Genomic DNA, 144,179 nt, shown 5'->3' with positions numbered 1-144,179 from the left:
ATGCATTCACAATGGAGTGTGCTCATATGGATCCAAGCTCTCTAGGCAGGTTAACACTAAGGTTATTGTTCAGAGTGAAACAAATCTTCCCCATCTACCAGCATCCGCATTGCAAATCTAGGATGAATTTAAAACTTAAATACTGTATGTTAGAAAAAAAAGAGGAAGTCGACTTGGTTAACTATTTAACTCTATGATTGAAAGGTAATGAGAATGTATTGACTATTGACACTATACATAAATGAGAAACTCCATATTCGGCGGGGTGGGGGGGGGGGTGCGTTGTGAATGTAATGTCCAGGAGAGCAAGTAAAGAAAAGAGCAATATGGCATAGGAGGGTTTGAAATATCAGCAGACACCTTGTTTCCAACCCTTAGGCTGAGGAGCCAGCACTAAACTTTCCAGCTCTGATTATGCATTCCCTTTTTATGATTTTCACAAACATATTGAGTGGGAAAAGTATATGGCAGAATTAAACCAGTTTTGTTTGCTTTGCAAATTAGTATTATTGTAGAGCTTCAGAGAGTTAAAGGTTTGGGCATAAAGTGGCTGAAGTGATGGAACTGGTCACCTAGGCTCAAATGGAACACAACTAAAGACAAAGTATAAGACTGAGAGAAATGGCTGCTGATGAAAGACAAAAGTGTTTGGGTTCTCTGAGTCTGACAAATAGGTATAGTGGAGTAAGAGACAGCTGGAATAATTAAATTATTGATAAATTGCTTAGGATGTAAGTAATGGTTTGGTTTTGCTTTGTTTGGTGATGACATAGTATAGATTATGACTGTGGGTGGGTAAACTAAAGTACACTGAAGCTGAATCGAAGGGGTTGGAAAATGTTGATAAACCCTTCTGATTTTCAGATGAGTTGTCTATACTTGCTATTGTTGTTTATGATGAAGGTAGGATATTGATAGACATAAAGTCTACCAGTCAGGCATCAAAGACCAAAGTTTATACAAGAATGATAGGGAATTGGACTTCCAGTCAACATAGAGGTGTAGGTAAACATAGCTCACCCTCTTGCATAACCTCAAAAAAATTACAGCTAAACTAAAGAAAAACCATCATTCAGCATGGTCAGAAATCCAGTTGAATGGAAGTCAGACAACTATGGAATTAAAGAAAACATATCCATCCAGACTGGTACGAGGTGTGGAGACATGGTGACACGGAATGGGTTGGCCCCACACCCACATGTGGTGGATAAAAATTCAGGAGGGATATCTCAGGAGCAAGGAATCTTGGCCCCAAACAAGGGCCCCCATCCCAGGTTTCCAGTGCCAGCAAGGTGAGGCCCCATAACTTCTGGCTGTAAAAACAAGTGGGGATTGAGTTGGTAGAAGAACCTTCTGGAGTTCCAAGCAGTTTTTCTTAAAGAACTCACACATGGACTTACTCAAAATTACTCCCTCTGAGCTCCAGCACTGGGGTAGCAGCTTGAAAGGCGCCAGTGGCATATGGTGAGGAACTGAAGTGACTGAAAGTCTGACATCAAGGCAAGAGCTAGGGAACAGCTTTCTCCCAAACAGAAAGGCAGGTAGAGGCCACAGTTCCTTTTCTGAGCCCTTCCCTCAGAGTCACAGAGCTGACAGGCAGGGACCATATCTGAGGCTCCATCAATTTGGCTAACACTGTTTGCCCTGCCCTGGAGATCCCCTAAGGCTCCACCCACCCAAGCTGTTAACAGTGGCTTTTCCATATGAGTACATTGATTGTGGCTCATGCTTCACAACTTCTAAATTCTCTCAAACAAGCAACAATCAGCCTCAGTAAGCCCCCAACCCCCTGTACCTCTTTATAAGTGGCCCTAAGCCCAGCACTAGCACCAGCCAGCCTAGGTTCACAGCTTGGCTTTGTCTGGGAACCTCCACACCCAACACAAATAGCAGGCATCTGCAGATTGTTCTATAACTCATGCAGGGTGGCCTCAGGAAGAACACAGGTGGGAGCTAATCTTGGCTTGCACCACTCAGGAAACCCCTGAGCCTGGGCACCCATTAGATAGCTACAGACCACATTGGAGCACCACCACTCTGACCTTGAAAAGCTGATTCTCCACAGGGGACCAAGGTTGGATGTCAGCTTGGGTGAGAGGGGAGGAGTACACCCCAAAGATGGAGTGCACCCCATCCTTGCAGCTCACTGGCCTGAATAAATCCCTCCAATTGACCACCCAACAGCAGTCAAGGCTCAATGACAAGAGGAGGGTGTACTCAGCCCACATGAGTACCTTGAGTACCCAGCTTGGGTGAGAGGGGAGGCTGTGCCACCGGACCCTACAAGACACCTACTATATTAGGCCATGCTACCAAGATAGGGAGTCTTAGCAGCTCTACCTAGTACATAGAAACAAATACAGGGAAGCTGCCAAAATGAGGAGACAAAGGAGCATGGCCCAAATGAGAGAACAGATCAAAACTCCAGAAAAAGAATTAAACAAAATGGAAATAAGCAATCTATCAGATGCAGAGTTCAAAGCGCTGTTTATAAGGATGCTCAAGGAACTTAGTAAAGGCCTCAACAGCATAAAAAAGATCCAGCCAGAAATATAGGATACATTAATGCCAATAAAGAACAATTTTAAAAATCAAAAAACCCAAGGAGAGTGTAAAGAGTCCCCGGGAAAACTTCAAGCATTCCAATAGTAATATCATAGGAGTGCCAGAAGGAGAAAATAAAGAGCAAGAAATTGGAAATCTATTTTAAAATAATGAAGGAAAACTTCCCTAATTTGGTGAAGGAAATGTATGTTCAATTTCAGGAAGCACATACAGTCCCAAACAAGGTTGATGCAAAGACGCCCACTCCAAGACACATAATGATTAAAAAGCCAAAGGTTAAAGAGAGAGAATCTTAAAAGCAGCCAGAGAAAAGCAGATAGTTACCTACAGGGGAGTTCTCATAAGACTGTCAGCTGATTTATCTAAAGAAACTTGGCATAGGATCGAGGCTGGGAAGTGGTCATGGGTGGGGTGGAGAGAGTTTGGGGGAGAGAAAATGGAGAAAACTGTACTTGAACAACAATATAAATAAATAAATAAAGTAACCCCCCCCCCAAGAAAAAAGGAAATGAAAAACTTTGCAGACTGGAAGGGAATGGCAAAGAATATTCAAAGTTATGAAAAGCAGGGACCTATGGCCAAGATAGCTGTACCCAGAAAAGCTATTATTTAGAATCAAAGGGCAGATAAAGAGCTTCCTAGACAAGAAAAAACTAAAGGAGCTCATCATCACCAAACCATTATTATATGAAATGGTAAATAGATTCACTGCAGAAAAAGATGATCAAAACTAGGAACAATAAAATGCAAAAATACGTATCTATCAACAATTGAATCTAAAAACCAAACTGAGTAAGCAAGAAGAACAGAGACAGAATCATGGATATGGAGAGAGTTTTGATGGTTGCCAGATGGGATGGGGTTGTGGGAAACGGGTGAGGAGGTGAGGGGATTAAGAAGTACAAATAGGTGGTTACAGAATAGCCTTGGCAATGTACAGTACAGTATAGAAAATGGAGTAGCTAAAGAATATACACAGGACCCATGGACATTAACAATAGCAGGGGAATAGCCTCAGGGAGTGGGGTGTGCTGGGTTTATGGGGGAAAGGGGGGAAATTGGGACAATTGTAATAGCATAATGAATCAAATAGAATTTTTAAAAAGAATGATAGGGAGTGGATAATAAAAGAGGGAGGAAGAAAGGCTAAAAATTACAGTAGTCAAATATAACAGGATGAATGGTTTGCAAATAACTTTGTGGGCTGTGGAGAATAGGAACCCAGGCTCTGGCCCATGAGGTACACAGGGCTTCTGAGAATTGGATTTCTCCAGGATGACCTTTAAAGAAAGCAGTATAATCTGTTGAAGCTCGAGTTTAATAAGATAAGTAGATACAGGGAGCTCTGTGAAGGGGGTTAGGATTGAGTTTGGTTCTCTCTCTCTCTTCCTTTGTTATTGAAAAAAAAAAGACAGCCAAAGTCATAGGGGAAGCCTTACAGACAGATGATATGGAGCAACTTGAATCAGGGGAAAGAAAGTACTGACTAGAAATGAATTCAGAGTCCAGAAGATCATTGGTAGTGGGTCAGGCATCTTCATTTCCATGTCCTATGCAAGTCTTCTCAGATTAAATGAAAACTGGACTATCTATCATCCAACCTCAACAATCATTAACATATGACCAATACCCCTAACTTCTATAACCCCAAACTTCCCAACCCCATTTATCAAAAGCAAATCCAAAGCATTTCACCACTCAATTATTTCTCTCATCAATTATTTCCTTACCTAATCCCATCCCCTTCCCTACCCTTCTTTTTATTTTCAATTTCAGCACTGCAGCTTTGATGGCCAGTTCTGTCAGGACTCAGATCCTTTAAAGGGCAGCTCTAGACAATGACCAGCTCAGAGGGATAAGCCAGACGAACAGTATCTCACTCATTTTCCCTGGACAGATAACTTCATAATGGAGGCTGCTGAAACCAGGGCATCCATGAGACTCATTCTCCTGCTCCTCTGGCTTGGGGTACCTCTATCCCCTTCTGGCCTGTCCCAGGCTAGGCCCTCCAGCTCCCCAGAAGTGGTGGTCCCCTTGAAGCTGACCAGCAAAGGCAGAGGTGCAAAGGCTCCAGGCTGGCTCTCCTATAGCATTGAGTTTGGGGGCTGGAGAAACATTGTCCACATGAGAGTCAAGAAGCTCTTGGTTTCCAGACACCTACGGGTGTTTACCTACTCAGACCAGAGTGCCCTGCAGGAGGATCAGCCTTTTGCTCCTGATGACTGCTACTATCATGGTTATGTGCAGGGGGTCCCTGAGTCCCTGGTTGCCCTCAGTACCTGTTCTGGAGGCTTTCGAGGAATGCTACAGATAAATAACCTTGCTTATGAAATCGAGCCCATTAGGCACTCTACCACATTTGAACACCTGGTTTATAAGATCAATATTAATGAGACTCAGTCCCCACCTATTAGATGTGGCTTAACACAGAAGGAAATACACCAACAATTGAAATTTGAAGAGGCAGAGACAACAACTCTCAAACAAGTTTCTACTGATAACTGGTGGGCCCATTCATGGTTTCTGGAACTGGTTGTGGTGGTAGATCAAAATTTCTTTGTTTACTCCCAAAGTAACTTCTCAAAGGTGCAGGAGGATGTATTTCTTGTTATCAACATAGTGGACTCCATTTACCAGCAGTTGGGCACTTATGTGATTTTGATTGGGATAGAGATTTGGAATCATGAAAATGTTTTCCCAATGATAAGCATAGAACAGGTTCTGGAGGATTTTGCTCAGTGGAAGCAAATTAGTCTTTCACAGCTACAGTATGATGCTGCACATATTTTCATTAAAAATTCACTTATAAGTGCACTTGGTATAGCCTATGTTGCAGGAATATGTCGTCCTCCAATTGACTGTGGAGTAAATAATTTTCGAGGAGACCCCTGGCCTCTTTTTGCACTCACTGTGGCTCATGAGTTAGGCCATACTTTGGGGATGCTGCATGATGAAGAATTCTGTTTATGTGGGCAAAGTGGTTGCATTATGAATGCTATCAGAGTGCCAGCACAGAGATTCACCAATTGTAGTTATGGAGATTTTACAAAGACCACTTTAAACCAGGGATCATGTCTGCACAATCCTCCAAGTCCAGGGGAAGTCTTTATACTGAAGCGCTGTGGGAACAACGTGGTTGAAGGGGAAGAGGAGTGTGACTGTGGTTCTATAAAACAGTGTGAACAAGATCCCTGCTGTCTCTTGAACTGCACTCTGAGGACCGGTGCTGCTTGTGCTTTTGGGCTTTGTTGCAAAGACTGCAAATTCATGCCATCAGGGGAAGTCTGCAGACATCAGGTCAATGAATGTGACCTTCCAGAGTGGTGCAATGGGACATCCCATGAGTGCCCAGAAGATGGATATGTGCAGGATGGGGTTCCCTGTAATGACAATGCCTACTGCTATCAAAAGAGATGTAATAACCATGATGAACAGTGCAGGGAGATCTTTGGTGAAGGTGCAAAGAGTGCATCTCAGAATTGCTATGAAGAAGTCAACTCCCAGGGAAACCGTTTTGGCCACTGTGGTCTAAATGGGACGGCATACCTAAAATGCAATAGCTCAGATATCTTGTGTGGGAGAGTTCAGTGTGAGAATGTAAGAGACATTCCCCGTTTAAGAGATCGCTTTGCTTTGCAGCACACTCATGTAAATGGTGTCACCTGCTGGGGTACAAGTTATCATTTAGGGATGAGCACACCTGATATTGGTGAAGTGAAAGATGGCAGTGTGTGTGGTTCTAGAAAGATCTGTATACACAAAAAGTGTGTTAGTCTCTCTCTCCTGTCACAAGTCTGCCTGCCTGAGACTTGCAACATGAAGGGAATCTGCAATAACAAACATCACTGCCACTGTGGCTATGGGTGGTCCCCACCCTACTGCCTATATAGAGGCTATGGAGGTAGTGTTGACAGTGGCCCAGCAGCTGCCAGAAAAGGAGTTTCCTTTCCATTAGTTATAATTCTTAGTTTGTCTGCTTTGCTTCTACTGTTGGCTACTCTATTTACATACCTTCAAAACCATTGTGGCCCTAAGGAGACCAAGGCTCACACTTCAGATTAAGAAAATACCTCTAATTTAATATCCTATGCATCATAACATTTTAGTTTATTGGAGGTAGAAATGTTACATGCCTGAAACTGGGCACACTTCTGACAGTTGACAGAAAAATGAAGACCTTCCTTTTCATCAGTATTAGAAAATTGCCATCAAGAAAAGGTAATTCTTAAGATTTCCCTAGCTACTGTTTATTGTGTAAGCAGCCAATAAAGCTCCAGTTTCACTGAGGTAGTCCTTTGTGTCTCCTGAGTGCATATATGATTCACAGGGAAGACAAGAGACAGACATGTAAAAACCCACGGGTGAGTTTTGCCTCTCAATTTATTCCCAAAGTAATTTCTCAAAGGTGCAAAGGATACATTCCTTGTTGTCCTGTAGTGGATACCATTTATTAGCAGCTGGGTGCTTATGTGATTTTTGACTGGGATTGAAATTTGAAGTCATGGAAATATTTCCCCAATGATAAACATAGAACAAGTCAAGACTGCAAATTCATACCATCAATGAACTCTGGTCAATGAATGTCCAGAGTGGTGCAATGGGACATCCCATCAGTGCCCAGAAGATGGATATGTGCAGGATGGGGTTCCCTGTAGTGACAACACCTACTGCTATCAAAAGAGATGTAATAAAGTTGGGGAAATTACTTAAAATTTCTAACATTTTCCTCCAAAATCTGAAAAGGAAGATGATAATACTGCTTGTCCCACCCAAACTCTTGTGTTTATTTGGTAACAAAAAATGAGAAATTCTTGTTAAGGCATAAACAAATTATTGTTTATTAAAAATCCCTGCCCTGTTCCCTCTGTGTTTTCTAGTCAAGTTTATCTACTCTAATTCTTTGTTTTAATTTGGTGATTTGGGTATTTTCTTCGAGTATTTTCTTTGAATACCAGAATATACTGTCTGTGAGGGCTGGGTTATTTTTATCTTTTTTGCACACTGTTTTATCCCAACATGTAGAATAGGGTATAATAAACAAAAAAAAAAATCTGAAAGAAATAATTAATATAAACAGATTGTTAATTGTATGAAATTAATTAGGAAAAGTAAAAATAAACCTTCATCCTATTTTTAAAGCCACTGAAGCTCCTGCTCAAAATTGGACACTGAATATTTGAAATAGTGTGTATTTATAGCACTCCCTCTGGTTCTTATCCTTCGCCAGCCTCTTTGTCTCCAACCTGCCTCCTCCTCGGTCCATTCTCAGTGTTTTTGGAACTCCTGTTTCTTAGAAATATATATCTAATTAGATACCCTCTATATATGGTCCAGATAACTGGACCAAATATATATATGGTCCAGATATAAATGCCGATGATTGGCAGACTGATGCTAACTTCTGCAATGAGCATCTATTGTTCATTTGCAAATCCTGAATCAGATCAATCATGGACTCATTGCCATATTGAAGGAAAAACCAGGTACTTTTTAGAAAATACCCTCTGGTGTCACCACAAATATATGAAATATTCCCCTAATTTGTTTCCCAAACAGAACCTGGTTTCCCAAAGGGACTTTTTCCCCAAATGGCTACATATGTATCAGAGTAAGTACACAATGGGAGAAGGGGGGATTCTTAGGTCTTTTGAAGACTATCAGATGCAAGATCTGACCCGATAGAGATACCACAGAATCCAAAATGCTTCATGAAGGAGACCACGTTAATACAAAAAAAAAAAAAAAATCCAGCCCTGCCTGGTGTAGCTCAGTGGATTGAGCGTGAACCAAAGGGTTGCTGGTTTGATTCCCAGTCTAGGGCACATGCCTGGGTTGCGGGCCTGGTCCCTAGTGGGGAGCCTCTGAGAGGCAACCATACATTAATGTTTCTCTCCCTGTCTTTCTCCTTCCCACCCCCTCTCTCTAAAAATAAATAAATAAAATCTTAAAAAAATAAAATAAAATCCAGATTCAAGGCCATCTCCAAGGAGGTCCAATAAGTCCATGAACCCACTCTGGCAATTTCTCCAGCTCCTGAGTAAATAAGCTCAGAAGATGATGGGTTCCTCATAATCCTTCTTTGACCTGTGAAATAAGTGTTATGGTAGCAAAGACCAAGTGAGAAGCCCTAAAAATGTCCCCCATGCCCACTTATCTCCATAGTAAAAAAGAAATACTAATACATAGTGAGTGAAACAGCAGAGATTATTGCCACCACTTAATGGTTGCAGAGTGGTGATCCACATTATACTCCCATTTAATTCAATAGTATTTCTGCAGCAAAGATCAAATGGGTCTTTTTGAATGATGCTAAATTACCATAAACTTATACAAGTAGAAGCCCCAAGTCATGGATACTGTGTTGGATGTAGTAACTACACTAGAAGAGATCATCAAGAAAACATAACAGGCCTGGCTGGTGGAGCTCAGTGGATTGAGCGCCAGCCTGCAAAACAAAGGGTCACCAGTTCAACTCCAAGTCAGGGCACATGCCTGAGTTGTGGGCCAGGTCCCCAGTAGGGGGCGCATGAGAGGCAATCACGCATTGATGTTTCTCTCCCACTCTTTCTTCCTCCATTTCCCTCTCTAAAAATAAATAAATACATATTTTTTTAAAAAGAAAGACAATCCTAGCTGTACAGGCACATAGGAATATAGAAAACGGATCAAGAACAAATTTGAGAAAACAAATTATCAGTATCAGTAAGGAAGGAATAAGGAGACACAATTAGAGTTTGTATAAATATAAAAAAGAAAATGAAAAGACATTATGAACAACTTCATACCAATAAATTTGAGAATAAGAGAAATGCCTTGAAAAACATAATTCGCCAAAACTGACACAAGAAAAAAACTGAGTAGATTTTCCTCTACTAAAGAGATTAAGTATAAAATTATAGATTCATATATTTCTGAGAAAACAAAGTATTAGATTGTCAGGAAACAGAGGTCTTACCCTCATTAAACTATATAACTTCAAAGAAACAATCATGTGGAACAGGCAGTGTAGGCAAGGTCCAGAACCACCAACACCTACAATTCATATATAACAAGGGTATGAAGGCACTGCCATTATAGCCCAAAGTGACAAAAATCTGACAAGGTTTGCTCGGGCCTACAAGGTAATTCTGTTTCTCTGTCTACAAAACTGACTACATCGCTGAACACTTTCTTTTCCAGGTGTTCATCCCTAATAAGTATCGTGTACCCTAAACTCCAATTTGGCGTCTGCTTCTAAAAAACTCAAACTATCACAATGATGTAATTACTGAAAACACTTAGCAGCCCTAGGACCAAGGGCATAAAGAAAAGAAGTTGAACTTATTAGAGTATTGATAATTAAAGGACATCCTCTGCAGAGCAAGGACCAAACCCTCTAAGGAAGGCAAGTGACCAGTTACTGCTCATGCTTCAAGAACTCAGAGGAGCACCACCCTGTAATCCCAGAGCTGCAACTCAGATCTCTCAGGGTGTCAGTGGCCAACTGATTCTAGTACTTCTAAGGAAGAATGAGGGTCATTCTCACAAAGCCAACAGAACTGGAATCCCAAATCAAACATGGCTACCAGAGTGAGTGACCCCAGCTAAAATGATACTATGTGTAACTTTGAGCACACAGGAAAGTCAACACCCTTCTCCCGGCATCCTTTATTCCAGGCTACTTCTACTGCCCTCTTTCAGCATAGCTACCTGGTAGAGAGCTGGCAAACAGAAATGGGGTATGGCCCTGACTGGTGTAGCTCAGTGGATTGAACGCAGGCCTGCAAACCACGTGATCGCGGTTCAATTCCCAGTCAGGGTACATGCCTAGGCTGCAGGCCAGTTCCCGGTTCCTGGCAGGGGACGCACGAGAGGCAACCATACACTGATGTTTCTCTCTCTCTCCTTCTCTTCCCCTTTAAGATAAATAAACAAAAATTTTAAAAAAGAGAAATGGGGTATGTAGTTTCACATACCAGACACTACATCTTACAATATAAAGGTGGGAGACAGTTTAGATTTGGTAGACATTGGTTTAAAGTGTGTCTTTGCAGCTCCTTTGCTCAGGGTAAGTACAGAGCATTTGAGTTCTTGCTCCCCAGCATGTTGTCAATTTGGCTCAAATAAATTCTTATAAAAATTCTCTTTAAAAATAAAAAGAGATGACTTCCAGATAAAAATGAACTTTTAATATTGCTTGAAAGACCCAAGAGGAAGTAAGAACATGCTAAGACTTCTTTGGTGTAATATGATGCAGACAAGAGATCCTTAAAATTTTCTTTAAACATTAGACATGTTTCTCTAAGTAAAAACTAGAGACTTTTGAGGAGATCCAAGATGGTAAAGGGGAAAGTGGAAGCTACACTAACCACCTTCCAGGACCGAACTTGAATTACAACTAAGTTGTAGAGAAAATCATCCTTAATAACCAACTGAACACTAGCTGGAGAGAAGCCTTGCAACCATGGACAGACAGCAGAAACCACTTCACCACAACATGACTGGTAGGGAGTGTGGAGGAGACATGACAGGGCTGGCTGGGCTCCCGTGGGTGGCAGCTGAAGTGCTAGAGGGAAATTTCAGTGGTCGGTGGGTTCCCCCTGAGAAGTGCGGGGTCTAAACCCCCAACCTGGGCTCCCCAGCCTACAACACCAGAACTGGACAGGAACACAGATAACAGGAAGCTGTGAAAAGCAGCGAGGTTTCTGCCTGCCAGGGAGAGATGGCTAAAGATGGCTGGAGACACAGAGAGCCTCTTAAAGGACCAACGCACAAAATTCTGTTTGCAACCACTTACTCTGGGCTCTGGCAGGAGGGCAGAGTGGACTTAGAGACACTTGAGGAGAGTCTGGGGTTGCTGGCTCTGGGGAGAAAACTGAAGGCACAGCCACCAGGATCCCTGTGCTGAGTCATTCCCCATGCTACAGGAGCCATCTCTCTCAGGCAGAGCACTCCTCTCTGAATGGCATCAGCCTGAGAGAAAACAATATCCCTGCTGGCAGAAATTATTCAGCTTAAGGCTATAATGCTGATTAGTTTAATGGCTAATGCAGAAAATACAAGCAAGCAGACAAAAATGGGAAGAAGACAAAGAAACAGACCCCAAGTGAAAGAATAAGAGAATTCTCCAGAACTAGATAAACTGGAGATAAGCAATTTATCAAAATTTAGAGTAATGATCATAACAATATTACACATAGAAAACATAAATAAAAGACTAGTCAGAAATAAAAGAGTGCAATATCTGAAATAAATAATACTCTGGAAGGGATAAACAGTAGGTTAGATGAAGCAGAGGATTAAATCCATGATGTGGAAGGCAAGGTAGAAAAAAAACACAGGCAGAGCAGCAAAAAGAAAAAAGAATTTGAAAAAATATGAGGCTAGCTTAAGAAACATTATAGGCAACATGAAGCCTAACAACATCTGCATCATGGGAATACCATGATGGTAGTCTCCAGAAGGAGAAGAGAGTTAGCAAGGAATTGAGAATGTATGTGAAGAAATAATGACTGAAAACTTCCCTAACCTGGTGAAGCAAAAAGACACAAGTTCAGGAAGTTCAGAGAGTCCCAAACAAGTTGGACCCAAGCAATCCTACACTGAGATACATCATAATTAAAATGACAAGACTTAAAGACAAGGAGAGAACCATAAAAGCTGCAAACGAAAAGCAGGTAATTAACTACAGGGAAGCACAAATTAGTCTGGCATCTGATTACTCAACAGAAATATCTCAGGCCAGAAGGACATGGTATGAAATATTCAAGTGATGAAAAGCAAGGACCTAAAACCAAGGCATTACCCCAGCAAGGCTATCACTTACAATTGAAGGAGAAATGTTGGGAACCACCCTGCCTGGTTTCAAGGCTCCAGGGCAATCAGGCCTAAGAAAAGAATGCATAAAATTCTGTGAAACCTGCTTTGCTAAGAATACTCTCAATTTTAATGATAAGGGTCCAAGCATAAAATGAGTTTGTTTCCCAAAGTTTTCTAGCCCTTTGGCTACCTGACTCTGACTCAGATAAGCCCTCAGAGTTCTTTGAATGTTATCTACTGTTTGATCATTACTACCTGACAATGATTGAGCTTTACATATATATGCCTTGTATACTTACGCAAATTAACCCAATGAAAGCTCATTGAGGAACAGGCTCAAGGCCCTTCTCCTTTGAGAGAATGGCCACCTTTCCTTTCCAAGCATATCATGTATTGGTAGAATTATTCTCATCTATGAGGGGCAGGGGGCTCTGCTGGACAAAACTGCCCCATAGAGAAATAAGGAGTGTCCCAGACAAGAAAAAGCTAAAGGAATTTGTTAACACCAAACCAGTACTGCAACAAATGTTAAATAGCTTGCTAGAAGAAGAAGAAAGAGAAGGAGAAAAAGAAGGCAAATAGTCTTAACAATAAAATGGCACTAAATATGTATCTATCAATAATCACCTTAAATGCAAATGTATTAAATGCTCCAACCAAAAGACAGAGGGTAGCTGAATGGATAAGAAAACAAGACCCACATATATACTGCCTCCAAGAAACCCATTTCAGATTGAAAGATACATACAGACTAAAAGTAAAGGGATGGAAAAAGATAATTCATGCAAATGGAAAGGGAAAAAAGCTGGGGTAGCAGTATTTATATCCAACAAAATAGATTTTAAAATGAAGACTATAGTGCCCTGGCTGGTGTAGCTCAGTGGATTGAGCGCGGGCCTGCGAACCAGAGGATCGCGGTTCGATTCCCAGTCAGGGCACATGCCTGGGTTGTAGTCCAGTTCCCTGCAGGCCAACTCCCAGCAGGGGACGCACAAAAGGCAACCATACATTGATGTTTCTCTCCCTCTCTCCTTCCCCTCTAAAGATAAATAAATAAATAAAATCTTTAAAAAAAAATGAAGACTATAGTAAGAGACAAAGAAGGACAATACATAATGATAAAGGAAACAATTCAACAAGAAGACATAACCCTAGTAAACATTTACTTACCCAACATAAGAGCACCTAAATATGTGAAGCAAATCTTGATGGTTATAAAAGGAGAGATTGACAAAAATGCAGTCATAGTTGGGGACTTTAATGCCCGTTGACTTCAATGGACAGAACTTCCAGACAGAAAATCAACAAGGAGACAGTGGCCTTAAACCACACACTAGGTCAAATGGATTTAATTGATATCTTCAGAGCATTTCACCCCAAAGTAGTAGAATATACATACTTTAAAAGTGCACATGGAATGCTTTCTCGGATAGACCACATGCTAGGACACAAAACAAGCCTCAACAAATTTAAGAAGATTGAAATCATAACAAGCATCTTCTCTGACTACAATGCTATGTAACTAGAAATCAAAGAACACTGAAAAATAGAAAGACATGGAAGCTAAATAACATGTTATTAAGCAATGAAAGGGTCAACAACAAGATCAAGAAAAAATAAAAAGATACCTTGAAACAAAGGAAAATGAGGATACAACAACTGAAAATCTGTGAGGGCACTGGGAAAGCCATTCTATGAGGGAAATTACAGGCTTATCTAAAAAAAAAAGAAAGAAAGAAAGAGCTCAAATAAATAGTCTAACTTCAAACTTAAAGGAAGTTGTAAAAGAACAACAAAGCCCATAGTGAGTAGAAGGAAAGAAATAATAAAGATCAGAGCAGAAATAAATGAAATACAGTCTAAAAAAGTGATACAAAGATCAGTAAGTTCAAGAGTTTGTTCTTTGAAAAGATAAACAAGTTTAACAAACCTTAACCAGATTCATCAAGGAAATAAAGGGCCCAAATAAATAAAATCAGAAATGAAAAGAAGATAATTAACTGACACCAAAGAAATACAAGAAATTGTAAGAAAATATTATGAACAACTGCATGCAAACAACCTGGACAACCTGGACTACATGGACAAATACCTGGGAACATATAATCTTCCAAAACTTAATCAAGAAGAATCAGAGAATCTGAAAGACAGATTACACCTAGTGAAATTGAAGCACTCCATGTCTCCATTTCTTATACCATTCCCAACCTCTCCCCATCTATTTTATGCCTACCAATTATATTTATTCCCTGTACTTTCCCCCCTCCCATTCTTCCCTTCCTCCTCCCTACTGAAAAATCTCCATGTGATATCCATTTCCCTGATTCTGTTCCTACTCTCGTTGTTTGCTTAGTTTTTGTTTTCATTTTTTTTAGGTTCAGTTGTTGATAGTTGTGACTTTGATGTCATTTTACTGTTCATAGTTTTGATCTTCTTTTTCTTAGATAAGTCCCTTTAACATTTCATATAATAAGGGCTTGGTGATCACGAACTCCTTTAACTTAACGCTATCTGGAAAACACTTTACCTGTCTTTCCATTCTAAATGATAGCTTTGCTGGATAGAGTCATCTTGGGTGTAGGTCCTTGCCTTTCATGACTTTGAATAGTTCTTTCCAGCTCCTTCTTGCCTGTAAGTCTTCTTTTGAGAAATCAGCTGAAAGTCTTATGAGCACTCCTTTGTAGGTAACTCTCTTTTCTTCTTGCTGATTTTAAGATTCTCTTGTTATCTTTAATCTTGGGTAACTTAAAGATGATGTGCTTTGGTGTGTTCCTCTTTGGGTCCAATTTCTTTGGGACTCTCTGGGCTTCCTGTACTTCCTGGAAGTCTATTTCCTTTGCCAGATTAGGAAAGTTGTCCTTCATTATTTGTTCAAATAAGCTTTCAAGTTCTTACTCTTGTTCTTCTTCTGCCACCTCTATAATTCTGCCGTTAGAGCCTTTAAAGTTGTCCCTGAATTTTGTAAGCCTCTCCTTATTTTTTTGAATTCTTGTTTCTTCATTTTATTCCAGTTGGATGTTTATTTCTTCTTTTTGTTCCAAACTGTTTATTTGAGTCCTGGTTTCCTTCCCTTCACTGTTAGTTCCCTGAATATTTTGCTTTATTTCACTTTGGGTAGCCTTCATTTTGTGACTAAGCTCAATCAGTTCTGTGAGCAGCCTGATTCCCAGTGTTTTGAACTCTGCATCAGATAGGCTGACTATCTCCTCATCACTTAGCTGTTTTTCTGGAGCTTTGATCTGTTCTTTCATTTGGGCCATATTTCTTTGTCTTGGTACACATGCTATGTTGTAAGGGGTCAGGGCCTTCCACCTGGGGCAGGCAACCCTCTTTGCTGCATTGTGGCCATCTGTGGGGGAGAGGTCAGAAAGGGAACAATGTGGCTGGCCTGCTCCACTCTAGCCACACTTTCCAAGAACTCTCCTGTGTGAGACTGGGAGTCTCTCCCACCATGGGAACCCTTGCAGTAGTTTACAGCTAGCTTGAGTCTTTAGTTTCCCATTCAGCCAGTCCCACCTTACCTGGAAAGTCTGCCACCACCTTGCCACAAGTCCTCTCACTTTCACCTCTCTTATTCAATGTAGTACTGGAAGTTCTAGAGACAGCAATCAGACAAGAAGAAGAAATAAAATGCATCCAAGTTGGAAAGGAAGAAGTAAAACTGTCATTATTTGCAGATGACATGATATTGTACATAGAGAACCTCATAGATTCCACCAGAACCCTGCTAGAACTGATAAATGAATTCAGTGAAGTAGCAGGTTATAAAATTAATATCCAGGAATCAGTTGCATTTTTAAATGCCAATAATGAACTAACAGAAAGAGAAATTAAGAAAACAATGCCATCCCTGGCTGTTGTGGCTCAGTGGATTGAGTGCTGGCCTGTGAACCAAAGAGTTGCCACTTCGATTCCCAGTGAGGGCATTGCGGGCCAGGTCCCCAAATGGGGGCTCACAGGAGGCAACCACACATGGATGTTTCTCTCCTTCTCTTTCTCCCCCCTTCTCTAAAAATAAATAAATAAAATCTTAAAAAACACCAAAGAAAACAATTCCATTCACAAAGCTACAAAAAGAATAAAATACCTAGGAATAAACCTAATGAAGGATGTAAAAGATCTGTACTCAGAATATTATAAGACACTGAGAAAGAAATTGAAGACAATACAAATAAGTGGAAGCACATCCTGTGTTCATGGATAGGAAGACTAAACATCATTAAAATATCCATACTACCCAAAGCAATCTATAGATTCAATGCAATTCCTATCAAGACTCTAATGACATATTTCACCAAACTAGAACATTTCAAAAATTTATAGGGCACCATGAAAGGCCACACATACCAACAGCAATCCCAAGAAAGAAGAACAAACTTGGAGGAATCATGCTACCTAAAATGAAACTATACTAAAAGGCCATAGTAATCCAAACAGCATTGTATTGGCATAAAAAGAGACATACAGATCAATGGAACAGAATAGAGAACCCAGAAATAAACTCACACCTTTTCAGTCAATTAATATTAAACAGAGGAAGCAAGCACACACAATGGGCTAAAGATAGTTAGCCCAATACATGGTGTTGGAAAAATTGAACAGATGCCTGCAGAAAAATGAAACTAGACCACCTTCTTACACCACACACAAGAATAAATTTGAAATGGATCAAAGACTTAAATGTTATACCCCAAACCATAAAACTCATAGAAGAAAACATAGGCCACAAAATCTCGGACACTGCCCATTGCAATATTTTATCAAATATATCTCCCCAGGTAAGGGAAACAAGAAAAAATAAGCAAATGGAACTACATCAAACTAAAAAGTTTTTGCACGGCAAAGGAAATCATCAAAAAAATTAAAAGACAATCCACAGAACAATAGAACATATTTGCCAACACATCTGGTAAGGGATTAATAACCAAAATGTATAAAGAACTTATGAAACTCAACACCATAAGAACAAACAACCCAATTAAAAAATGGGCAAAGTACCTGAATAGACAATTCTCCAAAGAGGACATACAGATGGCCAATAGACATGAAAATATGCTCAATATCACTAATTATCAGAGAAATGCAAATTAAAACCACAATGAGGCATCATCTCACACCTGTTAGAATGGCTGTCATCAACAAATCAACAAACAAGTGCTTGTGAGGATGTGGAGAAAGGGGACCCCTTTTGCACTATAGGTGGGAATGCAGACTGGTGCAGCCACTGTGGAAAGCAGTATGTAGGCACCTCAAAAAAATGGACCTCCTTTTTGACCCAGTGATCCTACTTCTGGGAACATATCCAAAAGAACCCCAAATACTAATTTGAAAGAACATAAGCACCCCTATGATCATTGCAGCAGTACTTACAATAGCCAGGATATGGAAGCAGCCATATTTACATAATGGAATACTACTTGGCCATTAAAAAGAAAAACTTGCCTTTTGTGTCAGTATGGATGGACCTGGAGAACATTATGCTAAGTGAAATAAGCCAGTCAAAGACAGACAAATACCATAGTATTGCACTCATATGTGGAATCTAATGAACAAATTGAATTAACAAGAAAAAAGGGGACAGACTCATACATGGAGAGCAAAATGACAGCTAGTGCGGGTGGGAGGTTAGGTGGTGGAAGGATTAAGAAGGAAAAAATGATTCATAGACATGGACAACAGTGTGGTAACTGCTGGGAGGAGGAGAGTATAAGGGGACTAAGTGGTGATTTAAAATAATACAATAAAGATTAAATAAAAAAATAAAACTAAAGATTTTTTTTAATGAAACAGGAGCCTTAGTGTTCCTCTTCTTCCTGTGTTAGCTCTTCCTTCTTTAGCTCTTCTTCCTTTTTTCTTTTATGTTTCTTACAAAGCACAAGGAAGCAATATAAAAACAAAACAATCAAAGGAATAAGCCACAATAAGGACAGGTAACCCAACTTTGCCCATGGTCTTTGGTTCTTAGGAGGTGGGCCTCTATCATTACTACCTCCATTGCTTGGCGAAGGGAGGTGCTCGCCCACGGTGGCAGTGGCAATGCCGTTTACTACTGCAGACTCCCTTCGTTCGGCAGGTCTCAGGCTGACAGTCTTGTGGCAGATAAAACAAACTGACACACTCCCAGTGGATGTATCTCTCTTCTGGACCACACATAGTGCCATCTTTCACTTGACCAACATCAGGTATGGACATCCCTACATGATAATCAGTGCCCCAGCAAGTGGTATCATTGAACTGAAACTGAAGTACTGTAGTACGTTATATCAGATTAGGAATTACTGACACATTCGCACACTGAACTCCCCACAAAAGATATCTGAGCTATTGCATTTTAGGTATGCCATCCCATTTAGACCACAGTGGCCAAAATGGTTTCCCTGGGAGTTGACTTCTTCATAGCAATTCTGAGATGCACTCTTTGCACCTTCACCAAAGGTCTCCCTGCACTGTTCGTCATGGTTATTATACCTCTTCTGATAGTAGTAGGTGTTGTCATTAGAGGGAACCCCATCCTACACATATCCATCTTCTTGGCACTGATGGGATGTCCCATTGCACCATTCTGGAAGATCACATTCATTGACCTGATGTCTGCAGACTTCCCTTGAGGGCATGAACTTGCAGTCTTTGCAACAAATTCCAAAAACACAAGCAGCTCCAGACTCCAGAGTAAGTAAAAGTATTGAGGCAGGTCCACAGGCACTACCAGCTCAAGAAACTGCAAGTGAGTCTACCAGCCTACATAAGAACTGTACATCACAGTGGAATTACACAATTCTCGCATCCAGCTGGAGTGATATTTCTCTTCTGTTAAGCCACATCTCATAGGTGGGGACTGTAATATCACCTGTCTAATTTATACACCAGGTGTTCAAATGTGGCAGAACACCTATGTGGCTTGATTTCATAGTTGAGGTCATTTATCAGTAGCATTCCTCAAAAGCTTCTAGAACAAGTACTGAGGGCAGCCAGGGACTCGAGCACACCCTGCATATACCCATGATAGTAGCAGTCATCAGGAACAAAAGGCTGCTCTTAGTGAAGGGCACACTGGTCCATGGAGGTGAACACCAGGTGGTGTCTGAAAACTAAGAGCTTCTTGACCCTCATGTGTACAATATGTCTCTGGCCCCCAAACTACAGGCTATAGAAGAGCCAGTCTGGGACTAGCATCTCTACCCCTGCTGGTCACCTTCAACGGGTTCACGGCTTTTCAGGAGAAAAAGTGCTGGAATAGCCTGGCCTGAGAATGGCCATAAATGGACAGAGAAACGCCAAAGCACAGCAGAAGAGGGACCTTGATGTCCACCAGGCCTCACCCACTGCCATCATGAAGCTACCTGTGCAGGGCAGAAGAAGGCAGGGAATATGGCATTGCTGGTACAGTCCCTCCCTGTAAGCTGCTCAGGGCACAAGGCTGGCCTTTATAGAGCCGTGTCTTTGAAGAGTTGGACCATCAGGGCTGCAGTGCTGAAAGTGAAAATACAAAGAGCCAAAAATGGGGTGGGTGGGGTAGGGAGGGCAGGAGAGAGAGAGAAGAAAGTGAGGTAAAAATGATTCTTTGATTGGGAAGGCTTGAATCAATAAAATGCCTGAGATTGCCCTTACATATATGTAAGGGGAGGAATGGGGATAAGGGTAGTTTTCTAGGAAAAAAGATGGAGATTCATCATAGGTGGATTATGGCTGAACCTGGATGTTGGATACATAAGAATTCATGGGATATTATTCTCTAAATATATAAAATTTTCTATATTAAAAGACTGACATGTGCCCTGGCTGATGTGGCTTAGTAGTTGAGTGCCGGCCTGCGAATTAAAGGGTCACCAGTTTGATTCCCGGTAGGAGTGTGTGTGTGGGTTGCGGGCCAGTTCCCTGGTGCGGGAACATGCTAGAAACAATCAAACACTGATGTTTCTGTCCCTCTGTTTCTGTCTCCCTTTCCCTCTCTCTAAAAATAAATACATAAAATATTTTTTTAAAAATCCTAAACCAAATCTTAGCAAATTGACTTCAATAAAAAGACATCATCACAAAGTATGGTTTATTTCTGAAATATAAGATTGGTTAATGTTTGGGTGAAAAAGCCAGTGTAACTGATCACATTAGCAAAAGAAAAGAGAAAAATTGGGTTTTCTCAGTAGATTCAAAAAGTTTAAAACATGTTTGACAAAATTTAAAACTACTGGGCTTCCATTTTCTGCCATGGTGGTTATGAGCACCAAATATGCCCTTACTTCATAAGAACTAGAAGAGTAGAACAAATATATAAAACAACTATTTTAAAACTTTGATAAAATGGGCAGTACAGAACTATAATCCCTGAGATTCACATGAAATCTCAAGGGATCCCAAATAGCCACAACAGTCTTGATAGGAAAGAACAAAACTGGACACCTCATACTTCCTGATTTCAAAACTTATGACAAAGCTACAGTAATCAAGAGTGTGGTATTGGCATAATTATGGACATACAGATTAACGGAAGAGTGCCCCAAAATAAACTTGCACATATATAGTTAAATGATTTTTGACAAGAATGCCATGACCATTCAATACAGAAATGACTGACTGTCTTTTCAACAAATGGTGCTGGGAAAACTGTATACTCACATACATAAAAGAATGAAGTTGGACCCTTACCTAACATCATATTAAAAAATTAACTCAAAATGGATTAAAGACCTAAATAGTAGAGCCTAAACTGTAAAACACCTAGAAGAAAACATTGAAGAAACATTTAATAATGCTAGATTTAGCGATGATTGCTTGGCTAGGACACCAAAATCACCAGCAACAAAACAAATATCAAAATTAAAAATTTTGTACTTCTAAGTATTAACAGAATGAAAAGCAACCCAAAGAAAATATTCATAAGTCATACAGCTTATAAAAAATTAATACTCAGAATATATAAAATACCCCCACTCAACAACAAAAAATCCTAATTTAAAACTGTGCCAAGGACTTGGAATATTTCTCCAAAGACACACAAATTTTCCCTATCATTTTATCATTTTTAATAAGTAGTTTGTTTAAAAAGATATAAAGCTTTGACATGTGTGGCTCAGTTGGGCATTGTCTTGTCTTGCAAAGCAAATGGTCACCAGTTTGATTCCTGGTCAGGCCACACGCCTGGGTTGTCAGTTAGGTACCAGGCTGGGATGCGTATGAGAGGTAACTGATCAGTGTTTCTCACATTGATGTTTCTCTCCCTCTTTTTCCCTCTGTTCCCCTACTCTAAAAATTAATATAAATAAGAATCTTCAAAAAATAAAATAAGTAATTTTTAGTTTTCTGAGGAAATTCCATAGTTTTCCACACTGGCTGCACCAGTCTACGTTCCCAGCAACAGTGCACTAGGCTTCCCTTTTCTCCACAACCTCACCAACACTTGTTTGTCGATTTGTTTATGACGGCCATTCTCACTGGTGTAATGTGTTATTTCATTGTGGTTTTAATTTGCATCTCTCTAATATTTAGTGATGCTGAACATCCTTTCATATGTCTTTGGGCCCTCTGTGTGTCCTCCTTGGAGAAGTATCTGTTCAGGTCCTTTGTCCATTTTTTAATTGGATTATTTGTCTTCCTGGAGTGGAGTTGTGTGAGCTCTTCATATATTTTGGAGATCAAACCCTTGTCCGAGGTATCATTAGCAAATATATTTTCCCATATGGTTGGTTCCCTTTTCAGGCAATTCCACCACTGGGATTATATCCTAAGAATCCTGAAACATCAGTTCAAGAGAACCTATACACTCCAATGTTCATAACAGCACAATGTACAATAGCCAAGTGCTGGAAGCAACCTAAGTGCCTATTAGTAAATAAGTGGATCAAGAAATTTTGGTACATTTACACAATGGAATTCTATGCAGCAGAAAGAAAGGAACTCCTACCCTCTGCGACAGCATGGATGGAATAGGAGAGTGTTATGCTAAGTGAAATACGCCAGGCAGTTAAAGACAAATACCACGTGATCTCACTTAGAAGTGGAACCTAATCAACAAAACAAAGCAAGCAAAATATAACTAGAGATATTAGAACAAACTGACAGTAACCAGAGGGGAGGGAGGAGGAGGATAATGGGGGAAAGAAGAGGAAGGGTCATCAAAGAATATGCATAAAGAACCCATGGACAAAACCATAGAGGGGTAGGATTGAGGATGAAAGGTGGGGGTGGGTGGAGAAGAGGAGAGTGGTGGTGGGAGGGGGATGGAGACAACTGTACTTGAAGAAAATAATAAAATAATAAAATAAATAAACCACTAATCATGTTACAGGAGAAACCTGGTTCTTCTTGCCAATGCTGTGAAACATTACAGATCAACATATCTATCAGCACGTAAGCAGGACTTAGTAGTGATATGTTCTCATGGAAGAGAAAAGGCCCAGCTGAGGTTGGGGAGAAAGGCAAGAGCATGGGTGACAAAAGCAAGGGCGGCAAGAGCATAAGGCCCTTTGTTCTGAGAATTTATGTAGTTGGTGGAATGGGGGTGAAGAAGTTACATACTGATTGACGGGGTATGTGACTACCCAAACTTAGGTGTGTGTGAGAGTCTGTTAGCCCAAATCCTTATCTTGCTCCAGACTCTATCTGTGCATCTTGTTGTAAAACAGGTATGTGACAGGAAGCAGTTAATTAAAGTTGGGGCACTTAGCAGAAGTTATTTTTTTTAAGATTTTATTTTTCTTTATATTTAAAGAAAGAGGAGGGGAAGAAATATCAATGTATGGTTGCCTCTCATGAGTCCCCTGCTGGGAACTGGCCTGCAATCCAGACATGTACCCTGACTGGGAATCGAACCAGCAAGTTTGGTTCGCAGCCCTCGCTCAATCCACTGACCTACGCCAGCCAGGGCTTACCAGAAGTTATTTATAAGCTCTTTCTGTAAGCACTAGGGACTCCCTCCTAAAACAGATAGTGACCAGAGGCAGGCAATTAACCAAAGTTTTGTATGGGCTTCTTCTTTAGGTACTGCGAACTCCCTCCCCTTCCCCCTTATAGGCCTTGGAACAAATACTTGCAAGGCTTTCTTCACCAGATAGTGGAAGACAATACATAGAATTTCAAGGACTGCCCTCCTCCGAGGCTATCATGGTGTTTTCTTGGGATGGAGGAACACCCATTATCATCAGACCACGTTCAGGTCTCCTGAGTTAGTGGTTGAGACATGTCTCCTTCCTTCTCCCTGCCTTGGTTTACTACCTATCCCACCTAACAATTAGGTGTGATACTGTGACTTACAATATTGAGAGTAAATACATATTTGATCTTCTGCCCCTTCCTGGCAGAGCTTTAAAAAAAACCCTTGGAATATACTAAGGAGAGCCACAAAGTCATCTTTTGTGATGTTAATGATGTGACTAGGTCACTTACAGATGGGGGCTGGTCATGAAGGGAAACAACCACATGATTAGAGGCTTGGAACTTGCAGTGTCACCCCCAGGGAGGGGAAAGGGCTGAAGGTATAGCCATCGATAGTCATGATTTAATTAGTCCTGTCTACAAAATGAAGCCTCCATAAAAACCCCAAAAGAAAGGGTTCAGAGCTTCCAGGCTGAACATACGGAGAACACCTGAGAATGAATGGGGCATGGCGCACCCAGACAGGTCATGCGAGCTCTGTACCCCTTCCCACTTCCCTTGCCCTCTACACCTCTCCCACTTGGCTGTCCCAGTTACAACCTTTTCAGATAAACCAGAAGTCAACTAAGTAAAATGTTTCTTGGAGTTCTGCAAGGCACTCTAGCACATTGATCGAACTGGAAGGGAGTCATAGGGGAACCTCCTGATTTATGATAGTCAAAGCCCAGGATAACACACCTGGGTTTGCAATTTGCATCAGAGGTGGGGGCAGTCTTGTAGACTGAGCCCCTAACACTGTGGGATCTGATGCTATCTCCAGGTAGCTGGTGACAGAATTGAGTTGTAGGACACCCAGCAGGTGTCTCAGAGAATTGCTTGGTGGTGCAGAAAAAAATAGAAACGGCATCAGAATTGTATTAGGTAAGTGCAAATCAAAACCACAGTGAGATACCACTTTACACCCATTATGAGAGCTATTAAAAAGAAACAACTGTTCCTTAGTGGCCCTTCCCCTAGTACCCCTCTCCCCGCTCCCCTCTGGGGGCAGGGTGGGAGGAGTGGTAGGGTGAAAATGAAGACAACTGTACTTGAACAATTAAAAACAGAAAAGAGATAACTAAATCTCAAAATATTATTTCTGAAGATAATTTTACCAAGGACAAATAAGCTGTTGCTCTTTGAATCTGATTTAATTTGTTTTTTAATCTTCAAATAAACTATTTTAAACATTAAAAAAAACCAGAAAATTGCAAGTTTGATGAGCATGTGGACAAACTGGAACCCTTGTGCATTGCTGGTTGTAAAGTAAAATGATGCAGCTGCCACAGAAACCAATATGGTGGTCCCTCAAAAAGCTTAAAAATAGAATTACCATTTCTGGGTACACAGAGAGAGAACTGAAAGCAGGGATTTGAATCAGCATTTGTACATCAATGTTCACAGCAGCATTATTCACAACAGCCAAAAATGGAAGTAACTCACATGTCCATTGACTGTGAATGAATAAACAGATTGTATATGTGTATGTATTAGTCACCTAAAAGTAAAAGGCCAAACTGAAAGACAACAAGCATTAAAACAAAAACAATAGTTACACCAAGGTTGTGGGTTTGATTACTGGTCAGGGCGCATACAAAAATCAACCAATGAATGGAACAACAAATTAATGTTTTTCTCTTTCTCTATAAATTTAAAAATTTTAAATTTTAAAAATTTAAATTGTTGTACAGTTTACTCCCATCCCAGGCCTCCCTACCTCCCTCCTATTTCTACCCCTGCTCCTAGTTTTTGTCCATGTGTCCTTTATAACTTGTTCCTGTAAACCCTCCCCCTTTCCCCCTGAAATTCCCTCCCCTCTGGTCAAATTTTTTTTAAAAGAATAGCTATTTGGTGCCCGGCTAGTGTGGCTCAATATGATTGAGTGCTGGCCTGTGAACCAAAGGGTCACTGGTTTGATTCCCAGTCAGTGCACACGCCTGGGTTGCAGGCCAGGTCCCTAGCAGGGGGTGCACGAGGGGCAACCACACATTGATGTTTCTCTCCCTCTCTTTCTCCCTCCCTTACCCTCACTAAAAAATAATTCTTTTTAAAGCAACGTATTTGAGATGCACTGATTCAGCCAGAAACCCAAGTTATATTCTGATTAGGAGGCTAAGGTAAGCGGTATTTATGAAAAAGGGAAGGGAACAATTACAAGGGAAGAATTTCTATAGGTCCAGATAAGCTAATATAGTAACACTAATTCTAAACAATGTTTTTAATTTTCAGCACAGTATTCATCAATCCATTAGTCATATCTGCTTTCTTGTTTTCCTTGCAAACAGTTCTGTGGAACACAATGTTGCCTTAGGTCCAGTCCAAAGGTTATTTTGTTTTAACATTTCAAAGGTTTGAGACACAAGGTGTGCAAGACTGTTCCTCTGGGGTGTCAGCTGCGACTCCATTTTAAAGTGGCTCCACTGTACATTATTTATTTACAAAAACACTCTGAAAACTCAAACCTTGCTGAGAGAAATTAAATAAATAACATATTCATATTCATATTCATATTAAATGAATAAACATAGCATGTTTATATTTCTGAAGACTTGATAGTGCCAAAATGTCAGCTCTCTCCAAATTGATGTATAGGTCAATCCCAACCAAACTGGACTACACTCCTACATATGAAATGTAAAATAATGAAGCTTCTAGATAATGACATAGAACACCTTCATAACCTCGCTGTAAAGAAATACCTCAGACAAGACACAAAAAGCACTAACAATAAAGGAAGAGAGTAATAAAGTGAGCTATGTCAGAATTAAGCACTGTTCATTTTTAGGCCACCATTCATATAGTAAAAAAGCAAGACAGAGTGGAGAAGATGCATTTACACACAATACATGTTACTGACAAGGGAGTCCTATCCAAATCATAGGATGACTTCTCAGGACTCTGTAAGACAACGGCAGATGAAACGGATGCTTAACATTATCCATCACCAAGAAATACAAATTTCAGTTTCAACAAGGTATCACTGTACACCCATCACAATTAGTGAATTGTTCTTTAACTGACAACATCAAGAGTCAACAAGAGTGGAACACATGAACTCATACACTACTGGTGAAAGTATAGCCTGGTACAATTACTTGCACATGTATACTGTTACTCATTTCCCAAGGCTGCCATAACTAGTACCATAAACCAGTACTTAAAACAAGAGACATTTATTATCTCAAAGTTCTGAAGGCTGGAAGTCCAAAATCAAGATGTCAGCAGGGCCACATTGTCCCTGAAACCAATAGGAGAATCTTTCCTTGCTTCCTCGTAGCTTCTTCTGGTGATTTGCTGGTAGTCTTTGGCGTTACGAGGTTTGCAGATGCATCCTCCAGTCCTCCATCTTCACATGATATTCTCCATTTGTCTCTTCACTTGGACTTGTTTTTATAAGGATACGAGTCATAATGGATTAAAGGTTCAGCATACTCTAGCATAACCTCATCTTAACTAAACACATCTGCAATGACTCTACTTCCAAATAAGGTCACATTCTCAAGATGGGAGTTAGGACTTCAACATACCTTGTTAGGGTTGGGGGACCCCCACAACTCAGCCTATAATATATACCAGAAAGTATGTACAAGGATATTCATAAAAGCAAGTTTTCATAATAGCCTAAAGGTACAATCTAGATGTCCACCACCATTAGAATGGATTTTTTTAAAAAACTTGTATTTTTAATAAGAATTGACTATATTTCTTTTTTTAAAGATTTTTTTATTTATCTTTAGAGGGGAGGGAAGGAGAGAAGGAAATATCAATGTATGGTTCCCTTTCACGCATCCCCTGCTGGGAACTGGCCTGCAACCCAGGCATGTGCCCTGACTGGGAATCGAACCACACACAATCCTTTGGTTCACAGGCCCACACTCAATCCACTGAGCTACACCAGCCTGGGCACTTGTAATATATTTACATGATGAAATATGGCACAGCAATGAAAATAAATGAACTACAATAACAGTAAACAACTTTGATGAACCTTACAAACATAATATTGAACAAAAGAAGGCACATGGGAAATACACACTGAATTAACACGTTAAAAATAAAAAATAGATGAATAAAGAAAATGTGAGATGTGTTCACACACACACAATGGAACACTACACAGCAATAAAAAAACGAAATCTTGCCATGTGAGAACAGACAGTTCTCAAGAGTGTTAAGTCAGGCAGAGAAAAACAAATACTGCATAGTTTCATTTACATGTACAATCTGAAACCAAAACCAAACCAAAACAGATTCATAGAAACAGAGACCAAAGGGATGATATCCAGAAGCGAGGGAATAGGTGAAAGGAGGAAGGGGAATATAATCAATGACCACTGTGGTAAGTTTACACGGTGACAGATGATTACCAGAATCAGTGGGATGACTACACTGTAAGATATAAAAATGTTGAATCCTGAAACTAATACAGCCAATATAAGATTGTATAGCAACTAAACTTAAATTTAAAAATAAGTTAAAAGATTCAAAAGTATTTAAAAAAATAAAAATTTAATAACTCTATAATAAAAAGTTTGGTAGAATTGAAAGCTAATATTTGAAGTCTGATAGAAATTCTTAGGCCTCCTCAGCAACTCCCTGGGCCCCCTCACCAATAATCAGGAAAGTAAAAGCCTAGTTTCCTGTGCCTGAGCCTGAGCCTGAAACTAGAAAAAAAAAAATGGCAGAGGAGAGCTCTGTAGTTGCACAAAAAGGAAAATAGATTCCCTATTCTAAATCTAGCTACCCAACTGCAAGCATCCTTAAAAACTGTTTGTCAAGGACAAACAGAAGTCCTAAGTCTTTTTCACAAGTAGTAAAAGCTTTAGTCATCTGAAAAAGTTAATCTAATTGATCTCAACTGTTATTTATAAACGAGTGAGTTTAGCATTGTTCTACATGTCTCATGGCTTAAATGTTAAAACAAAACTATCTGGTCTTTGGTTGCATCTGTTTATATATGCATATGTGTTCTGGATAAATATTTGGTATTAAAGCCAATTTAAATTGTTGATTTAATTTATGTAAAAAGACTTGTCTTTAGAATTACAAACATTTTATGTGATACTTTGATTTTGCCCAAAGTCTCATGAAGTTTTCAAGGGTAATCTAAACACAATTGTTGAAAAAAAAAGTTAAAAAAAAAAGAAAAATAGGCAGTCAAAATATTCATTTATGGATGCACTGTACATGGTAAAAATGTAAGAAAACAAGCAGTTACCATAAAACTGAGGATAAGGGTGACCTCTGATCAGAAGGACAAGCACTGTAAATAGAAGGAAACAGCCCTGGCTGGTGGTGTAGCTCAGTGAATTGAGCACGGGCTGGGAACCAAAGGGTCACTGGTTCAATTCCCAGTCAGGGCACATGCCTGGGTTGCAGGCCAAGTTCCCCAGTAGGGGCCACATGAGAGGCAACCACACACTGATGTTTCTCTCCCTTTCTCCCTCCCTTCCTCTATCTCTCTAAAAATAAATAAAAAAATTTAAAAAAGAAGGAAACATAGTTTCTGGGGTACAATTTCAAAATGTTTTATTTTTATCTATTTTTAGACAGAGGGGAACACAAAGGGAAAGAGGGAGAGAAACATCAATGTGTGGTTGTCTCTCACGCACCACCAACTGGGGACCCGGCCTGCAACCCAAGCATGTGCCCTGACTGGGAATTGAACCGATGACCCTTTGCTTCCCAGCCCATGCTCAATCCACTGAGCTATACCAGCCAGGTGCAATGCTCAATTTCTTTACCTGCATGGTGAGTTACACAGGTACAATGAGTTGTACTCTAACCTTCTCCAGTAATGTAGTTCACAGAAAAGAAGCTTTGCTGGAAAATACTTGATGTAAGTATGACAAAGAAAGAGTTAATATTGGTATGTCAAAAGTTCATGCTTAAATAAGCGGAAAATAAGCAAAGTGCAAAAGTTTATAAAACATGTTGCCTTTTGGGTAAGAAGGGGAAATAAGAAAATATTCATTTGTGTGCAATACATACAGCAAAGATACATGAGAAACTAATTAGGTTGGTTACTTTGAGAGGGTTGGTAGGAATGAGGTGGAAAAGAGAGAAGACATGACTCAGGGCAGAGGATGAAGGGGTGTGATACTTAGAATCTTTTAGACAGTTCTGACATTTAGAACCAAGGTAACACCTCACATACCCCAAAACAATACAAGAACAGAAATAAGAAGTCAATAAAATGAAATTCAAAACAGAATCAAATGAACTGAATAATTTAATGAATGAGTACCATGACCACACTAAAGAGAAAAAAATGTTAACCCAAGTAATTTTTAAACAGTATCTAAACTATATATCCTCAAGCTAAACATAAAAACAAGCAAATTCTGAACTCCAATTAGGAGGTCTCTTTTTGGCAGACGTAGAGGTTGACAATTCTAGCAAATAAGGGAAAATACTGTGACTAACAGGAACCAGAAAGCTTGTCAATGTGGGAGAGAGTTACACGTATAAGAGAACAAAAGCGAATCCTGTGGTGATGGACTGGAATTGGTGGTATTAGTGTGAATTGATGGCCTTTAATAAATACAGATGAATGCGTGGGAGTGTGTGTGCATTCACTCACATGTAGGTATGTATCTAGTTCTTCACTCTGTCAGCTGAGAGGGCCTACAAGCAATGACACCCTGGTAGCAAACAAGCACTCCTAGCACGAAAACCTTGCATTCTCTCCACCAAATGTAGGAAACTGAGAGACACGGCTGATTCCAGGGATGAGAACTGGAATAGCCCACTCTGCCAAAATGCAAAGAAAGCACTCAATGAATGACAGGATCATGCCAAAGGGCACAGGAATCAGCTTGAAGGGGCTCCCAATGGCCCAATCTGGAACCATGGCATCAATAAAAACAAGAATAGTAAAGAAATATTAATTCATTGAATAAAATAAGAACCTAGAAGTCCAAAATGATATAAACAAATAGTGGGAGAGAAGAAAGCTCTCTTCTTTATAGCAAATGACAACTAGTAGACACAGAGGAATGCTGGAATTAGAAAATCAGCCTTTGACAACCATCTCATTCAGGCAAGAAGTACCAGTGGATGCCAACTAGTGGGTAAAAATATAAGTTCTGTAAGTAACAGGCTCCTTACAGAACCTCTACCTGCCCGAGAAGATACCTCTAAACGACAAAAGAAAAAAATAGTAACTTTAAGTAGGGAAACCTGACAGACATGACTTTAACCAAGAAAGCTAACACCAGAAATGAGGCAACTAGCATGTGCCTCCGCAAACATCTTTTCCATGTTATTCCTGACAAAAGTGCCTGAGGTGAATTTAATCATAAAAATATCAACGTATCAAACAAACTGAAATTGAAAGACCCTAAACAAAAGAACTGTCCTAAACTCTTTAAATATCAAGTCATGAAAAACAAAGAGGAAATATTCCAGATTAAAGCAAACTAAAGAGATGGTACAACTAAATCCGATATGTTACTCAGGACATTCTGGTGCTATAAATGACATTCTTGGTACCTTTCCAGCAAGATATGAATCAGATCTATGGATTAGGTAGTGGTATCACACCAGTTTAATTTTGATAACTACACTATCGCTATGTAAGAGAATGTTCTTTATTTTAGGAAATACAGACAAAAGTACTTAGTAGAAAATGGGCATCATGTCTGCAACTGATTCTCAATGCAAAAGTAAAAGGTGTATATGCACGTGTATTACGTGTATAGAAAGACACAGGGAGAAAAACAGCAAGAGTTTGAGGTGGAGGAGACAATAGAAAAAGATCAAAGAGTAAAACAAATATGGAAAAATGTTAACATATGGAGAATTTAGGCAAAAGATGTGTGTGTATGAATTCTTCATACTATTTTCACACTTTTCTGTAAGCCTGAAACTGTGTCAAAATAAAAAGCTAAAAGAAAAATCTTATACAATACAGAAAATCAGACATTTCATAAAAGCAAAAGTCAAAGATGAACAATTATCCAACCACTTAAAATTCTAAAACACCACTTTCCCTCTATTTAAATTAACAAAAAACAAGTGACAATAGTCAGTGCCAGTAAAATTTGAGGGGGGCGGTATTTTCATACTTCACTGTTTGAGTGACAACTGGTCCAAACCTTTTGAGAAAAATAACTTGGTAATATGGACTAGGAGGGAAAAAAACACAAATTCTAGTGATTCTATCCCTGGGACTCTATCCTACTAAACACTGGAAAACCACAGACAAGTATAATCATAACAGCCTTATTTAAAATAATGAAAATTGGGAACAACCAAATTAGCCACAGACCAAGTTTAAGAAAATGTATAATCACTCACAGGAATTATTCAGTCATTAAAATAAATAATCTATGAAAACTATATAGACATGGAGGAGTGCTTACAACAGACTAATAATACTATGATAACGTAAAATTACATGAGCAGAAAATTTACAAGCTTTGGTTTCTAAAATATCTATGCACAGAAAAAGAAGACAAAAAATTCACAAAACTGTTATAGTATTTGTAGGGTGATGGTATAGATGAGTGAGGTTTTTTCCCCCATTTCTTTGTCATTCAGATTGTTAGTAGCTTTAGTATTTTAATACTGAGGAATATGCGACTAAAAAAGAAAGTAAACTTAGTAACTATGTTAACATTAATCCTTTGTATTTACAAAGTGCATCTGGAAATATTTCAGAGAGAAATAAGGGGGAAATGCCATGATTAAGTAATTTACACAAATATCTTTATTTGATTTGAAACACAAAAAAGCAGTCAGTACACATGTGAGTGAGAGGGCTGACCAAGTCCTGTAGGGAAAAGGTTACAAAAGACACAAACACCCATCTCGAAAGCTTAAGGGTCCTTATATCCTTTCTTAAAGAACAAGCACATTCTATACAAATGAAAGGGTTGTGACACAGAACTTTTAACTTAAGTCAAGAGCCTTTCACAGTAATGAGGTATGATATCAGACAAGAAGTCTTGGCAGCTTCTTTCTTGTCCAACTCTCACTGAAGTCTCATTCGTTTTTCCGGGGGGCCTTTGGTGCTCACAGTCTGCTGGATGTTCTTGGTGGTCTCCTTCTCCTCAGATTTTACAGTTTCTGGTGTAGGTTCTGCCTCTTTCTTTGTCTGATCCACTGCCCAGGAAAAGCAGGTATTTTTTGGAGGGGGCAAAGAATGGACGGATGAGATCAATTTAGACAATAGTTAACGTGAACGGTTCAGACTCTTTCCAATTCATTTAGAATTCCTCATCTCAAGTTCTAAATTTAGCTGTTTCATGAGGCAGACGTGGAAGAATCTATTTACAAACTTAAAAACCTGATACCAAGGAAACATTAGACAAAAAACAGATGACCTTTAAATGAGACATTATACATAAACAAGATATATAATTATTTCATCTCAGTTCAATGGATGGTTCAATACCTCTTTTCAATGATGAACCAGAAGAACTTTTTCCACATTGAAATTTGAACTCAAAACCTCAAATCATCTTGGCTTTTCACACCTCCTCAATTCCTACTCTTCCCACTCTGACTCACCTTTTAAATACTAATACCACTACCACAAAAGCACCAACTTTTGGCAGTTCAGCAAGTCTCAAAGGTTCGGAGTAACAAACTACAATGAGAAAATCTAGGAGGACAAAGTGACAACAGCTCATGTCACATGCTACAGCTGTCACTGAGTGAAACAGGCTGTTGGATGTTGTTTCAATTTTAATAAGGATATCAGACAAACCATACCTGGGACGGGCTTTTCTCCAGACTTTTGCTGTAATTGAAAAGAGAGAAAACAAAGGAGAGGGAGTGGGGAGAAGCAGAAAAAAACAGAGCAGGTTAGCAAAGTTTTCTTCCTGATTTCATAATTCTTATTAAAATCACACCTTCATTCAAATTACATTGTAAATGATTTCATGAAGAGAAACCATAAAAAAGTAAATTTATCATTTTCTACTTCTTATTCACCTGTTTCAGAAAAGACAAATTTGAAACTAGAACAGAAGAGTCAAACACACACAACCCTTCAACACCTACAGAGCCCTCTGCCTCCACACCCAGGCTACACTGATTCACAAACACGTATGAGCTAAGTGGAATCCAACAGAAGGAAACAGAGCCTTTCAATTCTTCAGACTTATTTGCTTAGGGGATAAGAGCAAAATAAATAAATAAATAAATAAAAATAAAGTTTGGATGAACCCTCTGACTTTTAAAGCTGGCAGGTGTGGGAAATACAGAGGAGAAAGAACTTTTCTATGAACTTCTGATGAGTATACTATTAAAAAATCAAACTGCAGGGAAAAAATGATCGGGGTGCTAGGAGTCAGGAAAAGGTCAGATCTTTCACTCTCTACGGCAGTTCTTTTATGGCAGTTCTTTTACGTAGTTGAGTCCTGTCACCTCCCCTTCCTTATTACTCAAGTGAAACACTTTAAAACACTTTCCTCCTCTTCCTTCCTCTGCAAGGCTCACAACCTACCCCACACTCTCAGCCAATGACTACCTCTTACATTAAAAGAAAAAAGTCAATGCCCCAACTTCCCTCCCATTTATCTACCTTCGAACTTATTACACCTACACACACCCACACACACACACACACACACCCACCCACACCCACACACACCCTTTATATACTTCTGTTATCTCAAGTTATCTCTGTCATTTCAAAGTTAATGCCTCCCTTTGTTTCTGAATTTCTTTTTGATGCCCTCCTTAGGCTTTCTTATCTATTCCTATGATTAAAGACTACAAAATTTTCTGGTATCACATGTGCCAGATTCATGCTTGCCAAGTGCCTACCAGCCCACACCAACTACAAGTTCTGGGAACTGTTACACTTAATAAGACCAAAACTGAGCTCTGGATTATCACCCACTGTACAGAAAGGTTAACATAGAAGGCTGAGGCTGCTTTCCTTAGAAAGGCCAACCTGCAGGTTTGGCCCTTGGCTGGGAACTAGGAACTTGGATTTCTGGAGGGTTCCCACCATTCCCTAACTGATAATGGTGGCTATTGCACCTAGAATGGTTGTACAAATGATGCAGGGGATGTGGAATTTCAGTACCTGATCTCAGATACAGCACATACATGACACCCTCCCCCCACCAAAAAACCACACACATCAAGTCTCTGACGGGCTTCCTTAGACAGAACCATCACATACGTGTTGCTGCATTTTCACTGTTGAGAGAATTAGACTCTGTGTGGCCCCTTGTGGGAAGGAGAGAGTATGGGAAGCCTCCACTTACATTTTTTCCCCTATAACTGGCTGTACATCCTCACTATGTCACTGCAGTAAGGACTGTGAGACCTTTACACAAATCACCAAACACGGGGAGGTCACGGAAACCCCCAACACAACCACATTATCACATCTTATGAACATCTCAGGCTTAAACTTGTCAATCTTTTAAAATTTAGCATAGGAAAGCAAATATGCGGCATGCACTGAGGAATTGGGAAACTGAGAGGGAATATTCTTCACTGCTAGCGCCGGACCATCTGAACTACATCTGGATTTTGGAATAATGTCATTATCTGCACAATGTGCACTGTCCAACCCTCCTTAGTGAATACCGTCAAACCAGTAGGATGTGGCTTGAGATGACAAAGCAGAACAGGGGTGCCTTTCTGATAAAATGTAATCATGTAACCCTGGGAAAAACCTAGCTGAAGTAACAGTCTACTGTGTTCTAGTAGCTTCTGAAAACAGCATTGAAAAGACATTCATCATAAAAGGCTCTGAGGGCCTGAACACCCACCGTATCAGAGTTAGTGTGACGGCCAGTGGCAACAAGAATTAAAATATAGAAAAAGGGGCTTCAAAGCAGTCAGGACTCCTCCAATACTCTCCTGAGCATCCCCCTAATGGGCAACATTCCTAGGATCTAGAAGCTTAACTGTTAAATACAATGGATAAGAAGGAGCAAGATCTGAGCTACAAATGGTTCTGGGAAATACAAGAGGTAAACAGGAGAGTTCATAAGAGATTTCAAGTTAAGCAAGAATCTATTTTCTTTTCTATATACGAGGAGAAACATTTTAGGTAGGAGGCGCAAAGGAATTATTCTAAAGGAACCATTCTAAAGGAAGCCATCCTTTCTTCCTAGTTCTATTAGAGAGTTGAACATGCTCTCTCTTTGGGAGTTGGCTTTTGGCCCTTGGGTGGCTGAAAGACGTAGGGTTCTGGAAAATGACAACTTTATGTGTGCCTACAGCTAAACCTTTAAAAGATAAAAAAACTCATCGAGTCCTGGCTGGTGTAGCTCAGTGGATTGAGCGCGGGCCTGCAAACCAGACTATTGCGGTTCGATTCCCAGTCAGAGAATATTTTAGCATTTTAAATAAATATTTTGTGTATTTATACAAAAATTACTACTGCTTTGGTTTGCCTTTAGTGATGATAGTTACTATTTTAATACTCCGAAGAACTTTTAATTCAGAAACCTATGTTTATGGAAGTGCTAATGAGTCATGGGTTTAAAGTAGCAAGCACTGGACTAGGGTGTTAACCACAAACTCCTTTAGAGAGCCTATACAATCAGTGCTTCTTCACCCGACCTTAACCCATCTCTTATGTCTCTCTCATATTCAGAGTATTTGCTGACTTTTTTGTTTTTACAGGTGTACAGAAGTATAACTGATATACAAAAATTACACATATTTAATGTATCCAATTTAATGAGTTTAGACATACATATATATCTATGATATCACCAGCACAATTAAGGTAATAAACATATTCATCACCTCCAAAAGATTCCTTATGTTTCTTTGTCTGTGCTAAGAACTCCACTCCATAAGACATCTACACTCTTACCAAGTTTTTAAGGATGATACCACAGTGTTAACTATAGGCATCATTTTGTATAGCAGATCTCCAGAACTTACTCATATTGTCCAACTGTAACTTTATATCCAGTTAATAACTCCCTATTTATCCCCTTCCTCCATCCTCTAGCAACCACCATAAAATTTTATGCATGTGTAAGTTTCACTATCTTAGATACTTTCTGTAAGTGAAATCATACAGCATCTATCCATCCTTCTGTGACTGACTTGTTTCAATTACCATAATATAGTCCAGATCCATCCAGGATGCTGCGAAAGGTATTTCCTTCTTTTATAAAGGCTGAATTAATATCAACTGTATGTATACACCAGTTTCTTTCTACATTCATCTCTCTTTTTTTAAAATTCTTACTTGAGAATATGTTTATTGATAGAGAGGGAGAGAGAGAGAGAGAGAAACATCGATTGTTACCTCCCATACATGCCCCGAACAGGGATCAAACCCACAACTTAGGTATGTGCCCTGATTGGGAATCGAACCTGTAATGTTTTAGTGTATGAGGTGATGCTCCAACCAACTGAGCCACCCAGCCAGTGATCTCCATTCATCTCTTAATGGATATTTGGGTTGTTTTTTTTCACACCTTGGCTATAGTGATTAATGTTGTAATACACACAAACATGTAGATATCTCAGATTTCAAACTATATTACAAAGCGATAGTAATCAAAACAGCACAGTATTGGCATAAAAAGATATATACTAATGGAACAGAACCCAGAGCCCAGAAAAAACCCCACACATATAGAGTCAATTAATTTACCACAAAGGGCCCAGAGTATACAACGATGACGGGATAGTATCCTCAATAAATGCTGCTGTCAATACTGGACAGCCACATGCAAAACAGTGAAAGTGAACCACTATTTAACACAATACACAAAGATCAACTCAAAATGGATTAAATTCTTGACATAAGATCTGAATCTAAAACTTCTCTAGAAGAAAACACAGGTGGTAATAAGTTCCTTAACATCAGTCTTAGGGATGGTTTCTTGAATTTACCAAAAGTAAATGCTTTTAAAGGCAAAAATAAAGTAGTGGGACTACATCAAACTAAAAAGCTTCTACACAGCAAAGGAAACCATCAACAAATTAAAGGCAACCTACCAAATTGGAGAAAATATTTGAGATAATCACGTCACACCTGTTAGTATAGCTATCCTAAAAAAGACAAGATGTAAGTGTTGGTATATAAGTGTTGGTGAGGATGCGGAGAAAAGAGAACCCTCGTGCACTGCTGGTAAGAAAGTAAACTGGTACAACCACTATGGAAAATAGTGTGAATGTCCCTAAAATAATTTAAAATACAACTACCAGTGAGCCAGCAACCCGCCTTCTGGATATACACTGAAAGGCAATGAAAACATAATCTCAATGAGATACGTGCATTCCTATGCTTATTGCAGCATTATTCACAACAGCCAAGATAAAGAAACAATCTACTTGTCCATCAACAAATTAAGGATAAAGGAGATGAAATATTTTTCAGCCATTAAAAGAAAATCTTCCCTTTGGGAAAAAAAGGACTAACCTGGAAGGTATTAAGCTAAGTGAAATTAAGTCAGACAGCAAAAGACAAATACTATAAAATGTCACTTATATGTGTAATCTAAAGAGGCCAATCACACAAACAAAGAGTAAAGTGGTGGGCACCAGTGGTGGGGGTGGGGGCAAGGGACATGGGGAGATGTTGGTCAAAGAGTACAAATCTGCAGTTACAAAATGAATTAAGTTCGGGGATCTGATGTGTAACACAGTGATGATAATACTGTCTTACATACTTGAAAGTTGCTGAGAGTAAATCTTAAATGATTTCACCACACAAAAAGAAATGGTATTTATATGACATGATGGTGTCCGCTAACACTGCAGTAATAACCATTCTGCACACGTAAGTGCATCAAATTAGTACCCTGTGTGCTCTGAACTTACACAGCATTAGATGGCACAGCAATTGTTATCTCAATAAAGCTGGAAACAAAGAGTTCATCCCTAAGGTTTTTTTTTTAAATGTTATTATAAATAGGATTGTTTTCTTAGTATCTTTTTCAGACACTGAACTGTTAGTATATAAAAATGCAACCTACTTTGTATCCAGCAACTTTATTGGATTCATTGATTAGTTCTAACAGATTTTTAGTGGAGTGTTCAGGGTTTGCTGTGTTTAAGATCATGTCATCTGCAATAAGAGACAATTTTACTTCTTTCCCAATGGGATACCTTTTATTTCTTTTTTCTTGCCTAATTTCTTTGGCTAAGACTTCCAGTATGACATTGGAAAAAAGTATGAAGAGTAAGTATCCTTTTCTCATTCCTGATCTGAGAAAAAGTTTTGTTTTTCATCACTAAATATACTAGCTGTGGGTCTCTCACATATAGCCTTTTTTATGTACAGGTACATTCCTTTAACACCCATTTTGTTGAGCATTTTTAAAATATTTTATTTATTTATCTTTAGAGGGGAAGGGAAGGAGAGAAGGAGAGAAATATCAATGTATGGTTGCCTCTCATGAGTCCCCTGCTGGGAACTGGCCTGCAACCCAGGCATGTGCCCTGACTGGGAATCGAACCGTGTTGAGCATTTTTATAATAAAAGACTTTCAAATGCCTTTTCTGCATTTATTGAGATCATCGTTCAATTTTTATCCTTTATTCTGATAATATGGTGTATCATATTGATTTATTCTTTTAGTGTTAAACCATCCTTGCATCTCAGGGATAAATTCCACTTGATCACATGTATGATCCTTTTAGTGTGTTGTCGGATTTAGTTTGCTAGTATTTCAGTAAGGATACTTACATCTATGTTCATCAGGGACATTGGACTGTAGTTTTGCTGTCATATCTTTGTCTCTGGTATTAGAATAATGCTGGCCTCATAAAATGAATTTGGAAGTGTTCCTACCTCTTCAGTTTTTTTTACTGAAGAGTCTGGAAGAATTGGTATTCTCTTTAAACATTTGGTAGAATTCACTTGTAAAGCCATCTGGTGCTAGATTTTTGTTTGTTGAGGTTTGTGATTACTGATACTCATTTTTGGTCTGTTCTGAGTTTCTATTTTGTCATGACTCAGTCTTGGTGGGTTGCATGTCTCTAGGAATTCTAGGTTTTTCAATTTGTTGGCATATAATTACTTATAGTAGTCTAATTTTTTATGATCTTTTTGTTTCTATGACACTAGTGGTAATGTTTCCTCTTTCATTCCTAATTTTACTAATTTGAGTCTTCTCCTTTTTTTGTCTAGCTGAAAGTCTGTTAATTTTGTTTCCTTTTAAAAAATACCAACTCTTAAAAAGAATTAAAAAAATAAAAAACACCAATTCTCAGTTTTACTGATTTTTTCTATTGTTTTTCTAGTCTCTATTTCATTTATTTTTAATCTTTTTATGTCCTTCCTGCTACTAACTCACATGTGGAAATTAAACAACACTCTCTTGAACAACCAATGGGCCAAAAAAGAAATCATAAGGGAATAAGAAATTATCTGAAGAGAAATGAAAATGAAAATACAACACACCAAAATTTATGGAATGCAACAAAAGCAATACTAGGAGAGAAGTTTATAGTGATAAGTGCCAATACTAAAAAGGAAAAGTTCTCAAATAATCTAACCTTACACCTCAAGGAACTAGGGGAAAAAAAAAACTAAGGACTTTCTGGTTTCTGGGTATTTATTTGTTCATTAACACTCATATTTCTGGTTTTACATGCTCTACTCCCATTTTCTAGATCAATATTATCCAAAAAAATATGAACCACAATTACAAGTTATATATGTAATGTTAAATTTTCCAGTAGTCATATTTTCACAAACAGGTGAATTTTATATTTTAAACCAAATATATCTGAAGTATTATTTCAATATAGAATCAGTATTTTAAATTTTAATAGAGTGTTTTACCTTTTTTTCTGTATCAAGCCTTTGGTCCCAGTCTGTATTTTACACACATCACAATGCACATGTAAAATGATTTGTGGACTGGCTGCGTTTCAAGTGCTCATTAGTCACGTGTGTCTGACAGCTACCGTACTATGCAGGTCTGGGTGTTCTTCCCCCGGCCTCCCCGGTATACTGGGTAGGTCCACCATACCTAACCATTTACACTCTGTAGTGGTTACTCATTACCCTACACACAGCTATAATTCATTTACTCATCAGACACTGCTTCATCTTCAAGTGTCATCATGAGATTTCTGTAAACTGGCTTTCCTGTCCTGATCCAGCTGTGTCCTATTCCCCTCCCCACCACATAACCATTCCAACAGCTCATGTCTCTCCTTGGGTGTAGTCAGGAAAGGGAGCAGCTTTTCTACAGTCATCCCATGGTGTTGAGGACCACTCTGCGTGGTTTCAGAGACTGCAGCCCCATGAAGGCAGGCTCAGAGAGGGGCCGGTGAGTCTCCCTGGAAAACCTGGGAACGCAGGTGGCAGACATGACCTGATTCTAACACTGAGGGTTCCCGTGGGATTCAGGTATGAAATGTACATTTTATCCTTTGAAGTTTGCCCTGCCCAGCATAGCCCTGTCAATTCAAGCCATGTGTTTAAATTCAAGGCATAAGGAGTAAACCCCTCATCTCATGAAACACATCTTAAAGACCCTCTGGCGGCAGCATGACTAACAGACCCTGACCTGTGACAGATCTCTGTGTTCCTTCAATCGTTATCTACAGATAATACCTGTTTTTGTATGACTATAGCCTTTTGACATCTATTGATGAGCTATACATGTATGCTGTATACACCTACACATACCATTCCCAATAAAAACTATTTGGGAGAAGGACTCAGGGTGCTCTCCACTAGAGGGAATTGCCACCCTCTTTCTCACTGAAACAAGATTGTGTCCAGGACAATTTGTTCTCATCTGTGGCAGCTGGGGGAGCTCTGAGGGCTAGGGTATCTCCCACATACGGTGTAAAGAATCTCATTTAATCTAAAATTACCCTAAAAATCTGTTAATTAGGTCCCCCACAAGAAAAACAGTATATATGACCTCGTGTATACATAGCCCTATAAAGGCACCATAAAAACTGAGATTAACCATGAGAATGACATGTTCACATATTCCATCTCATACCTACCTCACTTCAACAGCTCATATAGTAGAATGGCAGGTGGATTTGCTACTGCTATTGAAATCCCATGAAAATAACATGGAATTCCTATAACTCAAACACCAAAGTGATGTAACTCTACAATTATTCCTGCCCCCTCCATTTATCATGCCAAACTTTATGCCTCAAATGTTCCATTTTGTTTTTGGTTTTGGTTTTTTGGTTACAAAAGTTTTAAGTGTTCTATCATTTAAGGACTTAAAACATCCACTACATCAGGCTGGAAGTGAGCACATAGAGTGAAAACAGCATGAGTTTCAGATTCTATTTCTGCTACCATTTATGACACTTTTGGCAATCTTTTGAATGAGAATATTGTCTATATGTAGTCGTAATAGGTTGTTAAGATTCAATGAGGAATTAAACTCAATAGCACAGAACAGTGAAATTAACGACAATCAGAATTTCCCGAGAGGAGGGCATATTAATTCTATTCCCTTTACCCACGTTCTTCCTTAAGTCCTTCAAAATCTTTCCTTTGATTCAAAGATCATTTTTTTAACTAATGAGGAAAATCAGTATTTTTAGGTCACATCTGAAACAGTTCTCAATTGAGAATAAATATGGCAGGCCCTGGCTGGGTGGTTCTGTTGGTTACAGTGTCGTCCCAATACACCAAGGTTGAGGACTCTCCTATGTTCTCTGGTTGGTCAGAGCACATATGAAAATCAACCAATAAATGCATAAATAAGTTAAACTACAAACTGATATTTCTTTCTCTCTAAAAAATCAATAAAAATTTAAAGTAAATAAAAATAAATATACCAAAAAACAATGTCAAATCAAAATAATCACATATGTCCTTATTACCTGCACAAATTTGGGTGGAAACTTTTGTCTCAGGTCTAGGAGTAAGGCATCCACTCGTTGCCTCTGGAAAATAGAGCTTGGTTCTTCTTTCCTTTTGGTTTTAGGTTTGACTTTATCTATTAAAATATGAAGTCCAAATCAAAACACTGCCTAGTTTGACGTTTTATATTTTACAAATTTTTGTCCAGCATAAATATACTCAAACCTCATTATTTTTAATGACTGCTAGTTCAAAAATAATTCCGCAATACGTTAAACAGAGAGTATACAAAGAAGTGTTCTAACTCCCTCTCTTACAGGAAGTTAACATTCTAACATTTAAAAAGCTAATGTCTTTTAAAGGTACTTTAGTTTTAACTCTGTAAAGTATATGACTGTCTAACCACTATGCTGTACATCTCAAACTAATACAAAATAATACTGAATGTAAACTATAACTGAAAATACATTTTTAAAAAAGGTAGCTTTAGTTTTAGTACATAAACATGGATAAACAAAAGAATTTTAAGATTACCAAAATCACAATCCAAATTATTTGTCTGAAATTATCTTGTGTGTATTTTAAGTGTATTAAATGGTCTTTACCCATGAAACCTTACAGGTGCAAATGGAAAATGCAACTTCCACAAATTCCCCAAGTTACCAACCTCAATTATGAAGATTATAATTCACTGAAAAAAAAAATAAAAAGGACAAACCAAACAACAGAAGATCCTCAAGACAAGAAAAAAAAAGAACTACAAGAGAACTTCTGAAATTAACAATATGTGGAATCCCCTGGGAGTAGGATGTGCTAGGAGACTATCTCTAAAGGAAGGGCTCCGGGTAAGTTTTACTCCAAACATTTCATTAGGCTAGGAGCGAAGAGCTCTTAGAAGTTTATTTAACTGATGCAAACTTGCCTACATAATGTTCAGCCTGCAACTACTAAGAATAAATATAACTGCATCTGAGAGACCAACCGTTTATATAAGTCTGAATTCTATTCAAAGGCTACTTTTCCCTTAGCAACTTATTCTGAAATGCTATTTCTCAGAGAAGGAAATACAGATTATAGGTATACTGCTATACATGCATTTCTAAAAATACTTACTGGTAAAATAAGGTATAGAATAAATAGCAAATTAGAAGCTATGGAAACTAGGGGTTCTGGCATCACAACAGATAATAAAATGGCAAGATCAGACAGACTGACCACTTGGGGATAATTCTATCCCCAAGATAGAATACAAACTGATAAACTGTATCAGTTTATCAGTGGGAGTATCTCTCCCACTTTCAAAATGGGAGGTGGGGGTGGGGAATTCAGCCCTGCCCAGGTGGCTCAGTTGGTTGGAGCAGCATGCACCAAAAAGTTGCCAATTTGACTCCCAGTAAGAGCACATGCCTAAGTTGAGGGTTCGATCCCCAGTTGGGGCACATACAGGAGGCAACCAATCGATGTTTCTCTAGATATCAACGGAGCCTCTGACTGGTGTGGCTCAATGGATTGAGTGCCAGCCTGCAAACCGAAAGGCCACTGGTTTGATTCCCAGTCAGCGCACATGCTGGGGTTGCAGGCTAGGTCCCCCATTGGGGGCGCGTGAGAGAGGCAACCAATCAATGTATCTCTCACATATCAATGTTTCTCTCCTCTCTTTCACCCCCCCTTTCCCTCTCTCTGAAAATAAATAAATAAAATCTTTTAAAAAGTAAAAATAAAAATCAGTGGAAATATGTCCTCGGGTGGGGATTAAAAAAAAGATTGGGGGGATTCGGGTTCCAAATTTCCGGATGACTCAACAGTTACATAAGCAAAAAATATCATCATTCCTCACTCCTCACCACTGATTTTCTCTGCATTTTCCAAATATTTAAAAATCTTGAACCTACTTATCAAAGAATACCATTTACCTAACATTAAAATTTACATCTGTTCCTATGAGAAAGCTATTATCGCCACATCTACTTATATAAATCATAGCTGCGACAATGTCATCATCCTATGAAGACTCTTCCTGAGAAGTAAAACAGACCTAGAAATCACCAACAGCCATTTCCCTAACAAAACCAGCTTCATTCTTTCAGAGTACCAAAAATGTTTCGGAGGGTCCAGGTGCCCCACCTACCTTGCTCTTCGTGATCTTTGAAGTGCCACCAATACCCTTTGGAAGGATGATACCGACAGTATGACATAGCTTCGTCAAAAGCTGACTGAATGCCGTGCACCGCAGTAAGCTTGCACAAAAACAGAAAAAAGTTTCTGCATTTCTCATTAGATTAACCAAAATTTCCAAAGTAAATACAAATTATTACATTTGTAAAGACAGCAATTTTCGTTTTCAGAACCCGAATCTCTCCATAGCTGGGTTATGGTATACACTTTTAATACAGAGTTGGCCCACAGTAACAACGCTCAAAACATTCTGAAACTCAACACTTAACACCAACTTACACAAGGGAGAGGGCCACCTCCTGGTTCTTAAAAGCAAGGTGGCTCGAGCAAAAGTTTCCTTCAGTGTTTAAATGTGAAGACACTTACCACTCTAGAGTTAATAACAGATCCTAAGTCTGGTGCCTGATAGATCACTCCGGCAATGATATAGTAATCGGCCAGTGGGATAACTAAAGCAGTGGGAGAAAAAAAAAGTTTATGAATAGAGCTTTATATACCAATTACTATATTTCCATAAAAAACGACTAAAATTTGACATTTCCCCATATTAAAACTTAAGGCAGGGCCTGGCAATTTGCATTTTTGTAAATAAAGTTATAGTCGAAAACAGCCACACCTACTCGTTATCACTGACGGCTGCTATGGCAGCAGCTGAGCAACTGTCAGAGACCGTGAGGCCCACAAAGTGTAAGATATCTACTCTGTGGACCTTCAGAGAAAGAGTCTGCCAACTCGTGTCCTAGAGTCACTTGCGTATCTTGTTAAAATTGGATTCTTACTTAATAGGCACAGCACATCTCTAACAAGTTTCCAGGTGATCCAATGCTGTCAGTCGGTCACACTTTGAACTTGCCTCTGTGCCCCAGTCCTGGGTCCTTAGGAGTAAAACAGCTGCTACTGAGGCTGGTACCACCTTGTATAGCTTCTACACCTTGAACCCTCTCATCATAGAAATCCCGTCTGTGGTCTTGTCTTTGTTCTATGGTTCTATTTTTCTCTGGGCACAAGCTCTAGATTTTTACAGTAAATTTCAATTCCTGACTCTGGAACCACAACTTCCTTAACAAGTCATTCTCTGGAATATCAGAGTTGTTACTAAATGTCTTGATGAGGGTATCTAATTAAGAGATGAAGATGGTTATCTCTGGAAATAGGTAACTTTTTGATTTAAAATCAAATTCGGCCCTGGCTAGTGGCTCAGTTGGTTGAAGTCTTGTCCTGTATACCAAAAGGTCATGGGTTCGATTCCTGGTCAGAGCAGTAACAGGAGGCAATCAACTGAAGTTTCTCTCTCTCTCTCAAACCAATAAACATATCTTTGGGTATAGATTTTTCAAAAAACCCTTACAAAAATCAAACCTGAATTCTATACTCTTCACTTTGATTTCTAAGGCCAGTTTGTTTTTGGAAGTATAACCTTGGTAGGACTTTTGGTTGAATTTGTCAATGAGAATTTTCAATGGACTTTCTATGAATTTGGTACAATTGCACCTACCACGTATTTTGTATCAGAATTAAGATTCCATGACTATGAAAAGAAAGGTTACTTGGGATACTCAACGGTCAGGTAGAATCCCAATAACTGCACTCACGGAAAAGGTGGCTTCCAGAGTTGCTCTGTTAGTGTTTGCAGAGTTGTCCTTGGGCATGCTGGAAGACCCATGGTGTCCAAACATGTAACCGGTGGAATTTTGCTTTTGAAACATTTCCTAAGTGATAAAGCTATGCCAGGTGTACCAGCCTTCCTAGACAATTTGTACAAACAATATGATTATAGTGGAAACCTGATTTCCTTCTAAGGGTCTGGAATTTTAGCAGGTAGAGGATGTCTACATGATTAGCCCTCAATAAAAACTCTGGACTTAAGAATCTGAAATGGACCTCCCTGAGCAGACATATACATGTGGAGCTGCAGTTCACTGCTGGCAGGTGTACGAGGTATATCCCTCTCACAGGAGGGAAAGTATAGGAAGCTTACGCATTGATTCCTACCCATCCCACTTGATAAAGCTTTTCCCTTATTGACCTGGCAGTGCATCCTTCCTGTGTTGCCGTAACGAATCGTGCGTGTGACTGACTATATGCTGAGTCTGCTGAGTCCGTAAAGCACTGACCGTGTATGTTCTCTTGGGGATCCCCAAAAGACAACCCAATTAAAAAAAACATGGCTCAGAAAGTAAATCAGTCATGGTATTTTAAGAAGAAAATAATGCCTGAAGTTTACCTTGGGTAGGGGACTGCCGCTGTTGCTTCCGAATAATAAAAAGAATGGGCTCTTGAGCATGTAAAAGGATGTATTCTACTCCAACCATCTGACTGAATGAAAACAGAACACAGACATCCAGAGGTCTATGAATGTTCTACAAACAATTCTGTAGAACATTCAAATCAGTATGTAAAAGTATAGCAACACTGTAAGTAGAATCAAAACCGCCTATGTTTGATATTAAAAACTAGCTGTTTAATAAACTATTTTCTGAGGTAGTAAAATACAAATAAGATTTGGTTCTTAAACAGAAAAATCTCTTTACAAAAATGCATAATGAACTTAAATTTTCATCATTAAAGTACAATGAAGAGTATGTTTCAAAAAAGGCAACCAAAACACCATGATGCTTTCTGATCATATCTATAAATATGGTCAAATATAAAAGTATACGTGAAGGCTGTTCATGTCTTGACTATATATGTCAATTATATATTTTACCCCACCAGCAAACATCAAAAACCTTATCCTTGCCCCACTGCATGTTTGATCTGACAGATTATGTTTAAAAGTAACAATAAGTTATTTTAATAGTTATAAACATGTCTCATAACAAAAGCTATTTAAAATACTATAGAAGTTTGCCCTGGCCAGGTGGCTCAGTTGGTTGGAGCAGCATCCCATACACCAACAGGCTGTGGGTTCATGCGCAGTCAGGAAACATACCTAGATTGTGGGTCTGATCCCTGGTTGCGGCAGGTATGGGGAGACAACTGATAAATGTTTCTCTGTCACATAGATGTTTCTCTCTCTCTCTCAAATCAATAAACATATCCTTGGGTAAGGATTTTTTTTTTAAATTTAAATACCATAGAAATTTAATTTTATGAATTCCCCCTGATGTTTAACTGACAGGTAAAAGAACTTTACTACACAGTGGTTTCAGAAAGTTTTGTAACAGTAATAAATTCTTAACATTTAAGTCTGAAGAAACTTGCTTTGCATTTGTTAGGCTAAAATTGTATTTTCTTTATATAATTCTTTTTTTTAAAGATTTTATTTATTAAAAAAAGATTTTATTTATTTTTAGAGGGAGGGGAAGGGAAGGAGAGAGGAAGAAACATCAATGTACTGTTGCCTCTCTCACACCCCGTACTGGTGACCTAGTCCGCAACCCAGGCATGTGCCCTGACTGGGAATCAAACCAGACACCCTTCAGTTCACAGGCCCACACTCAACCCACTGAGCCACACCAGCCAAGGCTAAAATGGTATTTGCTTTATTTGTCATACAAAGACAAATCTACTACAAACCCACTAAAAACATTAAATTAAATGTAGAGAAGACATTATTATAGATACTACATTGAAAACAGCTGCATTGCTAAAATCACTGATCATATCTACATCTAAACCTCACAGCTATATTTTAATTGGGTAGTAATATATAAAGCTACACACAGAAGACTTTCTAAGGAACAAGTAACTACTAATAATTCCTTTACACATCAAAAATTTTTATAAACCCAAACAGAGTCCAGTTCTTCGAAAACTTCTACTCTGTACTTCATGATCCACAGCTTGGAAGAAATGTTCACTGCAGAACCTCTAGTTGGCAAAGATGCTACCTTCTTATAATAACTTACTTTAAGTGTTCTAATGTTAGTCTCTGCATTTTGACCACTTCATTATTACATGTTCTGTCATAAAAGGGATTACTTCTTTCTGAAAAGTAATCCAGGACATTTCCACTGTTCAAAGCAGGGATCCATGAACTGTCAACCCAAGAAATTCCCAGCAGATTATCTATAGGAAAGAAACAAAATTATAAAATATGAGAAAGGACAAAAAATTGAATCCTACAAATATTACACATCTAATGTTGTAGGCACTATGAATGGAAGGAAAACACATCTCCTAACGTACATACTCTTACATTCTAACAGAATAGATAAGCAAGCAAGAAGAAGACAACTCGACATGGTAAGTGCTATAAAAAAAGTATGAATAAATGTGCTATGAGAACACTGGATAGGATGCAGAATACTTTACCTGAGGGAACTGGAATGACTTTTCATGGGGTGAGGGTTTTAGTCTATATGTTACAGATTAAACAGAGGTTCAGCCCAGAAAAAGAGAGGCAAAGTAATTCTAAGTAGACAGAATGCATATAAAAAGGTGGGAAAACATTAAAAAGTATATTATGTTTAGTGAATAATTTAATTAGGTGGAGAAGTAATAGGATTTGAAATCTAAAGAAGTCTTTCAAAAAATGGAAATTCTAAGTTTTTATATATTGGCAACTAATTCAAAAGTTTTCAAGACAACACACATGCCAAAGAAAACACATCCAGAGCCACCAGTCTGAAGCCTCCCAATTAAGGACAGAGAAATAAAGTAAAAAGCTATTATTATAGATGAAATAATAAAGATGCAAAAGTTAAAAGGCAAATGAGAAGCAGAATGCCTTCAATTACAGCCATACAATTTCACATTTTAGAATAGAATTAAATCTGAAATTTTCAAAATACACAAAGAAAAAAAAGACACAATAACTAAGTACCTTTAATTAATGAGCTTCTATTAGCCACTGGCTGCAATAATGTTTCATGCCACTGACTAGTAAATCCCACTAGGTGTGAGTCACGAATGCCTATATAGTACTGGTTGAAGAAAGAATTAAAACCTCAAACTCTTTTATATTGTAACTGCTTCTGGTATGTTTGAAGAAGTCAGACCTAACCCAAGGTGACAAGCAGTTGTGAACAAAATGAATCAAGCGAGAAAAATTGTATAAATTAAAAACCGAGGAAACAAATAAAATATGTTAATGTCCAAATAATCAGTACAGACCATTAACATGGTTCATCATAAATGGATCATACCATAACCAAATATGTAACAAGCCAGCAAATAAAAAGACAGATATTCTCATGAAAAGCAACTAAGGATAATCATTATTCTCAGCTTTAAGCACTATAGCCCAGTTATTAAAGTAGTTTTTCCTGAAGCAACTTTGTTATACATTTCTGTAGGAAGGATTACATAAAAGTATTTGTAGAGGACAATTTTAGGTTTCTTTCTCACTTACATAACTATGTCTGTATGATGTCATAACAAGTTACTGGCAATAAACTGTTATAATAATATTACAGATCACTTCCACAGAGAGTAATCTGCAGACACAAATAAATGTTTAGTAAAGATCCTACCTACTAACAATTATAGACAGTCAATAGATATGGGCACGAGGTGATGGGGACCTAGTGGAAGGCAACAGCAATGCACAGGAAGATCTGGAGCAAGTTACCAATTATCTCTCTGACCTCATTTCCTCCCAGCCTCGCTTCTCACTGTTTTGGCCATTGCTGCCCCCTTGCTGCTCCTCTAACACACCTATGCTCTCACCTCAGAGCCTTTGCAATGACTCTAAAAAATCTAAGAAGTAAAATATTATGAAAGTTAAATATTTGAAAATAGTCTGAACTAAGGGTTTCTTTTTTTTTTAAATGTAGTAGCAAAGGAGCATGCTAACATGGTCCCAAAACACTTCTCCAACAATCAGCAAGTGACAAAATTAGGCACTGGAAAACTAACTTATAATGAAAGACAAACATGTAAAAGCATTATCCAGAAATGCAGAAGATCACTGGACATTTTGAACAACTATAAAATGAGGCTATATTTGTAATGAATCTGCCAGACTCCACTCTGGTTAATATAGAAAAAGGAATCTCAAACACTTCCCTTTAAAAATCAAGGATATGTTACAGCCCTGGCCAGGGAGCTCAGCTGATGAGCGTTGTGCCGATGCACCAAGGTTGTAGTTCTATGCCCAGCCCGGGCACGTACAAGAATCAACCAATGAATGAAATGCATCAACAAGTGGAACAACAAATAGATGTCTCTGTCTCTTCCTCTCTCCCCCAAATCAATAAAAATCAAACATGTACAAACAAAACAATCCCACAAAGAACTGATTAGGAGCATATTAAAGTTTGAGGAAATTATACTCTTTTTGAGGAAAGCCCTTTTTCTTTAATCTGCTGGGGGTGAGGACTGAATCTCAGGTTGCACCTAGGTACAAAAATTCACACTTCTGGGAAATCCCATAACCCCTCCTCCCAACCGGGAGGAACCTGGTCTGTACTAGGTTCTCACGCTTCAGCTATTTTTTAATCTCCCTTCCGTTCACTCTTCGAAATCCCAGAGCACACTAGACGTTCCCCCACCAAACTCCCTGAAACAGATGTGTGTCCGTGAGCTGAGAAGAGAATGTATGACCTAAGGCTGAGATCAAGCAGCAATGAAGGTAACGCGTCTCCATATATTTATTCATTCACCGACTCACAAATATATGAGTACCTATACAGTCCAGCTGTGAAAAAGAAACGATCCCTACCTTCAGTTATTGTTGGGTGTTCGAATGAAAGTTTTGCAGAGTCAAAAGTAAAACAGAAGAAAATTTTAGGGATTCATGCTCAGGGGCGAAAAGGGCACGATGTCAGAAATAAAGCAGCCACGACAATTCCCAAAAGATGAACCAAATTCAGTCGGTTCATTGCCCCACTTTCCACTCGGCTCAAAGGCCATTCCTTCACTGGGAGAGAACAGCGTCAATATTTACTGTGGAAATTTATGTGTAAAACAACACTTCGGGTTTGCGGGCTCAAAGCCCAAAGCTTTTTTCAGTTCCTGCGTTTTGACACTTCTGAGACCCCGGAGAAACTGGGAAACACTATGCAACTTTTCACCAGATTAAAAAGCCTTGGGTGGTCCATAGAAAAAAGGCTTGGAGATATCACAAATGAACGTGAACCTTGCCACCGCGAATTATAAAGCCTCAAATCGACCCCAGACAATCAAGAAACAAAGGCTAGCATCCCAGATTACCTCGGATATCCACCGCCGCCATGACTCCAAAAGAGTTCGCAAGCTCTTCTTCCGGCGCAGAGGAAACGTAACAACTATGGCGACGGAAGCAGCGTGTTGCATATGTAAGAGGAGCTGGGTGGAGAGGCGGGGCTGAAAGGTGGAGAGGGGCGGGGCTCGAAGGTGGAGCAAGGCGAGGAAAGGGGCATGGCGTGGCGGGAGGGGCTGGGGAGTGGGGCGGGATTTAAGGTTCGAACGGGGCAAGGGGAGGAGGGGTGGGGCAGGGAAGAGAGGCGGGGCTGTGAGGTGAAGAGGGGCGGAGCTTAATGAGGGAATGAAAAATGATTACAAGATATTGATTTATCAAACTAAGTGCCATTAATCAGATTAGAAATAACAGGTAACAAGCGAGTAGGTAAAAATAAAAAGGTAATGACTTCGTTTTAAACATGTCCATGTTGTGCATGGTCTGTCTGCAGGACATTCTATGCACTAGGGTTCCTCAGTCTTTGCACTACTGACATTTTGGGCCAGATAGTTATTTGCTGGAGGTATGGGAAGCTGTCCTTTGCATTGTAGGATGTTTAGCATACCTGACTTCTACCCACTAGATGCAAGAAGAGAGTATATATTCAGGAGTAAAGGGAAGTGGCATTGGATGTAGACTGTGCTTTCAGGAAGCATGACTGAGAGCGGAGGCTAGAGCTACAGCACTACCCAAGAGTCACACAGAAATGATAATAGGGAAATGTGAATATCTTGATAGGCTAAGGTGAAACACCCAGCTGAGATGATCTTCAATGTATCTTTAATTATTTCTTTCCTTCCTTCAGTTGTTTCATACCTACCAAATGTTTTGCTTAGCTTAAGTTGAATGTAGAGGGAAAAGCAGTAAACAAACTGAGCCTCTGGCCTCAAGCAGGCAACAGTTCTGATGGAAAAGACAGACAGTAAGCCCTGGCTGGTGTAGCTCAGTGGATTGAGCATGGGCCTGTGAGCCACAGGATCGCGGTTCAATTCCCAGTCAGGGCACATGCCTGGGTTGTGGGCACATGCCTGGGTTGCGTGAGCTCCCAGCAGGGGGCTCACGAGAGGCAACCATACATTGATGTTTCTGTCCTTCTCTTCTTCCCTTCCCCTCTAAAAATAAGTAAATATAATCTTTAAAAAAAAAGAAAAGACGGGCAGTAAACAAGTAACAAAGAGGAGCAAAGCAGATTGTGATAATAAAAATGGGGGGGATGACAAGATAGGCAATAACTGGAGGAAGCTACTTTGGATGAGATGGTCAGGACTGACCTCTGAAGAGGAGATATTACTGAGATGAGACCTGGAGAATGAGAATGAACCAGCCACATGAAGAGCCACCTGAAGAAATCAAGTTTCTCAGGCAAAGGGAACTGCAGACCCTACAGTGGGAAAATGCTTGGTCTGAGGACCAGAAAAAGTCCAGTACAAAGAAACTGGATCACATAAGTGAAGGAAGAATGGCAAGAAGAGACTGGGAATGTAGGCTGGGGCCAGATGATAAGGGTCTTTGTAAATAATGTATTGTTTTATTCAAAGAAAATGAGAAGCTATTAAAGATTTTAAGGAGTAGAATGCTGTGAAGATATTAGTTCTAATCAGAAATTTGTTTCTGAATGTCAAAAATATTTGCTGTTTGTTGAACCACTTACTATAGCTCAAGAGGCACGGTGCTAAATAAGCACTTTGATGAATTAGCTAATTTTTCTGTCACAGTTTCATGGAGCAGAAGCTATTATTCCTATTTTGCAAACGAGACTGCGGCAGATGAGCTACCTGCTCTCAAAGTTACCTACTTGAGTGCACAGCTAATCTGCATTTTCCACTCCCCTTACGTCTAGATGGAGCTACATAGCTAGATCTCATCAAAGGAATGTGAGTGGAAATGATGAGTATCTTTTCCAGGCCAAGGTAGTTAAAAGCACTGGTGCCTTTTCCACTTTCTCTCTCTGCAGGCACCAGCCAAATGTCAGACCATAAGGCCATAGATTAAAAATGCATGTGAATGATGGTGGTGGAGTGTCTCTGATTGGCTGCAGGTGCTGAGCCACTCTGCCAACCTACACTGGCCCTTGGTAAAAACAGGAAATACGGTTTTATTGTGATCAACAACACACACACACACACACACAGGCACGCACACACATAGGTGTACACAAACAAAAATTTTCCTATATATTATCTCTTCTATAAAATCAGCAATGCAGGCCTGGCTGGTGTGGCTCAGTGGACTGAGCACCGGACTGCAAACCAAAGGGTCCCTGGTTCAATTCCCAGTCAGGGCACATGCCTGAGTTGCACGTCAGGTCTCCAGTGGGCGGGGCGTGAGAGGCAACCACGCACTCATATTTCTATACCTCTCTTTCCCTCTCCCTTTCCTTCTCTAAAAACAAATAAATAACATGTTTTTTAAAAATCAGTAATGCAGGCTAATCTCCCCCTCTATAGGATATGCTAAACTTTTGTATCTGACTCTCTTACAAAGTCTCCAAAGTGTATACTTTTGAGGCTTTGCAGTTTGGGCACTTATATCATTTGATATGCAAGCGTGGAGTGCAAGCGAAAGAGAAAAATGAGAAGCACTTCAGTAAGAGGGTGGAAATGACTTCTGATTGGTTAGAGAAAATGATGCTCCTGAATGATTGATAATGCACTATAGGTACCTTACTGCATGTGGTCATCACCCAGATAAACAGCTTTTCCTCATACAGGCTTTTTTTTTTTTTAAGCACCGAAACACTGTTCTTCATCACTGGGTTTCAGTTTCTCAACATTGTCTCTAATATTCTAAATTTATACATGTCATGTCATCCTACCTCTTTACCTATAGAAATATATGCTCTTCCTTATAGAAATACCTGTGTGATTTTAGGGCCTGAATTCAGACTCCTCTAAAAAGAAACTGGACTGTCAACTCCGTGAGGACTTGGTCATGCATGTATTTGCTTGATGGCATCCACCTCGTCCTTGGCCAAGTGTCTTCCATACCCTAGATGCTCAGCAAGTATTTGCTGAGTGAACTGATCGTGTATACATACACGGATGATGCAGTAGTCCTCAGCAAACCTTATCATAGACCTCTAGAATTCAATAATAAAGGAAATGTAATGACATTGTTAGATGGAAATGATTCATGGGAAGTTATAAGAAAACTCCTAAAATCTCTCTTGATCTCAGAATAATGCAGAACAAGCAACAACAACTGTACTTATGCTAATATCCTGGAAATCCACAGAATAAAAAGAAAAATACATGGTTGTGTTTTGTGTGGTACCCTACAAGAAAAATGTTCTAGCAAATATTAAATTTGTGTAGGTTCTTTTTCTTTTCTCTATTATTTAGTGAGGAAAAAAGCCAGCTTCTTGATAATACAGACAAGGACAGAAAATCACCTCAGAATTACCTAGGAAGTATTCTCTGAAGTTACACAGGAGGTACCTCTGAGGATGGCCCAGATGTTCCAGAGAGAGAGACACTACCAATATTTTGCATTTTAAGGGTTGTGAGAAAAGTTCCACCACCCCCACATAGTAAATGCCAAACCCAATTTGGGGTAGTACCTCTAAAGGCAATTGTTCACCTTAGGAAGTGACTGTAATCAAAAACCAAGGAAATCTCCTGGCTGGTGTAGCTCAGTGGATTGAGCACGGGCCTGCGAACCACAGGATCGCGGTTTGATTCCCGGTCAGGGCACATGCCTGGGTTGCAGGCCAGTTCCCTGCAGGGGACTCACAAGAGGCAACCATACATTGATATTTCTCTCCTTCTCTCCTTCTCTCCTTCCCTTCCCCTCAAAGGATAAATAAATAAAATCTTAAAAAAAAACCAAGGAAATCTGATCACCACGAGTGCAACCCTAGAATCCTAAACATAGAGCACAGGATAGCTTAGCCCCAAAGAAACAAAATCATCTGCCCTCCAAGAACCTCTCACTGAATTTTGTTCTTGCTGCAGGACATTGGTCAGGTGTCCATGAGCTTGTGCAGCATCATACCTCAAATAAGACTCCAAGAGGCATCAAAAAGCAACAGCAAAGGTGGACAAAATTGGTCAGACTCCAGCACGGCATTTAACGATGGCTAATACTTCGTGAACTCTGAGTTGATTATGTCCAAGATGCTTGGCTAACTCTGGAGTGAAGCTGGCAGAATATCCCAAGAAAGATTCTTGACTACTGATACAGCAATTTGGGTCCCAAAAGGGATGCTGACCATCAAACTGCTTTATTTCAAGTGACAACCCCAGCAAACCTTGGGAAGAGGGGTGACTGTGGCAATACCTGGAAATCTGCTGGTAAATCTTGCTTTACTCTGAGGAACTGCAAGTATAGAGTTAGGTCATTTCCTAAACAAGATCACAGGGGGAAAAAGTAGTAATTCCTAGACCTTATTAGTGATAAAATTATTCATAGTATTCACATATTATCTTTTAAAACTAGGCTAAATCTGCAAAATATCCCGATTTTTAGTCATATTTTTTCTTCTTTCTTTTTTCTATAATTAATGTAACCAAAGGTTTATCTCATTTCCTTGTATTTTTTAAAATAACTTTTAGGTTTACAAACTCTATGTTGTCTTCTTCAACTGTGCTTATTTCTATTTACACTTTTATTATTTCCTTCCTTCTACTTTTTAAAAACTTTGTTCTGTTATTCTTTTCCTAATTTATTGAGATAAACACTTAGTTCATTAATTCTCAGCTTCTATTCATTTCATAAGTATGCATTCAAACCTATAAACTTTCCTTGGAGAAACATTTTCATTGTACCTAGTGATTTGATGAAGTGTTTTGATAATAATTATTCTAAATATTCATCAAGTTTTAATTCCATTTCTTCTTTGACATTTGAGTTATTTATGAGTATGTTTTTTAACAACCAAGTATATGGAATTTTGAAATCTACCTCTCTGTTAATAACTTCTCACTTAATTGCATTGTTCTCAGAGAACATATTCTATATAATACCTATTCTTTTATGTTTTTTTAGATTTGCCTTAAGCCTTACATGATCTGCAGAAGGAAATGCATTCTTCAAGTGTTGAATAGAGACTCTGCAACTTCTCAAAACTGTCTTTTCCTGGTCTCCATGGCCACACTCTCCTCTAGTATTTCTGCTGCTGCTCAGACCATTCCTTTTCATTATCTTAGACTGGCTTCTCTTCCTTTTATCTGCAAATTCTCTATCCTTAGATCCATACCTCATCTCTTCTATCTTCTTGTATTTCACTCTCCTTTCTAGATGATGTAATTCACACTGTGGCTTCAGTTTCCACCTATTTATTGTAGTTTACTGTCCAGGATTCTCACCTGAGTTCCAGGAACATATTTAGCACTGTTTACTGGACGGCTCTAACTTGCTGTTTTGTGTCGCAGACAGAAAGATCTTCACTCCTGCGTGGATTCTTCATCTTAGCTAAAAAATCTTGCCTCCTCTCTACCTTACAGCCCACACTCAATGTAGCATCAAATCTGGTCCATCCTTCGCAGGCCCCTCTCTCGTACCAGCCTCCTCCTCTGCATCTCCACTGCTGCTCTTTGAATCCCCATACCTATTCTGTCTTCCCTGATCATTGTTGCTACAAAAAGTTTTCTTTAAAAAGTGCTTTCTTGTTCTAAAATCTCTATTGACTCCCCATTTTTTACCCACAGGATGAAATGTAGGAAGTCCCCGACTTGCTTTTCAGCTTTATTTCTCAATCCCAAACCATCACTCCACATACTGAAACACTACAACATTGAGCTTCTCATGAATTCCAGAACTGCACAGCGTGTTTATATCCTTGAACCCTATGGTAACTTCGAATGTCCTTCTCAACCTTCCTTCACTCACATCCTCTGCCCAACACACAGGAGAGCATATTTGTATGTGTGCGCAATCACACACACAAAACATACACATTTACACAAACACAAAAGTCTACTTACGTATAGACTAGATTAGGATGGGGAGAAAACCCTTTTTTTTTCTTAGTTTATTACTGTGTAGATGCTGCCAATTGGTAATTAATGTGATTTTAGTCGGAAGGAAGTTGATTAGTAGGGAGAAGGCAGGAAATGGTTAATAGTGCCTGAATGGGCCAATAGTCCCCCTTCCTCCTTTCTCTGATGACTTTTCAAGAAATTTTCTTAAGCCTCCATGAAATGATAACACGTTCATTTCCACTTCTTCTCAGACACCTATTTGTCCATGCATGATTGGATGATTGGGTGACTCTCCCCATCCACTTTCATGTCATTTTCTCTTGGGATTGGTTGCTTGGTAACTGACACCAGGTTTGCCTTCCTAGTAATTATGCTCTTTGTATTCTCCAATAATTATCTTCTGCGGAGTTTTCCTGAAGTTAACCTTTTATTTATTTCTGTACCTAAAATATATGAATATAAAGAAATAGTTTTATTTTCGTAGGGCCATGTATACAGTATATTTCTATAAGAACATTTACCAAATACTTGTCAGTAGGAAGAAAATGTCTTGGTTCATGTTCCATTCCCTACTAGACAAGGTGGCCCTTTTCTTCATAGATCTCTGGCCTTGTAAGTACAGCTTTCTGTGAACCTGGCCTAGAGTGTGAGCATATATTCTTTACTTTCTTGTGGGTATGGAAATGTAAGATTCAAGGTCATTACACAGACTCAGATCAAAAGAATATTTTTTTTCAAAACTTAAAAACAGCCAAGTAAATCTAAAAACAAGAAAAAAAGGTCTGAAATGAAAGGTTGTGCAGTAAGCATCTTTTCTCGTGTCACCAGTCTGTGCCATAAGTTATTCCCAAGCTACATGCAAATGAAGGCTATCACTGCATATATTATCTGAATATACAATGTACCCATGTGAAATGTAATGCCACATTGTATATGTGCTGGCATTCAGGACTCTGTTTGTTAATATGCTATATATAAACCTGAGAATATGTGTCTGCTTCATGGACATATTAATCCATGAAACAATTTGTCTTCTTATTCATTCATCTATTTCTTTTTATTTATTTATTCACCTGTCAGTTGTGGGGAGGTACAGAAGGGCCATGTGAATCAATGTTGTAATACAAAGTGAAAACCGATGTAATACAGGTTACAGTTTATAGAAGACAAGTCAACCGTAAAGCCCTGGAGGAACTATGGAATAATGCAGGAAGACTGCTCTTCTTAGCATGTTTAAATGTGTAACTTTATTTTTTATTTTTGTAAAGTATATTTTCTTGATTATGCTGTTACAGTTTTCCCAATTTTTCCCCTTTATCCCCCTTCTGCCATGCACCCCCCAACCCTCCGACCTTCCCTCCATCCTTAGTTCATATTCACGGGTTGTACACATAAGTTCTTTGACTTCTCTATTTACTGTATCATTCTTAACCTCTCCCCTTCTATTTTATGCCGAACAATTATGCTTCTTCTTTGTACCTCCCCCCCATTCTTCCCCTCCCCTTCCCTCCTGAAAACCCTCCATATGACCTCCATTTCTCTGATTCTGTTCCTGTTCTAGTTGTTTGCTTAGTACTTGCTTTCATTGCTTATTTTTAGGTTCAGTTGTTGATAGTTGTGTTTGTTGTCATTTAACTGTTTATAGTTTTTGATCTTCTTCAATTTCTTAGATAAGTCCCTTTAGCATTTCATATAGTAAGGGCTTGGTGATGACGAACTTCTTTAATTTGACCTTCTCTGGGAAGCACTTCATCTGCCCATCCATTCTAAATGATAGCTTTGCTGGATAGGATAATCTTGGAGGTAGGTCCTTGCATTTCATAGCTTCAGATACTTCTTTCCAGCCCCTTCTTGCCTATAAGGTTTCTTTCAAGAAATCAGCTGAAAGTCTTATGGGCACTCCTTTGTAGGTTACTCTCTCTTTTCTTCTTGCTACTTTTACGATTCTCTCTTTATCTCTAATCTTGGGTAACTAAATGATGATGTGCCTTGGTGTGTTCCTCTTAGGGTCCAACTTCTTTGGGACTCTCTGGGTTTCCTGGACTTCCTGGAAGTCTATTTCCTTTGCCAGACTGGGAAAGTTTTTCTTCATTATTTTTTCAAATAAGTTTTCTATTTCTTGCTTGTGTTCTTCTCCTTCTGACACTCCTATAATTCAGAGAGTGGAATGTTTAAAGTTGTCCTAAAGGTTCCTAAACCTCTCTTCATTTTTTTTTTGAATTCTTGTTTCTTCAGTCTGTTCCAGTTGGATGTTTATTTCTTCCTTTTGTTACAAATTGTTAATCTGAGTCCTGGTTTCCTTTCTATCACTGTTGGTTCCCTGAATATTTTGCTTTATTTCTCTATGGGTAGCCTTCATTTGTTCTTTCATTTTGCAACCAAGCTCAATCAGTTCTGTGAGCATCCTGATTACCAGGGTTTTGAACTCTCCATCAGATACATTGGCTATCTCCTCATTGCTTAGCTATTTTTCCAGAGTTTTGCTCTGTTCTTCCATTTGGGCCATATTTCTTTGTCTCAGTGCACCTGTTAAGTTGTAAGGGGCTGGGCCTTAGGTATTTACCAGGGCAGAGCAACCTTCTTTGCTGTGTTGTGGCACTATCTGTGGGGCAGAGGCCAGAAGGGGAACAATGCAGCTTGCTTGCTGGGCTCTAGCCCCACTTTCTAACAAACTCTCATGTGAGACTGGGAGTTTTTGCCACCATGGCAACCCCTGCTGTAGTCCACAGTCAGCTCTGAGTCTCAATTTCCCATTCAACCAGCCACACCTACTCAGTCCACTTTGTCTCAGTTTCTCTCCATCCACCTGTCTTCCCGTCCTGCTCCTACCAATCGGGTTGGTTTGGCTGACTGTTTCTTTAATTCCTGGTTGCTTAATTCCTGGTTAATTCCAGAGTTCCATGCAGTTTGATTTTCTGGCTCTTCTTGATGTTTATTGTTTTTAGATTGGTTGTTATCCTCTTTTTTGTCGTACAAGGAAGCAAAGAATTTCTACCTATGCCTCCATCTTGGCCAGAACTCTAAATATGTAATTTTAGATGAATAAGACATGTGCATACATACACTCAAGGATGAAACAAGTAATTCATCCTTGAATTTTGCATAATTCTTAATGCAAATTCTATTACCCCTCTTATCAGGAAGCTGTTTTTACATATAAAAGTGTCAGATCCCAAAAGCTAGATTATAAATCACTATAATTTCTGTGTCATTTTTATACAGAATGGAAAGAAATTGGACTTTGATGTTTAGTTAAAATGGAAATAAGTAAAATTTGAAATGAGAATAAGCACAATATTGTCATTAAAAATTACACTTGTGTGTATAAATTTAACAAAAACATCCTTCTCCAAATAGATATGCTGGATGTAGGTAGAAATATTTTACAAAAGTAGAATCTTTAAATTATTTTATGTTAATCTTGTTTATTATTAAAGCAAAGGCCTAAAAATACCTGACTGGACTCTAGAAATCTCCAAAATCCAATAGTTTGACCCTGGATTAATAGTTGTTGACAGAATCATTGCCGCGTGGCCACTCAACATAACTTATTTAACCGTACTCCATGAGATACAGCTGTGGTAAACATTCGGGAACAAATGAACCGAGTTGGTAATGACTGTTACCTTGGTCTTTCAACTCACCCAAACTAATACAATCCTAGGCAAACGCACTAAAACAGAACAAAGTTAAAATATAACAGAGTTGGAGAAAATGTCAGCAAAAATGGAAATGATAAACATTTACATATCGATTACTTCCAACGTGTCAGGCACCGTGTCAAGCACTTTAAAAAGATGGCTGTATTTAATTCTACTAACAACCTCAGTGTTTGAAAAATTTTCAATTACAGTATATTTTCACTATTATTTTTGTATAGGTTTCAGATGTACAGCATAGTGATTAAACATTCATATATTGAATGCCTTACAAAATGTTCCCTTCGTATCTTTAGTATCCACCTGGCTCCATACAAATTTATTGCTATATTACTGACTATGTTCCCCACGCTGTACTTTACATCCCCATGACTGTTCTGTAAGCTTTAGTCACTATTAAATTTCCAACTCACAGAACCAGAGACTAAAACAGTGGTTGTCAGGAGCTGAGGGAAGTGGAAAAGTGTTGGTCAATATACATAAACTTTCAGTTTTAAGATGCATAAGTTCTGGCGATCTAACGTGCAGCACAGTGATCATGGTTAATAATACTGCCTTATATTCTTGAAATTTACTAAGAGAGTAGATCTAAAGTGTCCTCACCACACACACACACACACACACACACACACACACACACAATGGTAACTATGTGAAGTGATGGATGTTAATTAACTTGGTTGTGGTAATCATTTTACAATGTATGCATATCAATATATTAAATTATCACATTTTACAACGTAAATAGGTTTTAAAATAGACAATTTTTATTTGTCAATTATACCTCAATAAAGCTGGAGGGAAAATGTCACCAACTTACACATGGGGAAACACAAGCTTAGGAAATTTAAACAGGTACTCAAGCTGACAGTGACCAATGGTAGAGCCAAGTCCCCAGTACCCTCACCCTTGCTGATTTTGCTGTTCTTTCTTTAAGATACTGAACACAATAACTGAAATATGAAAGTGTCAAAAGAGGAGTATGATTTTTCCCAGGAGAGGACAGAAGATGGGCAATTTGCTCTGATGATGGAAATAGCTGGTGAAAAGTCACAGGCGTGGAAGGAATTTTGTTCAAAGAAGAGCAAGTGTATCGTGCTACGAGCATACAATGTGACGATGCTGGAGGGTGAGACTAGAAGGGACACTTGAGCTCTGTTTATTTCAGATCTTATGTGCTCTAGGAGTTTGACTTGGTTCTAAAGGCATCGGCTAGTCAATGGAGGAACCACATTTGATCATGGGAACTCAGATGTTAGGTAGGGGTGTCCAGCCTTTTGACATCTCTGGACCGCATTAGAAGAAGAAGAGTTCTCTTGCGCCTCATGTTAAATACACAAACACTACCCAAAACTGATGAGCAAAAACAAGGCTTTAAGTAAATTCACAATTTTGTGTTGGACTGCATGCAGCCTGCGGGCCGTGGGTTGGACACACCAATGGGTGAATTGGATGCATACTAAGCAATAGTTTCCAGTGATCCAGACAAGAGGTTATGATGTGGTAAACTAAGGTAGGAGCTATCAAATTAACAGCAATATAGACTTTGAAGGGATAAAAAAAAAGTGCTCTCGCCGTCTCAGGCCCACAGGTGCAAGCCCTTAACTGGCTGTTGGATATGTGCCAAAATGGTCATGTCAGCAAAGGAGTGCTGTCCTGAGGTTTTTCACACATCAGTAATGTTTCCTGCTGTGGGTTCTTCTTTACCAATTCAAATGGGGAATCATCACTGTGGACTTCAGAGGAAAGGGTAATTATAAAATTCATTAGGCTCCTGAATGAAGAAGTATAATGTCTTCCAAGAAAGTAATTAAACCACCATGGGCAAAGAGCCTCATTTGTATAATTGGAAGCTATGGAGTGGGTCATTGTTTAGTATTTCAAATCTAGTCTACATGTAGCTAATTCATAATCATGCTCCATCTGGCCAAAATTAGTCACATTATTCTGTAGGCCAGGCAAAACTATTTGTCTTGCTTAAATGTTTCAATATTCTATCCAATGTAGTCTACTGTAACTGAATTATCCATTCTCCTTTTCTTAAAGTAGTTGAATAGTGCTAGAGTGAAAAGAAAAAATAGGATCTATTGCATGTATAACAATAATAATAGAAGCTCTTGTTTCAAGAGCTCAAAGCCCTTAATAGAAGAGGCCTGGAACAGAATAGTCTTATACCTGTTTCAAAGACAGGGAAACCAAGCACATGTGTGCCAAGCTGCCAGGTGTTGAGGTGGTTAATTAGGATAACAAGACAAAGTGAAAGTAACATCAAACTACTTTATTCACTTACTTTGACAGTGCAGGTAAGAGGTGAGAGAGAAAGGCACCAGCTCTCCAGTATTCCATTTTCTCCCCATGGAAGAACACAAGGCAAGGATCAAATGGAAGCACAAATTGGGATGTCATCTCACTGCTGAGAAGCCCTGAACAAAAAGCTCCTGCTTTTTTATGGACCTGTGGGGCCACAGGAAGGAAGAGGGGGAGGAGCTAGGTGCCAAAAGGTAGCGAGTCAAAGTGGAGAAAACTGTCTCAGCCAAGGGCCTCTGATAATGAGGTCTTGGTGAAGGGGCTTGGAAAGTGTCTCGCTTGAAGCCCCCTGATAGAGAGAACTCCAAGTAGAAGTGCCTGGGAGTGCTCGTATTCCTCTGAGCATGGCTGGTTCCAGGGAACCTCGGTTCTTGAATCCAACTGCCTCCAGGTAGCTGCAGTGCACTGGCTTTGCACCAGTTCTGGCGCAGGGAGGACAGCTTCCCCCATGAGGCCTGCCGGTCAAGCCCTGTGCTTACTTGTGGTCAGACTTGACCGATCACACTGAGGATTTTGTTCTGGAGCCACATTCCTCATTGCAAATCCAGGAGAATCCAGCTCCGGTAATAAATTAAGGCGGTTTCAGGCATCCAGTGTGGAAGTCTGCCAAAAGCCATATTGTGAATACAGGACATAGAGGAAATTTTTTGATCTTTCATGTAATCGCTAAAGATAGTTGGCAACCTTGATTTTGTATATCTTTGAAACCAAGACTAAAGATTAGACCTACAGCCTGCAGAGGGAAAAGAGAAACTGGAATTTTTCTCCTTGTGGCCCAATTCTGCCGATTCCCTATCCATTTGTATGTCAGACATCGAGAAGAGAAGGGAAGGGGAAAGGAGAGGTGCTCTGAAAAGATTTGGCTTCCCTCAGCCCTGTGAGCACTGACTGTGTCCACCTGCACCATAGGGGAAGCGGGCATCAGCCTGTATTGTGGGACTTCAGAGTATTGGCAAGGGTCTTCCCGCCTGGCCAAGATGCAACTCCTATCTCAGAAGTCTCTTAAATTTGTTCTCTAATTTCCTTTCTCACTGCCTCTCACTTAGGTTATTATAATAGACTTCTGATCACCGTCCTTGCCTCTGGTTTATTTTTCCCACTGGAAATATTTGATAAGCAATAAGAGACACAGAACTGGAGCTTCTTTGAAAGCTAGTTGTATAGAGTTGGTAATTGAAGCCCATGGGAATGAACAAGCTCTCCTAGACAGTGAGGTAGTATCAGAAAAAATAACAACCACCCACAAACTCCTCCACTAATGAACTAGGGAAAGAATACACACCCGTTTTTTATTTATTCCAGGAAAATATGGGGAAAATGGCATTGAGTTTTAAGTAAAGGATTTATTAATGGATGGTCACTGGTGCTAATTTAATACCAACAGGAATCCCTATTTTGGAGTGTGGTGAAGAAGGAAACTTTATTAAGTGCAAAACAGCTCAATTGTGATACAGCAGGCCTGTGAAAACAGCACCGCTGTCCAGCAGCCCTGGAGCCAGGAGTCTCTGGCCCTGGTCCCTGATTGGTCCATCTTCATGCAGATGAGGACTCCAAATCCCCACAGTTTGATTGGTCCAAAAGGAACAGGCGTAATTGGTCAGAAAACAGACACTCTGATTGGCCAGAGCTACATAAGTCCAGTTGGATGGGAAATACAGGGCAGAAAGGAGGGTGTGAACCAAAGCCAAAAAGCAAGAGAGAATAAGAAAGTGAAAAATGTTCAGAATAATCGAATCCTAGAATACTCGTAATATAAGGAGATTGGAAGAGATAAGGCTCAAGGAGAAATCAGAGGTAAGGTCATCGTAAACTACATCAAGGATTTAAGATCAGAAGGATAATGAAGAAAGATTTTAAGGACACAAGTGACAAGGTCAGATTTGAAGTTTTTTTTAGAAGTTTATTACCATAAGCTAAGCCTGAAAAGATGATGACCTACACTAAAGGAGTGACAGTAAGAAATGAGCTAAAATGCTAGATATTTAAGAGGTGGAATTGATAGAAATTGGTGAAGAACCTGGGGAGAGGAGGAGAAGATTCAAACTATCTAGCTTGGTAGTTGGGTGAATGATGTAGTGAGATCGGAAGCAGATGGAAGAGTAGTTTAGAAGAGGGGATAAGAAAGTTGCGTTTTGTTTTAGTTGTATTTTAAGTGCCAATGGACTAAGGAAGTGAAGATGTCTACTAGGCAGGTAACACTGAGAAAAATCCATGAATCTCATATGTAAACTTAGGAGCCCTAGCAGCCAGTGAGTATACAGCAGAACACTGGGGCTGTGTCAAAAATATTAAAAGAAAGAGGCTTAATGGATATTTTTTATTGTCTTTGTTTTATCATGGGCCTGAGTCGATTAATATTCTATTCTGGCTTCCTGGACTTATTTGCTGAATAAGGACCTCTAAAAACCTGGTTAGTGTTATGAAGGATATCTTATCTATGAAGTTTTCCAGATCCTTTTCATTCCAGAAATCTCCCTGGGCTACATTTGAGAGAGGCGACTCAATGAGGGTGGTAGCAGAGGTCACATTGTTTATCCGGACAACACAAACCGTAACAACTAACCTTTTAAAAAACATTTTACTTACTTATTTTTAGAGAGAGGGGAAGGGAGGGAGAAAAAACATCAGTGAGAGAAAGGAACACTGACTGGTTGGCTGCCTCTCACACGCACCCCAACCAGGACCAAACCCGCAACCCAGGCCTGTGCCCTGCGCCCTGCGCCCTGACCAGGAACCCAACTGGTGGCTCTTCCACTTTGTGGAACAACGCCCAGTGGAGCCACACCGGTCAGGGCAACAACTGACATTTTTCAGTGTTGGGGACAGGGTGATGCTTAAAGACCTTTGACGGCTGCCACAGGCAAACAAGCAGTCTCACTAACTCTCTCTCCTCTAATTCTAATTCATTGCTGCAAAAACTCTGCCATTCTCTCAGGGAACGGGCCAGCCTCTACCGGAGTGTCAATAGCCCTCCCCTAAATGTAAGCTAAGTTGGCCTCTGTGGCTTAAAAAAGGTACTAGACCTTGGAATTCACACTTTAATGAGCTTCTTTCAACCATAAGCCCCTTTTCATCTCCCCCTTTTTTAAGAGTGCTAAAGTGTTTTCCTAGGTTGGCACTAAACCTCTCTCTATAGCTCAGGTTGACTAAGCGATAACCACTGCCATTGATTGATCAGCTATTGAGCTAAGTACAGACAACATTTTTTTCATGTCAACCTTACGATAATTTCATGGGAGGATACTGGGGCTTAGAGAGGTCAAAGTAGCGTTCCCAAGGTCGCAGCACCCACATTTGTTAGCAACAATGCTTCACTGGCTTTCATTTTCTATCTATTATCTTAATCTTCATGGTGACAATTACTACAAAAATACTTCACATGTGTTGAGTATTGATCGTGCCCCATAAACTCAGTGAAAACACTTGACACGGATATTGGCTTTTAATTCTCCCAACAGTTTTATGAGGTACGTATTATACTATCATCTCCATTTTTAAGATGGGGATTCTGAAGTCTAGAAAAGTTGTTACTCGCTGTAAGTGCCAAGGTCAGGATTGGAGCACAAGAGGCTACTTCAGAATTCTCACTCTAATCACCCCAATTTGTTTGGGGTGACCCCTGAGGTCCCTCTGCCACTATCCAACACCCTGCTGCCCCCTGTTCAAAGATTCGGTGACAGATTCCTGGACCATGGAGCTTTATCACATTTTATCTCACATAAGTTAACCTAATTAAAATTATGGTTGTGAATGGTTGTGTTGAGTTATTCAGTTTAACAATTTTTTTTTTTGTCCAGCTTTAGTATTGAAAGGCAGAGCAAGTCACAGATTGACCCAGGGCCAAGTTGAGGCAGAGAAATGTATTTTTCAACCCTGAAGATGCAGGAAAGGTCCTGAATTTCAAGATCAGATATTTTATACCCCCCACTATAAGATTATCTGGTGCATGTAAGAGAAATAAGTGTAAATGAAGCTACATGTTCAACTTAATTCTTTTTCTCTGCCCAACCCACTTTATGTCCAAATACCTCCCTCCCAGGCGCACAACTCAATCCTGCATTTACTGACAAAGATTCTGCAGCCTGCATGTGGGAGGGTTGGGGCAGAATGTGGGAAAGGAAATAGTGGATGATAAACTTGGCTGGTGACAGATTGTTGCAGCAGCAGCAGAATCTGCAGGTGTTTAGATGCAATTCTGCTGATCTGAAGAGATCTTAAGTACAGGAGAGGGAAAGAAAATCTGGCCATCTGTAGCAGCTCCATGATTATGAACCCACACTACACTTACCACAAGGTAGCCAGAGTGGTGCCACACATCTCAACATTTGTGTTGGTCAAGAGAGTGATTTGAGGTGCATGAAAACAGCCACCTGCTCAGAAAAGGCTCTCTCTCTCTCTCACTGGGTCTGAAATGTCCCATTCATTCATTAAAACTTGATAGTTTCCCAGTTCTAATATCATGACACCAGGGAACCATATTATACCAGTCAGGTACTCAGATTTGACTGATTGGAGTAGAAAAGGAATTGATTGAAAGGCTATGGGGGAGAAGTGATGTCAGCGAAATGATGGACTAAGAAGCTACAGGCCCTTCTTTCCCACAGAGATACCAAATGCACAAAATATGAACCAGAATACCTCTGTGAGAAACCTAGAGACCAGTCAAGAAGTACAGCCCTCAGTCACTGTGAAACAAAGAAGGGATTCCACCCTGGCTGGTGTGGCTCGGTGGATTGAGTGCCAGCCTGTGGACTGAAAGGTACCAGTTCAATTCCCAGTCAGGGCACGTGCCTGGGTTGCAGGCCAGGCTGTCAGTTGCCAGAGACTTGTGAGAGGCAACCAATAGATGTATCTTTCTCACACTGATGTTTCTCTCCCTGTCCTTCTCCTTCCCTTCTCTCTAAAAATAAGTAAATAAAACCTTTTTTTAAAAAGGTCCTGGAAGCTTAAAAATACTATTAGAAGGAGGAGGAGGACGAGGAGGATGAGGAGGGATTCCAACGAAACAGGTATGAAAGTTTGTACCGTTTGGCACGCCCACCCCTGTTCTTCCCTTATGCGGTTCAATGCTGAGCAACCAGGAGGAAATTCCTTACCCCAGGGCTCCCCCTCAGGAAGGACACAAAAAAAACAGTAGACCATGTGTCCAACATTCCAGCTTGTTTGGGGGCTGCCTGCGGGACTGGTTTCTACCTTGCCTGATTTGGACCTTTGAGAGGACTGACACCAGAGCTGGGCAGCAAGTAGCATGTTAGAGCTGTAGAACCACAGGTCGACACCAGGGGGAGCAATAGATCAGAAAAGGTTTGAGATGTCCTAAAATCCGCCTTTGAGTTGATTGGTGAAGGTCTTCCCCAGGACAAAGCCAATATATGAAGACTGGGACAGATGGTTGGTTTTTCAAGTGCCCAAATCCCCGGCAAAAGGCAAGGCAAACAAAGAAATGTAGAAACATGGACCAAAGGTTCAAAATAAAACTCCAGACGCTGACTCTAGAGAAACACAGATCTATGAGTTGTCTGACAAAGAATTTAAAGTAACTGTCATAAACATGCTCAATGAGATAAAAGAGAAGAAAAAGAAACAACTAAATGAAATCAGGGAAGCAATGCATGAACAAAATGAGAATGCCAACAAAGAGACATCAACTATTAAAATTAATCAAACGAACTCCAGAACTTAAAAATACAATAACAATACTGAAAACTTTATTACCGGAATCCAACATAAGTCTTCATAAGGCAGGAGGAAGAGTAGTGATCTTGAAGAAAAGTCACTTGAAGTCGTTGAGACATTGGAGTAAAAGGAAAAATGAAGAAAAGCAAAGCAAATATAATGTACTTATGGGATACTACCAAGGGGACCAACATACACATTAGGGAGTTACAGATGAAAGGAAAGAGAGAGGGATTTAGAGCTTGCTCGAAGAAATAATGGCCCAGACTTCTAAAATCTGAGGAAAGAACTGGACACCCAGGTTAAAAAATTGCAACTAGGATAAATATAAAGAAAATCTCACTGAGACACATTACAATTAAACTGTCTAAAGTCAAAGATAAAGAACCTTGAAAGTAGCAACAGAAAAGCAATTTCTAGCCCTGGCTGGTGTAGCTCAGTGGATTGAGCATGGGCCTGTGAACCAGAGGATCATGGTTCGATTCCCAGTCAGGGCACATGCCTGGGTTGCAGGCCAGTTCCCAGCAGGGGACTCATGTGAGGCAACCATGCACTGATATTTCTCTCCTTCTCTCCTTCCCTTCCCCTCTAAAGATAAATAAATAATATCTTTAAAAAAAAGAAAAGCAATTTCTAATATGCAAGGAAGCTTCCATAATATTATCAGTGGATTTCTTGGCAGATACTTTGCAGAACAGTTCAGACATGGCACGAGACACTCGAAGTGCTGAAAGGAAAAAACAGAATGAATCAACCAAGAATACTGTATTTAGCAAAACTACCCTTCAAATATTAAGGAGGAACTAAGACTTTCCCAAAGAAGCCAAACTGACAAAATTTATTACCACTACACCTGCTTTACNAGTAAAAGGAAAAATGAAGAAAAGCAAAGCAAATATAATGTACTTATGGGATACTACCAAGGGGACCAACATACACATTAGGGAGTTACAGATGAAAGGAAAGAGAGAGGGATTTAGAGCTTGCTCGAAGAAATAATGGCCCAGACTTCTAAAATCTGAGGAAAGAACTGGACACCCAGGTTAAAAAATTGCAACTAGGATAAATATAAAGAAAATCACACTGAGACACATTACAATTAAACTGTCTAAAGTCAAAGATAAAGAATCTTGAAAGTAGCAACAGAAAAGCAATTTCTAGCCCTGGCTGGTGTAGCTCAGTGGATTGAGCGTGGGCCTGCGAACCACACGATCACGGTTCGATTCCCAGTCAGGGCACATGCCTGGGTTGCAGGCCAGTTCCCAGCAGGGGACTCACGAGAGGCAACCATACACTGATATTTCTCTCCTTCCCTTCCCCTCAAAAGATAAATAAATAATATCTTTTTTAAAAAAGAAAAGCAATTTCTAATATGCAAAGAAACTTCCATAATATTATCAGTGGATTTCTTGGCAGATACTTTGCAGAACAGTTCAGACATGGCATGAGACACTCAAAATGCTGAAAGGAAAAAACAGAATGAATCAACCAAGAATACTGTATTCAGCAAAACTACCCTTCAGATATTAAGGAGGAACTAAGACTTTCCCAAAGAAACCAAACTGACAACATTTATTACCACTACACCTGCTTTACAAGAATTTTTTAAATGAGTCCTTCAAGTCACCATTGCAAGAGAGTGAAAGCATTCTATTTAAACTGATAACAACTTAACTCCGATATGTTCATGTATTCACCTTTACTGGAGAATTTTATATTTTCACATATTTTCATGCTATAAATGGACATGAACAAAGATAGTAACCTGTACTATTGTAATTTTAGTACCTAGAATTTAAATAACAAAAACATTAAAATTAACTACAAATCTATGTTAACAGGTATACACATATAAAAACATAATTTCTGACATTGATGGCATATAGTGGGAAGGGTGGAGCCGTAAAGGAGTTTTTATACACAATTGAAGTTAAATCGTTATCAGTTTTAAATACAATGTTACCACTTTAAGGTGTTTTATGCATTGCAATGGTAACCACAAAGAAACTATTAGGTGAATCATCTAGTCCAATTTCTGAAAAGCAAATGTGGAATAGTAGGTAGCAGGGGCTGGGAGCACAGGGGCTGGTAGCAGGGGCTGGGAGCACAGTTTTAAATACAATGTTACCACTTTAAGGTGTTTTATGCATTGCAATGGTAACCACAAAGAAACTATTAGGTGAATCATCTAGTCCAATTTCTGAAAAGCAAATGTGGAATAGTAGGTAGCAGGGGCTGGGAGCACAGGGGCTGGGAGCACAGGGTGGTAGCCTGTTTGATGGGTACTGAGTTTCAGATTTGCAAGATGAGCAAGTTCTGGAGATGTTTCAACAACAATGTGAATATACTTAACATAGCTAAACAATACACTTAAACAACAATTTAAGAAAAGGCTATGGGGGCGAGGTGAGATCCCATATTTAATGTGTACAGAGTGAGTTTTGCAAGATGAAAGAGAATTTGGAAGATGGATGGTGCTGATGGTTGCATGATAATGTACACTTACTTCACACCACCAGAATGTACACCTAAAAATGGCTAAGATGGTAAATTTTATTTTATGTATATTTCACTATAATTAAAAAGAAACATTGAGCCCAAAATAAGTGTGACCATGTCAATGAATTCGCTTAAATCTAAATACTGTATCACTTTCCCTGGCATAGTGCCTTCAGAATCCACTGCATAAATATTCCCAGAGATTTGCCAACATAAAAACACACAATACTACCCCCAAAATGTCATGGGATAGTTCACAGAATCACCAGGGCTAGACTCAGGGCTACACAGGCAAGAACAGTGCCCTGAATCACGCCATTAAATAAATTTGCACTGTGGGCAGCATACTGCCACTCCCAGGCACTGGACACTGCAGCCCGCACCACCATCACCAGGTTCTGTCACTGGCAACACTTGTCAAAGCAGCTGACTATGTCCCACAGAAGACTAAGAACCGATGGACCAGGAGGTAGCAACCGCTAGAAAAATCTCACGGAAACTTCCTACCAATGGAGTCACTCCAAAGCAATGTTTCAGGAGCCAATAATATTTTAACATGTTAAAAATGCATTGGCGATACTTTTAAATTTTTAAATTGGGAGGTTAAATTTATAGAAAAACAAAACAAAACAAAAAAATCTAAGGAACTTTGAATTCTAAATTCTATTTATTTATTTATTTATCTATCTATCTTTAGAGAGAGGGAAAGGAAAGTAGAAAGAGAGGGAGAGAAATGTCAATGTGTGGTTGCCTCTTGCATGCCCACTACTGGGGACCTGGCCCGCAACCCAGGCACGTGCCTTGACTGGGAATCGAACCAGCAACCCTTTGGTTCACAGGGCAGCACTCAACCCATTGAGCCACACCAGCCAGGGCCCAAATCCCTTTCAATGTCCTAAATTTCATCTGACCTTTGTAATAAAAACACAGGGTTTTATACATATTGCCATCCACGGTCATCTTTATTTCATTTTATTTTTCTTTTGATGTTACACGAATGTCCTCTGATGCTCTAGCAGGTTACTAAGTACAATAAAAACACAATGCCTATTTCTCTCTTGAGGTAGCCAGTCCAAAAGGTCTCCCTAGTAATCCCCACCTCCTGGTATTTATACCCTGTGTTGTGGCCTAACACCTTGGACCAGGGTTAGTCTGTGTGACCAATAAATACGGCAGGAGTGATGGTATGCCACTTTCAAGTTCAGGTTTTAAACAACGATGAACCTCTTAGCTCTCCCACTCTGGCAGAAGTCAGGTACCGTGTTATGAGGACACTCAAGAAGCCTTTGGTGAGGAATGAAGATATCCAGCCGGCAGCTGGTGAGGAATGAAGGCCCAGCACCACTGACGTGAGCACGCTTGGCTCCGGCATCTCCTCCAGCAAAAATTTCGGATAACTCAGGCCAGCCAATGGCTGGCCTGTGACTTCCTGAGAGACCTTGAGCCAGACCACCCAAAGAAGGCACTCTCACAGAAACGGTGACATAGCTTAAAGCCAACAAATGATACTTTGAGCTACTAAATTTGGGGATAATTTGTTATGCAGCTGTAGACAACTAATATATCTCTTCAGAAATTCTACAGGGGCAAAAAGGATGGGGAGAGAGGGGCAGAGAGAGAGAGAGAGGGAGGGAGGGAGGGAGAAGGCTGTAAATATATTAAATGCCTAGTGATGCATACATAAAATTATGAGGGAAAAAATCCACATACAATCTCACATATCAATAGCAGAGTGAACCTCAGCACTTGGCCAAACAGGCTACTGCCGAACAGGCAGAATTTGAGAGTTAAAAAGGTCCAGGTTAGCTCTAAACAGCTCACCCACTAACTGAAAATTTTCCATTAGTGATAAATTTCATTGAGTCTCTTAGCATGTTTTTCAACATCTCCTAGAAGAAATAACATGTTAAAATATTATTTATAATAGGGTGGTGACAGGAAGAAACTCTAACTGTAATGGTTCATCTGAAGAGACTCTGAATACAGAGACTACGTGCAAAAGCATGGGCATGATTATACGAACCAAAGATTATAGGAACTGAAGCATCCAGAGATGAGCAAGGGAGGGAAGGTATTTGGGCAAAAGGCAGAGACTGTGTTGCCAGGTAGACCCAGAGAGGAGTGGGCACCCAACCATAACTATCATAAAGACAGGACACAGTTTCCCTGCAAATCATGGTGCCAAAGCGGGGAGGGAGTGGGAAAAATATACACTACGCCCCACGCCCCCTGTCCCCCATCCTCCAGTCTTCTGTTGATACTTTCCTTGGAGCAAAGCTGACCAGCAGCAAGAGGGCAGAAGAGCCCAGTTGGTTCAGGGATCAGTCTCCCAGGGCACAAAGCCAGACAAAAAAAGGCAGAGAATAGATGGTAGGGGGTGGCACGGTGTCAGAACCCTTCCACCACATTTTTCAAGAATCTTAATGATCATCTAAGACAGTCCACCAGGTCATCTGTGTAAATCTTCTCTATTTCATCCTTAGCAGAAGTACCAAACACTCTAACAGTGGCAGAAAGCATAGCCTTTGGAGTCAAGCAGGCCTGCTCCCTGTTTCCACATCATGCGACCTTGGGAACCAAGGGAACCAAATGGGAAACCACTTTACCTAACCTCTGAGAACCTCAGGTTTCCTCTTTGTAATGTGAGCATCATAATAACCTCATGGGCTTGTGGGGAAATTAAATATCCATGCAGAGGTGGGGGAGACTGACCTCCTCACCACGGGGAGGTGCAGACTTCGTTCAGCATGCGACAGATTCACGGTGCAGTCTGGCTTCTCAGCTTAGTTGAGTGGCTCATGCAGCATCTTCATTACTACTTAAATATCTGCTAACTGAAGTCTGGTGAAATGCATTCTGTTACATCCATGCACATACCGTGTAGCTATATTTTAAAAGGTGGCAGTTCTTTATATACAGAAATGTAATGATTTTCAAGATAGTATGTATAGTTGCAGAAGACAGGTGACAGACAACCTTCGGAGCGAGACACAAGAAACAAGAAACAGCGGCTGCCATTAGGAAGGATTTGGAAGGATTGAGAGCAGGGTTAGAAGGGAAATTTATTTTTTTATTGTATACTCTTTTATGGAGAGCACTGTTTGAATCTTTCCTGTGTACAGCCACTGTCTTTTTAAAAACTTCCTTGACACCAAAAGTCTTTCAAGTTTGTGTCTCATCTTCTTCTATCTATTCCACAATTATTACGAAAATGCTTATGACGATAGTAGGTACTGGGGCTACAAAAAAGAATAAAACACAACCCTCGCTTTCAAGTGGCTGTAGTTTAGTTTTAGAGACAGGAAAACAGCAGATAACCACCGTACAGCACCGTAAGTATGGCCTCCTTGATTTTCCTTATTTAGAATTCAAAGACACACACACAGATTTGCCCAACCCCCCTTAGAGTCTCCTTTTTCATTACACTTACCACATTCTAGCAATAAATATGCTATTTACTGTTAGTCCCCCTCCACTCCATGAAGGTGACGATTTTTGCTTGTTTTGTTCATTGATAGATCTCTAATGCCTGAAATGGTGGAATTTGTCAATATACATTTGATGAATGAATAAGTGCCATGTAATATGAAAGTAGGTGAAAGAAGGTACCAGAACAGAGCAGCAGGAACACCATCCTCGTGAATTGAGGTCAGTACAGGGTCACAGCGGAGGTGACAGTTGCTCTAAACCTTGAAGCAAAGCTGGGCAACTCTGCTGAGAGAGCTAGTATTCTGAGGCCAGGCAAATGGGAAAGACAGAATGACGAAACACACAGGGAACCATGAGTCCGAAGGCACAGAGATCTAGGAGAGAACACAGCACATACGGGAAACCGAACACGCGGTGATAATATTGTTGCTGTTCACTGTTCCTGCTGGCTGATGAGCTCTTAAAGATTTGTTATACTACCCTTTCTTTTGTGTCTGTTTCAATTTTTCCCTAACACAAAGTGAAGGATAAATTAATAAGTAAACTATTTTTAACAAGTATAAAAGAGATTTAAAAATGAATGTTTTCTAGGCAGGGGGACACGACTCTAGTTATCAGCCACAGCGACATCAGCCAAACTGGCATGGCAGACGGTGGAGGACAAAGACGTAAATACCTGGGAACAATACACGTCAGTGGTTTTTCAATTATACATGACAACTCAAACTTCCTCGTATATAAAAACAAATTCATGAATTCACATGCTAAGAAGTCTGAAGATGCCGCTGGCATTAAAAACTGCTGGATCTGCCCTGGTTGGTGTGGCTCAGTGGATTGAGTGATGGCCTGTGAACCAAGGAGTCTCTGGTTCACTTCCCAGTCAGGGCACATGCCTGGGTTGCAGGCCAGGCCCCCAGTAGGGGGAGTGCAAGAGGCAATCACACAGTGGTATTTCTCCTCTTTCTCCCTCCTTCCCCCTCTCTAAAATAAATAAATAAAATGTTTTAAAAAACAGCAACTGATGGATCTAAGAACTTGTTACTACTAGAGCTCTGTCTCTCCCTCATATCTTTTTTTGTCTTTGTTCAATTTCATTTTTTGGATAGGCTCTCTCCAGGTGGTAAGCAACACAGCCATCATTAGTGCTCACCTCCAATCCTCCCAACTTAAAGAAATTTCCTCTCCCAATGTCCATATATAAATCCCATGGAAATTTCTCATTGTCTCTACTGAACAAATGTGTTCAGTAGAGAGTGTCCCCCTCTGAACAAATCACTATGGGGTAGGGAACATGGAATAATATGATTGGCCCAGACTGGGATAATGCTAGCAAATGGGGGCTGGGGGCTCAGACACTATGATTGACAGCTTCACCAGGACCACATGGATAGGGAAAGGAAGAATCCTTAGGGGAAGAATGCCAGCAGATTCAAATAACTGACATCACAGCCCCCATGGAGGGCTACAATTTATATTGGATACGGGGAGGTTGGGGGCACAGAGTAGATTGAGCAGTAGGAGAGGAGGAATAGGCAGAGAGGCCTTATTTTTCTAAATAAGGCCAGATGGAGCTGGACTCCGGAATTATAGAGAAATTTGTTGCTGAGGTAGGGGTGAGGGGTCAGAGGGTAGGATGAATGGAAATATGAAGCTCACAGTAGACTTACGTGGTTAATGCTACATCTGGGCATGAAATAGTTAAAAATCTTCCACTTCTCCAAGGAAGAATAATTGAAAATTGGAGAGGGATAAAACTGGTGATGAAAATTCTATAATTTTCTCAGGTAGATTGTAAGGATGAATGCAATTAGAAGAACATCCTCAAAATAGTTTTGTTTTGGTTGGTATGTGACCAAACTCTGAACAGCTTAGATTAATATTAAAGAGATTCAAATATATGTCTTTTGTATGTGCTTACGAAACTGAACTGAAGGAACAGAAAAAGCAGCACATGCCATCTGTTTAGGAGGCATGCAAGCTCCAGAGTGATTTTGGAAAGGAAGGGGGCTTCAGCCTTTCAACACCAGTAGGCAGTGAGAGAGGCAGAGACTCAGAGAGGCAGAAACAAGGTCAACACCCAGGGCAGACACAGAACCCAAGATCCATACAGCCAGCAGGAGCACTGTGCCTTCTGCTGTGTACCACATGAAGTTCATTCCATCAAAATAACTCCACATACATCTCCTCCAAGAAATCTCCCAGCATATCTTGGCAGTAATGAGCTATTCCATTAATGGTATGATCACCCCGAGGATGGATTAATTGAGCTGTATCCTGTGCTTGCTCTTGATGAATGAAGGGCGAGGTTTTGGTAACACTGGGCCAAAGGACCATAAGTCCTAGATCATCTTTCTCCCCAGTGAGGTTCATAAGCAAACAATACAGTCAAAGGCCATCAGCAGATAAGAAATCTAAATACTACTTTATTTTCCCCTGAAAAGATGTCCAGTGTTTTAGTACAGACTTCCCTTGTAAAAACAAGGTTGGAGGAAGCAGTCCCACCTTGGCTCCCCACACAAGGCTCCACACAAGGCTCCCATCTCCCCCACGTACTGAAATCTTCACACCCTCCATCCTGTCACATTTGAACCAGAAATAGAAGCAATAAAAAATATGCTTGGTGATGCATTTGAGGAAGAAAAAACAAGATGGCCAGCTCCCAAGAAGAGCCCTTGGCTTAGCATACCTATTCCCACTGCCTGAAATAGCCTGAAGGCTGCCTGCAGGTTTATACCCCTGCCCTTTAAATGTGGATGGATTAATGTCCTGGAATCTGACCAATCTAAAGAACAAGTCCTCTGGGGGAAGACAATGGCCAGGAGAGAAGGGGGCAGATGGAATTTCTCTTTCATCTAAATACTTGCTCTTCAAAATGTGGACCGTGGACCAGCAGTACCAGCATCACCTGGTAGTGTGTGAGAAGTGCACAGTCTTGGGCCCTACTCTACATTAATGGAATCAGGCAGTTGCATGGTGATAAGATTGGGATTCCTACGCCTGTTAAAGTTTGAGGAGCACCGAGTTTCTGAATCCTAAATCCATGCCCAAACTGTCTGTCTGTTGGATCTTTGCTCACTTCCCAAAATAGTACTCTGCATATGGTCAATAGTTAAACACAGGATATTTGAGAAATTCTCTTTGGCACCTACTTAATCACATTTGAAGGGAGGAAACAATCTCTGAGAAACCAGCACACATTTATCAACAAGTGGCTTAGGCAGAGACAGAAACATACTCAAAACAAGCAAACGAAACAGTGCTAGACATACACACACAGCTGTGCTGAGCGGGACAGATGGGCATAGTAAGTCTCCTCTCACGCCATCCCTCCGCCTATAATACTCCCTCCCCTGCTCCCGCGTGCTCTCCTTCATCCAAGCTAGTATTAAGCTCTCATGTTGAGCTCTGCTTCACATACAGGAAAGTACCATGCGGATTACATGTCTCTTGCAGCCCCGATCCCAAAACCAAAGTCTAAGTATGAGATACTGTCCCATCAAGCCAGCACAGAGCAGGAAAAGGAAAAGCAACTTGGCACGTTGGTATTTCTCATGTTTAAACAGGTATGATCATCATGACCCAATTTGTGTGTTACTGCTGACAGTAGCCAAATCCCACATCTGGATCTTCATCCAATATTTATCTTCAGTAGCTCTTCCCGCCTGAGTAGGAAGTTAATGGTGAAAACTCACAGCACCCAATCCCCAGTGTCTTCTCTTTCCTCTACCTGACACAATACCTTAAAGCAAAATAAATAAATACATAAATAAATAAATAAATAAATAAATAGAAAGAAAAAAGGCTGGGGGTTGGCAAATATGAACTAATAGAGTCTGCCATAACATTTTTATAGGAGCCAATAATGTCAGGATTTAATGAGTAATGATTAAAGTTACCATCTGTTCAGCACTTACCGTGTACTTCACAACACCTCTATGAGTAAGTAGCAGCCACGTTTAATGAGGGAGGAAATATGAACTTTTCAGAAGTTGAATAACTTGCCTAGGAAGCAGCAAAGACAGAATTCCAGCTCACACCTGTCTCAGCCCAGAGCCTCTTAACTGTTGGAGTAGCCTCACGGCTCACTGGCCAGAAACCACTGTGTGAACAGAGAAGCATTTTCCTCCTCTGGGGCTAAAGTGAAGGTGAAATGAGAGTAAAGATGTTCAAGCACCGAGGAAAAGAAGGTGCTGTGATATATAAGGTATCATTTAGCACATTAAGATTGTGTCCAAATAAAGGCCCTCAGTGCTACATAAATGCCAACTTTACATGTTAAAAATGTTCTTTCCTATAATTAAAGAGATACTAGTTCATTCCACATAGAGTTCTCATTTATTGAGTTAGAAAATAGTTTTTAAAGTTCAACCCTCAATGTTGGCAAGGATGTTGTGAAACTAGTACATTGCTGGTGGGAGCACACGTTGGTACAACCTTTCTGAAAAGCAAAGCAATGACAAGTTTCAAGACATTTTTAAAAGTGACATCAGGATTTCTTGTAAGCAAAAATAATTAGGACAAAAATGAAGTACAAATATAGTTAAGATGGAAAACAATATGAAATTTTCTCAGAAAACAAAAAATAGATCTGCCTTTTGACCTAGAAGTTCCACTGCTAGGATTATATACTAAGAACCCTGACACACCAATCCAAAAGAACCCATGCACCCCAATGTTCATAGCAGCACAATTTACAACAGCCAACAGTTGGAAGCAACCATCAGTACATGAGTGGATTCAAAAACGATGGTACATTTACATAATGGAATTCTATGCAGCAGAAAGAAAGAAGGAACTCCTACCCTTTGTGACAGCATGGATGGAACTGGAAAACATTATGCTAAGCAAAATAAGCCAGATGGTGAAAGACAAATACCATATGATCTCACCTTTAACAGGAACTTAATCAACAAAATAAATAAACAAACAAGCAAGCAAATTATAAACAAAGACACTGAAATAGAGAACAGGCTGACAGTGACCAGAGGGGAGAGGGGAGGGAATTTCAGGTAAAAGGGAAAGAGTCTGCAGGAACAAATATAAAGGACACATGGACAAAAACAAGGGGGGGTGGAAACAGGAGGGAGGTGGGGAGGGCTGGAGTGGTGGGCTGGAATGGGGGTAAAAGGCAGAAAACTGTACTTGAACAACAATTTATATATGTAAATTTATATATATATTTTATATAGATTCTGAAAGCAGTTTGCTTGCATTTAAATCCCAGCTCCACTACTTATTAGCAATGTGAACTTGGACAAATCTCTGTGAGCTGCTTTCAAAAATGGGGATAATAATAATGCTATTTCACTGGGTTGTTATGAGAGTTAAAAGAATTATTATATGCAAAGTGCTTAACCCACTGCCAGGCACAAAGTAAGCACTAGATAGAAATGGCATCTATTATTTTTTATTATCTCAGTATTTTTTATAATAGCAAATAATTGGAATTAATTTGACCATAGGAAAATGGTTCAGTACTCTATGAAACAGACATAAAATGAATAGTATAAAGTCATTAAAAGTGAGGCTTTAAGAGACTAATTACATACAATGTAAAACAAAAAAGACTGGGCAATTGTATATATTGTCTGATACCACTCATACTTGTTACAAGAGGTCTTGGTACAAACATAGATGTGTAGAAAACAACCCATAGGAATCACATCAAAACATTACCAAAGACTAGATCTGGGTGACAGAGTGGGGTTGGGCATTTTGTCCACTGCCGCACTCTGTAAATCCTTTGGAGCAGTGCTTCTCATACTCAAATGGGCATAGGAACCACCTGGTGATCTTTTTAAACTGTAGATTGTCAGTCAGTAGGTCTGGGACTTTACAGATTCTGCCTCTCTAACAGGCTTCTGAACGGTGCTGATGCTTGGTCCAAGGCCTACACTTTATGAGTAGCCAGGTTTTGGAGCAGGGTCTTTCAAACTGCGTGCATCTGAACCAGCCAGAGGATTTGTCACAGTACAGGTGCTGGACCCCACCCCCAGAGTTTCTGATTTTAATAGAGCTGGAGCAGGGCCCTCAGATACACATTTCAGACAGTTTTCCAGGTGATGCTGATGCTGCAGGTGTGGAAACCACCCTTTGAAGACCACTGCTTCAGAATGTGTGTGTGTGTGTGTGTGTGTGTGTGTGTGTGTGTGTTTAACATCATAAAAGAGTGGAGGAAGCACTAAGAAAAGGTCAGGCTTCTCCATTGCTTACAAAATAAAACATGCCCTTCATCCAAATGCCTCTATGATCTAACCCACTCATTTCCCACTGCCTCTGTTTAGGCCACAAACTCAAACCACTCTGCCCCAAACACACTGGAGATTTCAGACATCAGAACTTCTGCTCTGTTTCTTCTCTCTGGCTGATGTGTCAGTTCCTTCTATTTCCTTAGGCCCAAATTCTACCATGCATCCTTCCAAGCCATTTTCTCCACAAAGTCTTCTGATCCACCCCTGAAAGAGCCACCTCTCTTTCCCCTCATCACAGCTCCACAGTACTTCTTGTTCCTCCCTGGTAATACCAAACTTTACCTAGGTGGGTGATGTCTCTCCCCACCGGTAAGTACACTGAGAGTTATTTAACTGAGAGCAGGGCAGTCACTCGCCTATCTTTGCCCTTTGGTCTCAACAGAATCCTGGCAGGCACCTGGCACTCAAGGCTGACCTAAGAATGAATGAAGCATCCTGGTTGGTGTGGCTCAGTGGATTGAGTGACATCCCACAGCCGGTAGGATTCCCAGTCAGGGCACTTGCCTGGGTTGCCGGCCAGATCTCCAGTTGGGGGCGTGCGAGAGGCAACTGATGTACAGAATCTCTCGCACAACGGTTTCTCTCCCTCCTTTTCTCACTCCCTTCCCCTCTCTCTAAAAATAAAATTCTCTAAAAAAAAATGAATGAAAGAAGGAATGGCATCCTGGAGAAGGGCACAGGGCCCTCCTGTAAATGGAAACGAGAACACTTGCATGCCGAACTCGATGACCGACAGTAACAGGTGTGTCACCCTCTCTGCTGTCTGTGACTCATCCTGCACAGCTGCCTGCACACCGTGGTGTCAGCACCCGGCGGCTCCTGGAGTACGGCGCCCCGCAGGCCGAAATGCACTGCGTTTTGGCGCTCAGGCGGCCACACACCTCAGCAACCACCTGGATCCACAAAAAAGAGGCCCTGCCACCTTAAAAATATCAAAGCCTTATTGAAAAGAACAAGCAGCTAAGGCTTGTGCCTACGCCCCTTGGTCCCCGCGGCACCTTTTTAGTTTCTAAGAAATCTGTTGAGGGTGAGTCTGCCTGCGTTTTGTTGCTGGCGCCCCCCTCCCTAAACACACACACACACACACACACACACCACCACCACCACCACCACCACCACCACCACCACCACCACCACCACCACCCCTTCCCCTTTGGTCTCTATCGGACTAAGCGCTCTCCCTCCCAGGGCTAGGTTGACTGGGAAAGAGCCGGGCCGTCTTTGTCGTTAATCCTCCCCTCTTTCGGGAGGGCCAAGCTTCTTCCGGGTCAGGGACCATCCCCACCACCCCAATCTGGCCCGCAGTCCCCCACTTCACTAGCCCCGGAGCGCCCGAGAGCCACATCCCCACCCCCGCAGGTTGCGGGAGGGAAGGAGGGCGAAGAGGAGGGCGGGCGGGGCGCGGGGAGTGGGGGAGGGAGGGAGGGAGAGAAGGAGGGGAAGGCAATCCGAGGAGGAGGAGAGAGCAAGCAGCCTCCCGCAGCTGGCGAGGAGAATGGGAGTGCGGGGCGACAGACCGCCGCGGGGTGTCACGGCCGCGGCCGAGCTCGCCAGACGCCGGGCAGGCGCCCGCCGCTTTTAAACCCGGGAGGGCGCGGCGGCGGGCGGATCGCGGCGCGCGCGTGGGGCGCCGGGCGGCAGCCGAATGGAGAGGAAGGGCACGGCGGCCGGGACCAAGGGGAACCCGAGCCTGCCGGTGGCTGGCGAGGGGCAGCGGCCACCGCCGCCGTTGTGCGTCCCGGGAGGTGGCAGAGGGGCTCCAGCGCGGAGCCAGGCTGGGGCGGCGGCCGAGCCCGCCGAGTTCATCCGGCGCGCGCACGAGTTCAAGAGCCAAGGGTCGCAGTGCTACAAGGACAAGAAATTCCGAGAAGCCATCGGTAAATACCACCGGGCGTTGCTGGAGCTGAAGGGGTTGCTGCCGGCCTCCGGGGAACGGGAGCGGGACTCGCGTGCAGCCTCTTCTGCCGGGGCCCCCAACCCCGGCCGCCTGTCGGAGGAGCAGAGCAAGACCGTGGAAGCCATCGAGATCGACTGCTACAACAGCCTGGCAGGTGAGCTGCGCCGTGCGGCGCGCCCGGCCCCTCCTCCCTGGCCCTCCCTGCTTCCCACCCTGCGCGGGTCCCAGTTCCTCGGCCCGGCCTCCGGTCACAGCCGACCCCCACGGCGCCCTCCATGCACACTGCCCCGCTGGGACCGCGTTGCTCTGGGGAAATGGACCTGGGGGTGGGGGTGGGGCGCTTTGAGAAAAGTGTGACTTTTAGCATTGCACCTTTCAAAACTCATTGTCATCCCGCGTCCATTCCCTCGCATCCCTCATAAATCTCCCCTATAAATAACTGGACAGAGACAAATGTTACCTACTATCGCTCCCCAGGGAACCTCAGTCCAATGCGGGAAGCAGCGCCAGGGTGGGCCACCGCGCCCACTGAATGCCCAGTGACTGCTCTCTGTGGGTACCATTGGTACCAGAGCTGGCCCTTACCTTCCCCTAACTGACCGCATCCCTATGGGTGAGGTCCTTCCCCAAGTTCACTTGGCCCTAGTAGCAAAGCGCAGTTTGCCAAAATGCCTTCAGCATCTTGGGCAAAATGGATTCCAAAATGCCACTTTCTTCTTTCCGAGCTCTGCTGGGGCCCGGTTGCCAGGTGAAGAGAGCGATCTCAAAGGGAACCTAGTTCATAGTTTGTCGTTCTCCTCGCAGCCTCATTCTCACTCCGTGTGGTGTTGGCCCTCACACCAGCTGGCTGCTAGGTGTGAGGAGAAAGGGAGCCCTCTCGCTGGGATGAGAAGGCGAGGTGTACATTCCAGAGTTCACTTGGGGGACTGAAGTCGACCATTTCTCAACATTTAACTTTGGCAGAGGAAAATTTTTTTTAAATCTGAAGGAGGAGGAGTCTGGGTCTTCCCAGGGCCATCCTGTGAGAAGGGGAGAGAGGTTGACAGACACAATGGACTTACATGTTAGAAGTCCTCTCTCCTCTTCCTCTACCCCATTTGGTGGGATTTGGGCATGCTCCAGCTCCTGTGACCAAACAAAAGGCCATTCATCACTCCTAGTCCCTCATTCTTGAAATCGCCTAAATTAGCTGCGGACAGCTGGAGCTGAGTAGGGTTGGGAGCCTGACTGGGTGTGGCTGGGAATGTGCCTGGGGCCTAGGCAGTTGAGGGATGAAAAAAACATATCGATAATTCTGTTCCTAAGTGCAGATCCGTTCCCTTTGAGGCTTCCAGTGCCAGCCTACCTCTGGTTTCCCATAATGCGATGTCCAGTATCGTCTTTCATCAGGCAAAACCCAGGCACTTTAAAAACTGTAGTTTACAAACTTAAAAGTAATGGTGGTAGCAGCAGCAGTAATAACAGCACAGATAAAGTAGCAGTGTAGCAAAGATGGAACATTTCAACCCCTCATAAGGTAGAGCACAATTTCCTTTACTTCCCGTAAGTCTCTGGCATACTCATTACTGCCTGATGAATAGTTAAAGGGCAGAGTGGCTCTGGGTGGAGGAAGAGGCAGTTTGGATGGGTCCCTAATGTGGTGATTTCAGAGTGGTAATGGAATCTTATATTTAGTATTATCCATGGACATTCTAGGGTTGCCCCTCACCCCATGCTTTTGGCTGCTGGCTTGTGGCTAGCACTGCCTATCTTCCACCCCAGAAGTGGTGGTTATATTTCCATGGTGAAACCGAAGATGTGTCCTTGGTGAGGCCAGCTTAGTCAGGGTGGCGTTAAGATCTGGACAGCTCCTCCACCTCCGCCCCTACCCCCCACACACTTTGGAAAGCTTGAGTGGGGAGAGATTTCCCCTCAACTGCCTTCTCCAGTGCTCACCACTAATATTAATAATTTACTGTGTGCACTATGCTAGGCCTACATACATTGTCTTTTTTAATTTCTAAAACAACTTGATAAAAGATATATGATTATCAGTTTGGCAGAGAAAAAAAAAGTCCCTGCGGTTCTAGAGCCACTCAAATGCAAAATAATGCTCTTATCATCACACCTTTGCTGCACAAAGCCAGCATCCTCTAGACTTCTGTCACCTTGGAGTCAGTCCAGTCTCAGGTAGTCTCCAGCGGCCTCACACTTGGAAAATTCTGTTGGGAGCTCTCAGCCCTGGTTACCAGGGAAAAGAATTGTAGTACCTTGATTCAGATTCTGATAGGGCTATTTCCAAATATTATCAAGTATCACATAAAAAAAGAGAAGAACAGTAATTACAAGCTGAACAGCCTTGTCAGAGCTAAAATAAGTATCCTGTATAGAAAATTCAACTGAGAGAAGGATCCACGTGGAAGTCACCTGGAGAAGTAGAAGCCTGGTGTTGGTTTTCTTTTGGACAATGCATGAAACCAGTTACTACTATTGCAGAAAACCCAGGAAATAGAAAAGCATCTTTCCTTGCTTGATTATAAAAGTAATACACACCTATAAAAATATACTGTCTTTTAGAAAATACCAAAAAGTTTAAGGAAGAAAACAGAAAATTGCCTTTAACCCCACCACCTAAGGGGATCCATTGTGATGTATTTTCTTTCTGTGCTTTTTCTATACATAAATATAAACCGTTTATAAAGCAAAGGACCTCTCTGGTATTCTGCTTTTATTTCCATTTACCATTATGTCAGAAGTCTTTTACATCTCATTAAAATCGCTTTGTGAAGACTATTGTAAATGGCGACCTAAGTGTTTTAAATGCATATTGACAATGATTATTTAATGGGAAGGGAAGGGAAGATGATCACTGTTGTTGTGAGAGTCAGAGCAGTGCAGTGTGGCCCATAAGATATCCTTTCCCTCTCTTGTCTGCCAAAAGGAAACAGACAGCTACTGCAAATTCATTCTGGCAAAAAGGCAACCGACCTTTCCATTGGGGCTGCAGTGCCAGCTGAGCAGCCCAGCAGGCTCCAGGCAGGAGCAGGCTGAAGATGTTCTCTCAAGGACCTGTCCTCTACACAGCTGTGCGTAGAAGGAGAGGTTTGGGGTTAGAAGGAATTTGGACGAACCCAGAAGTACCTGGGTATAGGCTGTGTTGCTAAGGGCATCTTAGCTCTAACAAGGCTGTTATAAGGCCTGGGGCAGAAACCTAGGTGCAGTGGACCCTCGTACTCTGCATGGAAGGCTCCAAGACAATAGCCAGGATGCAGCTAGAATGTGCTAAGAGATGTCAGTCTAAAAAATCCACTTGGATGACTTCAAGGGAAGACAGGAAGGGTGGGCAGGCAATTTGCAAAGTGCGCATGGTTGTTGTAGTCTTTTCTGGGTTGGGGTTCTTTTTTTTTTAAAGATTTTATTTATTTATCTTAGAGGGGAAGGGAAGGAGAGAGAGGAAGAGAAATATCAATGTATGGTTGCCTCTCGTGCATCCTCTGCCGGGAACCGGACACTGGCCTGCAACCCAGGCATGTGCTCTGACTGGGAACCGAACCGCGATCATGTGGTTCGCAGGCCCGTGCTCAATCCACTGAGCTACACCAGCCAGGGCTGGGGTTCTTCTGATTAGTAAGGATCTGGCCAGTGATACAAGATTCCTAGACTTGATTTTGCATATTTTGTTCCCTAAGAAAATCAAGAATAGAGATGTGAAGCACCTTGTTGCTTAAGAATTTCTAATGACTTTGCTTCAGTGATTAGAAAGGACATTTCTGACTTGCCTGGGGAGACATAGGAATCCAATCCTTACCAAAGCTGCAAAGGAAGCATATATTGGCCTGTTGATCAACTCCCCTTGACCTTGAACCAACCAGGACTCCCCTGGGGCCTCGGAATGTTCTGTGCAGAACCTCTTGAAGGGCAGAGCCTTATGCTCTACATCTGTTCCTATGGGGCTTTGGTGGCCCCAGCTGGGGTGTGATCAAAAGGTTACAACACATAATGACTTTGTTGGCATTTTCAAATGATGTTTGAGACTCAAATGCCAGTGGAGGTGGGTGCAGACAGGCCATGGCATTGGCTCTAAAGGCAGGATGAGAGTCAGCTTATGCCTCTCCCCATGGCATGCCCTGTGACTTTGGATAAGCCTTTTACCACGTCATTTTACCTCCATTTTCCCATCCACTTAGAGCTGTGTTTGGGAGACTTTTCGTTTGTTTGTTCGCTTTGCCAAAGGAACAGCTAATATTCATGGGTCCTAATGGAAGCCCAGGGCAGGACCCAGAGAAGTCACACTGGGAAAAGGCCTGGGGTGAGAACTGTTTTGTCAGTGCTTGTAGACATGACTTAAAGCCATGGGACCAGCACCAGTGACATCATTTGTGAGGCCCAGAGCAGAATGCAGCTGTGGGGCTCCTTGTACAAAAAGCGGGGGAGAATGGTCATTACAGATCTTGGAAGGCAAAGCTTTCTTCTTTCTCTCATGTTCTCCCTCTCGACTTGATGTGGTGTTTTTATTTGCTATTTAATGTCAGTATAAGAGCATTAGCCCTGGCTGGTGTGGCTCAGTGGACTGAGTGCCGGCCTGCGAGCCGGAAGCTCGCCAGTTTGAATCCCAGTCAGAGTACACGCCTGGGTTGTGGGGCCAGATGCCTGGTTGGGGGCCTGCGAGAGGCAGCTGATCTATGTGTCTGTCACGCATCGATGTTTCTCTCCCTCTCCTTCTCTTTCCCTTCCCCTCTCTCTAAAAATAAATAAGCAAAATCTTTAAAAAAGAAAGATAAATTGTGCCCAGATGAATGCCTGGGCTTTAGCTGCTAAACAAACAAACAAACCCCAAACATTAAAATTTTAAATTATTGGCATGAATTTTAATGTTCAATACATTAAATACATTATGTTTATACAGCGCAATACCATTTTTAAATAGAAATATTAGCGCACTTAACTTGTATATGGAGTCATATAAATTATACAATTCACATTTTGTAGTTTATATATGCATATGTAGTTTTTTCTTGTTAGAACAGTGGAAGTGCTGACAAAACAAACTCAGCTGTTTTTATTTCACTTCTTTATATGCATACTTTATGTACACACTTTCTATCAAGCTTGGCTTTCTGATGAGTAAGAAGAGGAGAGGGAACTGTAAGTTACCCTACTCTTCCTTTCTATGCCATTATTTTCAGTCAAAGTGGCCAGCTAGTGAGGGAAGTAACATTAGTAGGAAAGGATACGATGGGGTTCCTAGGTCATTTACATTTCTTAGAACACTAATGCTTTCGTTCATTATTTGAAGCGGTTTCTGGATTGAATGGAAAGCATAGCCTCTTGGGGCTGCCAGCATGTCTGCTTGTTTATAGAGCTAACACTCTTGCCTTGTACTTGAGTTGCATCTTGCTGAACTTTCATGCCCTATGGACCCACTGGGATTCTGTGCTCATGGGCCATCATGATTGCTCTATGAGAGTGGGGCTGCAAAGAATGGTGTGCCTGTCTCCTCTGCTCACACTCATACTCCACTGTCCCATCAGACTTCATTTATAAAACACAATTTCATCTCTGGCTGGTGTGGCTCAGTGGATTGAGCACCATCCTAAGAACCAAAGGGTCACGGGTTCGATTCCAAGTCAGGGCACACATCTTGAGTTGTGGGCTAGGTCCCCCGTGCAGGGTGTGCAAAACACAACCACACACTGATGTTTCTCTCCCTCTCTTTCTCCCTCCCTTCCCTTCTCTAAAAATAAATTTAAAACGTATTTTTAAATACCCACAATTTAAACAATAAAGTTGTTAAGAATTTTAAGAAGACAAGAGCACAGAATTAAGCCAAATACAGGGTCCTTCTGTACATGGATCCTATGTGACTGTGTAAGTCACCCATCCTTGAAGCCAGCCCTCAAGGGGATGCTAGAAGGTGACTGCATGAGTATAACTAAGGTGGGTAAAATTACATATAGACTCTGAGGCAGATTCTAAGGCAAAGCGTACTCAACAGAAATTGGTGTGGAACCAAAGAACCAAGCATAGAGATGAATTACAAAAGCAAGAACTCATTGGTGAAAAGGAGGTCAAGAGCTAGAGACAAATGATAACCTGATAGCCAGAAGATGGGTTGTTAGGGTGAGAATCGGTCACAGTAAGAGGAAAGAAGAGACACTTCACGCGGAGATGCTCAGGCAATATCTGCCATCTGGATGGGAGAACTCGACTGGTCAAACCACTGTTGATCTGAGGACATTCCTTGGGCAGCACCTTGACCAATAAATCTGAAGCCTGTAAATATGGCTTATAAGACCATCTTCAAAAGAAAAAGATGTGAGAATGGAAACTTGTAAAACGCTTTGAAGGAAAGAACATTCTGAATGTAGATTTTGAGCAGAGTTTCTAGAGTACTTAGTTCTTAGCTAGGAACTCTTCAGGACATTGGAGTTTCTGTAGCTAGATGCAACCAAGTGCCCAGCCAAGGCAGGGGGGTTCAGTTACAGCGCAGACAGGAAAGCCGAGATGTTTTCTCCTTCCCTCTCTTCTCTTTCACCGCCAGTCTGTGCCTACTCCAAGCAGCTGGGATGAAAACCAAATATTTCAACAAACCAACCAGCAATTTCTTAATTAACACAGAGAAAGCGTGACTTAGTGAACAGGGACTTGAACTATAAGTTCTGTCTCCAATGTGCTGGGTGCCTTGGGTCAAGGAATTTGACCTCTTGGGCCATGGCTTTCTGATTTATAAAAACCAAAAGTTGGATTTCCAAAATCCCAATGGATCTTTCTGGCCCTTAAAAGAAAAATTCTCTCTAGATGTGAAGGCAATCTGGCAGCGACATCTGTGATTCCATTGATCACCGGGATTGATTAGGCTGATCTGGCTGGCCAGGCAGTGTCTGTCCCCTTCATCCCTCACTGCTCGCTGTGCGTCCCTCATGAAGCTGCACACTGGAGGAAGACCTCCCCAGCTAAAGGAGGACCATTCTTCAGTCAAGTGTGCACACGTAGCCACGCTCCTCTGGTAGAGCCTCCAAACAAGCTCCCAAGGTCCATCTGTAGGGACACCCAGGCTGGCCAAGCTTCCAAGACTCCAGATACATCCAAATGAGGTGCCGCATGTGTCAGTCTGCCCTTCTTTATAAAAAAGGAAAGGAAAGAAAAGGAAAAGAAAAATTCTCCATGCCGTTGTTTATGAATGCTGTGGTCCTAATGTAGAATGGGGTAGTTCTGTATGTGCTACTGTGGGTCAGTCTCCAAACTCTGTTATTACATGAAAAGGCAGACATGCAGAACGATATTTAATAGGATTCCCTTTGTAAACAAAATAAGACTATAAACTAGCATAAGTATGTGTGATAGTACAGTGTTTGCATTTGAGGCTATCTGAGCAGTGCCACTGGTGGCAGTCCCCTGGATCTGTTCCTCACTTCAACGGTGTTTGCATGGAAGGGAGCCAGGGACACCCCTTCTTCCAGCTCCAACCACTTTCCAGCCTCCTTTCCAGTCACCATATTCCAAACCTCCTCAGCCACCCTCAGCCTCCAAGAGCAGCCAGCACCATTTTTTGAGCTTACCTCCTTATTCCTGAGCAAACCACGAGCTCCCAAATTCCTCAAAAGTATTCCACTGAGGCAGAGGCCACCAGGTTGACCTGCCTCTGCCAGCCTCCTGCACTGACCTTTCTCTGGGCTTTTATTTTGACTGCAACAGTGTGGCTCTGGAGGGCATGGGCCACTTCCATGAGGACCCCAGGCATCTCTTAAAGATGCAAAGCCAGCGTGGTGGGCACGTTCTCTTGCAAATGAGTGGGGTGAAACTCAGGGCACTAGGGAAGCTGCTATGGTCCAGGACCAGGCCCTTTTGCATCTCCATGCCTGGGTCCTACCTGCACACACCCTCATCTCTGTGACTTCCTGGAAACCACTTCCTGGAAACCACGTCCTGGACTAGCAGGTGAAACTCATCAAGAGGATGGGCGACCACCTGACTAAGCTCCACAGGCTGGTCACCCCCAGGCTGGGCTGTGCTAGTATCTCTTTGAAAGGCTCACCCCAAGCATGACTAGGAGCCTTTGGAGCCCAGAGGCCTTTGAGGGGCCCTCTGCATCCCCCTGGCGTCTGGCTTCTCCCTGAGCCTCTCCCTGCAGCTTTTTTAAAAATGTGATTTTAGCCAACCTGGTGCTTTCTCCCATGCATTGAACCAGATGGAAACAATAAAGCTTTCAGCAGCAAAAATAAATAAATAAATAAATAAATAAATATCTGAAACCATACAAGCAAAGTTGTTAACGTCACTTGAAAAAGGGAAGAAGAATTGGAGAGACCAACTTTTTAATTATTAAGTTCTATTGTTTTAGAGCATTTTAAGATAACAAAATTGAGGGAAAGGTACAAATATTTCTTATTTTCTTCCTTTCCCCACACATGCATAGCCCCCTGCATTATTAACATTCCCCACCAGAGTGGTACCTGTTGTTACAATTGATGAACCTATACTGACACGCTGGAATCATTCGAAGTGCATGGTTAACATTACGGTGTACCTTTGTGTTGTATAGTCTATGGGTTTAGACAAAACATCTGATGTACATCCATCGCTGGGGTGTCATAGAGCATCTTCACTGCCCTAAAAATCCTGTGCCCTTTCTGTTCATCTCCCACTCCCCACCCCTATCCGCTGGCAAACACTGGCTTTTCTTTTCACTGTCTCCATAGTTTTGCCTTTTCCAGAATGTCATGTAGTTGAAATCACACGGTATGTAGTCTTTTAAGATTGGCTTCTTTCATCTGGTAATGTGCGTTTAAGGTTTCTCCATGTCCTTTTTAACTTTTCATTTTAAATCTTTCACTAGAGTTTGACTTTTCTGACCATATGCAATATTGCTTTTATGTTTTAAGAAAAGTGATGACCGAATTATCTGTGTAGAGAGATTATGGCTACTTTTGTTTTACTTTTATTTTCCTAAAAAAAGACCACCTTATAAACATCATTTTTTAAAGATTTTATTTATTTATTTTTAGAGAGAGTGGAAGGGAGAGAGAAAGAGAGAAAGAGACATCAGTTTGTGGTTGCCTCTCACGTGCCCCGCACTGGGGACCTGGCCTGCAACCCAGGCATGTGTCCTGACTGGGAATTGAACCGGCAACCCTTTGCTTTTCAGTCTGGTTCTCAATCCACTGAGCTACACCAGCCAGGGCATAAACATAATTTTTAATGCCATTCTGGATATTACCTGTGCCTCGTCCATCCTTGTCTGATATTGACACCGAAGATATGGAGCAAAATTATCCTCACCTTTCTCTTTTTTTTAAGAATTTTACTTATTTGTCTTTAGAGAGGAAGGGAAGGAGAGAAATATCAATGTATATGGTTGCTTCTTGTGAGTCCCCTGCTGGGAACTAGCCTGCAACCCAGGCATGTGGCCTGACTGGGAATTGAACCGCGATTGTATGGTTCCCAGGCCCACACTCAATCCACTGAGCTACACCAGCCAGGCCTATCCTCACCTTTCTCTTAACACCCCATAATAGGACACACCCCCCTTTCTGATGTGGCCACCACCCCAATCCACACACAGGGCTAGACCCTGGCAGCGTGGTAACCCAAAGTAGGGGGACACCCTTCTGGGCTCAGTAGCCTGTTAGTGACAGTTTAAATCTGCTAATGGGTCAGGGAAGAGCATTGGGTCAGAACTTGTGATGTAACCTGGCCCTGACCCCTGGTCACAATGCCCTGCTGTTAGTGAAGGGACTGGATGGGTGCTCAGCGTCCAGGATTCTTGTTGGCCCCTGAGCCTAGGGAATCCTGCCCGTCGGTGGCTCAGACACAGCAGCCAGAGAGCATCAGAAGGAAACTCACTCATTCGTAGAATCTTAACTGGACGCTCGCCATGGCTCTTCACAGGCCAAATCTAAATCTTTTCTGTTCTCCTCAAAACATGGCACGGGCTGTGGGACCAGGGTTCCAGTGCAGAGTCTGCTGCTAACCTGCTCTGTGACTCTGGGCAAGTCCCATCGCTCCAAGCTTGAGCTTTCGTTCCCTGTATTTAAACAGTTAATGTTGGGTCAGATGCCCTGCAAGCCTCCCTTAGAAGAGTTAAACTATCTAGGCTTCGAAGGTTGTCCAGGCTCCTCCCCTCTGGTAGCAGCCAGACTTGGGAAGGAAACAGGACCTAGCTCCCAGGGTCTAGCCCTGTGTGGTGGATTGGGGTTGTGGCCACTGCAGAAAGGGGTATGAGTCCTACTATGGGATATTAAGAGAAACTTCGGGATAATTTTGCTCGACATCTTTGGCATTACTATCAGACCAGGATAGACGAGGCACAGGTAACATCCAGAATGGCATGAAAAAGTATGTTTATTCCAGTTTACTGGTATGTGCCAATGACTAATCATTACAAGATCTCAACTAAAATTTTCAAGGCAACCCTTGCAAATTTGAAGGTAGACCAAAATAAGGTTTCAGCCTCCTAGGATGATAGAGTCAGACAGAGGGTCTCTGAGAGGTACCGGGGCAGGGCTTGGGAGCTGCCAAGATATTTACATTATCTGGGTCCCAGAATTTAAATTCATGGCATCAGATACCAAATACTACCTATTGCTGCTATATCTTCCCAAATTATTTCAAAACTCAGACTCTGAATGTAAGCAGGCAGTCATTTACCATCAGAAACCTGGTAATACTGTCTACATTAGACCAAGAGAACTGGTAGCAAGAAAAAAAGCTTTTAAGAAATGGACTGGCGGGACCAAGAGTTTAGGGAACAGTTGCTGCCTAAGTTACATAGCGTCTCGGAGAGTTGCCACCTTGGCCCAAGGCTGAGATTCTGAGGATGAGCATTTCAGGAACATGATTCTGGGCCTGTCGCTCAGGCCGAGTCAGAACTCAGCTCCTTTCTCAAATGGACCTGCACCCCCAGGTTATGGAGGCCACTCAGTCTTGGGAACTTGCGCAGACTCTCCCCTGATGTCTATAAAAGGAGAGGACTGTGTCCCCGTGTGTGCCAGTGAGGACAGGAGGGAAGAGAGAGGACACAGAGGACCGGACAGGCAGCAGACCTAGACCCAGGAACCCTGTGGGGCCATGTGGCCTGATGGAAAAGGACTTTGCTTAGCATAAGAGGATCTGGATTTGAGTCCTGCCATCCCATCAACTCCTTCGTTAATCTTGGACAGGTCCTAACCCCGACGAGCGTCTGTTTGCATTACGGCATGGAGGTAGTAACGTGTACCACACGGATTGTGATGGTGAGTGAAATTAGATCCTGCGTACACACATGCCTAGCAGAGTGCCTGACATATAGCAGATGCTTCATAAATGATGGTTACATGTAAATGGGATTGCTACTGCAGTAGGTACTGAGGCAGGAAAGTATGGGAAAGACGAAGAGAAAAGGGCTTAGCAGAGGAAGCTGGGGGAGCATATGGGAAGCAAGTGAGCAAACAGAGGAGGGCAAAACAGGGCTCCAGGAAGTTCCAGCTTCCTGAGTGGCTACAGGATAGAGGCGGTGAACAAGGTGTGAACCAACAGCTTTCCGTGTGGGTATTTCCTACCTGGTACATTCCTGGGCCTGAAAGGCTGAGTGAACAAGTGACTGACCCATCAGGCTTCCTCTGAAGGGCAGCTGAGCTCCAGCAGAACCAGAAGCTCTTGACCCAGGGGTCTGTACCTACTTCCAGCTTCTCAGGATACAGATTGGTCCAGGAAACACTTAGAAACTGCTGGGTTCTAGGCAGACACATATCTGGGCTGAGCTGGTGCAAGTGAATAAGCCTCAGGTAGACAGCATCGGGGCTCTGCCACTTTCCCTCCTCTGCCCCCAGGGCTGTCTGACCTTTCCTTTGAACTGAACAGAGCAGCCGTGAAGAACCTCAGGCTCTCTCACAAGTCAGGCCAGTACAGAGTCTGAGAGGGGGGAATAAGCCGTTGCCAGGAAGAGAAGATTCATGCTGTGATCAATTGAATTCCCTGGGGAGCTTAACGAGCAAGAGGCTCACTGGTGGGAAGGGGCAAAGGAGGAAGGCAAGCCTCTGTGAAAGGGGGACAGGGAGGGGGAGGCTGCCAGGCTGGCTCTGCCTGCCCTCCTGGGCCCATGCTGGTGCCAGTGTACAGAGCTCCTTCTTGGTGTCGGATGAGGAAAGCCCCTGACGGGACCAGAGGTCCTGCACATGGAAGCACCAGCAAGTCTGTCCCTAGGGTCCTTCTTTCAATGCCCCCTTCCAGGGGCTCCTCCTCCACACTTCTCAGCTTGAGCCTGGGCTTCCCCAGGGCAGTGTCCCAGTGCTCACGGGCTGTGATTTCTCAGGGAATCTTCAGAAGCTGTTTTCTCACCTCTCCTCCCTGCTCTCTTTGAAGACATAATGGGCAGGGGTGATGTTTTAAAATTGATTTTAGAGAGAGAAAGGAAGGGAGGGAGGAAAAGAGAGAGAGAGAGAAACATGGACTTGCTGTTCCACTTATTTATGCATTTACTCGTTGATTTCTTGTATGTGCTCTGATGGGGCATCCAACCCACAACCCAGGTGTATTTGGGATGATGCTCTAACCAACTGAGCTACCCAGCCAGGGTGGGCAGGGGTGATTTTTAAAAATACTTTTCGAATTACAGAAGTAAAGCATTGTAATTCACAGAAGGTCATTGAAAATAAATGAAATCCAAAGAAGAAAATAAAACTCAACTTGTCATCCCCCATCCCAAGAAGCCCACTCTTTCCTGTCTGGGGTCATTTCCTTCGTCTTCCTCCTATGTGTCTGTAAACCAAACCTCAGCCACCCACTTCGAGGTCTACCTTTCTCCAGTTTATTTATAAAAGAAGAGGGTTTGTCTCCCACGTGCTGGGAAGCTCAGGCTCCTTTTTGCCCCCTCTGCCCCTGCAGGATGCTGCTTACTCGACCTGGTTGCCAACCAAGGGCCAGTTTGGCTGCCCCCCCACCCCCCACCCCGTTCCTCTTCCCTTTCACATCCCCTGGCACCACATCCTCTGGCTGTAGAGTCGTACCAGATCAGACTGAAGGTTACAGGGTACAGAAGGTGTTCACATCCCAGAAGCCGAATATTCAAAGTTCTTCTTCCCCAAACTCCTTTGACCATCAAGCTAACAGGAATTTCTTACTGACTTCTCACCTTGTTTGGCAGGTTCCAGCGACCTACCCACCTTCTATGCCTCTCAGGCCCTCCCCCTCTCGCCCTGCTCCGCCTCTCAGGCGCTGCTCCTCTCAGATTCCTGACGTCTCACAGGCAGGGCACTTTGGCCATCTTTTCATCTACCTAAGTTTCCTCTGACTGATCTCAAAGCAGTTGATGGGGGCATTCTAAAAATAAGGTTACTTCCTCTTGTAAGAGGAATTCTGACGCCTGCTATTACCAATTCTTCACAGGCATGCACACACGCTCATATTTTCCACAAGATTCCGGTTATACTGCACAAACTTTTACAAGCTTCGTTTTTTCCACCAGTAATATTTCCACCACGGGAAATATTTTTCGATGTTATTATATATTTTTTCTACAGCATGACTTTAATGCCTGCATCATGTTCCGTTATACCAATGCCCTGTTATTTATTTAACCAATTTCCTACTGATGGATATCCAGGTTCTTTCCAACACTTTGCTGTCATGGACAGTGCTGCCCCAGAGAAGCCACAGAAGTCCTTTTTCTGCTGCCCACATGCCTGTTCACTAACTTGTCCCCAGTTATAGCTGGTGGCATGATGGTTGCTCTGGTGTCATAGAGAGATGGTAGGAGAGGCCATGGGAGCAGGAGAGATGTTGCTGGGGTCACAGAGAAGTGACAGTAGAGGCGATAAGAACAGGGGAGGCATTCCTTAAAGTTCAAATAGGGAACAGGATGGAATTTTGGCTTCTGAGGTTTTTCCCCCATCCTGGCTCAGAAGTCCTGCCAATGGGCAAGGCATGTGTCTTTGGCCAGAGCCAACAAGGAACAGATTATATCAGGCATTGGATTTCTTCTGAATATTTCTGGCCATATATTCATTATTACATTCCAGTGGCCCCGCTGGCCCCTTCAGAGTCCCACTTCCAACCCAGGACAGGGGTGTGAATGAAGACTCAAACAAAAGTAATTTTGTTTGAGTAATCCTCGCTGCACGTACCGCAGGAGATCAAGGGTGAGCAGGGCCGTGGATGGGATGACTTGTAAGGATGCTGCTGTAGCTCCAGGTCTGTGCCTTCCCCCACGAACGGTGCCATGTGACAGGCACCAAAACACTGACTTGACCTCAGATTTTGGCATTACGACTGCCTTGAGCAGATTCCAATGTTCCTTAAAGGAACATCAACACAAGCTTTCAGCTTTTTAAGATTTTTAGATTAGCTTTTACCTGACACCTAGACAGCTAAGTGCTAGCCAACAAAGGGGAAATAAGAAAAATATAAAGCCACTAGAGATATCACCATCTATTGAATGCTTCCCATTTTCCTCCCAAAGCTCCGGGCATAGGCCATGATGAATGAATTCTTATTGAATATGTCTGATAAGAGCCTCTGCGCAGGACTGTGCGGGGATGGTGAGAGGGTGCTGCAGGCCTTGTTCAAGCAGCCCTCGAACACGGTGGCATCCAAGGGAAGAATTCAAAGGGTGGGAAAACAAAGAGCAACCAGGAATGGTGAGGGAACAGTGAAAAGAAGAGGTCTCCAAGGACAGCGTTGCTAAAACAGAGAAAACAAAAGAAACACTTGTCAGTGTTTGCCTGAATCCAACGCAAGGTGTGCTGGATCGGAAGAAAGGGGTCAGAAGTGAAAGCGAATGGAATAGGAGGCGCGTCAGTCCACTAGATAAAGCCACGGCAGTAGGGGGAGAACTCTTCATCGGGGTGCCAAGCCGGGCAGGGATGGCATGAACAAAGACACTGCCATCCTTTTTTTTGTCAGAGCTTCTCAGGTCCTTAGGCTGGGAAGAGACCTTTAGAGATCAGCGAGTCCAGGTTTCCACTCTGTCACCAGCTCTGCAGGAGTGGAACCACCACTGGGACTAGGGCTTGGACAACCCTGGTTTTTCCCCTAAAGGTCAAATGACCTTGGCACATCACATAACTTCCCCAGGCCTCTGGAAACTTCTGGAAGCAGGGCTAATGATAACTATTTCCCAGAGTCCCTGTGAGGGTCAAGTGAGTCGTAAAACACCATGCAAATGTTAGGAATTGCTACTTTCTGAGCACACAGCATATGCAAAGCGCCATGATGTGGTTTTGCTGTGTGGAGATTTAAAGATGCCTGACAGATGCTTGCCTGGAAGGGCAAAGCAGACATGTTTCATTAACAACTGCAATGATGGGAGTCCCCTGATCCTAGTATGTGGCTGTGACAAATAATGTCATTCTTTGGAAAACCAAAGGGTCCACTGGTTGATTGTAGATAGATCTGACCTCGTTAGAAAGAGACTACCCAGCATGGTCTGTGAAAGCTTTACCACGGTGGGGATGTGCTAAAATCCACAAGTAACAGAAAAATAATAATTTCTCAGCAAGTTAGAAATAGGAGGGAAATAGCTGATCTTAATAAAGAGCATCTACCAGAAAAAAAACAAAAAACCTAAAGCTAACATTGTACTTAATGAGGAGAGACTGAACGCTTTCCTTCGTGATTCAGGAAGTGTCCTCTTGGGCATTTATCCTAGAGAAATTAAAGCTGTCCGTGAATATTCATAGAAGCTTTATTCATAATAACCCCAAACTGGAAGGAGACCTGACGTCTTTCATCAGATGAACGGTCGAACTGTGGACGGCCATACCATGGACTACTATTCAGCAGTTAAAAGGAATGAACTACTGGTCCACGCAACAACCTGGATGATCTCAGGGTGATTATGCTGAGTGAAAAAGAAAGCCAATTCCAAAAGAGTTCACGCTGTACGATTCCATTTATGTAACACTTTGAAATGTCAAAATTTTTGAAATGGAGCACAGACGAGAGGTTGTTGGGGGTTAAAGAGGAAGTGAGTTTTGAGATGGACACAGACGTCATTACAAAAGCACATCAAGAGGGTTCTTTGGTGATGGGACTTTCTGTCCCTGAAGTTCAGAGGTAGAGGAACCTACCTATGTGGTAAAATCGTGTGTAACTAAACACACACTAGAGTTCGAGTAAGGCTAGGTAAATCTGAATAAGATCTGGGAGCTGCATCAGTGCCGATGTATGTAATCCATATGTTGTACTGTGGTTTTATAAGATGATACCATTGGGTGAAAACTGGGTGAAGGATACAGGGGGTCTCTACTATTTCTCACAATTGTACATGCATCTGCAACTACCTCAATAGAGTTTTCAATTTAAAACAATATTGTGGGGGTTAGTTCACAAGTACAGGTAAGACAGGAGCCGTTTCAGGAAGAAACCAGAGATGTGTCGTGTCAGCTGTACTGGAGTAACAGTAGTCTCTCGATGCAATTGGAGATCTTGGTGGTTTTAGAACTTAAAAAACATGTTGCTGGAAACTCTGCACTCAGTTTCTCTTTGAAGGCAGAGAAACAAGCAGGATAGAGGGCCCTGGAGTGTTCTATCAGAACCTTCCAAATGAGAAGTGCACATGCAAAGAGAGCATAGTCTGGCACCATCAGATCTCACAGATAAGCCTCACAAAAATCAGAACTCAGGCCTCAAATCAACCGAAAGAAGGGACTGAGTTAAAATTCACTACAGGAAGTTGAGCACCCTAGGAGGGCAGTATGTGTAATGCTTAAGAGCACCACAGCCTTAGGTGCCAGAAGGCTTAGGTTCAAGTCCTAGCCCTGACTCTTACTAGCTTTGTGGCCTTGGGCAAGTGAAAGTGAAGTTCATGGGGCGTCAGTTTTTTTTCATCTGGAAAATGGTCCAAACACTAAACCCTCAGTGCGTGGCCCATTCATGCTCAGTAAAAGTGACCTGCTCTCACTCTTTTTACCCTTCTGGGAGGATGGATGAAAGCTGCCTACAGGCGTCAGGCTAAAAGCTCTGGAGCACGACAGCCTCTGCTTCCTCATTTCCCCTGGGCCTGGGCTCCTCTTCTCCAGTGAGAAGTCTCTAGTCACTAAGAAGAGGACAGACAGCCTGACATGTCACACCATCACTGACTGAGAACAATTGTTTGCCTACATGTATAGATTTCCCAGCTCTAGAACTTGGCCATCTGGGACCTATTTGCCTGGTGGGTAATCCTGGAGCTCCCCATGGCTATCCCGGGTTCTTATAGTTTAATTAACTGAATGATCCTGAAGAAGCATATGTCCAAAATGCTAGAATGTAGCAGCTCAGGAGTTAAGGATGCCCAACTATAAGTGCCCACTGGGGACTTATTGAAAATGTGGCTGACTGGGCTTCCTCTTAACTCTTGGGGATCTGTAAATCTGCATTGCTAGGCTTTGAGTATAGGGATCTCTATGTTAAATAAGCTTCCCCAGATGCTTTCATGAGAAACGATTTTCTTGGGGTGCTGGTCAGGTGTCAGGGTCTAGCACTTGGGAAGCGCTGACTTTTTCCGTGCTGCCAATCAGCCTTCCAGGAGAAGGTAGATGGTGATCATAATTACCTTCATTTTCACCTACTTCAACACTGAGCCCTGAGAGGAGAAGTGTTTTAACTCAGGGACACTCGAGTGAATGTCAGTGTTAGGGACATCCTGAGTCAACCAGCTCAGGGGCAACAAACCTGGCCAGCAACTTCTCCACTAAAACTTTCCCCCTGCCCCATAGACTCAGGAAACAGACCTATTGATCTTCCCGCCACACTGGCTTTTAGAGCTTCTCGCTCTCCAGAATATTAGAGGAGAGCCGGCCCGTTCAGGGAGATGTGTAGCTGTAGACCCTGCTGAATATTTGGACTCCAGAGGAGCCCAGCAACTTTAGGTCCATCCCCCCACCCCCATCCATAAAACTGCCAGCCAGACACTGACTGTGGGATCCACTCATCCATTTTTGGTGGGGGAAGTGACATGGCTGAGAGTAGGGAGCAGACAGCACGCATGTTTGGGGTGTGGAGGGGTGGCAGTAGAACCAGCTATTGACTCAGAGGCTGTCTAATGTGCGAGAAGAAAACAGGCCCAGAACCCCACCCCTTCTTTCCCTCCAGCCTTCTTTTCCGGCTGCAAAGCTGCTTTTGTAATGTTCTTTGCATGCACCCGCCCAACCCTAACAGGGAAAATGCACCTTTGAAAGGAAAACTAGTAAGTAAAGCCAGGCATCCAGCGTAGCTTTGGGAGACGTTTGTGGCAAGCGTGAGTTTATGTGCATCCTACACCATGAAACAACAATGAGAAATCAAAAGAAGAGAGTTGTCTGCAGAACTCCGGAGACAAAACCAGCCAGCGCCTCCCTGAGAGGGGAGACTGAGTGGTCGCGGTGGTCCCGGAGGCGGAGCCTCCTGAGTAAATGTTCCAGGCATTTCTCCGCTGCACGCTCTTTTCCCATTGCTCCGCCATGCAGAGGCCTCTCAAATCCCCCTCTGCAGTGTGTCCGACCTAGTCTTGACAGTTTTCTTTCAATTAAGCTGTAGCTTCATGTGTGTGTCATACCTTGTGTGGAGGACTCGAAAGGGAAATTTTCTCTGACGTGAAGATTCATGTTGCTGGAGAAGCCGCATTTGACCTGTGGCTTCCTGAAGAACTAGCGTTGGTGAGAATCAGTTTGAGTGCCCAGCATTGTGCGAGACATGTAACACGTTGATTTGCTTATCTTATCCTCACAAGGGCCTCCACAACGTAGGCATTATCTCTGCGTAGCACACGAAAAGAATGGGAGCCAGGGAGATTAAGTAACATGCCCAAGGACCTAGGCTGGTGGGTGGCAGAGCTCAGCTTCCAGCCCAGGACTGTGCCTCCAGACCCACCACTGACGTCCAGCCAGGACACCCCAGGACCTGCACAACACTACGTGCCTGTTCAGTTCGGTTACAGCCTGTACCAGCTGTCAAATACTCCAAGTTCCACCTCTGCCCAGTCCCAGCTCCTTCCACGTTACTACCGTGCTGTTGAAATAAATTTGAAAATGAATCAGATAATGTGGTTCACCTCTGGGGAAACTTTCCCCAGCAATGTAACGGCCACTTCTTGGTCCCACCTCCCATAGGAATGACCAGCGATGTGTATTAGTTTCCTAAGGCTCCTGTAACAAAGTACCGTGGTCTGGTGACTTCATACAGCAGCCGTGTGTCCCCTGACAGTTATGGAGGCCAGGATTCTAAGACCAAGGTGTTGACAGGGGTGGTCTTTTCCACCAACTGTGAGGGAGAATCCGTTCCTTGCTCCTCTCCTACCTTCTCGTAAACTCGGATGTTTCTTGGTGTGTAGATGGCTATCTTCTTCCTGTGTCTTCTGACATCGTCTCTCCTGTGTGTGTCTGTCTCTGTGTCCAAATGTCTCCCTTCTTCTAAGGACACCAGCCATTTTCAGTTGGGGTCCACCCTAACGACCTCATTTTGACTGATCACCTCTGTAAAGACCCTCTCACCAAATAGGCCCATATCCTGCAGACTCCAGCACGTCTTTGGGAGGACACAGTTCAACCCCTGACACTGAGGCAGCCTCAGGGAGTAGGTTCCTTCTCCTCCTGGCCCCGGGGGGGGGGGGGGGGGGTCTCTCCTTCCCTCCCTTGTAGCCCATGCTTCCCTTCTGTTCAGCAGGGAAGGGCAAACTGCAGTGAATCAGCTGAAAACCAATGGCTACAAAACTTCTTCCTCCTCCCGTCATCCAGTTTCCCTTCATCTTGTGCCAGCGAGTGGCACTTTGCCCTGGCAGTCACTGTGCCCTGTGTGCCCCAGGAGGAACAGAAAACAGGTGTCAGGGCCAGGAGAAGCTGACATGGCTCAGCCTGAGGTTTCGGTGTGGTTGCTTTGGGGAACATCAAACAGTTTCCTTTGCGTGGGTGCATGAGTGTGCAGTGGGGTTCTTTCAGTTGCTGGTTCTCTAACTTTTCCTACCACATACTCTTAAGAAAGCCTGCCTGCCCTCACCATAGAAACATACCCTCGCCACCCGAGATGGGCAGTGGAAGAGGAAGCTCCACATGGGAGGGGTGGCTGGAGATTGACAGCCCTTATTCTTTCTTGTCCTCCACCATTTTCCTTTCTCTTGTAAGTTGCCCGGGCCACCCCTGCCGCCACCCTGTCAGACTCAGGGAAGGCTGTTTCTCTTTAGCACTTCTTTCCAAGCATGAAGAGAAGCTGGCCTTAATTCTCCACATCCTGGCTGATTCTAAGCTGCAACATTGATGCAATCTTGTTGAAAGGCACGAAGACCAGAAGGTTGATAATGTTTCTTTCAAAAGAGCCTGTAGGTGTGGTTGTCTGGGAGCCCAGGTCCATCCTCATGTGTCCACTGCAGGTGTGTCTCCCCTCCCTGCACCCCTTCTGCGGCTGAAGGACCGCATCTTCAAATCCAAGTATATACTTAGAGTCAAGGCCATAGACGGGAACAGGCTCCCTCTCCATCCAGCCTGAGACCTGCCTTCCCAAGCCCACAGCCTCCTCTGCTGGGGCTGATTCACATGTGGTGCTTGCTCCCTTCAGAGAAGATGCTGTGGGAAGGTCCACATAAGGTCCACATCAGAACATAATCCAATCTCTACTCAAAAAAAAAGTAATAATAATAAAAAAATTTTAAATCTCTACGTAGCAGGAGAATTGTCTTATATCCAAAGCCCTTTGGATAACTGCTCTACTAGTTCTGACTCATTTCCAACAGAAGGTGCCTCCCCAGAAGTCACAGGGAGAACAGAATTCCTTTGGAAGGAAGGGCAGAAATTTAGTGAAGTACAGGCCCCTCGTTATCTAGATAGAATCGAAACTCGATTCTCGTAATGCTGGCTCGGTGGCAAAGGTGGGGCTCGGCTCCCCAGCCCACTCCTCTTCACAACCCTGATCCGTGCTATCCAGGGGAGGGCAGAGACCGTCCCTTTATAGACGTTAATTCAAACAGACAGCAGGTTACAGCAGCGGACGAAGAGTTCTGGGTCACCAGGGAGTCCACAAGGACAATCCTGGTGAAGGGCTCTACCCACAGGATAAAACCACAGAGGGAAACCTTTCAGGGGTTCCCCGGTGCTCGCCAGTTCTATCTCCCAAATGTCACTTCGGTTAATCCCTGTCTCTGGCCTCCACTTGAGTCGACCTACTCACCACCATTTCATCATCCAAATCGACTCCTGCCCTAAGAATAAAGTCTCAGGTCCTCAACGGGACCATAAGAGTCTATGCCTCAGTTTTATCTTCCTTTTCCAACTTCTCCTGGCTCTGCCTAGAAACCTTTCTCCCCTTTCCACCTACATCAGTGGTTCTCAAACAGGGGTGATTTTACTCCTTAGGAAACGTTTGGCAGTATCTGGAGACATTGCTTTGGTGGTCACACTGGCATCTGGTGGGTAGAAGCCAGGGACGTTGCTAACATCCTACAAGGCACAGGACATCCCCCCGTAACAAAAATTGCTCAGCCTGAAATGTTTATAGCTGAGGTTGAGAAACAATCTCTGGAACTCACTTTAAGTACCATTTCTTCCAAGAAGCCCTCCCATGGCGCCTGATACTGGTGGAGGGCTCTTCCCTCCACATACCCCTGCTCCTTCACAGCTCTTGGCACAGGGGAGTGTGGACATAATGATGTAACATTTGCCTTCCTCCCCCCACCAGTCCTCAGCTCCAGGATGGAGCGTTTGGTTCATCGCCTGATCCCAGTGCCCTGTAAGGTGCCCAGTGCAGTTTGGTATCACTTTTTGCCTCGATGCTTGTGGAACACAGACAAAAGCAGTTTATACAGGTGACCTGTCCTCTACCAGGGCTTATGTGGGCTTCCAAAGGCTTCAAATGCAGACCTGCAGGCACTCATGGTCAAGAGCACAGTCTTGGGAGCCTGGCAGAAGCAGGTGGATATCTTAATCCTTCCACCTCCCAGCTGAGTAACCTTTAGCAGGTTACTTAATTTCTATGGACCTGGGTTTCATCATCTGTAAAACAAACATAAAAATAGAACCTGTTTCATGGAGTTCCCGTGAACATGAAAAGACACAGTGCATGTGAGGTATTGAGTACCACCTCTAACACAGGGTAAGGGATTAAAGCTGAGATAAGGGGACCACAGTGGCACAGTCCCACCTGTTCTAAGTGTCCACTGCAGCCCCCAGACCCTGGGGAATGGACACAGGGACAGGGAAGGAACGTCACAAGACGGCTGGTCAACCTTTCCTTCTTAACTGTTTCAGCTCTAAAGTGTGCCTTAAAAATACCCCAGCTTATCTTGTGGGTTTGTTATATGGATCCCAAATAGCTCCCTGGCCACACTAGAGTGGTGCCTAAAATTGCCTGTATGTAGGGCTGAGGACAGCTTTCCCGATTCTCTCTTACCACCTCTACTTCAGACCCTATTCGCAGCACGCCCCTCCCCCCCCCCCCCCCCCCCNCCCCCCCCCCCCCCCCCCCCCCCCCCCCAGCAAACTCTAGATTTCTCTGTCTTGCCAGGCTCTGCCCATGGTGCCAGCAGGGGCTCCACACCCTGGAACCTGCCTGGCACCACCTCCCACCAGGTCTGAACCCTGGACCACAGCCAAGTATCACAGTTCCCACCAGATCTGCAGGGGAATTCAAGACATTTTCACCAAATGAGTCCCAGAAATTTATTGTTGTCTGTTCCTTTTGCTCTGTGGGAAGAGGGATCTTTTCCATTTCCAGGCTGCTTTGCTCCCCCAGCCCCCACAATTTTAGATGTCCAAAACCTGGGTTTTATTTATTTTTTTTAAATGAAGGGTCGTATCCTGGACTGCTGAGGTCAGCAAACAGAAGTGTCTGTTTGTAGGTGGAGGGCTGGATGGGAAGAGGCTGGGAATCACACCATCACACGGGGCGGGGGGGGGGGGGCATGGGGCAGCTACAGACCGGAAATCCTCTAGCTCTGGGGACACTGTCAAAGCCCAGTCCCTCACAGGCAACAGCCAGAGGTTCACACCCAGAAACCTCACGACAGAAGCCCCTCCCAGCCTGCAGAGCTCTCTAAGCACCTGGGCAAACTGGTGGGGGGAGAGGGGGCACCAGTGAGGGGGGCTAGCGGCAACAGCTCCGCAGGGATAGTCCCCTGGCGCTAGCAGATAGAGGTGTCTGTGACTACAGCCACCCACGCCCAGGCCCCCAGGGGCTAGCAGCTAGTTGCTGAAGTTGCTTTGGTCGACTGTTTGGCTCTCTGCCCCGTGGCCAGTGAAACCTGACAGGTCAGTTTCTAGATCTGGGCCCATTCTCTTCCACTTCCTGGTTCTCACACCTTCAACTGGAAAAACTTTGGTTCACCTCCCCCTCATACTGAAAAGGAATGTGGTTTTGTTTTGTTTGTTTGGTTTGGTTTGGTTTGTTCCACGATGCCAAATGAAAGGCCCGCTCTCCTAATTAGCCATTTTGATCCCTGGGAAGTTATTTAAGGGATCAAAACGGCTGAAGTTAGACCCCTGAAGGTGAACGTCAGTGGCGCAGGGGTCCCTGGGCACAGAAAAACAGCACCAGCCCTGTGCCATGCGCCGCCCCCCCCCCCCCCCCCCCCCGCCACGTCTTGGCGGGAATGAGCCATTTTGCCTCCTAAATCTGTTTGTATTTGCTCAGGAGAAGCCGACCTGTGCCTCCAACACAGTCCATGCCCTTAGTCCCTGCCTCCTCAATATCTGAGTGATTGAGTGGAGGCGGAGGTAGGTCAGCAGGGCTGGGGGGAAGGTGGGGCAAGTGAGGCTAGTAGGGCTTTAGGTTTGGGGAGGTGCTCCCTGTCCAGGCTCATACAAGCTTCCTGGTCCCTGTCCTGTGGCTCATCCGTGAGAGAAAGCTTCCAGGAAACATGGCTGACTGCGGAACAGGAAGAAGCGCCCCCATCGGTACCTGCCAGCCTTTGCTTACTCCTGTCCACAGGGGTGCCCTGTATGGCCCGGGGCAGCAGCCCATCAGGAGGCCCCTACTCCCAGGAACTGCAGAGACAGTCGTCCCTGCAGGGTGCCCCGGCTGACGAGAATTATAATAATATTAAATAACACTTTGGGTGCTTAGTATGTGCCAAGCAATGTGGTAAATACTTTAGGACCATTATTTTACATAATCCTCTCAACAAGTCAATAAAGAACTTGGGCTCTGGAGTCTGACAGCATGGATTTAAATCTCAGCCTTGCCACTTTCCTGATGTGTGACCTTGGGCAATCACTCAACCTCTCTGAGCCTCAGCTTCCTCATCGGACAAGTGGGAATAAGAATAAGACCCGCATCATAGTAGTCCAAGGATTATATCAGGTAATGCAAGTAAAGCAGTGAGACAAGCATCTGGTACAAGGTGAGCACTAGACAAATATTAGGGTCGTGATTGCCTCTTATAGCTTCATCCTAGGGTCGCCACAACAAATGTCTCACAAATTGGTGCTTAAACAGTAGAGATTTATTGCCTCACACTTCTGGAAGCCAGGAGTCCAAGATCAAGGTGTTAGTAGGGCTGGCTCCCTTCCGTGAGCTATGAAGGAGTATATGTCGCATTTTTCTATCCTAGTTCCTGGAGTTTGTTGGCTTGTAGATGTCTCCCTAAGCCTTTCCTCTGTGTGTCTGTTTCAGTGTCCAAACTTCACCTTTGTCTTAGTCCATTTTGGCTGCTATAGCAGAAGTACCATAGACTGTGTGGCTCAAACAACAAGCCCTTATTTATCACAGTTCTGGAGACTGAGAAGTCCAAGATCAAGACACAGATGGCAGACTTGGTATCTATCTGGTGAGGACCTGCTTCCTGGGCCTTAGATGGCTGTCTTCTCACCGTGTCCTCACAAGGCAGAAGGAGTGAAGGAGCTCTCTGAGGTCTCTTTCACAAACACAATCGTGAAAACCCCACCATCATGCCTTAGTCACTTCCCAAAGGCCCCACCTCCAGGTTGGGAATTAGTTTTCAACATGTGAGTTTGGGGGTAGGGGCATAAACATTCAGCCTATAGCATCCTTTTTCATAAAGACATCAGTAATATTGCATTAGAACCCACTCTAATGGCCTCTTTAACTTCATTACTTTGGTAAATACCCTACTTCCAAATGTGGTCACATTCTAAGGTCCTGGGGGTTCAGAATCCAACATATCTTGTTGGATGGGGAGGCACAATTCAACCCATAAGGCTAAGTAACTTGTTCAAAGTCATGCAGCTTGTAGCTGATGAAACTGGGTCCTAGAACCCAGGATTATTTGATGACATGGTTCATGGCATGGACCCCCACGTAAAGCCCCAACACTCCTAACTCTTCTCTGGATGGGGAGAAAGAACAGAAGAGAGGCATTCCACGCCTACTGCTGTGTGTTGATGGCATTTTCCCTTCTTTCTCTCTTCTTCTATAGCCTGCCTGCTCCAGGCAGAGCTGGTAAACTATGAACGAGTCAAGGAGTATTGCCTCAAAGTCCTGAAGAAGGAAGGGGAGAACTTCAAAGCCCTTTATCGGTCTGGCGTGGCCTTCTACCACCTTGGGGACTATGACAAAGCACTCTACTACCTGAAGGAAGCAAGAACCCGACAGCCAACAGGTAAAGCAGAAACTGATGTTCTCTAATCGCCAGCCCCCTCTGGCAGCTCCAGGCACTTTCTCAATGAGATGGACAGCTTTCGTGGCGTAGGGCCAGGCAGGTGCAGAAATGGCAGATTAGGGGTCAGGTGGGTGCTAGGACCTGGAAAGAGGAGAGCAAACAGTCCATGCACTTGCCTGGGGTCTGGGTTCCAGGGAGCTCGGGCGCTGCTTCTCTTCAAATACAATAGGGAAAAGACAAAGGTGTCTTTTCCAACCCAGAATCCAGCTTTCTTCACTTGTTCAATAAATCCATATTGAATGCTTACACTGTGTCAAGATTTGTGCCAGGCACCAGGGATGTGAATGAGAAAAGGGGACCCCTGCTTTTGAGGAGCTCACAGAGTTGGCAAGACATAATACATAGGAATGATTTGGGTGCTAAGCCCAGTAGTATCCTCCAGGAAGCATGCTCTGGCTTCCCCAGTCAGATCCCGTTCCTTAGAGTGCCCATTAACTGTACCATTTGCTTAATTCCTACCCACTAGCTCAGCCATTCATTGACTCCACAGATACTTGTTGAGCAGTTACAGTGGCCCAGGAGCTACTCTGGGTGCTGGATGGATAGCGGTGAACAAAACAAAGTTGCTACCTTCAAGGAGTTTATGTTATAATGGAGGAAGATGGACAGTAAGCAAAGGGACAAGTAGAGAATGTAATATTTAGTAGCGTTAAGTGCTGTGAAGGAAATAAAGCAGAGGAAAAGGACCAAGAGTAAATGGGGTGCCGTGGTAGCCTTGGAGCTAAGAAAGAGCCTTTCTCAAGAGGCAACATTTCAACAATGACTTTGACTTAGTGTTGCCACTGTTGTTCGTGTGGCTGATTTTTTTTAACGTGCTTCTCCTTCCTAGATGTCTTTAAGAACTTTAGGATCAATTTGCAAATATCCAAACATATACTTTTTTCTTTGTTTCTGTCAGAACACCAATATCTTTACTTTTTAAAACATTTTATTTATTTATTTTTACGGGAGGAGGAGAGAGAAAGAGAAGGAGAGAAACACGGATGGTTGCCTCTTGCGCACCTTCAACTGGGGACCCAGCCCACAACCCAGGCATGTGCCCAGACTGGGAGTCGAACCGCCAACCTTTCAGTCTGCAGGCTGGCACTTAATCCGCTGAGCCACACCAGCCAGGCCTATTTTTATGTATTGATTAGTTTTCTATATATTGATTGTGTTCCCCCAACTGTACTGTAACCCAGTGGAGGATTAAGAACTGGAGTAGTTCAACAGAATTTTCTCAAACGCCTACTGCGTATTAGCACTGCTCTGGGTGCCGTGCCCCTGGCGTTTTCTGAGTACCCTGCCTGCAGCATTCATTTCTACTGCGGGAAGTAAACGTCCTGGGCCATCCTGTCACTCTGACATGGGGTGTGTGCAGCGCTAAGCGGCTATTCCATGCCATACCCTGCTCCCCAGTTTAAGAATTGGGATTAGGGGACCATTCCCCGGCTTGAGGTGAGCTGATCAACTCCACTTATGAGGACAAAAATAAGACAAAGAAGCAGAGTCATTTTAAACAATTCAATTTTTTAAAAGATTTTATTTATTTATCTTTAGAGGGGAAGGGAAGGAGAGAGGGAGAGAAACATCAATGTATGGTTGCCTTTCGTGCGTCCCCTGCTGGGAGTTGGCCTGCAGGGAACCGGCCTGCAACCCAGGCATGTGCCCTGACTGAGAATCGAACCGCGATCGTCTGAGTCACAGGCCCGCGCTCAATCCACTGAGCTACACCAGCCAGGGTAAACAATTCAATTTTTTAACATTACATTGAACTAATATTTATTCGTCATTAGATTAGGCACTTTTAGACAAACCTGTTTTGGTCCTCACAGCCATTTCACAAAAAAGGCGTCATGCCCCCAGGAGGGGCATGCTTTGGAGTCAGAGGCACCGCGTGCTGTGTGTCTCCTTGGACGACTTCCTGAACCTCTCCGGGGCCCAGCTTTCCCTTTCGTCACAGTGAGGACCATGCCACACTCCTTGTAGGATTATAATGAGGATTAAAGGACATAATGAAGGCTAAAAACACAGCACATAGTAGGCATTCAACAATGAAAGCTGTTTCTTGCAGACAAGACACGAGGCTCAGAGAAGCTGGTAACACGCACAGGATTAAACTCTACACAGAGCGTCAACTAACTGTACTGACTCAGGACCACTGGGATGTGCCGCTTCACAGAAATAGAGGGAGAAATCCCTCCTCCTCTCCTCTCCTTGCCATCCGTCCCTGGGTCAGGGTGACCTGTCCACACTGGCTTGGGGAGGCGGTGTCAGAAATGCAGACATCCTGGTTGCCCTCTCGGCCACCGTGGACCTTGGCTGAGTGTGGCCCGTCCATAGGCTGCAGACACAACTGTGGACGGGTTCTGGGTAGACCCAGGGGTTCCCTCACCAAGCGTCCCCCAAAGAGTGTTTCTCTCTTCACAGACACCAATGTGATTCGGTATATCCAGCTGACAGAGATGAAGCTCAGCAGATGCTCCCAGAGAGAGAAGGAAGCCATGTAACGCGATGCCTGTCTAGAGTCGCCCCTGCACCAAACCTGGACTTCCCAGCATCCCCCGGTGGAGAGCCCCTCCCTGGCTTCTGGTCCTTTCTCCCCGCTTCTTCCATCCGTCCCCCCCTCCCACCTCTTCCTCCTGTTGCCCCTCAACTCACTGCCTACTCCCAATATGAAAAAAGGAGGTGCAAATTTGGAATCGAGTGGGTTGCCCTGAAAATGGAGATACCCTCTTCTGTGGTAGGTCAGCCACTGAGAGGGACCTAATTTCTGCAGGGACAGCTGGGGAGGACTCTCACGGGCCAGGAACGCCTGCGCTTCTGACAGAGACAGAGCCTGGCAGGTGTACCATTCCAAAGGCAGCAGGCACGGAGTGCTTAGCTGGACCCTCCACACCCTTCTGACAGACCAGAGCATCTCAAGGCAACTGTGACGAATCCGGGGATGAGATAAACACCAGAAGCACTGGTTAAGCCAGGCAGGAGACTGCGAATGTGTACACTGGATTTTCCCACCCCTACCCACAGTAACCTCAGCCCCTGCCTCCCTCCCCTTGACTTGTGCTTTCTTCTCTCCCCCTAGGGGATCTGAGACTCTGCCAGGATTCACATGCCATTGAAGCCCACTCTCAGTGCCCTCTGGTGACTGCACATACCATTCTCCCAGCCCTCCCCACCCCACTCCAGCAGGCAGCCATGACAGCAGAAGGGCAGGGTAAAGTGGGCCAAGGGTTGACCACATAGGTGATGGGGGAGGGAGAGAGGACGTTTAGGGGAGAGAGCATTGTATAGACTGGGGGACTGAACTGTGGACTAATTAAGTGTAAATAAAAACAAATTAACAGGCAGCAGTTCCTGTCGTTTCTGTTGGAAGCAGCCCACTCCCCCACTTTCACTCCCTCCCCCAGCTCACTCAGAGCTACTTACAGCCAGGCAGGATGGGGCTTCCCCCAAAGCAATGGCCTGTTTGTCCAGCAGTATACAATGTTGGCTGTCGCCTTTGTGCTTTTAGCGCAGGCTGGGGTTGGGGAGACTGCCCAGGGACTTGGCTTGGTGGAACTTGCACAGCCTCTTTTTGATGACATTAGCTGGACTCAATATCTAGCGCAGAGAATGTGTTCAACAAATATTTGTTGAATGAATAAGTGATGACTGCAGACTGGCTCTCCTGCCTTAAACTAATCTTATCCCAGCCTCGTCTCCTGATAACTACGCTCTTTATGCCGTGTTGCTCCAGTCAACTAAGAAGCATTTCTTGAGGGCTTGTCGATTGCCTACCATTGTGCAATAATGCTGGGGGACATAGGGTATCATCCCAGTCTTCAGGAGACGAAGGAGTTGAGAAAGACTCATGTGAGATGGTTACCAATGACACCTTTAATGTATATGATGCTTTAAATTTTCCAAAGCACTTTCATGTATTTTCTGTGTGATTAGTGAAAGAGACAGTATTGTACAATTAAAATATATACAGATGCAATAATGTTAATAGTTAGCATTTATTAAATGCACTACCCTCAGACCTTTACATGTATAATCTCATTTCTTTCATGTTGTTCTCCTATGAGATAGCATTGCTCTTTGATGGATAAGAAAACTGAAGACCAGAAAAATGAACTGCCCCAAGGTTGCATGGCCTTAAGTGGAATAGCTAGGGTTTGAACCAGGTCCGTCTGACTCCAGAGCTCTAGCTGTGAACTCTACTATAGTTGCTGCTCTCCAGAGTATATTGAGCAGTTACAACCATTCAAGAGCAGAACCATGTGTATTAAGTGGAAAAGCCTTGACTATGTCAATGGTGGTGCCTGAGCTGCCTCTTGTATTTAAAATGCCCAAGGCAAAAAAAAAAAAAAAAGGTCCCTAACACTAAACTTCCTAGTGGACAGGGAGGTGCCAGGCCAGGAAAAGATAGCTGAGACCCAGCAGTTCTTTCTGTGTATTGTTCATCCTACTTGCTGATGGGTAGAATCCAAACAATCCACCTAGCTTTCCTCACCCCACCCCCAGCACAGGGGAAAAGTCACAATTATAGGCAATGATGGAAAGGAAACACAAAGTTAATTACGGGTTATTTGTTTAATCAGAGGCTCCACCACTGCAGGATCTAATCCCTGCTGAGGAGCCCAGAAGCTAGCAGCACAAGTTATATTCACGTAGCTCCTCAAAGGCGTCCAATGGGGACTGTAAAAAGTGCTGGAAATGTCCAAGGGCCCACAGCGGCTTGCCAGTAGCTCAGCTTCTGGGGATGAAGCCAAGGAAAAAGCTGCCGCCGCTGCCACAGTCTACCCCACCTCTACCGCGTTCCTCTCTACGCTCTGTTCCTCCAAGATAGTTTCACACGGCCCCAGTTCGAAACCACCCTGCAGGATACACGGCACTGGCACACGTGCGAACTCCCCTGCTCCAGCCCAGAAAGCCTGAGAGCTGGCGAACTGCTTGTTAGACCCAGAAGGACAAGAGGAAGTCAGAGGTGGCCTGGCCAAGCAGCTCAAACTGGCAGGGTCTTCCTTTGGTCTTGCATTCAGGAAGGACTGAGAGGAACTATTCCCAGCATGGATCAGGATAGAGGACTTGCCTCGGAGAGTGAGTCGCAGCAGGGCTGGACAGATGGGGATAAGACCGTTGCCATCCTTCCAAAGAGAAAGGTTGAAAACCAGAAGTAGGTGAGGACAACCTCGTGGGACCTCCTAGTACAAGTGTACAGGCTGTCTGCTTGTCTGGTGACTCAGATCCACGCGCTTCCTGGAACTGCACTCACTGTGACCCAAAGTTAAAAGGCTGCCTGGGGTAGTAGCTAATGTTGGGGGTGAGGGGCGAAGTTTCTGTTCATTTGTTCAACAGAGACTGCAGAGAGCTGTTCAGCAACATCAGGTGTGTTCACCTTCAGCTTCCTTCTCCCCGCACCTCCCCAAACCAGGGGCCGCGTTTAATTACGCGCTTCCTTTGCAGGTGTCACTGTTGGATGCCACCGGGTGCACTAACCTGGACCCAACCTGCTCTATCATCTCCTGCTTGGACTTTTGTGACAGACTCTTAGTGGAAAAAAAATCACACTTTTCTTGTCATTATTCTGGAAGCCTCGTGTGTGTATTGTAGAATTTTAGGGGGGAAAAAGACAGACCCCAACCCATAATCCTACCACCCAAGACAAACATTATAATCCTTTGGAAGAATAGTTTGGCCCTTTTGGGGTCAAATGTACACAATACACAGGTTTTTTTTTTAATGAAAAGATCACACAGTATACCCATATGTACACCCTCCTAGTGTACACCCTCCTCTTAAATAACTTACTTTTCGAAATGCGTGTTTATATTTTAGAATCTGTAATACATACACAGACACAAAATTTAAAAGTTACAAAAATCTCTATAGTGAGAAGTACGCCTCCTGCCCCGCCATGTGCCAGCACCTGGCGTCCCTTCCATCACCCATGCACCCTTCCAGACACTGAAGCATTTTCAAACACATGTATATATTCTTTTGTCACACAAACGGTAGCGTGCGGACATGGTTTTTTGCGCCTTGTGCTACTTCACTTACTATATCATGAATGTACCCTTTTTTGCATGCCTCTCAAACGTTTTCAACAGCTTCCCCATCACATAGATGGGTCCTCATTTGGTAACCAATCTCCTCCTAGTGATTACGCCCTTCGTTCCCAATCTTCATTGTAAATAAGATCGCAACAAACATTCTTGTCACTACATTCTGCACATATCTATAACTAGTTCCTTAGGATAAAAAAAAAAATCCAAGGAAGAAATTGCTTGGCTACCTTTCAGAATTTTGATATATGTTGCCAACTGCCCTCCAGAAAGTTCGAACCAAAGCACTTTCTTATCTGCAGTCTCGAGAGCTCCCCATTTTCTGCACCCTCACTAATGATGGGGATTAGCACTTATCAGATCTTCCCCAATTTGATAGGAAAATGACAGGAAGTCAATGCTATTTGATCTTGTGTTTCTTTGATTATTACTGACTAACATCTTGCTTGTCGATCATTTGTACTTCTTTCTTTGTGAATGTTCTATGTATTTGATTTTGTATGTTTACCTTTATTATCAACATGTAATTTTATTAAGAATATCATTTTTGTCAAGAAACACCGTGAATAAGCTTTCCAAGTGCTTTGCTTCCTAACTTTGTTTGTGGTGCTTTTTTGACATACATAAATCCTTAATTCTGCAACTAATTTGTTCCTCTGTTGCCAGCTTCTTCTGCCTGCTGCTCCCTCCCCTATTTTGTCAGTGCCCCTTCTAAACCTCCATCGATTATGTCGCTCCACAGCCTAGAAACCTGTAGTGGCTTCTCATCACTTTGAAAGCCAAACTGCTTAGCATAAACACACACAGTCTCCCATGTGATTTTTCCCACTGACTCTCCCAGGCTCACCTGCTGGTCTTCTGCTCTAGGGGCCCTGCACTCCACCCCTGCACAGCTTCCTTTCGCTCCCTGAACCCATTGTTCTGGGTTTCTGGGCCTTTCCATGCTGTTCCCCCTGCCTCCCTGCCCATGCCTTACTCCCCCAACTCCCTCTTTGCCTTGCCACCTCCTTTAAAACTTTACGCATCGCAACTTGAAGGCCTTCCCTGACCCCTTAGTCTGCACTCCTCACACGAGCCTACCTCTGGCTAGCCTTTGCTGCAGTGAAGCAGAATTTCCTATTTACGTTGGTCTCCCTCACTATCTGGCTATTCAAGGCTGCACTGTGGTTTACTCGTTTTTGCAGCCAGAATGTCTAGCACAATGCCTGCACATAGTAAGTGCTCAATAAATGTTGAGCACTGAGCCTGGAATGAATGAATGATGGTTTCGGTGGTAAATGTTACTTGAGGTAAATGCAGTGCTGGACTGTGCTTCTGAGAACTGAAGAAATCCTAGGAGACTTGGGTTATAAGAGAAGCCATGTGCTCCACTGCTGTGCTTTCCAAAACATCAGAATCATTTGAAGTAGGTATTTAAAAATGCATAATCTCAGGCTCTGACTCAAACCCTCCCACTGAGTCAGATTCACGGGGAATAATGCTCAAGATACTATAGTTGTTATTGTTTTTTTTAAGTCCTGAAGTGTTTCTGATGACCAGCCAGGTTAAAAAGCTGCTGGTGAGCTAGACCAGCAGATAAATCAGAGCCACCAGCTTCACTGTTTCAAACCGTGTGATCTTTAGAGTGGACAGAGGGACCTTTATTGGAATACCAGCTTTGACATTTACTGGCTGTGTGACCTTGGAGCAGTCTTGACTTTTCAGGTTCTCATTAGCCTCACTTAAACGTGAGGACAATATCATATTTCCCTTTAAAGGGTGTCGGGAGAATTCAGAAATGCCTGCCTCCTAGCTCAGTGCCTAGCACAGAGTCAACATGAAATCAACCTCCACTCCTCTTCCCCCACCCTGGGCCTCTGTTTCCTCATTTGTAGTGTGGCTGCTAGTACCTGCCTGTCAGTCTCCCAGAGTCCCACACTGAACTCCAGAAGGAGGAGAGCTTCCAACAGGCCCTTGGATTGCTCTGACCAAACAGCACCACTACTTGGGTGACACAGGGGAAAGAGGAAGCCCCCATTCTGCAGCATGTGCTCTCCAAGCATACCAAGGATTTATAGCAATCAGGTGGAATAATTCTGATGCTTTTCGGAACCAATTGTCTTTTAGGCACACCCCCAAATCAACAGTTTTCCTCCTGGGGCTCCGCCCAGAGGCCAAGTGGCTTTTGAACTTGAAGGTGAAGGCAACTGTCAAAAAAGAGAGTAGTCCTCGCCTTGGGATCCTCATCCCACCTCTCAGGGTTACAAAGGCAGGACTGGATGCTGAGGTCAAAACAGCTCACCTGCAGCCGCTTTAATTAAGATGCTTTCCACTCCCAGTGCCTACATGCTCCCCCTCCCCAACTCCAGCCCCAGGGCCAGCAGCAGAGACCGGGAAAATGCAGTCATTCCCTCAGGCCTGACAGAGTTCAAATTACCAAGTCAGCATGAAAAGTCCCACTCTAAATGGACTGAAATTGGATTCTATTAAAAACCGCACTCACCGAGGCCCTTGGCTATTAATATTTGCTGAGACATGGAGGAGGGGGAGGAGGCAGAGGCCCCTGCAAAACGTTGGAGATTGCAGCTGTTCTGTTGAATTGCTTTTCTGGAAACAAGCCTACATTGAAAAGCCAGATTTGCCCTGTTTCCAACAGTTCACAGAATATTAGGGCTGGAAGGAATCCCACAGCTCTCTGATCTCATAGATGAGGGCTGAAGTTCAAAGGTAAGTGACTTATTCAAGGTCACATAGCTAGTAAATAACAGAGCCCAGAGCTGGAACTCATATTGCTTTTCTGACAACAAACTTAGTACTCTGTCCACTGAACTAACACACACTTACAAAGCCCCTGTCTCTCTTTTTTTAATATAATGCTGTGAAATTATTCTCTTCCAAAGAAATGTTAACTAAAAATAAAGACCAAAGTAAGAGGCAACCGCATTCATTTGAGATCAGAAAAGAATAGCTATTCAGGAAGGACTGATTCAGATAGAAACCCAAACTCAGATTTGGGCAGAAACCCAAATCCAAACTGCTCGGATTAGGAGACAAAGGAAAGGGTTATGCATGACAAAGGGAAGGGGACCGATGACATCTGTTGAAGGAAGGCATTTTTATTGGTGCAGATAAACTTACATAGTGACGTGAACTCAAAACAATGTTTTTCATTTTCAGTACAGTTGTCATCAGTCCAGGAGTCATATCTGCTTTCTTGTTTTCCTTGCAAACAGTTCTGGGAAACACAATGTTGCCTTAGGTCCAATCCAAAGGTTATTTTGCTGTTTTAGCATTCCAAATGTTTGAGACATAAGACATGCAAAACTGTTCCTCTAGAACGGCAACTCCAATTCCATTTTAAACTGGATATATATATATATATATATATATATATATATATATATATATATACACACATACACACACACACACATATATGAATAAAAGAAGAAAGGTAGTAGTCATTCATTCATTCCTTCACTAAATATTTATCATTCCATTCCCTCTGTGTAGATGGTTTGATGGTTAACAAGTTATTTTTTCTGCTTCACAAGCTTACAGTCTATAGAGAAGGAAGAAAAGTAAGCAAGCAACCCCAAATCTGTGTAACAGAAACGCCAAGGGCACACACTGATGTAGCACTGATACCAGTTCTGGAGGGCCCGGGAAGGTTTCCCTGAGAGGGTGCCAACTGGCAGAGCAGAAGTGGTGAGAGATGAGTCAGCCTTGGTCCAGGGTTGACGGCAATGCTCTGCGATTCCTTTTCCTAGTTGTGATGTGAAAAGATTTGAGGTCTTGAGATCAAGAGCTGTCTTTCCTTATCTTCTTTCCTGTTTTTTTACGCCTGAGCTCAGGCAATGTCACTTTTACTACTCTGTAGACCCAAGGGCTGAGAAGTCACTGTGGACTCTGAAGGTCACAGCTGATTAAATTCCCTCTGCGTAGAACTGAGACGGGTGGCTACACATGTCTCCAAGTGCCATCAGAAGCTCTCCAAGACTTGTGATTTCCATAATAAGCAAAACTTCTAGACCGGGTTTCATAATGCCAGAGTAAACATAATGCCAGAGTCATAATTCCATGAGCATCCTAAACATCTCCCATTGCTCTGTGTTCCTCGTTTTCTCTAATCTCAGCTTTGCTCTCCTAGAACAGCACTGCCAAGCAGAAATATAATGTGAGCCACCTATGCCATTTTAAATTTCCTAGTGGCCACATTTAAAAGGTGAAAATAAACAAAATTACTTCAATAATATATTCTAAACAAAAATAAAAGAAGAAAAACAATAAAAGAATAAAATACTGTGGGAAAATTTAGCAAAAGAAGGGAAAAACTTGTACTCTGAAGAATACGAAAGCGTTGTTGAAAGAAATTAAAGGAGACCTAAATTAATGAGAAGATAGCCAATGTTCACAAAATGGAAGACGATATTGTTAAGATAGCAATACAGATGCAACACAGTCTCCATCAATATCACAACCTATTTCCTTGCAGAAACTTACACACTGATCTTAAACCTCCTATGGAAATTCAAGGGGCCCATGAGTAGCCAAAACAATCCTGAAAAAGAAGAGCAGAAGTTGGAGGACTGACACTTCTTGATTTCAAAACTAAATACAAAGCTGCAGTAATCAAGACAGTATGGTACTGGTGTGACATTGGCAACAGATCAATGGAATAGAGATGTAACCCAGAAATAAACGCCCAGACTTATGGTAAGTTGATTTTGGACCAGAATACTAAGCAAATTCAGTGGGGGAAAGAGTCTTTTCAACAAACTTGCTCAGACAACTGGAGAGTAACATGAAAAAAATGAAGTTGAACCACTATTTCACACCATATACAAAAATTTACTCAAAATGGATTAAAGACCTAGATATAAGAGCTAAAACTATAAAACTCTTAGAATGTATGTGTAAATCTTTATGATCTTGGTAGGTGATGAACACCTGGATACGACACCAAAAGCATAAGCAACAAAAGAAAAAAGTAGATAATCTGGATTTTTTTCTTCTATTAAAGTTTTAAACTTTCGTTTTTTTGAAGGACACTGACAAGAAAGCAAAATGACAACTCACAGCCTGTGGAAAAATTGCAATCATATATCTGATCGTTGTGTCTAGAATATATAAATAATTACTATAACTCGCCAATAAAAGACAAATAAGCCACTTTAAAAATAGGCAGAGCCTGTGAATAAACATTTTTCCAAAGAAGATATGCAAATGGTCACACTAAACACATTAACAGAAGCTCAACATCCTTAGCCACTAAAGAAATGCAAATCAGAAACCAAAATGAGATACCACTTTGAACCCAGTAGGATGGCAATCAACAAAAAGACAGACAACAAGTGTTGGTGAGGATGGAGAGTAATCAGAACCCTCAGGCCCTCCTGGTGGTAGTGCCTTCTGGCAGTTCCTCAAATGGTTAAACATGCAATTGCCTTATGACCCATGTGATTTAGAATTATGTACTGTAAAATGCACAGCTCTCAAGTGTCAGCGGATAAGTCCTAAAAATGAATATGCTCCTGCAACCAACACATCAAAACACAGAACATTGTCCTCCACCCACAAAGTTTTCTCGGGCCCCCTTTCCAGCCAGTCTCCACCATGAAATCCTAGAGGTAACTACAATTCTGATTTCTAGCTCCATAGAGTAATTTTGCAAAAACAAAATTGTTTTTGAAATGTATACAAATGGAATAGCCTAGTGCTGTAACACTATATATCTTTTTATCTTAATGCACAATTTTATTCCTATTAAACTTAATTGTATTGATTTCCATCATTCCTTACAGCTCGTTGGGAGCATTTTCATCTTGATTCCATCACCTATATTGGCTAATTGCCCCAACTTCATGCCAACTACAGACTTGATCATTCTTTCTGTATTTAATCCAACATAAAACAACAACAAATATGGAGTCCAGCAGTACTTAAGTGGAACCCTCCCTTCCAAGCTTAGGAGATGAGAAGCATTGTGGAGGTGCTGGCCAAAGGAGGTGGGTGGGGGATGGGGGAAGAAAAATCTCATCGATGGAGAGGACTGAGGTCCATCTGGAATGCATTGGAAGAGGAAGGTGGTGACAGGCAGTCCCAGAAGGGATGTGTGCTGGGGAGAGGCTAGGCTGCAGGGGAAAGTCTGAGAGTCACACGCATAGAGAGAAGCACCAAGGGAGAAGGAGACAGAGAGCTCCTAAGGGGAAGAACTAAGGACCAATTAGTCACCCAAAGTTAGAAGGTCATAAAGGTTTCCAAGGCCATCAAGGGAGTCCTGAGCTATAGTTACTGCTTGGTCTGGTTTTATGTTTTGTTTTGCTTGTTTTGATAAGTCCTAAATGGAGCCCGGCAGCTTACATGAAAAATTATTTTCTTAGATTTAGAATGTACTGAAATTGTTAAAATCATGGAGGGCTCTTAGTCTCTCCCCTCACTCTCCCAACCTCAAAGCAGCGAGCTTTTGGGGCGAGGCTGAGTGCAGGCTGAGGGGTGGGGCTGGGGATGAAGATGTTTGCAATATGTTGGGGTCAGCTCTGGTAAGGTAAGGCTCACCTTATCAAAATGTTCCCCAAATTTTTACTTTTGGATTCAGTATTACAGGGCTTCTGTTTCTTTGGCATGCACGTGGGCTTAGACATGCAGATAAGCACCGTGACCTATGACTGAGGAAACCTGAACCACAATGTGCTATCATTGTCTGTGGGACCCAGAACCTGTGGCAGGTCTCATTGACCTTATCCTCATCTATCAAGGGGTGAAAGCGAGTCCAAAATCTGCCTGGGTATCAGAGCCAGACAGTCGGTGGGGATCTGGAAACTGCTTTATTTAGAAGCTAAGTTTTGATACTGATTCACAGACTGGTATTTAAAAATCCCTAAACTACTGGTAAGGTCTCTTATAGTTCTAATTTTCTATGATATGTGTTAGGCTATCCTAGCTGGCTCCAAGCAGAACTGGTCCTTTCTGGTCCAGGCATTGATTTCATTTATCTCATGAATTCATACTGGCGAAGCTGGAGAAAGTTTTGTTGTTGGGTTTTTTTGTTTGGTTCGGTTTGGGTTTTGTTTTCTTGCAGAGGAGCTTTAGAGAAGATGGAGGGGTAGAAATAAAGATGATGGGGATGGAGTGTCTGACCATCTAGCATGGTTATGAGTTAATGGTAGACTGACTTTTAATGTCAAATTCTATAAGGAAACAAAAAGATTAAAAAGACATGCCAATGCCCCGGTTGGCATACACTTCAGGGTAAGAAGGCGCTGACACCTCGTCCTCAGCGGATTAAACTAAGTAGCCTTAGAGCAGGAGGTCAACAGGGCTCTTAGGTGCCATTGGAGCTGTCACTGAGCTTGTAGAAAGGCCAAATTCTCCAGCTTCCTCCTTTCCCATCTGCTCCTTGCAACCAACAGCTGACGAATGCAGACACGTTCCGCGTAGTCACCTCCCTTAGGCCTGTCCCTTCGGAGCTCCTTTCCCCACCTGGGCCCGTCTCACCTCAGGGATCCTCCCACCAAGTCTAGTGAGCCTCATCGTGAATAAGAGCAATTGCTCACAAGTGACAGCACTTACTATGTATCAGCCCCTATGTCAAACACTCTCCATAAAGTATTTTATTTATTCCTGTGAGGTGGGTAACAGGATTCCCATGTTCACATGGGCAAACTGAAGCTTAGGGATGCATTGAACACCTGATTGGGTGGTTCCCCACTCTCGCCCCTTCTCTGAGAACCTGCCACCCCACCACCAAAGTGGGTTGTTACTGGCGTATTGGTACAAAGCACGTACCACACCTCTTCAGGCCGGGGTAGGAACTTGACCCTAGTGCAGTTTCCTTTTCCCAGAAATGTAGATTTGGATATAAAGACATTAGTCCTCACTGCTAGGCCCTCCATAAAGGTGGGGCTGTAACACCAGGGTGTAGCCATGGGTACCCCAAAGGCCAACTGAGAAAGGAGAAAGAATCAGGCGTGCGGAGTAAAAGCAGGAGCAGAGAACTTTGCAACTGCAGAGAAGAGGAAGAAAGAGGGCCACACCATGGTCCACGGAGACCCTCTCACCAGCTCTTAAGTTTCCTGAGAATCTCTCTTGTTCTCCAAATCAAGTACTCTCATTTCGATTAAGATAAATTGAGTGGCTTTCGATTACTGGTAAGCAGAGGGACCTGACTCAGAGAAGTAGCTCTGAGAAGGAGGATGGGGCAGGGGCTGCAAAGCCCACACAGGCTTGTAACTGCCAAACTGCTCAGACGCCTCTCCCTCCCAGAGGCTGGCAGGGCAGGCAGAGGGCCTTCCCTACCAGGTCACACTGTGTCCTTGTCCCTTCTTTCACACCCAACACACTTTCCCAAGGAACCCCCCGTGTAGCATCAAATGGGAAAAGAAGTGGCTTAATGATGAGACTATCGAGGAAGAGAGAAGGGTAGCTCCATGTTGGTGGGCAGGAGTGGGGCACCATGGGGCAAATTCCTATCTTTACCAAGTCTCTGGTCTTTGCAGGGGTGAGTGGAGCCATCTCCTTTCCCCAAGGGACCCAGCTAAGCAGATGGCTAGGGCAAGGAGGGGTGGGGCAGGGCGAAATGAGGACAGCTTAGCCTTTGGAGTAAGGACTTGGACCGTGAGGCCTCCAGGCCCAAGTCCCTCAAGGGAACTGCACTCAGATTTGCCCCAAATGTGCAGTCAAGCCAGGTGAAGCCTGAAGAAAAGTGGGTCAAGCCTTGTCTGGGCAGAGCCATGAGAGGTGTGTGCTCTCTCGGAGCCACTTGAAGCCTGAAGCTCCTGGAGCTCCGTTTATTGACTCTGTTTATTTATCTAATTTGTCAAGTACTGTCTGCAAGCTGGAGCTGGCCTCCTAAGTGCTCAGCTTCTATCCCGCCTCGCAGGCTTCACCAATTTGATTAGCATACTCTGCACTCCATCTTTGCAGTCATTAATGAAAACACTGATGAACACTGGGCATAAGTCAGATCCCTGGGAGGCCTCTGTGCCACAACCTCGTCTTGCTGGCTTACAACCTAGCAGGGATGACCCTTCTTTTCAGACCGTTTTTGCCCAGTGTTCAAGAGTTTTTGTCCGCTCCCTTCATCACTCACTCATTAATTGTGCTAGGGTGGGGGACTTGCCACAACTCCCGGCAAATGCATATTCGTGGAAAATGTTAACGGCAAGCGATTACTACCATGAGGTGCTGTAACAAAGATGCACAGGACAGACTCCAGCCCTCAACAGCAAGAATAGGGATAAGAAAAGCAGCTTCCAACAGACCTCGTACCTCTTTTGTGAAGCAGCAGCTGAAGAGACTCTGGCGCTCACCATGGCCAACAAAAAGCCCAAGGAAGGAGTCGAGACTGAGATCACGTTAATTTGAAGGTGGTGGAGCAGGATGGTTCTGTGGTGCCGTTTAAGATTAAGAGGCACACACCGCTTAGTAAACTAATAAAAGCCTGTTATGAACAACCGGGTTTGTCAGTGAGGCAGATCAGATTCCGAATTGATGGGCAGCCAATCAGTGAAACAGACACACCTGCACAGTTGTGTGGCTGGAGGATGAAGATACGATTGAGGATTTCCAGCAGCAGACAGGAGGTGTCCACTAAAAAGGGAACCTGCTACTTCCCGTCAGAACTCCATTCCTGCAGACCAAGAAGACATTCTCAGAAAACTGCAACTTGGTTCCACCACACCTTGATTACTACAATATAGTGTCCTCTATATTTTCATTTTCCCTTTCCCCAGTCCTTAATTGTGCATAAAGTTACTGATGTATGTGCACAAGCATTTGCATTTTTTAACTAAATGTCCAAAGGTATATTTTGATTGACATCGCGTGGAGATGGGATAGGGGAAATACTGGTTCTCGGAAGATACCCCTTCTCCATCAGTGACATGTTCATTCAGCTCTTATTTTTAGATTCCAGTGACTTGTTTTACTCTCACTGTTTAAGAAAAAGGAGAACAACACAAAAATCCTTGCATACCTTGTTTGATTGGAGAATTTTAATTTTAATGTTTTTTATTTATCATTGTGAGACCAAGACAATTTTATAACTTTTTTGTACATAGCTGTTACATGTAGGGCAATCTGTCTTTAAGTAGGGATAAAGTACTCAAAGAAATGAATCCTAGGTAGTATTCCCTTCAAGTCAAGCGTGTGGTTGTTTAAATAAACTTCTTGTTTAAAATGAGAAAAAAATTAGGAGCTTCCACCTGCCTGAGCTGGGCTAAGTATTAAACAGACACTGTCCAGCAGGTGCTGGAGATTATCCACCCTGTGCTGTTAGGGACATACCTGTTAGTAATAATTAAGAGTAAGAAGTCTGGGAGCTCCTGCCAGGATGGAGGCATAGGTAGATATGCTTTGCTTCCTCACATAATCAAAAGAAGGATAACAACCAATGTAAAAACAAAAGCAACCAGAACTGCCAGAAAATAAAACTATATGAAAGTTTGACAACCAAGGAGTTAAAGAAGAAATATTCATGCAGCCTGGTGCTCTGAGACAAAGAAATATGACCCACATGAAAGAACAGATCAAAACTCCAGAAAAAGAGCTAAGCCAGGAGATAGCCAATTTATCAGATGCAGACTTCAAAACACTGGTAATCAGGGTGCTCACAGAAATGGTTGAGTCTGGTCACAAAATAAAGGAAGAAATGAAAGCTACCCAAAGTGAAATAAAGCAAAATATTCAGGGAACCAACAGTGAAGGGAAGGAAACCGGCATTCAAAACAACAACTTGGAACAAAAGGAAGAAATAAACATCCAACTGTAACAGAATGAAGAAACAAAAATTCAAAGAAATGAGGAGAGGCTGAGGAACCTCTGGGACAACTTTAAATGTTCCAACATTTGAATCATAAGGGTGCCAGAAGGAGAAGAGAAAGAGCAAGAAATTGAAAACTTATTTGAGTAAATAATGAAGGAAAACTTCCCCAATCTGGCAAAGGGCCTAAATATGCAAGTCCAGGACACTCAGAGAGTCCCAAAGAAGTTGGGTCCAAGAAGAAACCCAGCAAAACACATCATAATTAAATTACCCAGGATTAAAGATAAGGAGAGAATCTTAAAAGAAGTAAGAGAAAAGGAGACAATTACCTACAAAGGTGTCCCTATAAAACTATCAGCTGATTTCTCAAAAGAAACTTTGCAGGCAAGAAGGAGCTGGAAAAAAGTATTCGAAGTCAAGTAAGGCAGGGACCTACATCCAGATAACTCTATCCAGCAAAGCTGTCATTTAGAAAGGAAGGGCAGATAAAGTGCTCCTCAGATAAGGTCAAGTCAAAGGGGTTCATCATTACCAAGTTGTTATTATATGAAATGTTAAAGGGACTTATCTAAGAAAAAGAAGATCAAAACTATGAAAAATAAAATTACAACAAACTCACATCTATCAACAACTGAACCTAAAACACAAAAACTAAAACTAGGCAAACAACTAGAACAGGAATGGAATCACAGAAATGGAGATTTCATAGAGGGGAGATCAGTGAGGAGGGGAAGGGAGAGAGGAGGGGGAAAAGGTACAGGGAATAAGAAGCATAACTGGTAGGTGCAAAATAGACAGGGCGAGGGTAAGAATAGTATGGGAAATGGAGAAGCCAAAGAACTTACATGTATGATCCATGGACATGAACTAAGGGTGGAGGGGAATGCTGGAGGGAGCGGGGTGCAGGGCAGTGGGGGATAAAGGGGAGAAATAAATGAGACAAAGGTAATAGCATAATCAATAAAATATACTTTCAAAAGAGTAAGAATTCTGAAGTTTTTATGCTGGCTCTTCCACTTACTGGCTTAAATTTCTTTGCATTACAGTCTCCCTTTGTAAACTTACCTCCTAGGGTTGTTATAAAGGTTTAAATTATTATGGTAAACAAGATGATAGTCAAGGAAAGGTAGTTGGAGCATTGCTCAGCACATAATAAGCATTCAGTAACTGCAGTAGTATTCAGTAGTCGTAAATACTACCTATTACCATTACTTCATGCAGTACAACAACATGACATGAAGTATTATTATCTGTTTTATCAGCAAGAAAGCTGACGTTTAACAGGACATGGAATTTGCCCAAAGTGCTTCATCCAATAATGGAACTAGGGTCCAAGCCCATGTCTATTTGATGGCAAATCTCGGTTTTTATGATCATGACCTAGAAAGAAAAAAAAACATGTGTAAGTAACTATTTTACAAGATAGAAATGCTAATGAGACTGTAAAGGGCATGCTATTTTCATGACAGAGAGTAGATTCTCAGTAAATACTACCAAATGATGATGATGGTGATGACAAAATCATAAGCACTGTACTGAAATTTTAGAAAAAAGCATTCTAGAGTATCAGAGGAAAGAGAGATTGTTTCTGAATAGAGGAATAGTTGGAGACTTCCATAGAGAAGGTGCAGTTTGAGCGCGACTTAGCAGCTGAGTGTGAGTTGGACTCAATGTGAAAAGAGTATGAACCCTGAGAGGAAATATATCTGTCAAAGTGAACTTCTCCTAACGAACTGGGCCCAAATTCGTAGCCAGGATCTAGTGGCCATTGCTGACAGAGGCTTCTAACCCACTCTGCATTCCAGAAAAAGCCACAGACTGAGCTTTCAGCCTCCTGTAGTGTTGTGCTCCTGCCATCTGAATCAACCATCATAAGACAGTTTCTGATTTGTCATTTGACTAGCGGACTGACACCTGCCCTGTCCAATCAGAAGTATACAATTTTATCCTTACTGCATCTAGACTGACCAGTCAGAACTGCTCTATAACAACCAATTAGAACCCACAATTCAGACCAATCTAAACTGTACAAATTTGGAAACCTCATTTGCATAAAATTGAACCAATCAGGAACCTGGGTGGAACTCTCTCTATAAAAGGTGGCCTCCCTATTGTCTTGGCGAAACACATTTTTTTGTTGCCATTGGAGACTGTGTTTCCCCAGTTTGCAAACTGCTCACCTGGATAAAGTTTCTCCTTTTTCCACATCTCTTTGGGAATTTTTGTCAACAAAAGAAGGCACTCCTTTTAGAGGAAACTGCATAAGCCAAGGCATGAAGATGGGAATGTTAAGGGTATGTTTAGAAAAAAAATAACATGATATTGCATTTGGGTAATAATGTGGTATATTGAACAAAATAGTTGGGAAGGAACTAGAAAATATTGGTTAATGAGCTCTTGACCAAAACACTGACCAAAGTAGAAAGATTTCCCATGCTCCGAAAGTCTCCTAAATGCACTGGGGAAAGAGCCATTATAAGGGTTTGGGAATGAGGAAGGAGCTTTCTTTAAAATTCAAGCAAGAATAATTTCCACAACTGTGCAACGGGGCTCAAGTTTGAGGTGGAAGGCAACACAGGCTGACATTCAGTCAATACATGTGCACAAACCTGAGCTGTTAAAACACTGAAGTGTTTTGAACCTCAGGGACGTCATGCTGAGTGAAACAAGCCAGTCACAAAAGGACAACCACTGTATGCTTGCACTCACATAAAGTATCCACAGCAGTCAAAATCATAGGCGCAGAAAGTGGAAAGGCTGTTGCCAAGGGCTGGGGGAGAAAGAAGGGAGACTGAGTGCTTAGCCAGTACAGAGTTTCAGTTTCGCAAGATGCAAAAAGAGCCCTGTTGCCCAACAATGTAAATACACTTAACACTACTGAAGCAAGCTCTTAAAAATGGTTAAGGTGGTCAATTTAATGTTATTATTTTTTTTTACAATAAAGTAAAGAAAAAGTGAATCCCCGCCCTCCTCCAATATACGAAAGTGCTTTCCATCCACCTGGTAAATGGCCGTGCCCTGAGCCACCCAAGTCCCCTTGTGGACCCTAGACCTTCTTGGCATCCTGCTATAAAAGCATTAATCTCTGGCACTGTTTTGAAGATCATCCCTGGGGCTAAGGGACTTGCTGGAAGATGAGTTTGCACAGCGTTGTTCTGGAGATGGGAAAGCACAACAATTGTGTGTATCAATGAATGGGGGAGGCAAACAGACCCAACCGCTGCTGCACTCTGGCCTCAGCTATTTCTCAGGCAGGATCCCTCAGAAGAGAGTAAGCATTGCCCGGGACTCCCTTCCTGCTGAGTCACTGGGGTGGCAGCCCTGCCTGGCCAGGAGACTGTTAACGTGGGAGTCTGGAGGTACAGACCTGGAGACTGTCCCTTTCTGAGCCCAGGGAGACCACGAGAGTCTCCCTCTTGGTGTGGGATGGGTGGGGGATGTTAGGGGTGGGTGGGGACACTGGGCACTGCCACCACGCCATGCACACAGCTGACTGCCCACCTAGTGGACACCTGGTTTTCCCGTTGCTCCCAGCATCGGACACCCTGATTCCTCCATTAGCTTGGCAATGCTGTGGAAAGTGCCGGAGAAAAACAATCCTAGTGGGTTGGCTCCTGGCAGCTTTGGCTCAGTCATTTCTCTTCCTAATGAACCAGCAGAGTGCGGGATCTATGGGTACCGGATTGCTGCTGCCCAGCTCCCAATTCGTCATCTGTGAGAGGGCACAGCTCCCTCCGCGGTAGCAGGAGGGAGGAGGAGGCAACGCTTGGGGCCTGCTGTCCCTCTGGCCGCAGCCTTCTCCTTCTGCCCCAAGGACTGGGCTCCCTCAGCCCTGCATTTCAGGCTGATTACTCCCACTCCTCACAGTCACCTCCCTCCTACCACCAGCCCTTCACAAAAGACAGCCAAGAATGGGGAGGAAGGGGTCCTGAGGCAGGGTCCCTGATTAGGCCGGCGAGGTCCACGGGCAACTGTGGAGCGTAGAGGGCAACTGTGGAGCGTAGAGGGCAACTGTGGAGCATAGAGGTCCGGCGTGAGCAGCGCTCCAGGAGGAACAGAGGGCCACGCTCTGAGTGCCAGACGCTGCTCCTCATCCGGAAGACAGGCCCACCCTCAAGCCAGGGAGAAGCAGGAAGGAGGTGCTGGACTCTACCATCTGCCCTTGTGCTTGGTGAGACAGTGGGCAGATTTATTTTTTCTTTAATAAAAGTCAGGGTCTTCCATCTCTCCCATGTGGGGAAAACTTAGAAGACATCTGAGAGACCTTAACTCTTTCACCCTCTGTGTGGCTACTGGCAGAGGCTTTCCCAAGGGGTCTCTCCTGAGAAGAAAAGGGACCCCATGAATGGCCCTGAGGGCCTGAAGAGGGGAGAAGAGGTGCGGGAAATGTCGGGGATGGGTTGTGACCATTTAAGTGGCATTTGGTTGGCATGTCAGCCCTCCATATGCAGTGAGCGGGTCCCACCTACCCATCCCCAGCAGGTTTCTAGGGATGCATATGTGTTGTTCATCTTGCCCATTCAAACCTTCCCCGCAACAGCCAGCGCTCTCTGTCCTCCCACCTGCCCTGGCCTGACGCTCACCCAGAGTCCGGGGAGTGCAGGAGTGACGTCATCCCTTCTGTGTGGAAGCCACCTTCCATTCCCTGCCTCAACTCCTCTTCTCTACAGTGGCTCCCAAGCCTCAAGCTGACTTGTGTTGATTTGGGAATTGGTTTTAGCCCTTCCTGGGCATCGCCAACATTGGCCTGGCCACCCCCGTAGCCTGGTCAGCCCACAGTGGCTCTTTAGGCAGCTTGCCATGGCTGAACAGGGCCATGTCCTACATGGAGAGGAGCTCTTAGCTACATTCCATCGGTTCGTACTTACAAGGATAACAACACCTACTTTTTGCAAAACTTCTCAAGTGTCAGGCACTGTCCAAAGTGTTTACGTGCAGTACTCATTTAACCCTCACAACTCCACGAGGTCTACGCTGCTGTCAGCCCTGACCGACAGACTGAGGAAACTGGAGCATAAACAGTGGGTGATGTACCCAAAGCTGCGTGTAAGGAACAGAGCCCAGACTCCACCCCAAGCGATTAAACTCCAGAGGGCAGACCTTTCCCAGAAGGTCATGCCCGGGGCCACCGGAGGGTCACAGGACTGATACCCAGTCCTGCCCTCGGCACAGGTGGAGATGGGTGGAGAAGCGCACTCGGAGGAGGCAGGTCCCTGGAAGAGGAAGAGGAAAGAACGCAGAGAGGGGCCTGGAGCCAAAGGCCACAGAGGACCTGGGACTCGCTCCCTGAGGTCTCCAAGGGCTGGTTCTCATGAAGTGTGTGGGGGGCGGGGGGCGCAGGGAGAGGAGGGAGCTGAGGAAGTGGAGAGAGAGTAAGTGAGCAGAGGGGGCCTGGAGGCAAGGAATGCCTCCAGCTGGAACTGAGAGAAGTGGTGAGGTAGACACACACATCAAGGAAGCACAACCAGAGGGGAGGAGGGGTGGGGAACCAGAACCCGGGGAGGTGCGGACCCCAGGTCTGGAAGCCTGACCCAGGGCCCACCCAGGCAGTCACCAGCTTTGACTCTAAGGCCTGAAAGGAATCTGTTCATCACTGCTAGCTGCCTCTTGACCAAGTTTTTCCAAAGGCATGAGATTCGGTGGCCTCTCCACAGGGTGCCCCAGGTTCTGGGAAGAGGGGATGGGGCAGGGATGCCAAAAGGGAGACCAGACACTACCTACTGCTTCTGCCAGCCGGGTCAGAGCATGCCTGGTGATGCTGGCCCCTGGCCCTGAAGCAGTCCACAGGCGGCCAGGACAGGCACAGGCCAGGGGCGAGGAAAGGGAGGGCCACCGCAGGGCCCTCAGGAGGCATTGTCAACAGGCCAGTGTCCTTTGGAAACACTCCAGATAAAACAGCAGCAGCGAGACAAAGGATTTCCTTCCTCCTCTGGCATGTCACGAATTCCCTCAGGGCTCTCCCCGGAGCCGTGGGTCTGTCTTTAGGAAAATCCTGGTCCAAGTTTTTAATCCACCCTGCAAACAGGAAATGGAGAAGGAAGCAAGTTGGAAAAGCTGTGTCAGAGTCTGTCTCTGTTGCTGTGGTCTTCCAAGCAGGATGGATGACATTACTGAGCAGAGCAGGGTCAAGGCCACAGCCCTGCGGGGTCCTCTCGCTCTCTGGGGGCCCGTAGAGCTGGCGGAGACCTCAGCACCCACCACACCAGCAGCACGTGGGGCTCAGGGAGAGAGGAAGTGATGGCCCAAGATCACACGGTAAGTTACTGGCAGAGGGGTGTCAGAACTGAGGTCTCCCAGGGGTCAAACCACCCGTCTCCCTGCTAGACACTCCACGCTCACTGTTGAGGACAGGACACGCTTCCAAAATGTCAGGCTTCAGTGGGAGGGACAGGCTCCCACGAGAGAAGGGGCCAACAGACCACAAGGGCTTTGCGCTGTGCGACCCGGAGGGGCCCAAGCAGAGCTGTGGCTGCAGGCGCCGTGTGCCGCACCATGTACCGTGCCATGTACCACGCCGTGTACGGCGCCGTGTGCCACGCTGTCGGGGTTCAGAGTGCTGGCTCTGGGCTCAGAAAAACACAGGCTTGGATTTTGTGTGACCCCGGATTGGTGACTCAATATCTCTAAGCCTTGGGTTCCTTTTCTGTAAAATGAAGATAAAAAGAATACCTTGTAGGATTTGGAAGAGGATTTAACAAAAATAATCCAGGTGACGCTCTTAGAACATTTGAAAACTGGCACTGAATAAGAACTTGATCTACGTTGACCTTCATTTTTATCTACAGCAGTTGTCTGCTTTAATTCCTTTTGGGAGAGGGAGGACATAGGCTCAGAGAGGTGTGTTACTTGCTCAAATTCATGTACCATTCAGATTCCTTAAACTGTGCCAAGAGCTGGGCACACTGCTCTCATCATGGGATACACAGTGAGCCGGGCCTTTGTGTTCCAGGGGAGCTGACGACCACTCTCCCCTGGGAACAGCTCACTGCCCAGGACAGGAATGTTGCAGCTTCTGAATCTCAAAGCCCTCACCACCCCTTGTTTATCCCCGCCCTCCAATAAAAGGTCTGGCCTAAAAAGACAAGGGAAGATGGTTTGTTAGGGTATGAACCTACCACCTTCTCAGATCACCAGCCATCGGACTAAAGTGCCCATAAAAGATTCAATTGCTGTCATTGCTTATTGGGTTTGGTAGTGACAGGCAACCGGAACGCCGGTGTCTTTCCCAGTTACAGGAGATGGTGTGAGGGTATGGAGGACTGTGATGTTGAGGGTGGCCATGGGAAGCCTGAAGAAGGCAGGGGTTCAGGCGTGTGGGAGGAGAACATTCCATGGGAAGGGAAGCACTGGTGCTCCAGGTACGAGAGAGACGACTGGGAGGCTAGTGCTACGAAGCAGAGGCGCCTGGGGAGGAGCAGCTGACGAAGTTAGAAAATGCTGCAAATCATGGCACTGCTGAGATGGGTATTTGAACCCGGAACTGATTCCCAGACCCACCCTCACTCTCACACACACACACACACACACACCCTGCCTTGCTGGGCCCTGACGCAAGTTCCCCGGATGATTGGCTGGTGTGTGTGTGTGGCAGGGGGAGGGGGGCATGGGGGTGTTAATTCTGTTCTTCCCACAGAGGGTTTTGTGAGGTTCAAAGTCAACAACCACAAAGGGGGTGAAGATGCCTTTTCTGAGTAAGTATCTCTGTCTTCAGAACCAAAAAGCAGCATACAAATATCAGTAAGTACCTGAACTTAAAAAGTGGGTAGGTCAGGATACTTGAAATCAAGGCATCGAAGACCCGCAGGACGTGGTCCCCTGAAACAAGCGTGTAAGCTTCGATCCTGAAGATTCACAGGTCTTTCACCTTCATCTGCTCCTGAAACTCCTGCACTGACCTGGGGGAGGGAAACTAGGGCTCTAAAATCCTCTGCCACCCCCGCTGCAAGGTCCCTGTGGGCACAGAGCAGGGTGTGGGGCGGGGGGTGGGGGGCAGGGGAGGGGCAGAGGCCTGGGGATCTGGTCCCGGGAGCCACTGAGGACCTTCTTCATCTACTTCCCAGCCCCATCTCCCCACCTCTGAGCGGTACTGCCAGGAAGGATCAAAGAGAACCTCTTGAGAGGGCCGGCTCCAGGCTCCCGTTCCAGACAATTGCCAGGTAAACACAGAGTGTCTCCATGATGTAATGGGCCTGTGCTGGCAGAGCAGAGGAAATCGCTCACTTTGGGGAGGGGCAGGAGCTCCTCCGGGCCATTAGGGTTCACTGAGGGAGTTGCCTCTGCCGGGGTTAAATGGCTCCCTCGTGACTTGAAGAGAGAACTATCCTCTACTATTTCATAAAGCACTTCAGTTACCTGGGCTGTGACATTCCTCTTCTCTGTCCATGAAACCTCTGCAGCAAAGTCCCCAGACTTCTGGTCAAGAGACTGGGAAAACAGCACATGTTCCAGAGAGAATGGCAATTAGTGTTGAAGGTGAGGTGGGTGGAGAAGAGACGGCTCCATTGCTACCTGGGGGCCTCCGGGTTACACTGGAGGGCACTCAGGGCCCAGGTTCGAGTCCTGGTCATTTCCTGACGCCACCCACCAGCTGAGTGAGCTTGAGCAACTCAGTTTATGACTCAGGCTCTCAGATTTCTCATATATGCAACAGGAAGGTTCTTGTAAGTTCATATACAGCTCTAAAATTCTGTGATTTTAAGCAGGAGAGATTGCATGGATGCATTTGTAAGGACTGGGATGGCTCACAATGAGGCTGAATGACCCACCTTTGTTTTAGGCCCAGAAGCTCCTTCCACTGGACGTTATCGCTGCAGGCCAGACTCAGGCCTGGACAGGGATTTTCACACAGGGAGCCAAAAAAAAAAAAAAAAAAATTAAGGGGGGATGGCAGGGGCTGGTCATTTTCACTTGGAGCTTGGAGGCCCAGAAGAAAAACACACAAATGGAGTGAGGGACACACAAACACTCAGCCCCTGGATTTTAATATCAGAAGATCACGCTCACAAGCTGCCTCAACAACTTGGTATCCCAGTTGGTGCCAACTAAGCCCTCCTAAGCCCTCTCTCACTTAATTACATGCCTAGAGCACTGTAATTTAAAATCCTGGCAACCATGTTCTATGCAATTAAAAACAAACTAACAAACAGGCCTTCCTAATATTGAGGCCCTGATATTTTATTAGAGTTGGGTCCTGCTGTTCTCCTACTCCCCTGGTAACACACAATACTCTTCACCACACACCCTCAGTCCCCTGTTCCCTAACGCCTGCCGATCTCTCTTCAACCTCAGTCAAGAGGCCGAAGGTCAGGTTCCGTTCAAACCAACAGTTCTGCTCAGCCCTGGCCTGGTTTCCAGGTCACTGTGCTTCCATTTTTCCCAGCTGGGGATGCTGGATGGATTTTGCATCATCGGGGTCTTTGAAAGTTAAGACTTCAGCCTTGAGCCTCCATTAGCCTTCACTCATTAATCAGCTCCGCATTTTCTGCATTTCCAGGTTTATGAGCAGAAATTGGGGCCTAAGAGACACTGTCAGCCGGAATCCCCAGGGATTCACTTCCGTGCCTCATCCCAGACAAACATTAGCCCCAACAACATATTCTTATGAGAGCTGTGCTGTTAGGCAGCTATGTGATTGGGCTTGAAGTTTACCCATGCCACCCCCTTCTCCCAGAAAATGCTACCCCTAGACCAGGGAGCAAAGAGGGCACCGTCAGATATGCTTAGGGATGGAATACCCACATCAAATCATTCAGTAAAACCTGGGTGTTTAAGTTTAAAAAATGGTGACCATTTACCTCCTCTTCACCCCAGTCCTGGCCACCACCACGTCCTGGGTGTCGGGCAGAGTTCTGCCTCCTTTGACAGCAACGACTTTCTCTACCACTCCCGTCAGTCCATTCTCCTCTCCACAGCCAGAATGATTTCAAAATTCGAAGTCAGTCATGTCACCCATGAAGAAAATCATTGATTTCTTTCAGTTTAGGAGATTCAAACTCCTTCCTGTGGCCTAATGGGCCCCCAGGGCAATTCTGTTCTCTCTGTATGGACTCCTCATCTTTGGGACTCAGCCTAAATAGGTGGTTCTCAGTAGGGAGCGATTTTGGCCCCAGAGGGACATTTGACCACATCTGGAGATGTAGTTGGTTGTCCCGGTGAGGGTGGAGGGTGCTACCGGCATCTAGTGGGCAGAGGCCAGGGATGCTGCTGGACACTGGACAGTGTGCAGGACAGTCCCCACCACAAAAGAATTGTCTGGCCCCAAATGTCAATAGTGCCGAGTTGACGAGTCTTGGCTTAAATTCATTTTCTCAGAAACATCTTCCCTGAGCATCTTTATCAAAAGTTGGTTCCCATGTCCCTCATCCTTCACCTTGATAACCACAGCCTGTAAGTGTGTTTTTGTTCTTTTTCACACACTTGCATCTTCCACCAGGTTAGAGACTGAGTATGTCTTGTTCGGCTTTGTTGCTTTAGCACCTGCCACTTAGTAGGTGATCAATACATATTCGTGGACCATGTGATCTCACTCATGTGTGGAATGTAGCGAACAAACTGAACTAACAAGGAAAATGGGGCAGACTCATGGAGGGAGAGCGGGATGACAGCTGGTGGGAGGGGTAGGTTAGGGGGTGGAGGGATGGAACAAAAAAGAAAAAGGACTCATGGACAAGGACAACAGTGTGGTGAATGCTGTGGGGAGGGGGGTATAAGGGGACTAAAGGGTAATGTAAAAAATACAATAAAGATTTTTAAATGGCCAATGAGTAAATACTCGTGGAAATAAGAAGAGCAGGAAGGAAGGGAAATAGGGAAGGAGAAAGGGCTGTCAAGGTCAAGCAGCATCCCTGCCCACTCTTTTGAGCCTCTGGTGGTATCATTCCTACCTTCATCTTCATGTGGAAAATTTGCCCTTCAACTTGGCCAGTTGCACTGGCAGTTTTACTAGAGAATAAGCTCAGTGGACTTTGAAACATTTTTAAAAGTCGATGGCAAGGAGGTGGCCTGAAAATGTCTAGACTTCTTCAGTATAGACTGCTTTTTTCCAACAAGTGCCCCTGAGAGTAGGAAGCAGGCCCACCTCAGTCCCCAGGGCAGACGCCACACCCTGCACAGTGCCTAGCACACAGACCGCAGGTTCCGACAGTGTGCATGAGTGAGTGGATGAGCGAATAAATATCAAAGGGGGACACGCACAAGCCCCAGCCCCATTACACCCACTTCTCTAGCACCTCCCAAATCCATTCAGAGAGACGGCTGCCTCACCCCCACCTTGTTAGGATCTAGCTCCTTTTATTGCTGACTCTTCAAAAAAAGCATTGCCAATAAAAATGTCACTTCTGGAAATGACTACTCTGTTTTGGCAGGGATTGCAGAATGCCCTTGAAGAAAAAATAAGCTTGGGCTTCCAGTGTTCCCAACGCCCATTTCTAGACCCTCACACAAAGCCCAGACATTGACACTGTTCGTCATCCAGGAAGCAGCCAGCTCTCTGGAAGGTGGCCCCTTCTCCACCCCATCCAACAACTCTGCCACAGCTTCCTCCTCCCCCACGTGGGGCTTCCAGGGACCTGTGGGAGTGAGCTGCTGGCTGCAAGGTTTCTACAATGCACTCCTTACTGGAATAAATCTGCCTAAATTTCACTCCTAAACCTCAGAGATTAATGTTATCTTATTAGCAACACAAAATGGAAAAGACTGAGCTCTTTCAGTGTAATCTGCTTAGTTGCCGAGGCTGCAGGGAGCTTCTCCAAGGAATGTGCTTGGCTTTTGTTAGAGGAAGGAGGGGGAAAAGTCCAACATTATATTCGGCATAAATCTGCCTATCTAATTTAGATTGTGAAAACCCAATTGATTAAACCCTGGGCCTATCATTTTTTTTCCAACGGAGTCTACAAATAGCATTGCTATTAGGAAATCTCATACCACAAAACTCACTACTGCAAATTCTGCTTTTATTCTGTCTCTAGATACCACACCCCCACCATCCGCTTTTTATTCTCACCAGCGCCATCTGGTGGTGATTCAAATCCTCTCAAAGGGAGTCTTCAGTATTTTCTTCTGCCTTTTCTCCTTCACTTCTTCAAACTTCCTTCCTGCCCTTCTTACTTCTTTATTAATGATCTACTAAGTGACAAGTGCTGAGGCAACAAAGCTGAACATGACAATAAGACGTACTTGGTCTCTAACCTGGTAGGACATACAAGTGTGTAAACAAGAACAAAAACACATTTACAGACTGTGTAAGTGTGCATATTTAATCTATTGTATTTATCTATCATATTCAAAAATAAAACTCAGGAATTAAAAAAATTATTAGTTCATTTAATGATAATAATAATAAGCCCATTAAATGTTTTTATATATATTTTATTGATTATACCATTACAGTTGTTCTATTCCCCCCCTTCATTCCCCTCCACCCGCACACTCCCTCCCCCACCATTCTCCCTCCCTTAGTTTATAACCACGTGTCTCAAGTTCTTTAGATTCTATATTTTCCCTACTATTCTTGCCCCCTCCGTCTATTTTCTACCTACCGTCTNGTCCTTCCATTCTAAATGAAAGTTTTGCTGGATAAAGCAATCTTGGCTGTAGGTCTTTGGATTTCATGACTTGGAATACTTCTTTCCAGCCCCTTCTTGCCTGTAAGGTCTCTTTTGAGAAATCCACTGACAGTCTGATGGGAACTCCTTTGTAGGTGACTGTCCCCTTATCCCTTGCTGCTTCTAGGATTCTCTCCTTCATTTTAATCTTGGCTAATGTAATTATGATGTGCCTTGGTGTGTTCCTTCTTGGGTCCAACTTCTTTGGGACTTTCTGAGCTTCCTGGATTTCCTGGAAGTCTGTTTCCTTTGCCAGACTGGGGAAGTTCTCCTTTATTATTTGTTCAAATACGTTTTCCACTCGTGGCTGTTTCTTTCCCCCTTCTGGTACCCCTATAATCCGGATGTTGGAATGTTTAAAGATGTCCTGGAGGTTCCTAAGCCTCTCCTCATTGTTTTGAATTCTCATTTCTTCATTCCTTTCTGGTTGGATGTTTCGTTCTTCCTTCTGGTCCATTCTATTGATTTGAGTCCCAGTTTCCTTTCCATCGCTATTGGTTTCCTGTGCATCTCCCTTCGTTTCAATTAGTTTAGCCTTCCTATGTTCCTCTAATTAGTGACTATAATCAACCAGTTCTGTGAGCATCCTGATAAACAGTGTCTTGAATTGTGCTTCTGAGAGGCTGGCAATCTGTTGGTCGCTTAGAGTTATTGGCTCTGGGACTTTGAGTTCTTCTTGTGCCATCTTTTGGGCTGTTTGTGCCTGTTACGTAGCAGGATCGGAGCCCTAGGTGTTCACCAGAGCAGGGCAACTCAGTGGCTGGGTTGTGATGCTGTATGTGGGGGCGGGGTCAAAGAGGAGCAATGGCGTCCCGTCTGCCACCTCTTGCCACCGCTGCCACAGGTGCCACAGCTGCCACCATCACCGGGGCTGGCGCATTTCATCCCACTGCACGCAAGTGTGCCACCACTGTCAGCCCTCCACCACTGGTTTCGCCTGCTGGGGCCTGCGTGGTCTGTCTCACTGCGCGCGAATGTGCGACCATGGTCAGTCTGCCCCACACCCCGACTGGTTCTGGGCTGCCTGCGCGCCTAGGTTGGGGGATCTTTCCTGCCCGACCCTGCTCTGCTGCTGGCTCCGCCTCTCTTACCCTCCCGGTTGAACGGTTCGTTGTTGTCGGACTTCCGTATAATTCAATTTTCTGTTCTTTGGCTGTGTCTTTGTTCTCCAAACCTTTGTTGTATTCAAACTTGGTTGTGGGAGAAGGCACAGTGTTTCCACCTATGCCTCCATCTTGGTGGAAGTAGCCCATTAAATGTTTAACAAGCATGTTAATGAAAAATAACTATACCTTCCAAAACAAAAAATATATATGAAAAAAATGTCATCATTTTACATTTTTGCACATCTCTCTAATATCTGTTTTAATAAAAGACAGCAAATTTCTCATATCTGTTTCTGCACTCAATCCGTTTCCACATCTTGTTCTTGGTTGAAACCTGTGAAGGAAATGTGGCCTCACACACTTACTTGTGCAGTTGGGAAATGCAAGAGTATTTAGTAGCCTCTTCGGATAATCACAGGCTTTCTCCTTTCATGCTATACCAGAACTCAACAAGTTACAGTTTCTTAAAGGTTAGTTGGAGGGTGGAATCTGAAATCGCAGTCATGAACTTTTTGTACTACCCGACATTGAAATTCATTGTTCTATGTGGCACTTTAAATAGATGGATTTTTGAACGCATGGTTTTGTAACTTCATTCGCTGTCATATGGAAAATACTGGTTCACTGAATTATACAAAATTTCCAAGTGTTGTCACATTTCACTATATGACATCAAAAAATCATGTTCATTAATAACAGTACCAATCTTATCAGAAAAACCAACCCAAAAAGTTCTGAAAAGCTGTTGAGCTCCTGACAGACTCACATTTTCCAAAATCCTAATTTTCACTGGAAAGCTCAAATTTCATCCTTCGGAACAAATACTGTCAGTTGATTTTCTTGAAGTAAAGTCTTACTTTATGTATTTTTCAAGAAAACATCTGCCAAATACGCAAGCCTGAATAAGCACAGCTTGTTTGACGATCGTTGTCTCAAGTGAAAATGATGAGCTATGAAAAGCAGCAGCTAATGCGGCCAGGAACTCAGTCACATCTGTGCTTTTCCTCACCACAACCCTCACACTAACCTGAGCAGCAAAAGTGCCTTATGCGAACTTCGCATCTCATCGCACAGAATGTTGCAAAGCTGTGCTGGTGAGTCCGAGTGTCACCGCGAGTGCACGGTGCTGGTGGGTACGAGGGGCACTGTCCAGGCTGCTGTCACTGCCATGATATGGGCTAAGGTGCCAGGAGTTTTACCCACCCTTGCTTTCTCGTCCCTCTGGGGCAGTTGCCAACGCAGTGAACAAGCAAACGAGTTAATACTATTGGAAAAACAGAGTTTCAACCTCGCAGACCCCTAAGGGTTTATGGATGACACTTTGAAAACCATCATCCTGCCAGGACAAACCTCCGAATGTGGCTGCAAAAGGAAGGCAGGAGGGACTGTTACATCGTCATTAATATCATTTGCTCAGAGGTGGGGGTCAAAGAAAAAGATCCCTACGTCCAGAGCCCATCTCCTAAACCCTCACCCCACAGGTTTATTTCCATTGCTCATTACCCTCTCCTGATTCCCCAGGAAAAGTCTCCTGACAGACACGTTGCCTCTCTCAGCCCAGCGCCCACGAAACCGCAGGGGTGGAACCCAGCCAAGCACCTGCTCCACCTCCCATCCAGGCTAGAATCCATCTTGTCTATTTCTCTCCCAGTTATCACCTAACCCTAGCACTTCAGATAAAGAACAAAGCCTCCTGTGAGGCGAGGAATGCAAGATAAGCTATCTGGCAGAGGATAAAAATCCCCTTTATATGGGCTGCTTGTAATGCTTGGAATCCCTACAACCATTAACACCCTGGGACGGTTTCTGTCTTCCTCATCTGTCAGGTCTCCACTCTGATGTCTTTCTTCTCTCTCTGCCCCCTCCCCTTCCCCCTTTCTACCGATTTGTAGATATAAATGGTGCTGTAATGTCCAGGAGTCAGTCACCTGCAGGTTGCAGAAGCAGCTACATACGTGCGCACATATAGTCCCTGGGGCCTCAGTTGTCTGTTGCCTTGCCTGATTCTCCCCACTAGATGGTAAACTTCAAAAAGGCAGTAGTCATTTTCTGTCTTGATCACTCTCAAGTATTTTTAAATGAGGGAGGGGATGACGTGTATCTTATCTCATTCTTATGCATTTTTTAAGCACCTGCCTCTGGATGGGGCAGGCCTCTCCATCCCCCATCCCCCATCCCGCCTCACCATTACGAGAAGGCATCACTCATTGACCTGCCTGGCCATGAAAGAACTGGGATCCGCCCGAGATTTGTATGCCTCCCGGACCCGAGCAGGCCCTCCAGAAGTATTTGTCAGAGGGATGATTCTTTTCTTTTCAGGTTGGGTAAAGCATGGCACGCTGGGAGTCCGTGCCCCTCCGACCAGCCACCCTTCCCCAGCCAGTATTTGCAGGAGCCCCGTCGTGCACGATCAACTGCTCCCCCCCACCACCTCCCGTGCCTTCCGGGGAGGCTCGCCTCACCAGGGCACCCGTGGCCTCCCAGAGGGCAGAACCCCAGTCTCTCTGCCTCTCTCTTCCCTTTCCCTCTTTCGTCTGCCTACTTCTTTGCCTCCTCCAACCCTTTAATCAGGTTAGAGTCCATTGAGGCACCTGGGTAGGTAGCAGAGTGTCCGTTCATAAAAAAGAAATGCTCTCTGAAGCAGGAGGCCTCTGTTCCCGAAAGATCCAGGCTTACAGGAAACCGGGAAGTAAGTGTGCAGTCTTATGGGAGGGGAGGGAAGGGAAACTGTGGCAGGAGCTGGGGAAGGGACCTGAGCACGATGGGCCCTCAAGGCCAGGCTAGAGGAAGCAGGTCTTTTCCTTTAGACACTGGCGTAACAGGAACAGACCTGTGTTCCGTGAAGGCCTAATCTTCTACCCCAACCCTCCTGTTCCCCCCCCCCCCCCCCCCCCCCCCNCTGTTCCCTTCCCCCCCCCCCCCCTATCACAAAGAAGTCTCCAGGGCCTGCCACTGAGCCTGCATGAGAGGCTTTCCTGATTGGGTGGCTGCAGTGCAGCCGGCGTCTGAGAGGAGGGGCAGGGCAGAGCCGCGGAGGCCCACCCTTCGCCACCACCCCACTCCCGTGAGCCAAAACACATTCTCCAACCTGAGCTGGTTGGACTAGGTTGGGTGGGGACCGGAGGGCTCAGAGGATTAGCACAGCAGCCCCGGCCTAAATGGAGCACATTCCACAGTGGAGTAAACTGGGTGCGGTGTGCGCAGTCCCAGCCCAGCTCAGGGGAGTGTGTGTGTGTGTGTTGCCCTCTAGGAGACCTCCTTGGTACTTCCTCTCTCAGAACTTCTTTGCTCCTGCGCCCTCACCAGTTTCTGCTTGCATTCTGCAGGTGACTCACCCTTCCAGCAGCGTCTATCTGTTGGGAGGCAGGGAGAGATTCCACAAGGACTGGAAGCTGGACCTGGACCAGGCCCCAGTGCTACCCTCTAGGGGCTTCAGCAGTCTCTTGCTATACTGCCCAGGACAGGGGCACCCTGAAAGTCCGTGGCCTGGGCTTCTGGAACATCTGCAGAGGAACCTGGTGTCATTGGGGAGTAACCCCAAACTACTGCGTTCACCTTTGTTTTGCCAAAGGTAAAAGTAACATATGTTTATTCTTTACAAAGGTTTGAAAATTCCGAAGGCCAAAAAAATTTTAGATCATCCATAATACTATTCCATAATAATAACAATTACTGACTCTCTTTTTCTTTATGCCTGTCAAGTGTATTTACGTATTTTTTTCATTGATTTTGAGAGAGAGAGGGAGATAGAGAGGAAGGAAGAGAGGGAGAGAGAGAGAGCAATCAATTTGTTCTTCTACTTATTTATGCATTCAATGCTTGACCCTGGTATGTGGCCTGACCGGGAATTGAACCCACAACCTTGGTGCATTGGGATGATGCTCCAACCAGCCGAACCACTCAGCCAGGGCAAATGTATATTTTTCAAAAGTTGGAAAGAAAAGAAAATATATTTTCTGTATATAATTCGAATAGCATTGTTTTTTAAGTTTTTGTTATCCTGCCTTTTAACTTATGAACATTCCCTATTTCCGTAATTATTCTTGAATTGTCTAATGTTTTTGGCTACATAACACCATATATGGTTGCATCACAAAATCAGAACTAGGAACCTAGCACAAGGTATCACAAGTACGGTTGTCCCTCGCTATATCGTGGTTCACTTATTGCGGCTTCACTGTATCACGGGTTTTTGAAGCCTGTGATACAGTGAAGCCACAATAAGTGAACTCAGTATAGCGAAGGATGATTGTAGACTTCACTGGTGAGAACCCATATAGAATTTTATATGTTGTTAAAATTACGTAGGTTTAAGAGTGTAGAAAGTGTTTGAGCACATATGAAGTGTTTATAAGAGTGTGGGGAAGGTTAATAAGGGAGTGGGAAAGGTTTATAGGAGTGTGGGAAGGGTTTATAAAGCCTTAAAAATATATATATAAATAATAAAATAAATGTAACGCTGCTACCTCGCGGATTTTCACCTGTCACAGGGGTCTCTGGAACGTAGCTCCCGCAATAGGTGAGGGATCACTGTAGTCACTCCCAAAAGAGAGACAGAGCGTGCTGCTTGCCCTGAGGGCCCCTCTCAGTCCTGTAGGACTCAGCCCAGGCCGTGTGCCCTCCCTGAAGCCTGTGGATCTCCAGCTCAGGCCACACCAGTCCACGGTGCTCACCTGGCACGGTCATGGCACTGACCGCATTATGTTAAACAGATTTCCTTCTGTTTCCCTCTCTCCCCTCGCACCATAGGGTCTCTGAGAACTGGGCTTCATCTGAACCAGCGGTGACTCTCCAGGGTCCAGCTGGCACCTGGCCCTAGAAGACAGCACATTCCCTGCACAGAAACAGAGTGTAAGCAGCCTACCGTTGCTAGGCATTTAGGCCAGCAATTCTCAACCTTCTTCATCTCATGGCCCACAGAAACTAATCACTAAAATGCTGCAGCACACCAAAAAATATACTTTTTTTTGCCTACCTGACAGAAAAATAGGCATAATTTCTATTCATCCGTGCTGGGTGGCTATAGTTGTGGTG

The 144,179-nt window shown here is 43.2% G+C and overlaps 3 protein-coding genes and 2 pseudogenes across 4 annotated transcripts; 3 read left to right on the top strand and 2 right to left on the bottom strand.

Moving 5' to 3' along the window:
* Positions 1–4,362: 4,362 nt before the first annotated feature.
* On the top strand, positions 4,363–6,627 carry LOC118976736 (disintegrin and metalloproteinase domain-containing protein 21-like). Its single transcript, XM_037031365.1, has one exon. The coding sequence runs from the start codon at positions 4,474–4,476 to the stop codon at positions 6,625–6,627; it is 2,154 nt and encodes a 717-aa protein (XP_036887260.1). The 5' UTR covers positions 4,363–4,473.
* Positions 6,628–14,075: 7,448 nt separating this feature from the next.
* LOC118976735 (disintegrin and metalloproteinase domain-containing protein 20-like) lies at positions 14,076–19,296 on the bottom strand (annotated as a pseudogene).
* A 12,889-nt stretch (positions 19,297–32,185) lies between these two features.
* Positions 32,186–51,597, bottom strand: MED6 (mediator complex subunit 6). Of its 2 annotated transcripts, XM_037031431.1 has the most exons (8): positions 51,506–51,597; positions 48,259–48,418; positions 46,632–46,723; positions 44,774–44,856; positions 44,361–44,469; positions 42,253–42,368; positions 33,211–33,238; positions 32,186–32,598 (listed from the first exon to the last, which is right to left on the bottom strand). In XM_037031431.1, the coding sequence occupies exons 1-8, from the start codon at positions 51,525–51,527 to the stop codon at positions 32,468–32,470; spliced, it is 741 nt and encodes a 246-aa protein (XP_036887326.1). In that variant the 5' UTR covers positions 51,528–51,597; the 3' UTR covers positions 32,186–32,467. The 2 variants fall into 2 exon arrangements, with proteins under 2 accessions (XP_036887326.1, XP_036887327.1); XM_037031432.1 differs by lacking the exon at positions 33,211–33,238 and having other exon boundaries at positions 32,452–32,598.
* A 31,099-nt stretch (positions 51,598–82,696) lies between these two features.
* On the top strand, positions 82,697–113,000 carry TTC9 (tetratricopeptide repeat domain 9). Its single transcript, XM_037031268.1, has 3 exons — positions 82,697–83,305; positions 108,422–108,604; positions 111,074–113,000. Exons 1-3 carry the CDS (start codon positions 82,900–82,902, stop codon positions 111,151–111,153), a joined length of 669 nt encoding a protein of 222 aa, XP_036887163.1. The 5' UTR covers positions 82,697–82,899; the 3' UTR covers positions 111,154–113,000.
* Positions 113,001–123,948: 10,948 nt separating this feature from the next.
* Positions 123,949–124,330, top strand: LOC118976790 (small ubiquitin-related modifier 2-like; annotated as a pseudogene).
* The last annotated feature ends 19,849 nt before the right edge of the window (positions 124,331–144,179 follow it).

Source organism: Sturnira hondurensis, unplaced genomic scaffold, assembly GCF_014824575.4.
Source record: "Sturnira hondurensis isolate 20B ecotype Veracruz unplaced genomic scaffold, ASM1482457v3 Scaffold0021143, whole genome shotgun sequence".
NCBI lineage: Eukaryota > Metazoa > Chordata > Mammalia > Chiroptera > Phyllostomidae > Sturnira > Sturnira hondurensis.
The sequence above is the reverse complement of the archived record's forward strand: the minus strand, read 5'-3'. Positions and strand labels throughout refer to the sequence as shown.

Coding starts and splice junctions, on each gene's coding strand:
- LOC118976736 (XM_037031365.1), top strand. CDS start 4,474: ATGGAGGCTGCTGAAACCAGGGCATCCATGAGACTCATTCTCCTGCTC.
- TTC9 (XM_037031268.1), top strand. CDS start 82,900: ATGGAGAGGAAGGGCACGGCGGCCGGGACCAAGGGGAACCCGAGCCTG. Junction 83,306..108,421: donor CTGCTACAACAGCCTGGCAG/GTGAGCTGCGCC, acceptor CTTCTTCTATAG/CCTGCCTGCTCCAGGCAGAG. Junction 108,605..111,073: donor AAGAACCCGACAGCCAACAG/GTAAAGCAGAAA, acceptor CTCTCTTCACAG/ACACCAATGTGATTCGGTAT.
- MED6 (XM_037031431.1), bottom strand. CDS start 51,527: ATGGCGGCGGTGGATATCCGAG. Junction 48,419..51,505: donor GGCGGCGGTGGATATCCGAG/GTAATCTGGGAT, acceptor TCTTTCCTATAG/ATAATCTGCTGGGAATTTCT. Junction 44,470..44,773: donor CTGTTATTAACTCTAGAGTG/GTAAGTGTCTTC, acceptor TTTTTGTGCAAG/CTTACTGCGGTGCACGGCAT.